The following is a 144,179-nucleotide window of genomic DNA, read 5'->3' on the forward strand; positions in this document are numbered from 1 at the left end:
TAAATACATATAGAAAATATATTATAATTTTGTGTAATGTAAACTTTGGGAAAATAGAGTAGATTGCTTAATAATTGAAAAGGTTAAGTAGAAAATATTGTAATATATAGAAAAAAATATATAGGATATGCTGCTTCAATTGAATACAAATCATTATATGCACACTGTTTCACACTGTACTACATTAATATGTACAAATATTACATGTCAGTAGAAAGTAAGTGTTTTTAGAATTAGGGCATGTATATAAAACAATACATGCAGTAACAAACCATAATGTAAATCTGGTGTGATTGATTGAATATAAAATGTTTATACAATGCATCAAATGTGAATTTGTAGGGTTGATATATCTTTCTTTTATCAATTCCCACTCATATTTTGTGTCATGCTGTGACAGAAATGCTTGTTTAATTAGAAGGCCAGCTAATGGTATATAGCACTGTGATAAAATTGATTTTAATGTAACTATTTCTTCTCTAATTGTTACATATAAAATTCTGGGTATCATGGACTTTGGCATAGTGTTGTCTATAAATGTATTATTAGCTTAAGAATCAATGCCAGCATCAGCAGATTTTTGGCTAAATATTTGTGGAAATCGCTTTGGAAGCAAGAGTTTCTTTGAATATTTTGTATATTTAGCTAGGTCAATATTTCATGCACTAAAATATTACAATAAAGCCAATGACATTACAACTTACATTATTTAATATCACTGAAATAGCAATGCCATAGAACTGATTTTATTCTTGTTAAAATCTTATTGAAATAACTTATCCTTTCATCTTTAAATATTTGGCTTCACGCTATCCAAACATTATCTTTAGGACAGAACCTGAATTTCTCTGGATGTCTCTCTACTCAATTGTGAACAAAAACACTCAACTTTAAGCATCAGTGACTCTCTGCTCTCCATTAGACAAAAAATAAAAAAGGAGGAAAAACTCACCTTTTACTTTTAGTAATTGTATAAGAAATTTTTAGAAGCACAGAATTATGTATGTAAAAGTTTCATCAGGTGTTCCTGTGTTGTGCCAGTTCTAAAGCAAATTAAAAGCCTTTCTATATGCTATGGGAAATACACCTCTTTACTTACTGTTACTTCCTCTGAATAAAGAGCTCAGACTAATTAATCAGGAGAGATGCTGGATGTAATTAAGCACAAATTTTGCACCTTGATACAACAATCATAGATCAGAAGCTGAATCTAGAAAAAGAATTTCAGTTTTGACCAAAATTTTGATAAATTGATTTAAAAGACATGTGGACTCTGAATTCAGATCAATGAAACATTTGGCACGACTTATCTATAAAAACCATCTACTATAACCTATCGCCAGTATGACCTCATGAAGATAAGTGAAAAGTTTTAAATATGTCTGTCCCTAAAGATTTCCTCATTGAGCTGTATTTGCTTGTTTGCTTAAGTCTCTGAACATGAGAAACAAATTTTCTATATAATGGTTGTTGATTCCAGAGGGAAAGAAAGACAAATGGCGAGCTGATTAGTTAAGTCTCCAGTCAACTTTTCACAGACGGTGAAACATGAATGCTGCCCACTGCTTCGTCTGAATGTTCACATTAGTGGATGGATGCAATGATTTCATCAGCTTATTCCTTCTTTGTTTCTTTTGTGGTGTTTCTCTGTACAACATATTAAGTAGGGCGTAGTGAGAATCTCCCTGGGAAGGAGATCTGTCTTAGCGATTATTTTTATTAATGTGAAGAGACACCATGACCATGACAACTCATAAAAAAAACATGTAATTTAGGTGACTCACTTAGAGTTGCAGAGGCTCATTCTATTATCACAATGTGGGGGAGCATTAGTGGCATTCAGGCAAAAGTAGTGCTGGCTTTATCTTGATATGCGGCCACAGGAAGTGAACTGACACACTGAGAAGTTTTTAGAGCATGGATAACCTTAAAACCTGCCCCCAGAGTCACTTCCTTTAAGGAGGCCATATCCACTCCAACAAAGCCACACCTCCTAATGGTGTCACTCTCTGTGAGCTTAAGGGGACCAAATACAATTAACCTACAACAAGATCCAATTAGTAAAACCATAGAATGTGGCATAAGGGTTTAATTTTAAATATAGGTATAAAATGAATGTAAACTTACTATTTTCCTTCAAGATGATATGAGACTTTAAACCCATTTGCTATATAGTATGTATTCACTAAGGAATTGTATAGTTGTAGCATGCAGTAGTAATTTATTTAATTCTTCTAAAAGTTCAAAAAATACACAATTTTTAGTTTAGCAAAAAAATTATAGGGCTAAATTATTTCATTTTCTAAATCAATTAGTATATTTTCCCTGCCAGTCAGGTCACATACACTTCATTTGGGCAGAGGTGGAGTGAGTTTTATTGAGGAAAACTTGATTTATTATTTTTCTATTATAAATATATTTTAAGATTTTTTGTTTTTGTCATTTCTGAAAACAATTTCATATTTAAATATATTGATCATATTTTCCTGCTCCCCAAAGTTCTTCGAGATGCTTTCCCCCTCCCTACCCACTGAAATTTAACTCCTTTTTCAAAAAGAAACAAGAACAGTATTTTAATAAAACCAAGACAAGACAATAAAACCAAACATCAAAAGAAAAGCAACAACAAAACCCCACTGAACTGTAATGAAATAAAAGTGCACAATAAAATTGTGATGTCAAATACTCCCACAACCAAATATATATTTTAATATATTTAATTTAAATTAATATATATTAACTATAATTGAATTTTTATTTATGTGGGTGCATGCACCTGTGAGTAGATATGTGCACGAGTGCAGGGATCTGCAGAGAAAGGAGAGTGACACTTGCTCCCAAGAACCTACAACTAGATCCAGTTGTAATCAACCTGATATGTGTGGTTGAAACAGATCTCAGAACCTAGCTTAGAACATTATGTCCTCAACTCAGGTTGTGTTTTCATGGATACTCTGTTTTTCTAATTTATTTTAAGGTTCTTGTTCTTACCAGCATTTTATGCTTTTGATGACCATTGTAAAGAATATTAGATTCAGTGAAACAAATTTTCTTGGTAATTGTTTTATCCAATTCTATTTTTTATAAAAATTGTACGGTATAGAAAAATATATGAAACATTTTGAAATTCTAGTGACTTTGAATGATAATAAAATGCAAAATGAACTTCAACATAATTGATATGAACAATTGCAAACGTCATCACACTTTATTCTTTATGATCTTTCATTTGATGTGGAATCTAAAATGCTGTTGTTTATGTTAGAAATGTACTATTGAGGCTTACTCATTTCAGAATGCGTCTTCAAATGTGTATGTCAATGATATTTTATCTTTCTCTGGAATATAATTTATATCTATTCACTGAAATTAATTGAGGGAGAGAAAATATGTTAAAACTGCAGTAATTTAAGTATTTTATTACTTGATGGATATCAATGACAAATAGTGTTGTTTTACTTTTCATATCAAACTTTCTATTATTAAATTACAGTATTTTCAAAATATAAAACTTATGTATTCCTATGATTTAACTGTATAATTTTATTCTAAGAAATTCAACTGTATGATTGACCTTTCTTAACTCTTCATTTACAGATCTCCATCTTACTATTCATAGCCATTTACTAACCCAAAGAGCTCTTACTCAGCAATTGATTGGTGACACAGATACATTTGGTACATTATGCAAATGAAATGACATGAAACCTAAGGAGGAAATACTTTTGTGAGCCTTGATGGATTAGAAAGAATATATATGAGAAATTGAAACAGTACATGAAAATGTATTTCTAAAAAGTTATTGCTGAATTTTGTAAGAAATATAGCATATTTTTGTTTGTGATAATGTGTTTGTTCTAACAAATATTACTATCATATTATTAGCTATATATAAATTATTACAATTAATATAATAGTTATATTATGTTATGTTTGTTACCATCAGCAAACATACTGAATCCAATAGTACACTCAGTGTTGCGTGGATCAAATAAAAGGATGTCCTCTCATCAGAGAAGAACAAGAAATACATTCATACATTCACGTATTAAATGCAAGAATAAGACAATATGACATTTATAGTAATTTTATTATTTTGATTTAGAGAACTAAATAATGTACAAAGAGCAGACAAAAAATAAAGATTGAGCCAGTGAAAAATAATTTAAAGGAACATTTATACCAATTTGCAGCAGAACTTAAACATTTATCTGAAGTGGTACATTTACTTAAAGGCATATATAGACTGAATTATAAAAAAAAAATGACAGCACTAAAAAGCTACAGGTTATTTGAGAGGCAGAATACACCAAATTAACCATAACTATGGGCATCATAAATGAAATTAATGTTGTTATGGGAAAAGGAAATGAGTCATAGATGCCCTTCTCAGGATCGGGTAATTAAACAACGTTTATGGTGATTTACAATCCAAGCGAGGGAACACGCTTTAGATAAATTTAGATTTTCACACAACTCATAAAAATGAATAAATCCCAAAAGGTAAATATGTTCCCATAAAAGCTGCAATACATTATAAAACTTGATGAATGTATCAATAGTACAACCAGCATTTAACCCTGCTCTACCGAACATGCTCCTGTTGTTTTTAAGTTGTATAATGTGCTACCATAAAATCATGTGATCTTTATATTCTAAAAATATTTAGCGTGATCACATTTATCCCATTATTAGAATTAGAATCCAGCTCTCTTCAATAAAATGGGATAAAATCTATTGTATTCCCCATGAATTCATTTATAACATTTAGATATTGGACTACATGGACGAATGTTAACATTTAATTTTATGTTGATCCTTTGTACCTGCTAAACATTTTTGTGGAAAACCAAGATGGAAAGACTCCACTCCTAAGTGTGTTTCAAAGGAAAGCACTGTGTATTTTTTTCCCTGTCCTATAAAGAGCATCTTTTACATCTTTGTTCCTCAAACTGTAAATCAAGGGATTCAACATAGGGATGATGAGGGTGTAAAAGATTGAAGCCACTTTGTCAGTGTCGAGGGAGTGACTGGATTTGGGCTGCACGTACATAAATATCAAAGTCCCATAGAAGACAGTGACTACAGTCAGGTGGGACCCACACGTGGAGAAAGCCTTGCGTCTGCTCTCAGCAGAGTTCATCCTGAGAATGGCTATCAGGATGAGCAGGTAGGACACAAGGACAACCAGAAGAGAAGAAATCAAATTAAAAGCTGCCAAGGACAACATTATCACTTCAATTTCCTGTGTATTTGAGCAGACCAAGGATAACAAGGGGAGACTGTCACAGTAAAAATGGCTGATGACATTGTAGCCACAGAAAGACATAGTGAAAATTTTAATTGTAATCAGTAGAGCCACGATTGTACAGTAAACATAAGGAATTACTACCAGCACCCAGCAAACTCTTTTTGACATGATGACCATGTAAAGCAGAGGCTTACAGATGGCCACATAGCGGTCATAGGACATTGCAGATAGAATAAAGAGTTCACAAGCTATGAACACAAGGAAGAAGGCTAACTGTGTAGCACAAAGGTTAAAGGATATTTTGTTTTGATAGACAATAAAATTTGATAACATTTTTGGCCCCACAGCTGTTGAATAGCCAAGATCTGTAGTAGCCAAGTGTCTGAGAAAGAAGTACATAGGTGTTTGTAGCCTGGAATCCACCATAGTGAGGATGATCATGCCCAAGTTGCCAACCAGTGATATCAGATAGATGATGAGGAAGAGTCCGAACAATGGGCCCTGAAGTTCAGGGCGGTCAGTGACTCCCATCAGGATAAACTCAGTCACTACTGTGAGGTTGTGGGTCTTCATCCTAGCTTATAAGAAAGCCTGTTCTGATTAGAGAAATTATTGTTAATTGGAGGAACTTTTAAAAACTAATATAGGGAAGATAAACCTAATTCTTTCGATTTTTAGGATTTAAAGTCACATCTTTAATATGCACATATAACATACTCCCACATTCCTTTAAAAAAGAAAGAGATGCAGATTTCAAGAATGGTTCTAAAGAAGATTTGTGTAATTAAATAATATAATTCAATGTATACAAATATTTAGGTGTCCTTTTTTAAACTTTTACAGCTGGATTAGATATTTAATTGAAGACCAGTGTGAAATCTAAAATGGTTCCATCATTATTTAAATTTGTAGAGCTTCCCTTCACGTGCGTTTGCAGGGGCAAACAAAATCTATTCTTCCCTAAGAAACTCTCAAAAGTTACATGTGGGTCCTGTTTGGCATTTTTAACCAGGCGTAACTTACCAAAAATAGATTGTTTTCACTAGATTTTTTGCACATCCCACTGGCCAGTACTGAACTCTTTATGGATCTGAAATGATAATTATTTGGGTAATTAGGTCAAACTTCTTGCTATTCACTGGATCTATTTTGGGCTTTGTCTTTACTATGCCAAAACTAAATAATATAGAATTGTGTGCTGCGTTTCAATTGCTTCCTGCGTATTTGTATAATCCTTAATTAAATAATATGTGTACATGATATAAATATATGGCGTATAAAATTTTCTTTAATATTTGTTTCAATATAATTTTCATAAATTTATTTGTATATTACAGTAAAGAACTTACAAACATTTAAAGATGTCTGAGCAAATTAGGAAGAATGGGTTTTAATATTGATTTAATAGCGAAGACTCAAAATTCTCTTTTTACAAAAAAAGAAGCTTAGGTCTATAATAATAATATTTAATACTTCATGTTACACATATTTTATACTTTAAGCACCACTATAAAGATAAAATTAAATAAAGCTTTAATTATTTGAACAGATAATTTGATATGATTTGAAATCTTCCTGGAAATCTTTTTGTGTATTATGTATACATTTTTTGGCAACTATAATCCAGAACACAAAGGAGGTAATTTCTAAAAATCACACATATATATCATTATATATGTATATATAAGGATGCATATATCTATCTATCTATCTATCTATCTATCTATCTATATATCTATATATATATATATATGAATGCATCCCACATCTCATGGTTCATAGATTAAAAATACATAGGAGTAGAAATTATCAATTTTGTTGAATATTTCAAACATCAGCATTTACTGAATAAGAAGAGATTACAATTAATGCAGTTCTTAATGAAGATGCTGGGTATAACTATGCAATCTCTAAATTAGCAGTAAGGACAAATATTTTACAGTGTTATATAAAAACATTTTTAATTTTCTCTCCTCACTTAATTTTTGGTTGTATTTTATAGCCCCAGATATTTTCCATATGTAAAAACATACAATACATTATAACAAGCAAAGGCCTTAAACAAAAGTTTTGTTTCCATTTTATTGTTTTATTTCGGTACTTTTACAGCAATAATTAAACTTAAAAAAAGAAGCTATAAAACACAACACATTTTAAATAGTTAAAGCTGTTTCCTCTTTGTAAATTTAAGACTCAACACAAAAACCAAATATCTTTTTTTTTTTTAATTTTTTTTTAATAATTTTTTTTATTAAGAAAAGAAGAAAAAAAACATAAACAAAAAACAAGTTTCCACCTCCTCCCAGCCTCCCATTTCCCTCCCCCTCCTCCCACCCTTCTCCCCCTCCTCCCACCCTTCTACCCCTCCCCCCACTCCTCTCCCCCTCCCTCTCCAGTCCACAGAGCAGTCCAGGTTCCCTGCCCTGTGGTAAGTCCTAGGTCCTCCCCCCTCCGTCCATATCTAGGAAGGTGAACATCCAAACTGGCTAGGCTCCCACAAAGCCAGCACATTAAGTAGGATCAAAACCCCGTGCCATTGTCCTTGGCGTCTCATCAGCCCTCATTGTTCGCCATGTTCAGAGAGTCCGGTTTTATCCCATGCTTTTTCGGTCACAGTCCAGCTGGCCTTGGTGAGCTCCCAGTAGATCAGCTCCACTGTCTCAGTGGGTGGGTGCACGCCTCGTGGTCCCGACTTCTTTGCTCATGTTCTCCCTCCTTCTGCTCCTCATTGGGACCTTGGGAGCTCAGTCCAGGAGAATTGGGATAAAGGAAAGGTGGATAGGGGAGCACGGAACCACAATTCTTAGTTAAGGGAACCACTTTAGGGTGAGCAAGAGATTTGACCCTAGAGGGGCTCCCAAGTGCCCAACATGAGGTTCCCAGTTAGTTCCTTGGGTAGCTGAGGATTGGGAACCTGAAATGACTCTATCCGAGAGCAATACTGACGAATATCTTGCATATCATCATAGAACCTTCATCTGGTGATGGATGGAGACAGAGACAGAGACCCAAATATCTTTTTAAGAGTGACTATCTTTACTGAGTAGTGTAAGATTGCTTTTAAAATTCTAAACAAATCAGAATTCAAATGTAAAACAAAGTTTTCATAATCATAAAACTGGAAAAACATCATCTCATGCTCAAATAATGACAGGCACACCTTTGATGACCTGAACATTTCATTTACCTCTTGAATAATTTAGACTCTGATTACATGCATATATTTACAAACAAGTATTGCTTCAGAGGTCCTGTAGCAAAAATTACTGAAATTTAGAAAGACACAGAATGTGGTATGGACTCCTAGTTTTTCAAATCTTTCATTAAAATATCAAGATAGTAAATTCATATTTAGATCTTATAAAAATCCAACTCATCATTATATATGGCATATTATGTATACATAAATTATATATATGGCATATTTTCATATACTGTATATAATCATACATTTGACAAACAATTCACCAAAATCTATAATTAGCATATACAAAACCAGCATGTCTTATACTTGATTTGTGAAAGAAAAATGAATAATATGCCTATGACATATACTCACATTAAAACTCTTGATATATTACTGAGTAATTTTCAAATATGCTTAAATGTATTGACATTCTTTAGATACAAGTATTTAAAATTATCATGAAGAGAAACCGAGAGCACCCTAGAGAATTTAGAAAGCACATAACTGATGGTAGAAATGGACACTTAGAGACTGCTGGGAAAGGATAAAATTTGAAATATCCCAAATCCTTGCTGACATAAATGGCTAGATCACACTCTGTTACCTGTATGAAACCACTGTCTTGAATGTCTAATGTGGTTCTTAAAATGGGTTTTTAGGTCAATTTATGCTTTATTTGAAAGCACAGAATTCCTTCTCCCTATGGATCTTCTAAGGAGATCAGTGATCACATTTAAATAATTTGAGAGTCTAATTAGATGTCTAGAGGTTACTAACTAATTATCAGGGAATGCTGTTATTCAACTATGACTTAATTCATTTATTTATACATCTATTTTATAATCCAAAAATCTACTATGTACATTTCTCAAGATATGTTTGAATGAACATATGGTTCATTAGGTACAGGTGTTGAAAACATTGTACTATTTAAATGTAGTCAAGAAACTAAGGTCACCTTTACCGTGAATTATTCACAAAAAAATAAACACAACAGGAATAAACAGGGTTAGAAAAATTATTTCTAGTTACCAGAGAAAGTGAGGAGTTGGAAAGAATAATTACCAAATAGCTTTGCAGTGGGAAAGCTTCTTTTGTTTCGGCATTTTTGTCTTTTTTTTTTTTTTTTGCTTGTTTGTCCTACTTTCTTTCTATTGTTTCTTTGTTTTTGTTTTTATTTTTGAGAAGAGGGGGGGTAGGGATAAGCAGAGAGGCAGGGAGAGGGGAACCTAGATTGCTGGGTGGGTACTCATCTTTAATATTACAGTCAGATAAATGAGGCCTTAATATATAAGCAATATATTTCACCTCCTGATAAACTGAGTTTGACTTTTTTCAACCAACTCATATTTATTTTTCGAGACAGGGTTTCTCTGTAGCTTTGGAGCCTGTCCTGGAACTTGCTCTTGTAGACCAGGTTAGTCTCAAACTCACAGAGATCTGCATGCTTTTGCCTCCCACATGCTGGCATTAAAGGCATGTGCCACCACCTTTAATCCCAGCAATTGGGAGACAGAGACATTTGGATGTCCATGAGTTTGAGGCCAGCCTAGTCTACAAGAACTAGTTCTAGGAAAGCTACAACTGTTATACAGAGAAACCCTGTCTTGAAAAAGTAATCAGAGAGAGAGAGAGAGAGAGACAGAGAGAGAGAGACAGAGAGAGAGAGAGAATGCACTTATAGGAAGTAAGACTGTTGCATGTTAACATTGAATGATTTATTACAATATCCAATATATAATATCCAATAAAATCCTCCAGCAACTCATATTCTCCTCCCACACATTCACACTTTTACACTGGTAGCTCCTCTATTGTCCTTTCATACTAAAGCAATGTTTCTGTGCTATGTTTATTCTTCCATATATATGTATTACATGTACACATACATACATATATACACAAATAATCTGACTGTGGAGACCAATATAGGCGAGCCTGTTCCACCTCCACTGGAGGTCAGAGAGTTTGAGCTTACTTTTGCTTGCTCATATTTGTTGACAACAGGTGTGGCTACAAGGAGAGAATCTGACCTAGGGTGTGGTTAATTAGTATTTCGGGTCTAGAGGAGGATCTGCTCCACCTGGATCAAAGGTCAGGGAATTCAAATCTACTCCTTATATCCTGTTAATGAAGTCTGTTACATATCCCCCTCCCCTTTTGAAGTGAAGTATATAAGCATATGGAAAATAAACCTGGAGGATTCAGGATTCAGGATTCACTGAATGTCGAGTGTTCCTGTCTCTTATTTTTCATATATTTCTGTACCTTTTGCTTAATAATGCTAATCCTTGCCCTCCTACCCTGGAATGTACAGATTTCATCAAGGCTGGTCTTTGACATCTGATTTCTCTTTAAAGAGCATATCTTCTACGTTTCCTTTTATGAATACTTATTTACTATTGTGAATTATATAGATAGCTTTCAACAATATACAAACTCTATAAGGCAATATTGCATAGCTTTTCAACTTTTTTAAGGGCATCATATATAACATTGTTCTTCAAGCTATAGATTAAGGGAATTAACATGGAGATACCTGGGTGTAAAAGATGGAAGTCACTTTATCAGTGTTAAAGGAATGAATTTACATAGGGGGCAAATATATAAATATTAAAGCCCTGTAGAAGACAGCTACTACTGTCAGGTGGGAACCATAAGTAGAGAAAAGCCTTTTTTTTGCCCTCAGCTGATTTCACTCTGAGAATAATAGCTGTGGGGATGAATAGTAAGGACACAAAAGCCACCAGAAGAGAAGAAAGCAAATTCAAAGCTGATAATGTTAAAACTATCACCTCATTTTCATGTTTATTTGAGAAAAATAAAGGTAACAACAACAAAAAAACATCACAGTAGAAATAACTAACAATTTTGTGGCCACAGATGAATAAATTAAGAATCTTTATGATATGTAGAGGTGAGACAATCATACCATAGAGGTAGGGAATGGAGGCTAGTATCCAGCATACTCGTTGTGATATAATGACAGTGTAGATGAGTGGTTTACAAGTGGCAACATAATAGTCATAAGGCATTGCAGTGAGAATAAATAATTCACTACCAATAACTATAATAAAGGAAGACACCTGGAGAGCACAAAATAAAATGATATTGTATTTTGATCCACAAGAAAATTCCTTAACAGTTTTGACCCCATAGCAGTTCAATAACCATATCTGACATTGTGAGTTATCTGAGAAAGAAGCTCTTAGATGTTTTCAGCTTGAAATCCTCCATGGTGAGGAAGATCACGCCTAAGTTGCCAACTAGTGATATGAGAGAGATGATGAGGAATAGTCTGAACAATGGTGCCTGTAGCTCAGGATACGATGTCCATCAGGATGAACTGTCATCACTTTGAGGTTGTGGGCCTCCACCCTAGCTCATCAGAAAATCTGTTCTAAATAGAGCCATCAGTTTCATAAGTAGTTTCTAAGTATATAGGATGATTTTACTTTGATTTTGGAAACCAATATAAGCAATATATCCAGCATAAGCTATCATTAGCGATTTGATCTTAGCCATTCCGACAGGTTTAAGATGGTATCTCAGAATTGTTTTGATTTGCATTTCCCTGATGGCTAATGATTTTAAACATTTCCTTGAGTATCTCTTGGCCATTTGAGATTCTTATGTTGAGAGTTCTCTGTTCAGTTATGTACCCCATTTTTCAATTGGGTTATTTAGAAATTCGATGTCTAATTTCTTGAGTTCTTTATATATTTTGGAGAACAGTCCTTTATAATATATGTGAGTATGGGAGTAGAGGGGAGGGAAGAAGGTGAAGAGGCAGGGAGAAGGGTGAAGAGAACTTGAAGGAATGGGGTAGCCGAAAAGGAGGAAGGGCAGAGATGAGAGCAAGGAAAGAGAAATCTTGATTGATGGAGCCATTATAGGGTTAGTAAAAAACCCGGCTCTAGAGAAATTCACAGGAGTCCACAAGGATGACCCCTGCTAAGACCCTAAGCAGAGAGGAAATAGGGGGGGGGGCTGATCTTCACTAGCCCTCTAGTCAGACTGATGATTATCTTAAATATCACCATAGAACCTTCCTCCAGCAGCTGATGGAAACAGAAGCAGACACCATCAGAGTGGGAAGAATGAGAATATGAACAAAGAGGTCAAGACCATGATGTGTTTATCCACTGAAACAGTCTACCTGAGCTAATGGGAGCTCATCAACTCCAGCTGGACTGGGAAGGAATAAGCATAGAATCAAACTAGTCCTCTGATTCTGGTTGGCAGTTGCATGACTGGGACAGACGGGGGAAGGGGCACTGACAGTGGCACCAGAATTTATCCCTATTGCATGTACTGGCTCTTTTTGGAACCTATTCTCTTTGGATGATACCTTGCTCAGCCTAGATATAGTAAGGATGGCCTTGGACCTTCCCCAAAACACTGTGTCTTACCCTCTCTGAGGATTGGATGGGGGTTGTGTTGGAAGGTATGTAGAGGGAATGGGAGGAGAGGAGGGAGTGGGAACTTGGATTGATATGTATAATGAAAAAAAAAACCAATAAAATTAAAGAAAAATCAAAACCCATATACTCACTGAAAAAATATTTTTAACAAAAGAATAATTTATATAAAGAGGGCTTTAGAAAAATTTTAAATGATATCATAAAGCTTGGATTTGTTGTCAAATCCACAAAGTGATTTCAAACAAAACTTAAAATATTGTTTTATGAGTGATTCTCGTCTTTATTTCTATTTTAAGATGTAGCTCTGATTGACCCCAGCCTAACTATATAGTCAGGGCTGACCTTCATTCCACTTGAGTCCACATTCCAGATAATTATAAGGGTGGCATTTTATCCAATAATCAAAACTTAGTATCTGTCTTACAACTATTGTACTTTTCATGTAGAAAGGAAACATTAAATTATTCAGTAAAGAAAAATATAAACTAAGGTATTAAGATTTATTCAGTTACAAGACAAATGGGGTAAAAGCTGCCATAAAAATTTTAAGTCAGCATAAACACACAAACACAGAAACACACACATGTGTGCTTGGACTTACACAATATTAGATGATACATTTAACTTATGAACTACTAAAGCATGACATTAAATATTGCTATTGCATTATATAGGATGTGAGTGAAAGAAAAGTGATGTAAAATCAGGGCATAAGTTTCCATTTGAAAAGAAGTCTTCTTAGGGCTATGATTTACAGGGATCTCCATCTCAAAGTGGTTTCCTAACATTGTGATCAAGATTTTTAAGAGTTTATAGAAAGACATATGAATACCAACTGTATGTAAATAATAACAGTGAAGGTAAAGCAAAAAGTCAGATACTTGTGAACACCAGATAATTTATTGTAAAGTTTAATTCACAAAATAAATTTAAATTATCTGAGACACCTATCTCATCACATACAGCAAACACATTGTTACCCTGTTTAGATTTATACACTTTAAAATATATTCTTTCTGCTACTTCATTTATTTCAAATGCTTTGTTTATAATCTGTCTCCTCTTCAGAGAAGCATTAGCTTTTAATGTTTTCTTCTCTGAAACGTATAACTCATGTAAATTTATTTCTGGTGAAGTATGACAACATTTTCTACCATTGATTTTTAGGAGAAGATATTTTGTATTCTTTTCCCTGTCCTTCTTAGGGCCTGCTTGACATCTTTGTTCCTCAAACTATAGATCAAGGGATTTAACATAGGTATGACCATGGTGTAAAAGATGGAAGCTACCTTGTCAGTGTTGATGGAGTGACTGGACTTGGGCTGCACATACATAAATATCAAAGTCCCATAGAAGACAGTGACTACTGTCAGGTGGGACCCACAGGTGGAAAAAGCCTTGCGTCTGCCCTCAGCAGAGTTCATCCTGAGAATAGCTCTGAGAATGAGCAGATAGGAGACAAGGATAACAACTGGAGAAGAAATCAAGTCAACAATTGATAAGATTAAAATTATCATTTCACTTTCCTCTTTATTTGTGCACAGCAAAGATGTTAACGGGAGACCATCACAGTAGAAATGACTGATAACATTGTGGCCACAGAAGGATGAAGAGAAAATATTTATGGTGACAATGAGAGCAACAAATATACTATAAAGATATGGAATTGCCACCAGGACCCAACATACTCTTCGTGACATAATGACATTGTATAGGAGTGGTTTGCAGATGGCCACATAACGGTCATAAGACATTGCAGAGAGAATAAAAAATTCAGCAACAATGAACATACTAAAGAAAGACAACTGGGTAGCACAAAAATAAAATGATATTATATTTTTATCTACAATAAAATTTCTTAACATTTTGGGCCCCACAGAAGTTGAATAACCAAGATCAGTGATAGAAAGGTGCCTGAGAAAGAAGTACATGGGTGTTTGCAGTCCGGAATCCACCATGGTGAGGACGATCATGCCCAAGTTGCCAACCAATGTGATCAGATAGATGATGAGGAAAAGTCCAAACAATGGTGCCTGCAGCTCAGGGCGGTCAGTGATGCCCATCAGGATGAATTCAGTCACCACTGTAAGGTTGTGGGTCTCCATCCGGGTTTATGACAAAATCTGTTCTGAGTAGAGATCATTGCACAGTCAATTTATTTCAAATATCATTTTGTGAATTTTTATTTTTCTAATAAGTTTTAATGAAATATATCCAAATATTTGAATTTATTCTTAAAACAAATCTACTTTTGAATGTGTACATACAATCTTAAACACATCTATACACATACATATGCAAATACATGATTTGAAACAAATAAAAACACATTTATGAATCTTTGGATCTCTATAAACAAAAGTTTTAAACAGAATAACATCTTTGCAAAGATGCATGCTTTTACCAACTGTGATGGGAACCATCCCTTTTATCCAATATTAGAAATTAGTTAATCTAAGATCCATCATTATATATCAAAAGTGTACCTTAAGAATCATCCAGCCTCAAACACTAATACCCTCTGCATATGAAAATATTGGTATACAGAGATATGTAAATGTACAAATGGATATATATTCCATATATATATGGAAAAACCACATAAAATCTTCAAATTGTAAATAGTTGTATTTTCACAAACATTGCCATCCTCTTAAACACCATCTATATATACAAGTATTCCCAAGAAGATTAGTTGAGTTGTATAAAATACTTTTCTGGCATATAAAAAATCAACAGGTCTCTCTCTCTCTATGGACTGTTGAAAACTTGAAGCAGAAGTAAATGATTCAACAAATCTGTGCACTTTGGCTATAGTCACAAAGAACATGAATTTTAAACAGTCATTACACACACAAACCTACCTTAAAGTATTTTTCGTATAAATGTATCATACACACAAGGGTTTTACTTTGTTAGATCTGAAAAGATGAACAAATGAAGAGTTGGTCGAGAAAACAGAATGTACATCAACTACCACATTATGTAGCTTGAGTAGACAAAGGAGATATTCATAGTTTGTTATCATTTTGTATTACTATTTTATTCATTATATTGTCAATAAACTTAATAAGGATATAGCATGTGAGAAAAATAATCGATTTTCAATGAAGGAAAAACAACACATATGAAACTTAAAAAAACAGAATAAAAAATTAAATAGTCCCATTTATATAAATTATTCTATTCTTGAAAGAACACTTTTTCTTATAATGTAATTCCTATATTCCTTAGAACCCACAAACCATGAAGAAATCTGAAATATAAGTGAGCAGTTTTATTAAAATTGTCTAATTAATGACCTCTCAATATTTTCCATTGACTAAGAGGTCCTGTATTTCGATAGTATAATTTTTAGTAGTAGCATTTCTAAATATGGGTGCCCAATGCTGTGATAGATGTTCAGTGCTTGATTCTGGATTAAATTTTAACTGTGGTGTAGATATAAAGCAATCAAAGTGTAGTATGATGGCATTTGCTTGAATAAAAGTGAGGGACAGAAAGTCTTCCAAATATCACATAGAAGACAATTCATTAAATTTCTACACTTCAAGAAGGCTTATCTGAATGCTTCCAATGCCACAGACAGAAGGAAGGAAACATTTATTAATTTTGTAAACATGTGTATGTGTCAAGGTTTGCTGAGTAAAATAAGATGACTTACAGTGGCAATCACAGTGAAAGCTGCAGCCTCTGAGAGAATGGGAGTCGTATACTACGGAGCTCACTGTTGTGTGTACAGGTGATTGCATTTCATTTATACCTCAGCCACTTACAGTTGTTTTAAACTGTGGCTAACTATATTATTCCATGCTCAATATATACCCTTCATATAGTAAACATGTAAAACTATCAATTGTTGTATAATTGAAACACCCCCTCTTTGTTCCTTTTGTATTGGTTTGATTTTCAGTCACTGACTGTGAACTTTCTTATAGGTAATGACAAGAAGGCTTTCCTCTGAACACATTTAGGACTCAATGAAAAGAAAAGAATACTTTATTGTAGATTATTTTGTTCACTTATTACTTAAATGTTATTTTTCAAATCTGTAATCTCAGGAAAATGAATAGTATCTAGCAAAAACAATGAAGAAAGTAATGCATTTACAACCGTGTTGAGATACAAATCCACTTCCTTCATCAAAGGTTCAGGAAACAGGTCAGAGAGACATATCCAGAGGTAAACATCTGAGTGTGTCAACCTGGGTGTGATCCTGAGGACACAAACACGGAAGGGAAAACTGACTAATGCACTATTCCTCTGATCTCTGCACATGGGCCCTCACACATAAAAATAGTAAATAAACGTAAAAACTTTAAAGAATGAAAGGCAATCACAACTATACAGTTCATCCATTAAAATTACTTGTTAAAGATTCAATTATTTAAGTTAGTTTAACATAATTCACTTATTTAAGGCGTTTCCATTCATATTTGTCATCACACATTGTTCTAATTGCCCCCTCTCTCTCCTTTCAGTCTCTGGATAGTTCTTTTCTTTATCCTAGATGCTCAACCAATCTGGATTAGAATATTTTTTTTAAATACTCAGGGTAATCTGGAGTCAAATATAACTGAAGTTTTAAAGACAACATAAAATAAACTTAACACTTGTGTTCTCAAATTATTCTCTTTATTGAAATTACTTTGTTATTTACTATCTCTTTTCTTTTAGGCCCTTTACTTGTTATAAATCTCTTTATATGTGTATGTGGCAGCGAAGAAGAGAGAGAGAGAGAGATAGAGAGATAGAGAGAGAGAGACAGACAGACAGACACATGGAGAGGGAGAGATTTAGAGAAAGACACAGAGAAAGGAAGACAGAGATGAGATGTTATATAAGAAAAATATCTAAGAAAAATTTTCTTTGTATGATTAAAAGATAGATAATAGCATTAGTCCTCTCAACTTCAGTTAATATGTTCAAAAATAATATTAAATAGAGAAATTAAGAGGTATTATTGCTTCCCAGATATTGAGAAATATTAGAAGAACAGACACCAAACCACAAATGAGAAACTCTAGATGGGGAAAGCATAGCAAAGGATGCCCACATCTCCTTATGCTTAAACTAGAGAGCTCTGTGTGACACTTTGTTACCTTCTGTGAGACTCCTGCTTTCATTTCCCACTGCGGTTCTTAGCATGGGCTTCTGAGATCTATTTATGTGTGTTTCTAAACCATAGAGATTCTCCCTGAGGAGAAGTTATTATTACCAGGTAACTGTTGGGAGTCTAATGAGATGATGTTTGATGGTTATATAAACTACCAGGATCAATTTGTATTAAACTATGATTTAGTTTTTTGTTGTATAAGCCAGTATTTCAGCTTATACTTATGAAAAATTATTGAAGCTAGGTTCTCAGAGATAAATGTGTGTTGTCCTGCTTACTGAGACATAATGTGTAATTGCCAATATGTAAAATATAAGAAATAACCATTTGTGGATGGTCAGAAAAGTAAGGGAGCAATGAGATCAGAACATTGTATCTCAGTGGATGTGGATAGTTGAGCACACTGATAAGAATGAGAACTTATTATCTAAGCAACCCATATCACCTCTTGATAGACTGATAAAGTTTGATTTTATATCAACTTACAAATGTGTAAAAGTACTAAAATATAAAGAGTGCACTTGCAGGAAGTAAAACCAAGACACATATTAATATTGAGTAATTTATTGTAAAATCCAAAATACAATATCCATTTAAACCCTCCTAAGAAATCTTATTCCCTTCATTTACACATAGGCTTTAATGCTGTTAGCTCTTCTGTTGTACTTTTCTTCTGAAGCAATGCTTCTGTGCTGGTATGTTTATTTATTTTTCACAAACACTCACATATGTATGTGTAATACATGAATGAATACACACACATATATATACATATATATATATATATATATATATATAGAGAGAGAGAGAGAGAGAGAGAGAGAGAGAATATCTTCTACTTTCCCATTGTTGATGTTTACTTCACTATTGTGAATTATTTGGATAACTTTTAACAATATAGGAAATCTACCAGACAATATTGCATAGTTTTTCCACTGTTTTTTTAAGGGAATCTTTTACATCTTTGTTCCTCAAGCTATAGATTAAGGGATTCAGCATAGGTATAACCTGACTGTAAAATATAGAAGTTACTTTATCAGTGTCAAAGGCATGACTGGACATAGGCTGCAAATACATGAATATCAAAGTCCCATAGAAGATAGCGACGACTGTCAGGTGGGACCCACAGGTAGAGAAAGCCTTTCTTTTGCCCTCAGCTGAGTTCATCCTGAGAATAGCTGCAAGGATGAATACATAGGACACAATGACTACCAGAACGGAAGAAAGCAAATTAAAAGCTGATAATATTAAAATTATTACCTCAATTTCATGAGTATTTGAGCAGGCCAAAGACAACAAGGGGAGACCATCACAGTAGAAATGTCTGATAACATTGGGGCCGCAGAAGGACACAGTGAAAATCTTTATGGTAAGCAGAAGTGAGACAAATATACCGTAGAGGTAGGGAATGGTGACCAATGTCCAGCATACTCTTTGTGACATAATGACATTGTATAGGAGTGGTTTGCAGATGGCCACATAACGGTCATAAGACATTGCAGAGAGAATAAAAAATTCAGCAACAATGAACATATCAAAGAAAAACATTTGGGTAGCACAAAAATAAAATGGTATTGTATTCTGATCTACAATAAAATTTCTTAACATTTTGGGCCCCACAGAAGTTGAATAACCAAGATCTACAGTAGCGAGGTGTCTGAGAAAGAAGTACATAGGTGTTTGCAGTCCGGAATCCACCATGGTGAGGACGATCATGCCCAAGTTGCCAACCAATGTGATCAGATAGATGATGAGGAAAAGTCCGAACAATGGTGCCTGCAGCTCAGGATGGTCCGTGATGCCCATCAGGATGAACTCAGTCACCACTGTAAGGTTGTGGGTCTGCATCATGGGAAAATCTATTCTGAGTAGAGATCATTACACAGTCAATAGATTTCAAATATCATATTACTAAGACTATCTTAAATAAAATATTTGCAAAAGTGTGGATTTATTCTTTTAAAACAAACTATTTACCATGATATACAAACATTCATGCACATCTATACATAGTTGCAAACATGTGACTTTAAATAAACAAAGACACAGATATGTGTCTTTGATCCTCAACCAATGGTAAATTCATCAGGATTGACAAAATTCATTGCCAACAATGCTTGCTTTCCCCAACTTCGATGAAAATTATACCTTTAGTCAAATATTAGACATTAGTTAATCTTGAAAGAATATTTCTATATCAGATATTCAACCCTGACAGTATACAATCTCAAACTCTTGGTTAAGCTGAATATGCATATATATATATATATATACATATAAATGTGTATTTCATATATGTACATATCTAAATATATATTTATAAAATAAGATTAAGTCTTCAAAATGTGAATAATTGTAATTGTAGGTATTTGGATTTATGCACACATTGATTAAATTTATTCTTATTTTATTTGTATTTCTGATATGATTAGTACCATGGTTTGATACTTGATAATTATATATTTGTAGTAACATGTAATATGTATGCCATACATAAACCTACTAAAATTTTTAAAATGCACATACTGCTAAATTTCTCTGTAGATCTATGGAATTTTAGGATGTAAAATGGAACATCTTCAGTTGTTTTCCCAACTCATATTGATCAAAGCTATGAATAAGAGTAGCATTGAAGACCTCATTTTAGATATATCTTGATATGAAGAAACCAAACATCATGTAAGAATGTCTTTGCCATCCTTTTTCACACTACCTATTATAAACAAATATTCCTTGGGAAAGTAAAGTGAGATGTATTAAACACTTTTTTTCTTATAAAAATTCAAGAGGTCTCTGTTTGGACCTCTGAAAACCTGAAGTACAAGAAATGATCCAAAAAGTTTGTACTTTCTGGCCTTAGTCACAAAATGATAAACTTGGATTTTAAACAGTCACTGGACACACAAACCTACCTGCACGTATTTTCCTTATACATGTATATGTGTATCATGCGCGATAGGATTTTACTAGTTTGTTAGATCTGCCAAGGTGAGCAAGGAGTTGGTCATGAAAACAGGGTGTACACAAGATGTCACAGTCTGTTGCTCTAAGAGACAAAATGCAATTTTCATAGTTTGTTTTCATTAACGTTTTGTTCATTACTATGTTAATAAATACAATAAGGATATATTATGTAAGAAAGAGTTTTATTTTCAATAAAACAATTTAAAGCATATGATCACTAAATATTACTAAAAATAAAAAGTAGATCCCTTTCTATAAATTAGTCTTTTGTTATAGCAACACTTTTTATTATAACTTAAGTTGTTTTTATGTCATGAGTCAGAAACAAGATATACCTAATAACTTACAAAAGTATGAGGAAGTCTGGAAAAATTTATGAAAGTTTATTAAATTTGACTTATTAGCAAACTCTGGATGGTCCCCGTTGATTAAGACGTACTATATTACAATAATATAACTTTTAGTAATTGCACTTCTGAATATGGCTGCACAGTGTTGTCATAGATGTTTAATGCTTCATACTGGATAGTGGTGTAGGTATCCCTAAAAGAAACCACGGTAAAGTATGATGTCATTTGCATGATGCAAGTGAGGAATAGAAACATCTTTCTGTGTGGTTAGTTCCCAGGACCATCTTCCAAATATGACATAGAACACCATGCAATCAATTTCTCTATCCCAGAAAGGCATGTCTGAATACTTTCAATGCACCAGAGAGAAGGTAACAATTATTACTTTTGTAAAATATGTATATGTCTATGTTTTCTCGGTAAAATCAGAAATAAAATGATTTGCGATAGTAATCATGGTAGAAACGGCAGTCTTGGAGGAAAACAGCTGTGAAATTCCCCAAATCTTACCATTCTGTTTACAGTTTACAGGTGATTGCATATAATTTGCACATCACTCACTTAAAATGCTTCAAATAAAAATTTTAAATATATCAATTATTGCAGAACTGAAAATCACCCAATCTCTGTCCCTTTCATATTGATTTAATATACAGTGATATAAACATACAGAGTTATGTACTGGTACAGGCTGTCAAATTTATTACAGGTAAGGAAAGACAAAAATGGTTTCCTCTGAATAGATTCAGTTCAGGGAAAAGAAAAATAGATTTAGTACTCAGTGAAAGTAAAAACATACTTTATTATAGATTATTTTGTTCACTGACTACTTTATGTTATTTTCTAAGCTATAATCTCAGTAAAATTAATAGTATTCAGTACAAAATAAACTTTCCCGATGTCGTGAAGGTATTTTCGGTGTCTCTTGACACTCAAGTAATGGTTTTTACACCTGTTGTGAAACACAAACTCCAGTTCCTCATCAAAGCTTCAGGATATCTGTCAGAGCGATCTGTCCAGAGAGAAAAGCACAGACACAAGAATGGAAGGGGTAAACAGTCTCAAGCACTTGTCCTCTATTCCTGCAAAAGTGTACTTACAGATAATCAATCAAAACTAGGCAAATAATGAAGAAATAAATATTATAAAAAGTTAAGAGATTGGAAGTAGTCAAATGTATACCCTTACTCTATGAAAATTTCTTGTAAAAGTTTCAATTACTTGATTTAGTTTAATATAATAGGGTTTCTTATGGCATTTCATTCATGTATATCATCAAACAGTGTTATAATTTCTCTTTCTCTTCCTCCAGTCTCTGGATAGCTCTTCTCCTCATCCTAGATGCTCTGTCACTCTGGGTTACTACAATTTTTGTAGGGAATCCTTAGTAAGGTTTGGGATAACTATAAATTAGGAAGGGATAGAACACATAATGATGTACTTAAAACTGCTGCTCTCAAATTATTTTCTCAAATAAAAATATCTCATTTTTCTTTTCATTTTCTATCTCTTCTAATATAGGCCATTCACTAGTGCCATGCACCGCACCCCCGTGTCTGCGTTCTGTGCGCTGGTACCCAGTTCCCGAGCTTCGGGCAAGGGGCTGGAGGTTAAAATACACAGACACACACAGACTGAGAGACAGCGACACGGGTCATCCTTGAATTCCCCAAGAATGCCCCCTTTATTGAGTTTAGGGGCAGATTATATAGAGATAGCCACGCCCAAGCCAAACCAATCAGAAACCACTCTCCTGCCATCAGGAACTCCTGAAGGTCTTGTGCTCAGAGCAGCTGTAGGCACTCAGATCAGAGGATTACAAGAAATTCAGGATCTGGGGTCTCACTCCTCCCAACACACCAACACACTAGTTACAAAATTGTGTGTGTATGTGTGTGTGTGTCTCTGTGTGTGTGTCTATGTGTATGTCTGTGTGTGCATGAGAGAGAGAGGAAATATTTTATAAAAGTATTTCTGTGTATGATTAAAAGATAGTAGTATTTGCTCTCTCAATCTCAGTGAAAGTGTACAAAAACAACATGAAATACAGAAATAAAGAAGTACTATTGCTTTCTAGGCAAATCAGAATTAGAATCTCTAGATGGGGAAAGTCTAGCAAAAGATTCTGATAACTCCTTATGCTTAAACTCCAGACTCTGTGAGACACTTTGTTACCTTCTGTGAGACTCCTGCCTTCATTTCCCACTGTGGTTCTTAGAATAGGCTTCTGAGATCTATTTATGTGTGTTTTAAACCCTAGAGATTCTCCCTGATGAGATGCCAAAAATTCTTAATAATGAGCAAACTTTTGAGTGTCTAATGAGGTGATGCCTGGAGGTTCCAAACTCTCAGGATCAATGTGCATTCAGATATTTGTTGTGACAATATACAGATAAAATTAAATAAAAGTTGTAATTACATGGGTAATTTGGTGTAATTTGAAGTCTTTCTGTATATTATGTACAAAACATTTGTTTGGCAAATCTAATTTAGAACACTTTGTAGGTAACTTCTAAAACCAAAGTTAATATGTGAACACATCCATTATCCCATAGATTAAAATATAGTGGAATAGATGTTGTTCTTAATTCTTGCGGGCTAAACGGCAGAGACAGTTACGCGAGGAAAAGACACAGACACGCCGCGGTCCCACGTGGGTGCACTTTTAATGGAGGAGGGGCAACAAACAGGTGGGGAGGGGCGTGCAGACACGGTAGGGAGGGTGGGAAGAGAAGGGGGGGAGAAAGGAGAAGAGAGAAGAAGAGGGGGGGGCTCGTGGCGGCCCCCGCTTTTTAACGGGGAATGCAAAAGCTTCTGGGAAATGTGTCCCCAGAAGAACGCTGGGAGTTGTAGTGTCGCAAGAGAACAACAATAGACATTATCATTTCGCTGAATATTTTCAATGCCACCGTTTAGTGACGAAAAAGCGATGGCAAATAAAAGAGCTCATGGTGAGAATGCTGGAAAAAACTGTTTAATCTACAAATAAACAGTACGGTAAAAATGCTCTCAGTGTTCTGTGAAAATATTACAATTAATTTGGAATACTCAATTAAATTTTTATTATAGATTATGGCTCCCAATATATTTTATATATGCATATGAAATTATTAACATACATTACTTGGGAAATTCTTCAATAGATGCTTTGTTTCAACTGTATTGCTTTAGATTGCAATGCTGAAAACTCAAAAAAGAACTGTACAACCTAAAGATCATATTTTCTAAATGTAAAGACAGACAAAGTTGTTTTCTGTCTAAAGTATTAAAAATAAATGGCAAGAGCCAAATATCTCTTTTAGAGTTTTTATTTTTACTGAATACTGGAATAATGCTGATAAATTCTAAACAGAACATCTTTTCAGATTTTAATCAAAATGTAAAACAACTTTGTCAGAATATAAATCTAGATAATAATATTCTTACAGTAAAATAATGCTACACACACTTCTGGTGTTATAGATAATTCATTTCCCTCTTGAGTAACTTAGAAATTAATTATATCAATATATTCATAGAAATGAATGTAATTTTTAAAAATTCCTGGAGCAGAAAATAACCAGGAATTAGAAAGATACATGGAGAAATGTAATCCTAGAATTTTAAATTTTGTCAGAAAAAATCAGGAGAATGATTGCAAATTTAGATATAAAAAATCCATCTTATATTAACTTATATAGAGATGGTATACTTAATGAACTGTATATAACATTTACAATGGCAATAATTCATCTAAAGTTCTTATTAGAATATATGAAATAAACATGTCTTAAACATGATTTGTGAGAGATAAAGGAATTTTAAAGGAATAAGATAGTCTATAACATATACATCTATTAAATCTTTATATAATAACCAATCTGGGTAATTTTCTAGATGCTCATGATAATTAACATTATTTCTGTAGTATTCATTAACATAAAGAAAAGTATTACTGATATGATTTCAGCTTGAGCTGCATCAAGAGTAAGAAATCATAGAATTAGTATTAGAACTGGACCATTAAGAGATTGCTGAACATAGTGAATATGACCATCTTTGAACACACTGCTGGCAATAAGGGCCATGTCACACACCTTTCTACCAGTATAAAACTACAGTTAAAATCCTTTTTGTAGTCCTTAACATGACTTTTTTTTGGGGGGAGCTCAATTTATGCAGTATATGAAAGTATAGAAACTCTTCTCACTATGGATCTATTAAGTAAATCAGTGATTACAGATGAATAGTTTGAGTCTAATGGAATGCCTAGAAGATAGAAACTAATTATCAAAGAATACTGCTCTTAAATTAAACTTATTTATTTATCTTTCTATTTTGTAATCCGGAAATTCTACTTATGTACACATATCCACATACATTAGCATTAGGATCTTAAATACTTTAGTACTCACATGTATACCACAGGAAGTATACTAACCAAGATGTGAAATTCTTTTAAATTTTCATTCAAGAATTAGTAATAAAATCCTACTGGATATTGCATAACTTAATGGTGAATTACTGTCTTTCTACTCTCTTATAATTATTGTCAAACCCGGTGAGAGATGCCAAGACTAAACAACTGTTCCAGAGATGGTTCATTTAATGACAGTGCTTATTGCTAATCCCAAAGACCTGATTCTGTTCCCTGGAACCCTAATGGTGGAAAGAGAAAACTAACTCTTGCAAGATAGAAATCTTAAAACATTAAAGGAGCCGAGGACCTGGAAACAGCTGGAGGATATAAACCATGCAGAAGAGTCTACTATGATGATCCTGATAAAAGGATATAGTCTTGAGAAAACTTTAAGAGCTTATATTCAAAGATAAGCAAAGATAAGTGTGTCTTCCAACTTGGATCACAGAGGCTTTTTTTTTTTTTTCCTAGTAAATAGTGACTAAAAGAGACCCAAACTGCTCAGGGTGTGGACAATAAAAGACTTCAAAATACTAAGCACTAAATGTGACGTCTGTGTCACACCTTTTGCTACCAAGGTATTATCCTAGGAGAGGTGTGGGTCTTAGGAGAGTGTAAGCATCAGAAGGTGACCAGAGTTGGCAAACTCTGGTTTCCAGACCCATCAGGGCTGATGTAGTAAGGAATTGAAAGTGACTGTGGGTTCACCTTATCCTACTGGATGTACTGGCTTTGTGGGAGCCTAGGCTGTTTGGATGTTCACCTTACTAGACCTGGAAGGAGGTGGGAGGTCCTTGGACTCCCCACAGGGCAGGTAACCCAGTCTGCTCTTCAGGCTGATGAGAGAGGGGGAGTTAATTGGGGGTGGGGGAGGGATATGGGAGGCAGTGGCGGGGAAGAGACAGAAATCTTTAATAAATAAATAAATTTTAAAAAAAGAAAGTGACTGTGACTTCATGCACAAGAATGACAGGAGGTCAAGTCACAAAAATCTTAAAGCATGAAGGGGAAATTGGTGAGGAAGTCCTAACCCTAGCTGAGAATCTATCAATGCTAATTTATGATTGCTTAATAACGGAGATTCGTTGTTCTTCAAGGATATGTCCCCAAAGAAAATACCCATGTCCTGCTGCATACAAATTTTAAGGCCTTCATATGTGTATTTTCTTTTTATCAAAATGTAACACATAGCAGTTTTAAGACATTGAATCTAAAAGAATTTCTCTATTTTCTATGCATTCATGTATGTCCTAATTTTGAAGTATATTCATTAATTAAGAATATTCCAGCTTTTTAAGTAAAACTGTTTTTAACATCAATATTGAAAATTTTGGGTGCAGATTTTCTTTACTAGCTAAAACATTGATTTTAATTGCTAGGCATTACTCTGAGTAAATCAGAATTTGAAAAATAATAACATGTGACTTTCATTCCAGGGTAAAGAGCCAGCATGTTTATTAAATGAAATATCTAACAAAAATGGTACATTTAATCTTGAAATTTTAGATTGTTCAAATATTTTGATGTTCACTCTAACAAAGACAAACAAACAAACAAACAAACAAAAAACCAGCACATGAAGGATTGAATTCACTATGAATGCCCCTAATTCAGTAGTTTATATTCACTTAACCATTAGTGATAAAACTTACAGGAAATGTCCCAGAGGGATTGTACTTCATTATCTTCTAGTTAGAAATTAACAAAGTGAAAATGTGCTGAATCAAAATAAAAACTAAACAAACAATAATTCTGGAATAAAGCCTTTTCTGTTGCTGTTTACTCAGAGAAATATTTTGAGCACTATTTACAACACTTTAGATCAAAGAGGATTTATGATGTAGAATTGCTTTTCCCATGTGTTTTGTAATTTTCTTCTTTGAGACATTACAGTGTTCAAACTAATTGGCAAGTTTATGAAATTAAACTATTATTAAGTTTCAAAAATTTACTACATGGTGTTTATATAAATATTGTAATATATATATATTTAGATGCCAGACACAATTATTTTGTTTATCAAAGATTGCCCAATACGCAATCTCTAGTGCAAGAATGGCAAAGTTTGATAATATATACTTATTGTAAATAATACATTTTTATAGTTTTAGTATCGGCTTTATTACTGGTAATGTTTTTCTTTGCCACAATTTTTAAAGTTATATTTTGTTCTACACATCTGATAATGTATAAGACTGGCTTTTGTGTCAAACCCACAAAATGTCAAACAAAACCTAAAGTTATTTCCTTATTGGTGTTTTTGTGCTTTTTCGTTTCTCAAGTCACTCTACGTAGTTCAGACTGACTTCAGACTATGTAGCCTAGGCTGACCCTAGCATCCTGATCAACCTGCCTCCACATTCCAATTAATTACAGCACTAGCTTTTTATTTAATTATCAAAACTTAGCTTATGACTTATAAGAAATATAAATCCCATCTAAAAAGTAAATGCCAAATAATTTAGTAAAGAGAAATGAGAGGTAAGGAATTAAGATATATACAATAGCAAGACAAAATAAAGTAATAGGAGTTCCCATGGAAAACTCCAGCCATATTACACACACACACACACACACACACACACAAATGTACACACACACACACACATATATGTACATGTGCACTTGGAATTATACAGCATTCAGTGATACATTATAAGTATGAGCTATTTAAACACTGTACAACATTAAATGATACATTGTAGTTATGAACTATTGAACACTAAATATACGGTGTTAATTACTGCAGATGCAGTCATATCTGAAGTGATGTAAAAAAGAAATAAAATAGGATCAGGAGGTAGAATTCTCGGTGACAGGAAAGCACCTGTGTGCTCTGATATTACTGAGACCATAATATCAAAGTGATAGACTTCACATACTCGATATTATGATCAAGATATTTTAACACAATTTATATAAATATATATGAAAAGCAAATAAATACAATTACTAAAATAATAACCATGCATTTTAATATAAATAAATGCAAAGATACACATGAACACCAGACAGTTCACTGTAAGGTTCAGTTGACAAATCTTATTTAAACCCTACAAGACACCTTTCCTTAACTTCCTTCATACATTAATAAAACCATATTATTACCCTTTTTAGGTCTGCAGTCTTTAAAACAATTTTCTGTGCTACCTCTTTTCTTAAACTTTTTGTTTATAACCTTTCTCCTCTTCAGAGAAGGGTAGTTTTTTTTAATATTTTCTTCACTGAAACATATAAAGAGCTTAAATTTATTTGAGGTGTAATAAGATAACCTTTAATTCCTGTGACTTCTATGAGAAGTAATTGCATATAGTTTTCCCTGTCTTTCTAAGAGCATGTTTTACATCTTTATTCCTCAAGCTGTAGATCAAAGGATTCAACATAGGGATGACTAGGGTATAAAAGATGGAAGCTATTTTGTCAGTGTTGAAGGAGTGACTGGACTTGGGCTGCACATACATAAATATCAAAGTCCCATAGAAGACAGTGACCACTGTCAGGTGAGATCCACAGGTGGAGAAAGCCTTCTTCCTTCCCTCAGCTGAGTTCATCCTGAGAATAGATCTAAGAATGAGAAGGTAGGAGACAAGGATCACCAAAAGAGAGGAAATCAAGTTGATACCAGATAAAACTAAAATTATCATTTCAGCTTTATCTGTATTTGAGCAGAGCAGAGATATCAAGGGCAGACCATCACAGTAGAAATGATGGATGACATTGTAGCCACAGAAGGATGAAGAGAAAACATTTATAGTAACTATGAGGGAAACAAATACACTGTAAATGTATGGGACTGCCACCATCACCCAACATATAGTTTGTGACATGATGACATTGTATAGCAGAGGGTTACAGATGGCTACATAGCGGTCATAGGACATCACAGAGAGAATGAAAAGTTCACAAGCAATGAACAGAAGAAAGAAGGATAATTGTGTAGCACAAAAATTGAATGATATTGTATTTTGAATGACAACAAAATTTGCTAACATTTTAGGTCCAATAGCAGTTGAATAACCAAGATCTGTGATAGCAAGGTGTCTGAGAAAGAAGTACATGGGAGTCTTTAGCCTGGAATCCACCATGGTGAGGATGATCAAGCCCAAGTTTCCCATCAGCGAAATCAGATAGATGATTAGGAACAGTCCAAACAATGGGGCCTGCAGCTCAGGACGGTCAGTGATGCCCATCAGGATGAACTCAGTCACCACTGTAAAGTTGTGGGTATCCATCCGTGTTCATTGGAAAACCTGTCAAGAGATTTCAAATATTATTATATTTGTGGATTTTTATTAGTATTATATTGTGTTCAAACATTTTAATTTAATTTTTGAAAATAAATATATTTTTAAAAACATGTACAAATGTAATACCATTTTAGGTGCATGCCAATAGTAATCCACATAAATGCTGAAAACTTTGAAAATGCACTCAACTCTACTTATGTGTGTAGATCAATTCTTTAGACATACAGGTAGAGCATCCAGAGTTATTAATAACAATCTATAACAGTCAGATGCAATCAATAATTGTCTTTGTCTGAATTAACTAAAGGGCATGTAAGTAAGTGTATCTGAGCAACCCTCTTACACACTGACCTATGATGTACCACACTCTTTTGGAAAAATAAGGTGGTATGTATAAAATATTTCCACATATATAATACAAAGAGAACTCTGGATGGCCTTTCAAAACCTGAAGTATGAGTAGGTGTGTGAACCAAAGAGTCTGTGTTCTCCAGCCATAGAGCCCTAAAATGATGAACACATGGATTTTAAACAGTCACTAGTTACACTAATTTACATGCAAGATTTTTCCTTATAAATCTCTTTGTGTACATCCTTCAGGGTTGGGGCTTAGTTTCTCTGTTAGATCTGGAAATACAACTAAGGATTAGAAAGACAACATAATGACACACAGAACATTTGCTTTCTCAAATTCTTTTCTGTAAATAAAGTCATGTTTGTTTTATTTACTATCTATCTCTTCTTATCTGAGCTGTTCATTAGTTATAAGTGTGTGTGTGTGTGTGTGTGTGTGTGTGTGTGTGTAAAGAAAGAGGTGGAGAACTAGAACGAGAGTGACTGAGTGAGAGAGATGCTTTCTAAGAATAAAATATCAAAAATATTTCTGAGTATACTTCAAAGGCAATTAATACCATTAGCCCTTTAAACCTCAGTAAAAATGTTTTTAAAATTAACATGAAATAGAGAAATTAAGATATTCTAAAACTGCTCAGACATCATTGATTATAAAACAGGATAGACAATGAAGCAGATCTTACTATCTCCAGACTGTGAGAGTTCAGCAAGGATGCCACATCTCCTCATGCTGACACTACTGGGTTCTACATGGCACTTTGTTACCTGCTGTTAAATTCCTGTCTTCATTTCCCACTGTGACTCTCAGCCTGGGTGAGTTTCTGAGATATATTTATGTGTGTTTTTAAAGAATAGATAGTCCCCGTGAGGAGATACCAACAAATAATTACAAGCAATATTTTTGAAACTCTAATTGGCAATGCTCTCCACTGGAGTCATGAAGCCACACAGCTGTTTGGCACAATTCCAGCATAGCTAAACTGAAAGTTGCCATGCCTGTCATCCTGTCTCTCACTTTTGTTTTTTTTGTTTATTTGTTTGTTTTTTTAACATTTATTTCATGTACAATGTTCTGCCTGCATGTATGCTTACAGGCCAGAATGGGGAACCAGCTCTTATTATGGATGGTTGTGAGCCACAATGTGGTTGCTGGGAATTGAACTCAGGACCTCTGGAAGGACAGTTGGTGCTCTCTCTTAACCTCTGAGCCATCTCTCCGGCCCTCACTTTTGGTTTTGACCACTGCTTGATGCATGATTGGGGGCAGGAGCTTTTTATATTATAATTCATTTTATAATATAATATAATTATAATCTTTTCCTGTGACAATTATATCTGAGTCTCTTTAGGAACATCCTGAAATTTTTTACCCCTCTCACTTTCAGGGAGATGGTGTTAGCTAGGCCTCTTAAGAAACCTTCTGTTATCCCTGGAGATTGTGATAAGCGCAAAGATGCTGGAAACTTTCTTTATGAGGCCATGGCTCCAGAATCAGGATCTTCTTGGAACATCTTCTTTTAAGCAAACTGAAATAGAATAATTAAAATAATGTAAACTTAAGACTGACGAGCTCCAACTAACCAGAAAGTTTGACAAACTCTTCTTACATTATTCTCAGAGTTTGCTGAATAAGTAACATACTAAATGTGAGAGTATGCAGGGTATGCCCCTAGAAAATTAAAATTTCAGTGACAGGCTAATTAATGAATAGCACTTTGTACTCTCAGGACTGATACTACACTGTTCAGTCAAGTCATGGAGATTTACCTGAACTGGCTCAGATATTTTTTATTTACCTATCTCTTTGAAAATGCAAATGAAATCTGAAACAGGCTGTTACATATTAAATATAATTGCCCTAACACAACAATCTAATAATTTTTTTTTAAAATAAGGCTCTGGGACTATGATACTAGTAAAATCTGTCTGTTCTTTCTGTACTTATTAATTGTAACTGAACCTGTGACCCTAGACATGTTATAGAAAAATCAAACATATGCGTGGAGAAAAATAATATAATCTGTATCTTTTGAAAAAATTGTGAGTCTGCCTTCTTTTTGTGAATTTGCATAAATAAAGAAACACTCTGTCTCCTAATCAGTCAGGCTGGGAGATTCTTCTGACCACTGTGCCTGACTCATTTCTTCCCTTGCCAACATTTTACATCCTCATGGGACCTGTCTACTGTGGAGCTGGCTCCCAGAATCTAATGAAGATATGCCTAGAAGTCCTAAACTGTCAGGATTAATTCATATTCAACTGTGATTTAGTTATTTGTTGTATAAGTCAAAATTTCCACTTAGAAGGACTTATCAAAAGTATCAAGCTAGGTTTTCAAAGGTAAATGTGTTATCTCCTTTCACTCTGATATACTGTGTAATTATCAATATATTAAAACAAATTAAGTTTCCAACTATGGATGGATGAACAATAAAATACTTTACACAAAACAATAGATGCAGTAGAATAATTCTCTTGAACACTGTAAATATTTGTCACTCATATTAATTTAATAAAACACTGATTGGACACTAGCCAGACAGGAAATATAGGTGGGGTGGCCAGACTAAGAGAATTCTGGGAAGAGAAAAGGCAGAGATGCAGTGAGTTGCCAGATGCAGAGGAAGGAAAATGAGAATGCCTTTCTGAAAAACGGTACCAAGCCACATGGCTAACCCTAAACATTGGTAAAAACTATGGGTGAGTTAAGTTGTAAGAGATAGTTTAAGCCTGAGTTTATAGGCCTAATAGTTTGTAATTAATATAAACCTCTGTGCATTTTTTTTTGTGAGATGGAATGGCTGAGGTATCTCATGGGACAAAAATTTCTGTCTACATAGACAGAAATTCAACATCAAGATGCAAGGTATGGTGACAGGGATAAAATGGAGAACACCATAAATAATGAAATAATCCTGTTATGAGAGGATAAATATAGCAAGATTCCAATAATGTGAGATACACCAAACTGTTATTAAATCAGAATACTTAATCATGGCTCCAACAAACTTCACTTCTACATACAGGGGCATGAATAATTAACATATATGTAGTCCCAGTTGTCAAGAATAAATTGTAAGTTTTGTAGAAAAGTTTTCACTTACAGTCCACTGCAAGATATCACACATGTTTACTTTTTCATGGCATACATGTCAAGTAAAGATCAATTGAATAAATTTAAAGGGGAATAAACTTTCAATACACAGCATAAAGGATGTAGAATTTGAAAATATTACATTAATTTGAAGCAACTCTATGTCTTCCCCATGACGTAGCAGGAACTATAAATGTACTACACACAAATGTAGTTTGTTTGCAATATAACAAACAAAGCTTTTCTGAAAATCAGATGGCATGGAATTCCCCTCTGTATGCTGGGTTGGACTTTCCTTCTAGTCTTTATGTAGTGCTGGATGTGTGGATAGGTGTCTTTTTTTAAATCTGGTTTTGTCATGGAGTATATTGTTTTCTCCATCTATGGTAATTGAAAGTTTTGCTGGATATATTAGTCTAGGTTGGCATCCACGGCCTCTTAGTGCATGCATAAAATCTGTTCAGGACATTCTGACCTTCTGAGTCTCTATTGAGAAGTCGGATACAATTCTGATAGGTATGCTTTTATATGTTACTTTGATTTTTTTCCTTTGCAGCTCTCATATCTCTTAATATCCTTTTTTTTTATTCTGGATATTTTGTTTTGATTACTTTGTGGTAAGGAGAATTTTTGGGTCTAGTCTATTTGATTTTCTGTAAGCTTCTTGTACTTTCATAAGCATTTCCTTCTTTAGGTTGGGATAATTTTCTCTAAGATTTTGTCGAATATACATTCTGTGTCTTTGAACTGGTATTCTCCTTCTTGTAGTCCTTTATCTTAAGTTTAGTCTTTTCATGGAGTCCCAGATTTCCTGGACATATTATTTTATGAGTTTGTTGGAGTTAATGTTTTCTTTGACCAATAAACTTATTTCTTTTTTTATCTCCAACATCTAAGATTACCACTTCCATTTCTTGCATTCTCTTGGTTATGCTTGCTTCTGTAGTTCCTTTTCATTTGCTCTGATTTTCCATTCCAGAATTCCCTGTTTGTGTTTCCCTTTTTTGCACCCATTTCAATTTTAACTTAAATATTTATAAATTGGTAGTCAACAAATGATTAGAAAGCATGCCTAAAAAATCCCCATAAAATGGGTTTATATTGAATTTAAATTTAATAAAACTTAAGATTTGCAATATTCAATTGTAGTCTACTGTTAATCCTTAAATGATATTCAAGTAGATTTTAACATCTTGGCTAGAACACATGTTGAAGTGGCATGAGAGCATAAATCTATCTTCAGTATCCTAATGCCAACACTTATGGAAAGATAAATGTAAGTGGAATTATTGGATTGAAATTTAGATAGATGCATAGATGATGGATAGATGATAGATAGATTGATAGATAGATAGATAGACAGGTAGATAGATAGACTGATAGATAGATGATAGATAGATAGATAGATAGATAGATAGATAGATAGATAGATAGATGAAGTCATAGTTGAATATCAATTGTATCTGATGTTAGTTTATAACACTGTGGAATCTCAGTAAACTCTCAAATAATTTAGGTGTAATAATTTAAAGCTTGAAAGATTCTGTTGAAGGTGTTTATCAGCTGTAGGATTTCCCTGGTAGAATTTTGGGGTAGCTTATGCGCATTATCATATCATCTGCTAATAGCATTATCTGACTTCTTCCTTTCCAATTTGCATTTCTTTCATTTCCTTTGTTACCTAAACGCCCTAGCTAGATTTTCAAGCACTATATTGAATTGAGCTTGAGAAAGTGCACAGCTTTATCTTGTTACTGATTTTAGTGGAAATGTGTTGTTTCTCTGCATTTAATTTGATAAAGGCTATAAGTTTGCTGTATATTGCCTTTTCTGATCTCATTGTGATTATTTCTCTTTTGGGTGTTTGCTTCTTATTTTTTTATAGGTATGTGCTTCCTTAGGTTAGGAAAATATCAGAAAAGGAAGGAGATCATGTATGTCTGACATATAATCACACAAGGTATACATTACTGCAAGGAAATATTGGACCAAAGCAAGCTCAAAAACTAGTTCCATTTAGGAATACCCATAAAACAAGCCTGGCCTTAGTAGCTTTGCTTAGTTGCAGAAGAAAATTCCATAGCCCCTCTCTTCTATCCTTAACTCCAGAGTCATTGGCCCAAGCTGCAAAATTCTGCTGACTACTGTGGCTGGAACTTGGTCCACTCATTCAATTATGTCTTTACCAAACTCCTGTTTTTGAAGGATTCATTCACTCTATAGGTTTGGCAGTCTCCTTAAGCTGGATCTGTAGACAATGCTCTGGTAATCACTAGCATCTGTCTTCTGGTACTACCACACCTGGCTGCAAGGTTTTTCTTAATTCCTTTTAATAAATTGGAAATTTAGCTGGGTGCGTTCTTTCCCTGAGGTTACCACTCCATTTACTCCATTTAAAAAATTCTGTTTATCTCATTGAATACAAGACTTAGCTCCTTTCCTCTTTTTGGAGCTCATTTTCTCCTCAAATAATCTTCCTTGCTCAACATGTTCCTTTTCATTATAAGTATTCACTAGAGTTAACACTAGTAACCATAAAAAAGAGTCTATAATAAAGTGTTTTGAGATTTCTTCTGCCAAAGGAAATAATCCAAAACTCTTCACTTTAATCTCAGGCAAACTTTTCAGACAATAGCAAAAAGCAAACACACTCTACAACAAAATATCACCTTTCTAGGCAACATACTAAAACTCTTCTCCTCTAAAAGTTCTTGAGCCAGGTAACGACAGTTCAAATTGGAGTTAGCATCACTTTCTTCCATATAACTGCTAGGATGTTCCATTTTTCATCACTTAAAGCATCAAATGCTTTTCTAATCCACACTCCCTAGGTCCATATCCTTCAAACAAAAGCATGGTCAGGTTTATCCCAGCAATATCCCAGTCCATGATATCAACTTCTGTCTTTGTTAGGGCTTCTATCACTCAAATGAAACATCATGATCATGGCAACTTTTATGAAGGAAAGAAATTAAGGTGTGGTAGCAGAAGTAGTGTCAGATGTTTACTCCATTATCATCATGCCTGGGAATATAGTGGTATGCAGGCAATCATGGTACTGGGGAATTCTATATCTTGCAGGCAACAGTAAGTGATCTAAGATGCTGGTGGTATTGATCATATAAGAGACCTCAAGGCTTGCCTCCACAGTGACACACTTCTAATAAGACCATACCATTCTAACAAAGCCATAGCTCCTAATAGTGCTAATCCCTTTGGTGCCATTTGCTTTCAAACCAGAGTTGATAATACAAATCCAAATGGCATCTTTGCACTTATCTCACTCCCTCTTCTCCATCTTGTATGTACTAATATCCACCCTAAAACCTCCCATTTTTTTTTTCATTTCCAACTTATACCTTGCTATTCCACTCTCTATTTCTTTCCCAGCTACCTATTCAGTATATCTACTCAAATCTGAAAAAGTGGAGCAATATGCCTTCAAATAATAGAGAGAATGTGTGATATTTGTCCCGTTGGATATGGGTTATCCCGTTCAATGTGATCCTTTCTAGTATTCATCCATTAACAGACAGTGTTGATGATTTCATTTATCTTTACAACTGAAAAGTATACTATTGTGCATATATACCACATTATCATTATTCATCCATCAGTTTAAGGTCATTTAGGTTGCTTCTATTTCCTAGATACTTTGAACAGAGAAACAATGAACAAAGATAGCAAATATCTGTGGAGTATATCAAGTTCTTGTGTGTATGCCAAGGAGTGTTATAGCTGGTAGATTTACTTTTATCTTTTTGAGAGTTCTCCACACTGATCTCTAAAGCATTAGGTCCAGTTAGGATTCCTGCCAACAGTTAATGAGGATTAGTCCTTTTTCACATCTCCTTCAATATTACTGTTGATATTTGTTTTCTGATCTTTGCCATTCTGACTTAGTTGAAGTGTTTTGATTTGCATTTACCTAATTGCTAGGGATGATGAACATTGTTTTTTTTTTGTTGTTGTTGTTTCTGAAATAATTTTTAGCTATATTTTTTCTTCTTTGGCAAATGCTTTATTCAGGTCCTAGATCCATTTTTTTTTTTCAAGACAGAGTTGCTCTGTAGCTTTGGGGCCTGTTCTGGACCTAGTTCCATTAGACCAGACTGTTACCAAGCTCACAGAGATCTACCTGCTTCTGCCTCCTGAATGCTGGGATTAAAGGCATGTGCCACCACAGCCCAGCTATATAAGACCCATATTTTAATGAGTCACTTACATGATTTGTATATTATTCTTTTGTGTATTTTATATATTTTAGATATTGATACTCTGTCAGGTATAAGGCTGGCAAATAGTCTTTCTACTTCTGTGAGTTTCTTCTTCCTCTGGTTGTTTTATAAAGCTCCACTTGTCAATTCTTTCCTTTAACTCTAGGACAAATGGAGTACTATTGAAAACGTCCTTTCTTATGACTACATATTATATGATAAAGTATATTTTTTTCTTGTAGGGGTTTCATTGTTTCAAGTTTAAAGCTTCTTTAATCTATTTTGGATTAGGTTATATTCAAGGTGACATGTCTGAGTTTGTTTTCACTCTTTAGCATGTGAATATCCGTGTTCCTTGCATAATTTTTTGAAAGTTCTTTCTTTTATCCAGCTTATAATTTTTCCTTCTGGCAAATATTACATTTTGAAATTTCATATTATTGGTATATTTTGTGATGACATTTGGGATTGTAGAATTCTTTGTTGGTTTCAAGCATGATATGAACAAAACAATTTAGGGCAAAAGTGAGAATTGTGATAGGGTTGGGTCTAAAGGCTCAAAATGTCTTGGCTTACATGGAGTTCAGCAGAAAAAAAATGTCTGGGTTTATATACTAGATATATTTCCTGGTTAAATTGTAGAGGGATACAGTAGAACTGGCTGGGTTGAAAGTTTGGATATAGAATAGGATTATTTATTGGGCTAGAGGATATGACATATAGGTAGGAGAGTCAAGACTTGGCTGGATCAGTCGGCATGGGACCAAGACTTGCAAAGCTGGGTAGAAGGTTTGTATGAAGAGGTTTAGAGAAACTCACCAGACGAGTCCCCAGAGAGTACAGTTATTATTTATTTTATTTCCAAAAAATATGCAAAGCACATTAGCTTTTATATATGCTAATAAGACCTTTAAACAAATTATTTGCCAAGTTTGTTGTATATACACTATGCGCAGGCAAACCACATATAATATAATTATATGAAGCTGATGTAATTAAGTATGTGCTGGAGTACAATAAGAGGAAAATGATGGAATTTTAAATTTATAGGTTCCATTACTATTTTTTTTTAAAATATCTTACATATGTGTATTTTTATTTTATGTGTCAGCGCTTGTCTGCATGTATGTATGTGGACCACATGCTAGTAGCCCTATGCTCATGAAGTGCTTCTAATCTCCTCAAGCTGGAATTGAGGGCAGTTGTAGCTGTGATGTAGGTGATGCGAGCCTTTACAAGAGAATCCAGTGCTCCTATCAGCTGAACCACCCATCCAGTTCTTATGTGTTTCCTATTAGCTATTTTTTTTTTGTTCCAGGCCCTCTTCTAACTACTATTTTATAACTTTGTAAATAAATACATGGCTTGATTAATTTCTACATTATTGATTAAGGAAACGAAACCTGCCTCACCTTGAGTTATCCAGTTCCATGGTAATGAAAAGAATGTTCTTTATTTCTTAGCAATATCTAACAAATTCTTGACAAATATTAAAACAATATATTAAAATATTTGGTAGAGATAGTAACACTGAAAATTTTTTCCTTGCCTTTTAATTGCAAAATTATAGACAAGAAAAAGCTTTATCATTTCTTACTTTTCCTTTACCTTCCTTTCTTCATCATTCTTTCATCTTTTCCAGGAAAACTGATATTAGTCCTATGTTATTTTTATCATTTCAAACCAACTTGATAAAAACAGAAACAAAACTTAAGTGGTTCTATTACATCTGTTGAAGGCATTTCTGTAATTTTATAATCTTGCATGCATGTCCTAAGTGAAAATGTTGGTATATGACAAGAGAAGGTATCAAACAGTTTAACCTCCATGTAGCATTTACGTAAATGTAGTGACAAGTAAATGGACACAAATTACACAGAATGCTGTAAATCTTTGGGGCTTATTTTATTCTTTTCTTATTCAGTCTATGCCAATACTCAAGATACTCACCAAAATTGATAATGTCCAGTTTTCTATATTTTAAACTTATTGGTTATTAAGTACATATAATTTATTTTATAAAATATTACTATAAAATGTTCCCCATATATGTGGGGAATTTTTTTCTGTTATTGTTATATTGGAATATTTCAAATCATACAAAGTCCATGTAAAGGCAGTTCAGTTCATTTAATCTGTCTCATACACACTTAAACATACAGTACTGAAGACACTTTTGAATTGTACACATACAATGACTTGATTTTATTTAAGGCAATAGTTCTACAAAAATTAAAACAAATAAGCTTATTCTTAGGTGTCTGGAAGGACTTTTAGAGAACAGTTCTTCCAGGTTCATAAACATTCATTAGAATTAACTCAGAAGCATCTGGTGTCTGTATAAGGTAGTAATTTAATTCCACTAAATAATTTCATCTAATGCCATTTGGTAATGGTATTTTCACATTTCTTAGCTTTTGTGTAAAAGATAAATTGCAATACAGCACTTTGATTGGTACAATCTTAAACCTCAGGCTGTTTACAAGCATTCCAGATAACCCTAATTTTTTTGTTTTCTCTTTTTAAATTATGTTGAAGATAATTTTAGAACACATACAATTCTTTTTAATCAAATTATGTTTAACAATGAAGTCTCATGTCAACTATTTATTGTAATATTTTATATAAAATAGAAACATTAAAATTAACGAACTGATGAGCTAGCAAAAAGTTGTATATTTCAGATTACTAAAATAAGCCTTTCAATATGAAATGCTACTCAATTTTTATCCTTCAGTATTTTTTACAATTAAGCCTTAGAATATCATGATTTTAGTTAGCTGATAAAGTACATATGCAATAAATATCCTCTTTATACCTATTAAAATTATGTTTATTACTAGATGGATGCACTTAATTCAGGAAAACATACTGATTTAAAAAAAAACCTGATAATAAGGGGTGATAGTGTGCTTGCCCTTGAATGAGACCTCTCTCTCTCTCTCTCTCTCTCTGTCTCTCTGTCTCTCTCTCTGTCTCTGTCTCTGTCTCTCTCTCTCTCTCTCTCTGTCTGTCTGTCTCTCTCTCGTCTCTATATTGCTTAGGGGATATCACAGAAGAGGGAGTAGAAAGAAATCAAGAGTTGGGGTGAGTAAATCATGTCTTCTGAACATGGCATTGATGTTTAATACATGAACTATGGTTGTCTGTATTAAAATGCACAAGACTAGGCTCGCCAACATTCCAGTGTATATTGGGTGAGACTCTGAGACTCCATTATTTCCTAAAGGAAAGAAATTGACTGTCATTTTCTTGGGTGGTGCAGCTATAAATAGCTTACCCAAATTCTACTAAACAATCTGTCACCCAACTTTGAGCAAGTACTTCTGATTAAACTCAATGAATAACACATGACAAAGAAGAAAGTAGAAGGGGGGAATGTTTGAAAATAAGTGTTTCAGGTAGAGAAGGAGGGTGATGAGGGAATCAAGAATGGAAGTGACAATAATTAAAGTGAATTATATAAATGTATGAAACTGTCAAATATACAAAACAAAGATAAATTAAAAAAACCTAATTTCAAAAAACATGAGTACAGGCAAATACTTTCAAATGTCAGAATGTTTATTTAAATAGAGAATTCCACAAGAATGTTTAAAGTCCTCTTTTGTACACAGTGTGCTTTCTCTCTCTCATGCATCATATGTCTCTTTAGATATAAAACTTCAATTCTATAGACACCAAGTTTGCTTGTATTTTGCAATAGGCTTGGATGTTAGATTTCAAATATAAAATGCTCTGAAGGAAATCATTCTCGGCTAATGCAAGTATTACGTATGAGAATTTGATTATCACCAGAATTGAGGAAGTTAAGTACATGTTGAGCATACTCTTGTTTCTTGTACATTATGTAGGAAAACAGAATGGGCCCATATTCAAATCTGGTTGGAGGGATTAATTTTACATGTAAATTTTAAGAAAATATGCTGAATAATTTTTGCCACGTTCTTTGTAGGGCATCTTTAACATCTTTGTTCCTCAGGCTATAGATCAGGGGATTCAGCAAAGGGATGATAAGAGTATAAAATATGGATGATATTTTGTCAGTATCAATGGAATGACTAGATTCAGGTTGTACATACATAAATATCAACGTCCCGTAGAACACTGTCACCACTGTCAGGTGGGACCCACAGGTGGAAAAAGCTTTCCGTCTGCCCTCAGCAGAGTTCATCTTGAGAATGGCTATGAGAATAAGCAGGTAGGACATAAGAACAACCACAAGGGAAGAAATCAAATCAAAAGCTGCAAAGATCATAACTATCAGTTCAACTTCACGGGTATTTGAGCAAAGCAAAGATATCAAAGGGATACAGTCACAAAAGAAATGATTAATGACATTGTACCCACAGAAGGATAAAGAGAAGATATTTATGGTAACAACAAGGGACATAAATGTACAGTAAAGATAGGTAATTGTGACTAGGACCCAACATACTTTATGGGACATGATAACAGTGTAGAGCAGAGGCTTACATATGGCCACATACCGGTCATATGACATTGCAGACAAAATAAAAAGCTCACTGCCAATAAACAGAAGGAAAAAAGCTAGCTGTGTAGCACAAAGATAATAGGAGATTGCATTTTCATCTACAATGAAGTTTACCAACATTTTTGGTCCCACAGTTGTTGAATAAACAAAATCAGTAAAAGCCAAATGTTTAAGGAAGAAGTACATCGGTGTCTGCAGTTTGGCATCTACATTGGTGAGGATGATGATCCCCAAGTTGCCAATCACTGAGATCAGATAGATAATAAGGAATAAACCAAACAATGGGGCCTGGAGCCCAGGGTTGTCTGTGATACCCATTAGGATGAATTCAGTCACCACTGAGAGGTTGTGTTTCTCCATTCTTCTTATCATAAAAACTGCTATAATAGAAGCAATAAAATATTAAATGTCTTTCAGTATTGATTACCTGAAAAATATTTATTGTTTAAGATTGCAAGTAAGAAACATCTAACATTTCTAAGTTACTATTTGAAATAAGTACATTTGCTCATAGGAATATGCAGATAAAGAGACAGAAAAAAATAATTTGTATTTCTCATTCATTATGATTTTAATGAAAAATACGACTTCAAGATATCGTTAGATAATTCCAATGTCAATATGAATGGTAACTGTCCTCTAAGGTTTTGTAGATGTTTAGTCTGTTAAACACCATATGTAGTTCTTAATCATCTCCAAATAATATCTATACCAATAATCCATATAAAATTTTACAAGCTTCTATAGTTATGTTCTTAATAAATGATAGATGATAGATAGCTTACCCAAGCATATATACAAATGTGCACACATATACAGAGCATAAATAAAGTTATGTAGATATAGCTAAATAAAATTAAAATAAAATTATGATTAAATATTATTAAGACTTCAATTATTAAATATATATCTAATGGATTTTCATTGCACTGTTTTTTCATATGCTTCAGTTTCATTTAGTAACAATAATTAACTCAATAACATCAATAATACAGATATTTTTTCTACAATATTTTTTCTATATTATATTTTCTATGATAAGGTAAAAAATATTGCGCACATCTGCCTGGAGCAATGTATTATAGGTAAAAACACAGACTACTGTTGTAGCATATTCAAGGTAGGTTCCATCACTACACAGTTTGTATTTTATAAATATTTATATTTATATTTACATTTATGAAACTCATAAATAACTTTTTATAGTATAGTTGCCTATACTTTATAGCAGGTGATACAACTGAAGATGTAATATTTCTTTGAAATTAGTCACTGTATCTGAAAGAGGTGTTTTCTACAAATATATATATATATATATATATATATATATATATCCACATTGTCTTTTGAACTAAGGTATGTCAGTATAGAGAAAGTCCACACTATCCCAGGTGAAAGCCTTTGTTATCTAAACACAGCAAGGATATACTTTTACAATATTATAGAAGTACCTTCCAAAATTGCAATGAGAATGTCTTTAAATCTTATTTTGTTCTTTTATTTTGTTTTATTATCTAGTAATAATAATATATTAAAAAATAAAATACATCACTTGCATGGACCAGTAATCCTGTATGTTAAAGGAATGCATATATTCTTCATCCTAGTAATTTTAGATTTAATGGACTACAATATACTTTTAAAATTATTTTCCAATTAATCAAATTTAATTTTTAAAACAACATTCCTAGAAATGTGTAGAGAAATGACTGTATAAAATGAACAATGTTTTATCAGTGTCACTAAAAGTGATTTTTTAAAATTCTCTTAATACAAATAATTGTTTTTATGTCAATATGATGTAGAACACTTGTTTAATATAAATATATCATGCATCATCTCATCAGTGCAATTACCTACATAGTTTAAGTGTTAAGATATTTTTGAGCTGATTATAGGAAACATTGTAATCACAAAGCTTAACTCTTTAAAAACACATTAAAATGACAGAATTTCCGCCTTGGAAGTATTCATATGATTTAATATTAAAAAATATTTGCATGTATCAGAATTTACATCACAGATACAGAAAATTAAATATTTTCTAAGAACAGGTAAAATTTTTATACTTTAGGTTGCTTATCAAGTTTTTCAATAACTTAAAGTGATGGGTGCATCTTCTTGTTCAGCCACCAGGGAGTAGGAGAAAAGACACAAATGAAATAAAAAAGGGACAGCAACGTTTGATCATCAAGTCAGAGCACATTGTGTTCTTGTCTGTAGTTACTGATATCATAAACCATCCTGCTTCCCTTACCTGTGATGAAAGTGCCTCAGCGTTTCTCCCATGCATCAGTTAATGCAGAGTGTTGTGTGGTAGCTTTTGAATATTTATTCAAAATCTAGAGTCTCCCCATGGATGTGACAGGCAATTCCTTGATTAGTCCACAATGTCAGAATGCTTAATGAAATGTCTGGAGACTGTCCATTAATTGTCATGACGTTTGTGTTACACTTTTAATAACTAAATTTTAAGACCAACAAACATATGTCTGGTTTTATCCAAAATTATTTGCATTATAAGCTCTAAGAACTATTCATAACATATAATTAATTTTATCAGGTTATGAAATAAAACAATTTAAATATCCATTAATAAATGAATTGGTATATAAAATGTGATGCAGTCACTGACATATCATCCACCTTAAAAATTATATTCTATAATATGTAATAATGTAGATGAATCTGAGCATAATGCTAAATTACAGAAAATTGTAGATGGCTACATAGGATCCATATAAGCCATAGTCAATAGAAGGCTGAAATTTTAACTTTAATAACAAGAGTACATCCATTTTGTAAATGTCCCTCATTATTTATACATTCATCAGCTGCCTTCCTCTTATAAGAGAGTACTGATATGCATTTGAATAATGGCCATTCTAAATATGAGGAAGTGTGGAACAAGGAGAGGTGTCTGAGCAGTTGAAAGTTCAAGACTACTCTTATAGAAGTCCTGAGTTCAATCCCCCAAAATCAATAGTTGCTCAAAACAGCCTGTGACTTCAGTTCTAGGATAATTCGCATTCATGATCACACTGATATACATACACATAATGCACAAAAAGTCTTATATGTTTGTGGACACACACTCTCACATACACACATAAATTAATTGAAATAAATAAATATGGAGTAGTACAAATATTATGATTTGTATTTTGAATGCTATTGTATATTTTAAAATATATCTTTTTTCAGTTTGTTTTATTTACGGAAATTCCCATTTAGATTTATTGCTCATTATTTAAATGACTTGTTTTGAAACACTGCCTTTTAGAGTTCTTTCACAGACTATACCTCTTTCCAAATGTTATAGCTCTCAAATACTCCATCCTGCCGCGCACCGCACCATGCCCCCGTGTCTGCACTCTGTGCGCTGGCACCCAGTTCCTGAGCTTCGGTCAAGGAGCTGGAGGTTAAAATACACAAACACACACACACACACACACACACACACATCTACACACACATACACACACATACACACAGAGAGAGAGACAGAGAGAGAGAGGGAGAGGGAGAGGGAGAGGGAGAGAGAGAGAGAGAGAGAGAGAGAGAGAGAGAGAGAGAGAGCAACACGGGTCGTCCTTGAATTCCCCAAGAATGCCCCCTTTATTTTGTTCAGGGGCAGATTATATAGAGATAGCCACGCCCCAGCCAAACCCACCAGAAAACACTCTCCTGCCATCAGGAACTCCTGAAGGTCTTGTGCTCAGAGCAGCTGTAGGCACTCAGATGAGGGGATTACAAGAAATTCAGGATCTGGGGTCTCACTGCTCCCAACACGTCCCACATTTTAGATCAACAGTTCTCAAAATGTGGGTTGCAACCTCTTTGGGTCAAATGATGCTTTTATAGGAGTTGCTCAAGATCATCAGAAAACACAGATACTTACATTATGATTTATAACAGTAGAGAAATTATGGTTATGAAGTGGTAACAGAAATGGTATTATGATTGGGGTCACCACACATGAGGAAATGTATCAGAAGGCCACAGCATTAGGGAGTTTGAGAAACTCTGCCTTGGATTTACATTACAATCTGAATTTTTTTCTTTTAACTATTATGAGCATTTTAGTTTGATTTATCTCATTCACATATTTGTGCTTAATATTTGATGCTGAAATGTCTCCATGCTTCTTTTATTGTTCTCCAGTACAAGTTACTTGTGGCATTTCCTAGATTGAGTTGCTTTTTCTGTGTGAGTTTTTTTTTTCTTTATTTTTTTTAGTTGTTGAAAAAAAATTTCTGCCTCCTCCCCATTTCCCATTTCCCTCCCCTTCCTCCCACACATTGTCCCCTCCCCACATTCCCTTCCCCCTCTCCCCCTCCCCCCACTCCATTCCCTCTCCCTCTCAAGAATGAAGAGCAGTCCAGATTCCCTGCCCTGCGGGAAGTCCAAGGTCCTCCCACTTCTATCCAGGTCCAGGAATGTGAGCATCCAAACAGGCTAGGCTCCCACAAAGCCAGTTCATGTATTAGGATAGAAACCTAGTGCCATTGTCCTTGGCTTCTCGTCAGCCTTCATTGTCCGCCATGTTCAGAAAGTTCGGGTTCATCCCATGCTTATTCAGTTCCAGTCCTGCTGGCCTTGGCGAACTCCCAATAGATCAGTTGCACTGTCACAGTGGGTGGGTGCACCCCTCGTGGTCCTGCCTTCCTTGCTCTCCATGGGAAGAGCAAGGTGGCTCCCTTAATTAGGATATATATTTCTCTGCTCCCGTGTCCACCCTTCCTTTATCCCAATCATCCCATTTCCCCAAGCTCCCTCAATCTTCCCCTTCTCACGTTTCTCACCCCAATTCCCCTTAGCCCCATGCCACCTCACCCCCAAGTTCCCAGGTTTTGCCCTGCAATCTTGTCTACTTCCCATATCCAGGCGGATGACTATGTTTTTCTTTGAGTTCACCATCTTATTTAGCTTCTCTAGGATCACGAATTATAGGGTCAATGTCCTTTATTTATGGCTAGAAACCAATTATGAGTGAGTACATCCCATGTTCATCTTTTTGGGTCTGGGATACCTCACTCAGGATAGTGTTTTCTGTTTCCATCCATTTGCATGCAAAATTCCCGAAGTCATTGTTTTTTACCGCTGAGTAGTACTCTAATATGTATGTATTCCACACTTTCTTCATCCATTCTTCCATTGAAGGGCATCTAGGTTGTTTCCAGGTTCTGGCTATTACAAATAATGCTGCTATGAACATAGTTGATCTGTGTGAGTTTTAAACAATTCTGAGTTCATTTTCTTTGTTAGTAAAACACGGTATCCTACTTTCATTAACATGAATGGAGACATTCAATTTTCTGAGGAGGGTTTGTGAAAACAATTTTCAATGTAGTTCCCACTGTCATAGTTTGTAAATCAGTACTTATTAAAGAGGTAGAATTGGAGGCTATTTTTATTGTATGTATTTTATTATTTTATAAATATTTTATTAAGTTATACAATCTATACTCTTTAAAAACCAAAAATTAAAGTTATCTACAGAAGCTAATTCACTAATTTTTTTGTTATATATGAATATTTAATCTGCCATATGTTCTTTAAACATAGCATTGTTAAAACAAAAGAGTATTTTTTTAGTCTTGTCCAGGTTTAATTTCTGAATAAAAAATAATGCAAAACCCAGTGAAAAAACATAATGCAATTTGTGAATGAAACAGAACATATCAGCATTAAAATGAGCCACACACATACTTGCTGAGAGACATCTTATAAAAGAACTGAATGACAGAAAGACAATGAATTTTAAATAAGAATCACTTGAATTTACAGAAGTTAAGTAACAATAGTGCTGAATAGTCAGTAGGAATCTAGTTTAAACTGGTACCAAATCAAAATCCATCCTAAGGCAGAAAGTGATACATTATATAGACCTAGCAACCAATAGACTTCCTTGTGTACAGATACAACATGAGTAGTTACTCAACAACTTGCAATATCTCTCAGTTGCTGAGTGACCAAATATAGAGTGAGCAGTTTCATATATGAAAGACAGAACAAGTGAGGGAAAAGGAAACACATTTAAATTTACCTTGGAGAAGGAGTACTTGAACATATTCTCACAAATAACTCTCAACATGAGCTGCAATTAGTAATTCTGAGTCATAATCAAATTTGATTTTAAGATACCTATATAAATGAAGTATAGCTTAAAACAGAAAGTCTGCCTTTCCACAAAGCAGAAACCCAAATAGGAGCTTACAATGGACATTGCAAATTTCACTGTAAGGATAAAAAGCCACACAATCCTTGGCCTCTTTGGCTTTCCTAAGCAATTAGGACTCACTAACACATATTTTTGATCAAGTGATCTTCAACCCAGTAGTATTGTCTACAGACTGTACTGAAGTTCTACTATTGCAATTATTACTTTCCCTTGAGGTAAAGCAAATATTTTTTTTATTTTTCTCTAATACAGCTATAGTAAATAAAGATGGATTTTTGTACCAGTATTCATGTCTTGAGCCTATTCATGTTTCCTATGAAGAGAGCAAACTAGGTTTACATTCAAAGTAGACTTTTAAGGCTATTATTGTATGCAACTTTTAGGAAAAGATGTTGACTATTTTTTTCCAGGTTCTTCCTATGCCATCTTTTACATCTTTATTCCTCAAGCTATATATCAAGGGATTCAACATTGGGATAACAAGAGTGTAAAATATGGAAGACACTTTATCAGTCTCAAATGATTGACTGGACTTGGGTTGCACATACATAAATATCAAAGTCCCGTAAAAAACAGTGACCACAGTTAGGTGGGACCCACAGGTTGAAAAAGCCTTGCGCCTGCCCTCTGGAGATTTCATCTTCAGAATGGCTATGAAGATGAACAGGTAAGACACAAGGACAACAAGAAGAGAGGAAATCAAATCAAAAGTTGCAAAGAACCTAATTATCAATTCAACCTCAAGTGTGTTTGAACAGAGCAAAGATATCAAGGGGATACAATCACAGAAAAAATGATTGATGATATTGTAGCTACAAAAAGATAATGTGAATATCCTTAGGGTGACTAGTAGAGATACAAATACACTGTAAAGGTATGGTATTGCTACCAGTATCCAACATCTTGTTTGGGACATGATAGTTGTATAGAGCAGAGGATTACATATAGCCACATAGCGGTCATAGGACATGGCAGACAGAATAAAGAGTTCACAAGTAATAAAAAGAAGGAAGCAGGCTAGCTGTGTAGCACAAAGATAATAGGAGACTGAACTATGTTCTGCAACAAAACTCACTAACATTTTGGGTCCCACAGCTGTAGAATATCCAAGATCAGTGACAGCCAGGTGTCTCAGAAAAAAGTACATGGGTGTTTGCAGCCTGGAGTCCACCTTGGTGAGGATGATGATGCCCAAATTGCATACTGCACAGATCAGATAAATAACGAGGAGCAACACAAAGAGTGGGGTCTGCAACTCAGGGCGGTCAGTGATGCCTTTCAGAATGAATTCAGTCAGTATTGTGAGATTTCCTTTCTCCATGCAGGTGTATTTCATATTCTATTCTGGATAAAAAAAAAATTGTAGAAAAAAAAAACACTTGAGACATTGTCACCTTAGAGCCATTTACTAAGTAAATATCTTCTAAATGTGAGTTGTTAAAAACTTAATATAGAACACTTTTAAATGAAAGCATATCCTCTTTACATACAGCAAAGTACACAGGACAAATAGTGCTTTGTTTCTCACATACGGCAGTTTTCTAATTAAAACTCATAAAGCGTCTCAAATATTTCATTTACATAAGTTTGGAGTTGAAATACTATTGGCAATAAATTGTTTAAAAACTGCCTAAACTTAAACAAGACAAGGGATAAATAAGGGAAGGGAGGGAGGAAAGAATGAAGGAAATAGAGAAAAAGGAATGAAAGAAGGAGATGATAGATAAAAATAGATGATAGATTAGTATAATAGAGAGATAACATGATGGAAATGCAGATGTGGATGATAGAATTACAAAAACTAATTTAAAATAAACACAAGACTCTTGGGGTTTAGATAGATGATAGTGAATTATTACTGTAAGAAGATTTTTTCATACTTCTACACAATCATTAAACAATGACAATTAATACATCCAGTACACTACAGTTTTAGACTCTGATTTCTTAATGCCAAATTCCAGAAATGAGTATATAAATCACAATTTCAAGTTATTCTTGTAACTATAAGCTATAGATTTTATGCCTTTTAAAACATTTGTAAATATTAAACATATTTGAAAACTTAAAATATGAAAACAGAAAACAATTAAAACTGTTTTATGAATAAATGCAAATAAGCTCTATTTATGTAGATACTGTGTACATCATGGTATGCAATGTGTGTTGTATACAACAGATACCTTCACAAGAACATGGGATGTATACAGCAGATACCTTCACAAGAACTTGTGATGTATATGACACCTTCACAAGAACGTGGGATGTATACAGCAGATACCTTAACAAGCTCTATACTAATACAGCTCTATGCCTATGTTGAAAGTAATGAAGTCTTTAACATGCTGGAAAGATGACGAAAGATGAAGGAATTCTGCTTTTTCCTGTATTTAGATATAGAAATCTTTGTGCTTGCGTGTTCTGGGAATCATACCTGGGACCTTCATCATGCTAAGCAAGAATATCATGAGCTTCTTAGGACTGTTTTGAGATAAAACCTCACCATGTGGCCCCAGCTAACTTCTTGCTTCTTCCTTTAGAATTGTCTAGCTTTTCCTCTTTAGTCACAGATAAATTTGAAGGAAAGCGGTTTATTTACATGCACATTCTTCTGTAGGACATATATTCTGGTACTGTGATAAAATGTTAATTGATATACAAACATTAAAATTGTCCCAGAGCACTCCCCACTGATTCTCATTGCCTTACTAAAATTAGAGAAGTAAAATTCTGTTTTTTTTTTTCAGTTTTTCTTATAATAGTCATAATTTTAATTCTATTTTGATGTTACTTATATTTGTATAAATTTAGTGGCACTATTGCAGATCTATTGTGGATATTTACATTGCAACTGAAATATATATTTGAAATATATATATGTATATATATATATGTGTGTGTATAATTGAATATCACAAATTTGATTTAATCTACTCTTGAGGAACCTGGAAAATGTGTGGAAATTTGAGAAAACTGAGGAAAGAGTTCGTTTGAATTGGTTTCATGCAATTATGTCTCATACAAATTTCTTTGAATAAAATAATAATACATGTGAGAAACTGCATAGGTCGAAACATTTTATAAGAAAATTAATTAATTTATACAGTATGTAAAATTGGTATTAATGAGTACAATATTACAGTGATTGAATTAACTATATAAATTATGTACTGATATGTGTTTATCTGTGTACTTTACTACAAAAATTTTCGCTGAATACGTTACAGCACAATTTGCAAACAAGCAAGCACACAACCAAATACAAATAGCACAATGATTTTAGTAACCTGGAAATAAAGCAGCATATCACAACTACAGATAAATGATTTTAGTTTTGGATATTTATCTAGAATACTGGTTGTGAACAGCAATTGTCAAAAAAAAGTTAAGAAATAAAAAAATCCATAAATTATAGTAAAAGGTGTTGTGATTATCATTTATGTGTGCTCTATATGCAAATAAATAAGATAATACAAGTTTTATATATAATATATTAATGTGCATAGTGTATTTAGTATATTATATAATCAAATATATATGAATATCATCATAGGAAAACACACCTCATCTGAAATATTATCTGTGTGATGACCTAATACTTATTCTCTGCCTCACCCAAACAGTTTTCTATTATTAATTATGACAAATTAGATCATATTACAGAATTAGATATCTTTAAAACATGATATTTAGAAACAGTTTAAAATCTTTTGATGAGTGATTTTTTTGATGTGTGAGAGGTAGCCATGAAGTATTGAAAACATATAAATGTTCTTATACGGCAAATAAAGAAAATGTGTCTCTTCTCAACAATTTTTTTTTAATTCAATGCTTAGGAACGTGCTGCACTTTCAAATTTTGTTAGGATTACAGAGTGACTATTACTTATTATTGTATTTATTATTGTACTTTATAAAATCACTCAGGTTCCACAGTACAGTCAGTTTGGCCATCAGCGTAAAAGTGGTGCTTAAAAGTGACCCAAGAATCCAAAAACAAAAAAGATTTCAGTATCTGCTGGTAAAGCAGAATGTTTCTGTGCTTCATAAGACAAAGATAGCGAATTTCTTTCAGCTTCTCATTAACAGAACAAGAAGATTCTGAGTCATTCATATGCCTAAATATTTGGAAGAAAATAAAAATTGTTTCATTTTTTCTCTCTAACATATTAATTTCCACTTACTCAACTTTAGTTTCTAGTACCCTTTGAAATCTGTTGATAAAATTATACTTCTACAAAATATGCTTTTTAAGTGCTAATGCACAGTTTAAATATTAATCTCTAAATGCTGTAGAATAAACACGAAGAAAGGAAGAATCGATGATCCTCAGGCATTATGGTACAGTGGGATCGTATCTCAAAAATTAACCAGAAAGGAACTCTTACATTAGATGTAAAATCCAGAGCACATGTGAACACTCCTGCAGATAATAACATCACAGAGTATCTCATCAAACATTCCACTTTTTTTTTAAATTGAATGACAACTGTCTCTTTACTCTCCCTTGCATTTCTTAAAACTGTACTTCTTAGGACAATTTATAGGTTTCTATGTGATTTTCAATATTCTCCCAGTGGGGTTGCAAGCAATTTGATGACTATTCCTAAAGCATTTGAGTAACTAATGAATTGCCTAGAGGTTGTGCACAAACTCACACAGAGAACTTGCAGTTGACTTTAGATTCTCTTATTATACTAACCATCATAATGATTTATATCTTTTGTTTTTAAATTGTTGAAATTGGATGGGGAAGATCTCTTATTGTATAAATCTACTTGACAGAGAAGCCTGAAGATGTGAGTTCACACACACATTGAGGACGTTAAACTAAATGTCAAGCAATGCTATTATTATCTAAAAGATCTCTTAGCAGATGAGAAAGTGGATTTTGGAATTTGGAACTGAAATGAGACTATGAAAAATAATAAGGAAAACTGAAATTTGACTAGTAGAAAGTTGAATTAAGATATGATCAGGAGCCTAGTAGATAAATGAATGTACAAGTTTCTCCCTCTGAGGCTAGTAATGCTTTCGGTGTACAGTTCTTGTTCTACGTTTCATAGCTCTGTACCTCAAGTACCTTGGATTCCAAAACAACTCTTAATTTATTTTCATAGTTTCAAACACTGGTCACACAAATTTTGTTCTCTCAGTTCCTTAATGCAGAGACTTTGCTGGAACATATTACCTAACCTGGGTTTCTTTCCCTAACATCAGAGGAATATTCCATAACCCCTTTATTGGTGTACCCTTCATGCCTGTAAATCCAGAACCATGTGGGTGATGCTATCAAGTACAGATGCCCATTGGGATGTTGCCATGAATCACATTTTTGCAGCTTTCCTTTCTTTTATAAATCTTTTTTTTATTGATGTTTATTGAGCTCTACATTTTTCTCTTCTCCGCTCTCTACCTCTCCCCTCCCTTTCAACCTTCTCCCAAGGTCCCCATGCTCCCAATTTACTCAGGAGATCTTGTCTTTTTCTACTTTCCATGTAGATTAGATCTATTTATGTCTCTCTTAGGGTCCTCATTGTTGTCTAAGTTCTCTGGAATTGTGTTTTGTAGGCTGGTTTTCTTTGCTTTATGTTTAAAAACCACTTATCTTTCTGTGTCTGGGTTACCTCACTCAACATGATGTTTTCTAGCTCCATCCATATTCCTGCAAAATTCAAGATGTCGTTATTTTTTTCTGCTGTGTAGTACTCCATTATGTAAATGTACCACATTTTCCTTATTCATTCTTCAGTCGAGGGACATTTAGCTTGTTTCCAGGTTCTGACTATGACAAATTATGCTGCTATGAACATAGTTGAGCACATATCCTTGTGGCACAATTAAGTATCCTTTGGATATATACGCAAAAGTAGTATTACTAGGTCTTGAGGAAGGTTGTTTTCTTAATTTTCTGAGAAATCACCACACTGACATCCAAAGGGGCTGAACCAGCTTGCATTCCCAATAGCAATGAAGAAGTGTTCCCTTTTCCCACATCCAGGACATTTTAATTGGATTTCTTTGTCTTTCTCTAAATGAAAACTAAAATGTCCCTTTATTTTCTGTACTTTTCCTGTTTCTTGACAAAGTATCTTGACATATGCAAACTAGAGAGAAATAGTTTTCTTGAGCTCGGTTTCAGCTGCAGGAAATACAGTCATGGCAACAGGAGATTGAGAGTCCTGGTAATAGTGGCAGATGGTGATTAATGGCAGTGAACAGCTCCCATTCTCAGTTTTATTGAGTCTATGAACCGTGCATAAATAGTGTCTCCATATTTAATATGGTCTTCCTACCTAAGGTAACCTTTTTTAATGGTTTTTCGAGACAGGGTTTCTCTGTAGCTTTGGTACCTGTCCTGGAACTAGCTCTTGTAGACCAGGCTGGCCTTGAACTCCCAGAGATCCACCCGCCTCTGCCTCCCGAGTGATGGGATTAAAGGCGTGCACCTTATTAAAGGTAACTTAATAAAACAAACAACTCAAACAAAGAATCCAGCTCACAGACATCCATGCATAATTGTTTTTTCTCATTGACTCTAGATCAAGCCAAGTCAGCGATCAATATAATATATCAACATCCCATGATCAGCAGACTGTCTTTTGTATACATACTAGTGTCCCAGAAATTTTCAACTCTTTCATTATAACCCTGAAACTAATGGAAGTCAGACCAATTGTAGGCTTTCTCAGATACCATGATGAAGACTGAAATAAAATGATAGTTTTATTAGTCCACGAATAATGGTAGAAATGGCAAGGTCTGCTCTGGGTGTGGGGCCTTGAAGGACAGTTTTGGTTCCTAGGAGCATGATTTTCTTTGTTCTATATTTGTAGTTATCAGCCTAAGACAGCTGTGTCTGAGGTATCCTGTGTTCTTATAGGCAGCAGCATTTGAATTAATTTTCTGCAGATGTTGGCCAATTTTTGACTCATAAAGTATGTTCTAACTACATCAATAAGATGTTGTCCACTTCCACCTTGAAAGTCGGTCACAGGAAAATGATCTGCTGGTAAATACAAGCCTATATTTGCTCATTAAATAATCTGAAAGAACACAACAGACCCAATTCTAATGCGAATTTATATGGTTTATTTCATAGGCAACCTTTAAGGTCAAATCTTGCACATCTTCCTCCATATCCTCTGTCCAGCATCTTTTACATCTTTGTTCCTCAAACTGTAGATCAAGGGATTCAACATGGGAATAATCATTGTATAAAAAATGGATGCCAACTTGTCGGTATCAAATGAGTGACTATAATTTGGCTGCAAATACATAGATATCAAAGTCCCATAGAAGATGATGACCACAGTCAGGTGTGATCCACAAGTTGCAAAAGCCTTGTGCCTTCCCTCAGCAGAGTTCATTCTGAGAATGGCTATGAGGATTAGCAGGTAAGACACAAGAACAACTAGAAGTGAAGAAATCAAATCAAAAATAGCAAAGATTAGAATCATCAGCTCAAGGTCATGTGTGTTGGAACAGAGCAAAGGTATCAAAGGAATACAGTCACAGAAAAAGTGATTGATTACATTGTAACCACAGAATGATGAAGTGAATATCTTTAAAGTAATAATGAGAGACAGAAATAAACCATACAGATATGGGATTGCCACCAGGAACCAACATGTCCTCTGTGACATGATGACAGGGTAGAGCAGTGGGTTACAGATGGCCACAAAGCGGTCATAGGACATGGCAGACAAGATAAACAGTTCACAAGTAATGAACAGAAGAAAGCAAGCAAGCTGTACAGCACAAAGATAATATGATACTGTGTTTTGGGTCACAACAAAATTTTCTAACATTTTAGGTCCCACAGCTGTAGAGTATCCAAGATCTGTGATAGCCAAGTGTTTGAGAAAGAAGTACATCGGTGTTTTCAGTCTGGAGTCCACCATAGTGAGGAGGATCATGCCCAAATTGCCCAGCAGTGAGATCAGATAGATGATGAGGAAGAGTCCAAATAGTGGAACCTGTAGTTCGGGGCGGTCATTGATGCCCATTAAGATGAACTCAGTCATGACTGTGAAGTTCTGTTTCTCCATGCAGTCATAGTCCTGAATCTATTCTGGATAGGAACAATTAAATATTCAATATATTTTTAATTTCATAATAAGGTGATCACTTATACAATATTGTTATGCATAAGATATAATGAAATTTTGTAATAATGACTATTTCAAAATAAGTACATTTTATATGCCTAAAGATGCAAACTTATATATGAGAACAGTAGGCTATGATTCTTATGTAAGGTGATTTCACTGACACAAAACATAATTGAGAGATAATTTGTCTCAACATGGAGATGAACTGCTATAGACAATGATTTGTTAAGACAGGTAAGCTTGGATATGACCCGCTCTACAAAACCTCCAGCTCCAAACAATGGTTATATAAATAACTTTTCCCTTATTTGGTAAATCCTGATACAAATAAATAATAGAGATAAATTACTGATGGACATATAATATAAAAGCACAAGAGAGATATAAAGATATAGATATACTGCCTTCTGTTAGGACAGTAAGTGCTTTACCTGCTGAGTCATCCCTACAGCTTCATAATTCAACACTTTAAATAGGAAGTTTAGGGTGAGATATTACTCAGTTACATTCATCAATACCTAAAATAGTGTCATAACATTTCCTAAAATGTATTAAACTCCTGTAATTCTGTTATTATGGCTGTGGCAACAGAGAAAATCCAGAAGATCAAGGACATCTTCAGCTATCAAACAAGTTTAAACCCACCCTGAGATACAGGAGACTTTGTATCAAAAAAAGGAAAAATACAATGAAAATAAATAAAGCTCTTTAAAGTCCTTATGCCTATAGGTGGTGCAGTTTAAAGTGTCAATAAAAATCTTGATTAATATTGTCAGATGATTATATAAAATAAGTATAACTGATCACTCGGGAAATTGTCTATCCCTAAATAAATAAATATGCAGTCATATTGTACAGCTTGTATGATAACTAATATGTTACTTCATATTCACAAAGGCTATATTTGACAAATAGTAATCTAAAACTTTGTACTATCATTTAAATCAATATTCATAGCAGTTCTGTTTTTAAAGACGAAAGATGCTTGAATGGTTTGATGTCTCCAGGTATTTAAAAAAGAGTTTTTAAGAAAAAAAGAGAAAGACAGAGAGGGGGGGTTGTGAACAGCATTTTGGATTTTACACATGATATCATGAGTTTTGCTATTGAATAGCAGCACTAGAACTTGAAATTTTTGGTACAGAGTCTCCCTGTACAGAACAAAGTGATCCAGAAATCATTGACGTCCTTCCCTCTATTTGTACAGTGCTACAATTTTTATTGTTTAACCATCACAGTACGTACATGAAATAAGTTTCCTTTGCCAGATTATATGTATTTTAAAAGGTCCAAAAGGTCATATCACATGCAAATTCTTTCAATCTCTAGCTAATTCTACTGACATACCTTCACTATAACTAAACAAGGCAATTTAATGACTAAATGAGCAATATAATTTAATATATATACATATACATTTAATGTAGATAGAAAGCTTGCTACATATAAACTACACCTACTTCAGTTTGGTAAGTGATTGCCCAGCTGATGTCCCAGTATGGCATATTTCTTGTCACGAATTTAAAATACATAAGCTTAATGCATTAGGTTTTATATTCAGTAATTGTAATCACAAGCAGGTATTTCCTGACAAGATGTTTCAGTTTAAATACGAAAGCAATTTGTTTTGTTATTGTGCAATACCATTAATAAATATTTGTTATATTTAATACTTACTATGGAATATTTCCTTCAGATTCCAAAATTAAATGGCAATTTTAACATAACCATAAAAAGGATGTCAGTAATGCCAATTCACACACACACGCACACACAATCAATAAGATGTATTGATTATTTTATCAAACACTTTTTCCTTAACAACAAATTTAATTAACAATTTAATTAATTTAACAATTAATTTTTATTTTAACAATTAAAAAAGGAATCTCACTCACCTAATAGCAAAATAAATGAAAACGTCACAAAGAGGCTTGAGTCTCTAAACATTTGGAAATATATAAAATTATTCATTAATATTTTTATATTTCCATTTCTGAATGAAAAATTGTGGGGCTTTTTTTACTCATATTTCATCTCCCCCCCTTATTTTAGAATGTGTTAATTATATAGCTTAATGTATACAAAATATTTCCTAAGTAAATTTTTCTAATAAATTTGGCATTGCAAATATCATATGAACATGTAATCTCTAGCCCATGGAGAGTTTATGAGGAAAGGTGAGTGCCTATTGCTATTGTCATTCAGCCATGATAGTAAAAGAGTTATGGAAAAATAAACCAAAAATATTCTCTTGTAGTGGAGGACAAAACGAGATCAGAATGTGATCATTCCTATGCATTTTGATAGCAAGGAGCAACTTGCATAGTCGTCTACCTTTCTTACCTGTAATAAAACATTTTTTCTCCTGCGTACTTTTTAGTATTGTACTTTCTAGGATTATTAATGCATTATGTTTCGATTTCAGAAATAATCCCTGTGGAGTTTTAAGCTATTGTTGACTATCCCTAAAGCATTAGGATGCCTACTGACTTAATAGGAGATTGTTCACTAATTATCAGGGAAAATGTACATCTAATTTTGAATTTTGTATTGGGTAGAGAAATTGGTGAAATTACTTCTGGATTGGAAATTAAAATATGAGTTATACTCTCAAAGAGATATTAGCCCACTCTGATCTTTCCTGTAGCAGGATTCTAAATTGCTGAAAGTGGAAACAAATAACTTTTTTAAGTGGGTGAACACATAACATGTACTATGTGCAGTAAATGCAAGGGTACCATGAAACTGTAAAAGATGGTGACCTGGTCAATCATCCTCAATGACTTAGACCATGAAACCCAATATGGAGAAGTTCAACAGAACTATCATATATAAGCTGCTCACACATGCTTCAGCATTGCCAGGGCATAAATTTTATTTATTCATTCAAATTACATGAACCAGCAACAGGATAATACTACACAGGTACCAATACATTTGACATACATAGATCTGTGTAATTGGTTATTAGAATAACCTTTGTAAAAAATGAGGCTAGGGAAATGAGATATGGTTAATAAAAGTACAGTAGGTAAAGGGATCAAGACCATGATGGGGATACACATAGAAACAGCTGACCTGAGCTAGTGGGAGCTCGCTGTCTCCAAACTGACAGTGGGGAAATATGCTTAGCACCAAGCTAGGATTGCTGGAAGTGCGTTACAGTTTCACGACTTGGGTAGTTCGTGGAGCCACTGGCAATGGGACCAGAATTTATCCCTACTGCTTAACCTGGCTTTTGGAGTCCATTCTTTTTGCTGGGATACCTTGTTCAGCCTAGATATAGGGGGGATGGCCTTGGTCTTGCCTCAGAAAGATGTGTCAGATTTTGTTGGCTCTTCATGGGACTCTATTCTCTCTGAGGGTTGGATGAGGGGCAGGTGGGAGGAGGGGGAGGAAAGTGAAAGGAGGGGAGGGAGTGGGAAATGAAATAGGTATGTAAAATGAGAATAGATTTTTTTTTTATTTTTTAAAAGAAAACAATCTATCTCTTCTCATTGTACATACCAATCCAAGTTCCTACTTCCTCCACTCCTTCCAGTTTCTCCACATACCTCCCACCCCACCCCATCCACTCTTCAGAGAGGGTACAGCACATTGCTTTTGGGAAGGCCCCAGGCCCTCCCTACTATATCTAGGCTGAGCAAGAAATCTATCCAAAGAGAATGGGTTCTCAAATATCCAGTACAAACAGTAGGGATAAATCCTGGTGCCACTATCAGTGGCCCCTCAGTCAGTCACCCACATTCAGAGGGACTAGTTATGTCCTATAATTCTGCCTTTCCAGTCCGGCTAGTGTTGGTAAACTCCCCTTAGCTCAGGAAGATTATTTCAATGGGTGTGCCCATCATGGTCTTGAACTCTTTGCTCATATTCTCATTCCTCTCACTCTTCAACTGGACTTTGGGAGCTCTGTCCAGTTCTCTGGTGTGGGTCTCTGTTTCCATCAGCTGCTGCATAATGTTACTTGTATGCTGAAGACCTGCTTGGACAGCTGGTAATATGGAGTCAAAACACAGAGGAGGAGATGGATACAAGCTGAAGGTGGATAAAGATGTCAGCAGCATTTACTGAAAAAAGCTATACCTTTATTGCATATAGTACTGAATGGGAGAAAAGGGGCATGCCAGCTGGGATGTGGACTGAGATCAGGTGTTGAGGAATCTAACATTGACTTTGACAATGGGTATGGGTATCAGCTGTACCTTAATAGAAGGGCCACAAACTTTTTTTTTTTTTTTTTTTTTTTTTGCGAGAGATAAAGAGAATGACTGCTTTAGTAAGCAAAAACTTTCCTTAGCCCTGAGGAAATGGCGGCCCTTATCCAAATGCCTGATCTTGGATAAAGGACTTCTCCAGAGGACCAGAAACAATATTACAGTTTTTTTTATAATATTGTATGGGCCTGTTCCCCTTGTAAAGCTCCTGCAAGGCAAGATCCTGATATCTTACTTTGTAAACAGAGACTGCTCATTTGTTTCCCAGACTCAAATAATCACACAGAAACTATGCTAATTAAAACTCTGTTTGGCTGATGAATTTCTAACTAGCTCTTACATCTTTTTTTTTTTTGTTTTGTTTTGTTTTTTTTTTTGTTGTTGTTGTTTTTTGTTTTTCGAGACAGGGTTTCTCTGTAGCTTTAGAGGTTGTCCTGGAACTAGCTCTTGTAGACCAGGCTGGCCTCGAACTCACAGAGATTCACCTACCTCTGCCTCCCGAGTGCTGGGATTAAAGGCGTGTGCCACCACCGCCTGGCTTTAGCTCTTATATCTTAATTAACCCATTATCATTAATCTCTGGATCTGTGTATCACCACAAGGCTCTGTCTTGTTTGTAAGGGTCCAACATCCTTCTCCTTTGGCAGTTTCAAAGTGTCTCTCTGACTCTCCCTCTATATCTCTGTTCAGATTTTCCACCTTACTTTACTCTTCTAAATCTTTGGCCAAAACAGCTTTATTAATTAACCAATAAAAGCAACACACATACAAAAAGATATCCCTTCTCATTATACCATACAATTCTAATTTCTCCATGTTTACCAACTGAGCTATATATAGCCTAGGATCTAGATCTGAACCATAGTCATTTCATCTTCAGGATCAGATATGTCTGATGGAGGAAGGTCATTGGTTAAAAAAATAAAGAAACTGCTTGGCTGGCCCTCATAGGTTAAAACATAGGTGGGTGGAGTAAACAGAACAGAATACTGGGAGGAAGAGGAAGTGAGCTCAGAGACGCCATATTCCCCTCTCTTGGGGAGACGTGATAGCTCTGCTCTCTGAGGCAGGTGCATGAAGCTCAGACCCAGGATGAATGTAGGCTAGAATCTCCCTGGTAAGCCACCTCGTGGGCTACATAGATTATTAGAAATGGGTTAAGAGGCTAGAGCTAGTGGGCCAAGCAGTGTTTAAAAGAACACAGTTTCCGTGTAATTATTTCGGGTAAAGCTAGCCGTGCGAGCGGCCAGGTGCCAGAACGTAGCTCGCAGCTCCTACTACTACAGAGGTACTGCTATTACTCTGTTGTAATAGTAGCGGCGGGGCTGCCTCCCCAGCACCCAGCCACCTGAACGGCTAGCTTTACCCAAAATAATTACACGGAAACTGTATTCTCCTGAAATAATTACACGGAAACTGTATTCTTTTAAACACTGCTTGGCCCATTTCTATCTAGCCTCTTCTAGGCTAACTCTCGCACCCGGACTAGCCCATTTCTTATAATCTGGGTAGCCCACGAGGTGGCTTACCAGGGAGATTCTAGCCTATGTCCATCCTGGGTCGGAGCTTCATCATGTGTGCCTCAGAGAGCAGAGCTATCACGTCTCCCCGGGAGAGGGGAGCATGGCATCTCTGAGCTCACTTCCTCTTCCTCCCAGTATTCTTTTCTGTTTACTCCACCCACCTATGTTTTAACCTATGAGGGCCAGCCAAGCAGTTTCTTTATTTTTTTAGCCAATGACCTTCCTCCATCATGTGTCTACTAAACCTATAACTTTCCCATTCTTGGTGTAATTAGTATTGCACAATGGGATGGCTTGTTTCTTAGTGGCTGGGATTTCTTGCCAAAGGAATTATTTTATTTAAACAGGCTGCCATTTTCATTCTTTATTAAAACCTGTACAAATTTACAAAAGAGAAAGACATTACTAGTGAGAATCATTAAAAATGAAAGTTGAAAAGTTCTGGGAAAGTATGGTCTGCATTGTCAAAATGCTGAAAATGTGTCAAGCAGCATGGTCGCTATGTGATTCGTGCCACGTGTATATTTGTTTTAAGGGTTGATTTTTTGATATGGAATGACAAATTGGTATGTTGCAACTTGGGTCACCCAACTTTGCGGTAAGTATGTTGTAGACACATCTGTTGGGTACTAGGTCTAGGTGTGATGCAGGAATATTAATAAGCTGAAGACAAAGACAGGGGAAGTGCAAAATGCCCAGTGAGGGAAGAGTGGAAGCATTGGTGAGTCAGGAGCTCTGGTAGAAAAAGGGTAATAATCCTGGTTAAAATAAAGTCCAAATTGAGTAAGAGCAGATGTTTGTAATAGATATGGATGCAGTGGCATCTCTGTAGGGTGATCCAGCTCGGCTTGGCTTTCAGAGACTCAGTATTCAGCACCACATAGTAGGTAAATTGCTAGGAGGGAGAGAGAGGAGACTTGGGAAAATGAAAAGATTGACTATAGAACAGTGGAAATCTTTGTTCAAATTACACTGAGTTAGAAAGCAGACACTTTCTTACATATATAAAAATGATACTAAATTTGCATGGAATTTTACATTAAGAGAAATAAAACTTATTAGAGATGGAGAGATTAATCAAAGGTTAGGTGGAATTACTGCTCTCGCAAAGGACTGCCGTTTGGTTAGTATCGTTCTTATCACTCATCCTGAAATTATTTATAATTTCACCTCCCAGTGACCTAACATTTCCTCCATTCTCACCTACTTGCCCTGTATCAAACATTCCCACATACCAACATACCCCTTGCTCTCTTTCTAATTCTTGGCCTCTTCTTTAATATTTCTGGGTATGCATATACGTATATACCAACACCGCCTGCCCAGTACCTATCTGTGTTTCCAGAGTAGTCCTTACTATTCATCCAGAAAATGGATCTTTGCAACAGAAGACCATTACAGACAACTATAATCAATTGAGTTGCAGAATTCTAGTACTGCACATAAGTCTCATGGAACATTGTAGAAGAGAGGGCAAAAATTTTGGAACACCAGAGGATCAAGAAGTTTGTGCAAGATTGTGTCTCCTAGTAATGTCAGAAAGGTACATTCTAAATATCTAAGCAATCTGACTGCCAAAAAGTAAACTGAACAAGGGCAATAAAATTTTATTTAGCCATTATGATAGAAAAATAAAATGGTTTAAAATTATAAATGTGAGAGAATTTAAAATATTATTTATAAATACATGAAACCATCAAAATTATGTTAAAATGTATAAATATGCATATATGAATAAATATAAGCACACATATATATTTATTTGTACACTATGCATTTTACCTAGTATCAACATTATGTATAATATACATATAAACATATATAATTCTGAACAGTAGAAAGGAAGCGAATGGTATAGTCTTTCTGTTTTGAAAAGCATATGAGAGATGCATTAACCAATGCCTTTATTTCCATGTTTTCTGAGGATTGGAATATATTAATGAATAAAAAGGAACATTTTAAATGTAAACCTTCATATTTACTTATAGAATAAGACTTATATAATCTTCATATAATATTTATTGGAAATATTATTTATCCACAAATTTGTCTTTTACTAAACACTTTTTTCATTGCCTCTTTTACATCTTTGTTCCTCAAACTGTAAATGAGAGGATTTAGCATGGGGATTACAATGCTGTAAAATATTGACACTATCATGTCATGCTCCAAGGCATACGTGGAACTCGGTCTCACATACATGAAAAGAACAGTACCATGAAAAATGGACACTCCAGTTAGATGAGAGCCACAAGTAGAGAAGACTTTTCTTTTACCTTCTGCAGAGCGAGTCCTCAGAATAGCAAACAGAATGAAACCATAGGAGATCAGGACAATGAGGATAGTACCAACCTCAATAGACCCAGCACAGTAGAAGAGGAGAAGCTGGTTTATGTGGGTATCAGAACAAGAAATTGCCAGGAGAGGAGGAATGTCACAGAAAACATGACTGATTTCATTGGATCCACAAAAAGACAATCTGAAAGTGGCAGCAGTGTGGATAACAGCATGTAGAATTCCACCAGCGTAGGAGGCAATGATGAGTGGCACATAGACTCTGGGTGACATGATCACTACATACAAAAGTGGGTTGTGGATGGCCACATAGCGGTCATAAGCCATTGCTGCCAAAAGAAAGCATTCTGTTGTACCAAAAGTAACTGCCAGAAACATCTGGGCAGCACAGCCAATGAATGAAATAATTTTCTTCTCCGACATAAAGTCAACTACCATTTGTGGAGTGATAACCGAGGAGTAGCAGGCATCTACTGAGGACAACACACTCAGAAAATAGTACATGGGGTTGTGTAGGCGGGAATCTCCAATGACAAGAGCAATCAGTCCTAAATTTCCCATGAGTGTGAAGAGGTAAATTGCTAGAAAGAGGAAGAAGCAAAGGATCTCCAGGTCAACATTGTCTGTGAAACCCTTCAGTACAAATTCAGTGACTTCAGTGATGTTCTTCATGTTGAAATCTCATAGAAGGAATTGAAAATAATCAGCACATCTTAATTCATGTCACTGTATAGAGTCTAGTGTAGTTTTGCTATAAGCTAGGTGAGCTTTACATGTGCATTTATGCAGAAACACTTTCAGACTGAAAGATGCATGGGAATATGCACCTAGGCACACATATCATGTTAATTTAAGAACTACAGAAGAGGATAAGAACATGGTGGTGATTTAAATTTCAATATACTGAAATTGTAGAATGACATGGATGGTGTGTATTGTAGATGGAGTTTCTCTCCTGCCTGGTCCTGCAGCCATTCAGTCACAATAAGACACATTGAGCTTTATATTACTTATAAACTGGTTGGCCTATTAGGTCAGGGTTACTAATAACTAGCTCTTATAACTTAAATTAACCCATAATTCTTATCTGTTTACCCATGTTGCTTGGTGTTTTTCCTCAGTGGTGTATTCTCATCTTACTTTCTCTACATCTGGCTAGTGAGCACGGATGGAACCTTTCCTGTTCTCAGAATTCTCCTAGTCTAGTTACCCTGCTTATACTTTCTACCTGACTACGGACAATCAGCATTTTACTAAACCAATACAAGTAACCAATCTTTATAGGATGCAAGAACATTTTCCATGGCAGTGCATATTTACCCAGTGTCTTATTTTTAATATTACTTATTTTTAAAAATATTATTTTCTCATGTATTAAATCCAGACCTCAGTTTCCACTCCTTCTAGTCCCTACCCCTATCTCGATTCATCATCAGATCCACTCCTGTGGAAGAAACCCTATAGAATAATTTGCTAAATTTGGTATAAAAGTGACCAATGAATATTAATACTCATTAATAACATGGTAGACTGTTTTATGAGAAAAATATTTCAAAAACAAATTTTTAAAAACACAAATTACAGAATACATTGATATATAATGATTCTCTAATGTGTTATACATGTGCTATATTCTATAAAATATTTTTGAACATTTTTAATTGTTATCAAATTATATGTAAGAATTATGGTTTTTGCAGGGTAGAGGTAAGAGTCCATCTCACTTTATATTCCAATATGGCATTGCTCTCATTGCAATTACCCTACTTCAATTTCCAGTAGCTTTAGTTACTTATATGTGTACCCTGTCCACTCCTCCATATCCTGTAAAGAATATGATGATTAATAATCTTTCAAAAATAATATACTTATTTATTTTTGTAGTAAATGAGAAATTGGAACTTCATTTCTCATGAGTTATGCTTTTGTCCTAGATGCACAATGAAAAGATACCAGTTTGCAGAAGATAGAACTAAAACACATTAAAGTTAATGGCCAAACTAATTAAGTGTCTTTATATTAGTTTGCTGAACTATGTCCTTATCTTAAATTAATGTACACATTTTTATGCAATACAGAAATTTATATATCCAAAGCTCAGTACTTAAAAAACACTCTTGAAAAAGGGCAAGAATTACAGTTTGCCTTCATTGAACATCTGCTGGAAAACCCAGCATCTGTGCACGTCTCATGACTTACCTTATGCTAAGTTTTGTATTTTGTTATTACCAGAACCATGACTCACTATCAAGTCTTCTTCACCATGTATGTGCTCTAACGTTTGTGATGAGAACATTACCTTCATGTCATGCAACTTCATTGTAAAACTCAATTAACAACCCCAAGGAATTTAAGTAAAACCTATATGTTTGAGTATTTTCAAATAACTAAATCTGAACATCCTAAATTATAAAAAGTAATTCGTTCAGTTGTTTACTGGATTGCAAAAGAAGATGCAATTTTTATTTGTTTGTTGGTTTGTTTGTTTTTTTCGAGACAGGGTTTCTCTGTGGTTTTGGAGCCTGTCCTGGAACTAGCTCTTGTAGACCAGGCTGGTCTCGAACTCACAGAGATCCGCCTGCCTCTGCCTCCCGAGTGCTGGGATTAAAGGCGTGCGCCACCACCGCCCGGCAAGAAGATGCAATTTTTAAAATTTCATTGTTTTCTCAATCATATAAAATGAAGAGTTTTAATATTAAAACATCAGTATTTTCATATTGTCTATTAAGAGATTAATGATTCTTTTTTCTTTAGTGTAACTTATGTATCAAGATACTGATAGTGAAAACACTAAGTCAATTTAATTTCAGTATTTTCTCATTATTCTCATTGGTCCAGGAAACTTGATTTTAATTTATAGGCAGACCTGTTAGAAAATTATTTTTAAGAGAACATGAAATGAGTACAAGCTTCAGTTATCTAATGTTTGGGTTTTCATAGTGAAATCACTTATTGTAGAATGACATAGTTATATTTGAAATGTTAGGTTCTAGACTCAATAATTCCTCAAGTAGAATGAAATTTCTTCTTACCCAAAGAACAGCAAATGATGGTTTGAGCTGGCTGTGGATATTGATAAGTTAAACAGTTTTTATGTGCTTATTCATCTATGATGAAGCCCGGAGGAGACAACCCTGGGGGAATAGGCTCCAATTGTGTCCTGGTTGAAAATAACAAGTTAATGAACTAATTCAATTAAAAAATAATGATCAAATAATATAACCTTTTTTAATAATCATATATCTGCTGACATTTTCCTTTCTTTCCTAAAAGTATAATCTGTATTGTACAAGATAGGAGACTGTATTCTGATATTTTAATACATGCACATCACGTACTTTGATCATTTTTATCTCTAATATCTCCATGGTCTTCACATTGCCTGCTAATCACATTCCCCTTCTCACATATTCTTATCTCCATTGTCCTATCCTATGTCTTTTATCCTAGTTATTAATATGCATATTTGCAAAGTAATTGAACTTTTTGTCAATTTAGCTAAACAACAGGATTATTCACACATAGGCCCCTAGGCCTATGATTTTCCTGAGCATGGGATTTGAGCCAGTTTATGGTATCAGGCATTGCCTTACTTCCTGTGCAATGTGCCCCAAATCCAGTCAGAGTACTGTGCTACATCCTTATCAGTGCTATCACAATATTACAAGTAGCCGCATATTTCCCGGCATGCTGTTATCATAGATCATAGGACACATGATTTGAAGCCCTTTCTCAAAGACAATCTGCATAGCACACAATGGCACTATAAAAGCTGGACATCATGGAGGAAACTGCCAATGGTTTAGGTTTATTTATACAATCAAGGTGTGTGATGACTTCAACAATAGAATCTAGTTGTACTGGGCAGCATGCAGCAATGACAAGAGTCTGTATTGCTTTGTGGGCCTCTGGAGTCTTCCTGTCAATAACTCATAAGGGGATATGGTGCACCTGGGGCTGGGTTTTAACATCCCATTGCTTCTAGGATTTTTAAGTCATTGTCTCAGCTTGTGTTTACTATTGCTGTGAAGAGGCATCATGACCACAGCAACTTTTACCAAGGAAGCATTTATGTGTTTGCTGGCTTACAGTTCAAAGGTTCATTTCATCATGGCGGGGAGTCAGGTGGCATGCAGGCAGAGGTGGTCCTGAAACTCAGACTACTACACTTTGCAGACAACAGATAATGAACTGACACATTGGGCAATATCATCAGTATTTGAATCCTCAAATCCTGCCACCACAGTGACATCCTTTTTCGAAAAAGACCATACTGCCTTATCCACTCAAGCAAAGCCACACTACCTAATTGTGCCTCTACCTTTGAAATTTTGGTGTTATGGAATTATGGGAGTCAATTACACTCAAACTACCACATTATACTCCCTGGAGCCCATAAACTTGTAACAATATCATAATGCAAAACACGTTTTGTCAAACTTCAAATGTCCCCATAGTCTATCACAGTCTCAACAATGATTCAAAGTTGGAAGTCCAAATCTTTTCTGAGACACATGACAATTTCTTACTGTAACCACCTGTTAGAATCAAAGTAAAAAAGCAGTTCACACTTACAATAAATAAAGGCAGAGGGGATACATAACCATTCCAAAATTCAGGAAAGGGAACCAAGCAAGGATATGTAGAACCAAAAAGGACAGGGAAACAGCTGGACAGACTCCAAACTCTGCATCTTCATGCCTGATAACAAATGCTCTCCACATCTCCAATTCTATTCACCTGTGCAGACTGCAACACAGCTCTTTCTCTTTGCCTGGTTCCACCCCTTGTTAGCATCTCTCCTCGGCAGGTATTCTGTGATTCTGGCATCTCTAACATCTTCGTTATCCACAACATTCCAAATGGTCAATATTGGGGATCCACTCATGATCTTCTGGAATCATCCAGATGGTTTGAGTCACTTCTATAGCTCTGCCCTCTGAAGTACACACAGCTCGTCTGGGTAACTGCTAGTTTGACTCAGCTATTGTTGTTGTTTTGGTGGTCATCTTAAGGTACAGGCTTGTCCAAAACAATGGGATCTTCTGTTGCAACTTGTCTTCACTTTCTCCAACAGCCTCTCATCAGGCTCTCTTCATGGTACTAAGCTTCAGTTTCTTTGCATGAGCCCATCAGTTCTAGGACTTGCACTGCCACTACAACTGCACCTTCACCAATGGAATTTCGTAGCCTCTCACTGTTCCAAGCCTCAGCTGCTGTCTTTTGAAGCTTTGCATGCTTGTTCCTGCAGTCTGTTGTACAGTCACCATTGCCTGGGGGAGGGGCAGTGGGTGAGAAGACACAGAGGCCTTGGTATAGACTATGAGAGATTCCAATACAGAAGCTCTTTGTTATAAACAAGTGGTAGTTAGGGAAATTGAGACCGGAATGTTTCATGTTGATCCTGTTGAAACTGACAGTCACAACTGGGATGTTGTGACTGGCTAGGAGTGTGCATCATTAGTTACCTTGCTTCTGGTCTACTGACAGGTTGTCTTGACCAATTTCACATACTCCTTGTGGTTTGCGTGGTCTTCTTTATGCTTGCACTATTGCTCTGCCTCACACCATGACCCCTTCATGCCTCCAAAACCAATACTATCTGGGTGACTCATGCCTAATAGTCTGGCTGCCAGCATGAGGTACAATCTTGGCCGCCTTTGGAACACAGCTACCCTGTATTCTCAGGAAATACTTCCTAGATTATTTAACCTTAGCGACGCTAGTCTCTTCTCAATAATTACTAATTACTTAGTTCCATCTAACCATCATCAAAATTTTGCTTTAGTAGTTCTGGTGTTTTGTTAAACACAGCTGATTCTTCTAACCCAGTTGACCAGAACCACAGGATCACAATTCCTTTCTTTTATCCTTAATGCTAAAGCCAGAACCACATGGCCAATGTTGCTAAGTTCTGCTGCTTGCTAGGACTGGAACATGGTCACCCTGATTAATTAAATTGTTAGACTCAAAGTCCAAACATCAGGGAGGAGTTGCTCCAGACACCACTCACACAACCTCAATTGATGAAAAAGCAAGAGGATTTTTATTCTATCATGACAGGGCCCTTCAGGTTCAGGATATGAAGGACATCCAATATCTGTCTTCTAAAGCAAAAAGCCACAGACATAAGGGGGGGGGGAACCTGAGGGTTGTTTTCCAACTAATTGGATTGGCTTATTTAAAGGGTTACTAGTAGTGATTAGTCTGTGCCAGGGCAGGAGAATAGCTGGGTGAAGTAAGGGAGAGCATCTGTGGGCCATCTTGACCTTGTTCTAGTGACTGAATCAATATATCAGGAACTAAGTCAACATCTGTGGATTGTCTTTGCCTCAATTCCCAGAATGGAGTTATGTTTGAAGATTATTTACAAGGACAGAAGAGGATGAGCAGTCCAGCATTTGTGTGTGGGTGACTGTTCCATTTCCAAATGGTGAGGCTTCAAAAAATGTCTTTAGAGCTGAGAGGCCTCAGAAATGCATTTAGAATCTTTCAGAATCTTTACTAAATTTCTGTCTTTCACTGCCTAAGCTTGGTTATCCTGAAACTTATTCTGTAGACCTGGCTAGGTTTGAGCTCATAGAGATGGGCCTGGCTCTGCCTGGCTCTCCCTCTGGAGTGCTAAGATTAAAGGCACATACCACCATTGTCTGTGTTAACCATATGGTTTGGTAACTTTTATCAGAGACGCATCCTCATCTTGTTTCCTCTGTGTCTGGGTGATGACTACAGACTGAGTCTTTCCTCTTCCCAGAATTCTCCTGTTCTCACTGCCCCGCCTATATTTCCTGTCTGGCTATTGGCCCATCAGTGTTTTATTAAAACAATACAACTGACAAATCTTTACAGGGTACAAGACCATTGTCCCACAGCAGCTGGGGAAATTTACAATTCTACTAACAGAGTTATAATATGAGCAAGGGTCATTATCATAATGGGGATACTCACAGAAACAACTGACCTGAGCTAGTGAGCTCATTGACTCTGGACTGATAGCACAGTTTTACCCTCTCTGAGGTGTGGATGTGCAGCTGAGGTGGAGGGTGGAAGTTGGAGGAAGGATGGGAGGGAGTAGAAATGGGGATAGCTATGTAAAATGAGAAAAGTTCGTGTTAAAAAATAAATTTAATAATACAAAATGTGGTACAGATCTAAACCAAGAGTTTTTAATAAAACAATATTATATGGCCAAAAACATTTAAGGAATTGCTCAATATCCTTAATAATCAGGAAAATGTAAATCAATTTGACTCTGATTTGCCATTTTACACCAGTCAGAATGGCTAAGATCAAAAACACTAATGACAGCTTCTGTTGAAGAGGATGTGGCACTATTCCCCTGCTGCTGGAAGTACAAACTTGTACAATTGTAGAGTCTTATTTGTACCTTGTCTAAAGGTCAGAGAGTTTGAGGTTTCTCAAACTTGTTGACAACCACCAGGGCTACACATCCTGACCTGATTTAGTTACTTGGTTCTTTTGACATTAAGACGGCCCTTATAGGTAGATGCACTCCACCCAGACAAATGGTCAGGATCTGCAAGCAGACTTCTGCTTCTTATTTGGCTTGACCTTGAGGGTAGCTGCTTTCAGGATACTTGGTCTAGGATCAGTTCACTGCCTAAACAACATAATGTTAATGACTTGATGTATTGAAGCAATTAACTGTTTGAGTTGTTCTTTGTATCACATCAAAGAAGTCTTTTGTTGCCTTCTTTCACCCTCTGCACTGAAGTATAAAGGTGTATAGAATATTAAAGGCAGGGATTTTCAGTATTCAGTGGAACTCCTTCCCAATACTATTCTATGTTTCTGCTTTATTATTTTTACTCTTGTATTCATATTATACTAACTTTTCTGATCTCCATGCCCCTGCCAAGATAAATGGTGTTTTTTTTTTTTAATCTGGTGTCTGACATACAGCCACTTTGGAAATGAGTATGGTTATTTCTAAGAAAAGTGGGAATCAATCTACCCTGTAATACTACTCAAGCATATAACTAAAGGATGTTCAAGCATACTACAAGGACACTTACTCAACTATGGTTACAGCAGCATTATTCATAATAGCCATAACCTGGAAACAACCTAGATACACCTCAACAGAAGAATGGATAAAGAAAATGTGGTACATTTACATAAGTAGTATTACTCAGCAGTATAAATCAATGACATCATGAAATTTGCAGGCAAATAAATAAAACTAGAAATCTACAAAGCAATATAGGATATGCAGGATTATCGTATTATAAAAACCCCTAAGAAAAAATATTGCCAATATTTCTCCAAGTCCTGTGTAACGCAGATTTTACATCCTTATTCCTCAAAGTATATATCAAGGGATTCAACATTGGGATGACCAGGGTGTAAAAGATGGAAGACATCTTATCAGTGTCAGTGGAATGGCTGGACTGGGGCTGCACATACATAAAGATCAAAGTCCCATAGAACACTGTCACCACTGCTAGGTGGGACCCACATGTTGAGAAAGCCTTCCGCCTGCCCTCTGCAGAGTTCATCCTGAGAACTGCAGTGAGGATAAGCATGTAGGACACTAGGACAACAAGGAGAGAGACGATTAAATCAAAAGCTGCAAAGATCATAACAATAAATGCTATTTCTTCTGCATTTGAACAGAGTAAGGACAGCAAGGGGATGCAGTCACAGTAGAAATGGTGAATGACATTGTAACCACAGAAAGAAGAAGTGAAAATCTTAATTGTGATGAGAAGAGACACGAATGTGCAATAAAGATACGGCATTGCCATAAGAACCCAACACACCTTTCGTGACATGAGGACAGTATAAAGCAGAGGCTTACAGATGGCTACATAGCGATCATATGACATTGCTGATAGAATGAATAGCTCACTACCAATGAATACAAGAAAAAAAGCTAGCTGCGTGGCACAAAATTTAAATGAAATTGTATTTTGGTCTATAACAAAATTTTCCAACATTTTGGGTCCCACAGCAGTAGAATATCCAAGATCTGTAATAGCCAGGTGTCTGAGAAAGAAGTACATATGTGTTTGGAGGTGATAGTCCACTGTGGTGAGAATAATGATTCCCAAATTTCCTATCATTGTGGTCATGTATATGGCAAGGAACAGCCCAAACAATGGGGCCTGCAACTCAGAGCTGTCAGTGATGCCCGTTAAGATGAATTCAGTCAATACTGTGATATTGTGTTCCTTCATTCTCCTGTATCAAAAAATATACTTGATAAAGACATCATCATAATTAATAGCATAAAAATACTTGACATGCAAAGCATTCATTATGTAACACTATTGAAATATGGCACATCAATACTTCCATATATATGATGTGTGGGCATGTTTGAAAATATACATATTACAATTTTGTTAAGAAGACTTCCACAACTACAGATTCGTGAACGAAAGATAATAGTATTATATTTATATTGATATTTATATAACACACTGGGAAGAAGGCTTCCACTGATATATAATACCTAAATTGTATGTAAATCAGTGAATATCATATTGTGTCCAAGAAAAATTCTATCTGAATTGTCAATAATGATGTGTTTGGAAAACTGAGATAGGTATGTGGTATAGATATACAGGATACGATAGCTAGTTTGGAAAAATAATAAAATAGACACAAAAGCATGTAAAAAGGTTTACATATTATAATATAAATTAAAGATACCTAAAAGAATAACTGAAAAATTTTAAGTGTATATAAAATTTAGGGGTCATGCCATCGTGAAAGTGGGAAAATATTACAGTTTACTATCTCTTCATAAAATTTACAGGCAATTAGTTATTCTGTGGTGGTGAATCCCTTCATTGTTTGTCCAAACTAATGTTGTTTTCTATGAAATTATGCACACACACATGCACACACACAACATTATAAAAAATTCCCTGATTTTATTTATGTATTTGGATGTGTGTGTATGTGTGTGAGTGTGACTGTGTAACTATAATTGTAACAGAAAATTAAGTTATCAATTTAAGAGTAAGGGTTATGGGAAGTGTTATAGGAAGAAGCCATGGAAGGTGCTAGAAAAAGAAAAGTGGGAAACATTATTACATTTTGATTAGAAATATAAAAATGTAAATGTGATGTTTGGTTAGTAAATTGTTATTTTAGAGTTTACATTTTCTAGCTGTTGCAATCATATAAATGCAATTTTTAAATGATATTAATAACTCATTTGACAATGAAGTATATTAAACATTTACGTAAATAAGGATTTCTATTGAGTAACTTGTAAAGTTCATAGTATTTCAAAAATTAAAACATTGTTATTTTTAGAGAAGAGCTAGAGGAATATCAAGTAGTTGAGAGAGACAAAATACGGTAACATGGAATTGAACATGATCAGAATTTATCATATGTGCATTTAAAAAGTCACCGTCAGACTCGATTTTCCTACAATTAATACATAGTAATATATTTTAGATATTTAACATCAAGGGAGATGTGCGTGTTGCAATCTCAGAACAATTGGACACTGAGAGAGTGAAAATTAGGTGCTAAAGATCATCCTGCCTCCATAATAAAGTTGAGGCAAGGCTAGGCTATAACAAAAATGTTACATTAACAAAAAGTTAATAATTCTATATTATCCTTTTAAGTACAGTTAGTCATCCCAAAAGTGTTGCTAAAATTGATGGATACTAGAGTGATATTTTAAAAAATTTCAATTGACACACAAAATAGTTTTATGTGAAAAAATAATTCAATTATATATCATATAGATATAATCTAGAACCCATACTGATTTTGTTTTTTCAGAGTTTACTTAGGGTATGTAATTTATTTAAAAACTATAATCTTATATGAAAGAAACCATTCTGTGCTCTTGGGAAGGAAAAAGTATCACAAAATTACTCATTTTTTCCCATGGTATATGAAAGTCATTTTCAATGATGACATTTTTATGTATGTATTTCTATTTTGAAATGGTAACAACAATTTAATTGAAAGAAGTTGTGTGTGTTTGTGTGCGTGTGTTCTTTATCTGTTTTTAAAGGTGAGTGAATAGAGAACAGACCATTAATATCGACCATCAGGATGAATTCAGTCATCACCTTGTTAGCAGGAGTTATATTCACATGAATTATCCTAAGCATTATTCATGTCCAAGTACAGTTTCATGTTCATTGAAATATGCATACTTGTGTGCAGCAAAGCACATTAATTTTTTCATGCCCAATACTGCAGATGTAATTGGTAATAGTAGCAAATTAGTTAAAACAAAGGAAAACCAAAAAAAAAAAAAAAAAAGGTTTTGGTGCTACACATTAAGGCTAATAAAATTCTCTCTTATTCTCAAGAATGGTATTATAAAAAGACAAAAAATTGACATTTGGCAATTGATCTTGTAATTCTACATTGCATTATTATAGATATAAAACACAAGTTTAATGTATTTGTATATTAATGAGATATTTGTCATATATTCATATTAATATAACATTTATATAATATGTTTAATGTGGCCATATATGTACATATTAAATGTGAAATATGCCATATATTCACATTAGTATAACATGTATATATAAATGTTTAAGTGCAAGATTTGAATCCTCAATGCAATATAACATGAGAATTTATCTACATGTTTATATTGTATTAATGTATACATTAGGTGTGCTTAGAAAAATCTGAATACAGCTAATAGTACAGAAGTTACTAAACACATCATGATGTTCAGAAATTGAATCAAGTTATTATTTATTCAAAGTTAATAAACAGATGTTATTTCATGTAAAAATCACAGCTATTAATAACTTTTAGGTTTTTTTACTTACACACTTCACAACAGAAATTAGGACAGTCATCCTTGTAAATACAAACATAATTTTTCACAATGATATAAGAAGCTCATTGTATATAAATTTGCATTTCTAAGAATACTGTCTGCTTGAATATTACTACCTTATATCTTCCCCTCCATCTGTGCATCTTCCTTATATAAAAAAGCAAATCAAATCATAGCATTTGTAAAATACCTTAAATAATTTGTAGAATTCTATAGAGCTTAAGTATTGCTTCTGGATCTTGCTGATGTTTGAATTATAATCTGAAATATAACACTCTTAACTGCATCTAATAAGCATCTACAGCCTTCTAAGTAAAAGGAGATGCTGGTGCTTCATTTTAGCTGTATTGAAGTTCAATGAAAATAAATGTATAGCTATTTCAAACTTTGATATTCATATTGAGCCTTTTGGTTTATGTTATAACACCATGATCCAGAAAAATTTAATCATCTTCTATCATGAAAAAATGGCATTGTGTCATTACCACAGAAATGGATATGTGAAAATCCTGTAATACTAACAGTATGTTAGTATTACAAGAAGGTTAGCAATGAGTCTCACATATATTTTTATTTAAAGAATGTCTGAAAGACAAAAATTATCTACAGACTTTAAATACCTATTTGGAAGGAGGTTGCATGCTTTCTTTTCCCAAAAGTTCTCTCTCAAAATGTGAACAAAATAAGCAAGCAAAAATCACAACATCTGGACTATGCTTTTTAATCAATGGTTTCTTTTTCTTATATCTGCCCTTTTATGCCTATAAAATTATATGCAGACAGAAATATTTTTCAAACTGAAATAATAAGTGTCATTTCAACTTACTAGAAGATACAAAAATAAAAACAAAGAATAAAGCACATGAGTCTGAATCTATATCATGGAAAAGCAAGAATTGCAGACTGGGTCAGAGATAGGCACTTACATTGCACAAGAATGCCACAGAAGTAATTGGCCATTACCATTGATTCTATCTACACACAGAACCCCAGGAAACTTTCTATCTTTGTTACCTGGAATAAGGCTCCTCTCCTAATTCTTTATCTTGTCCCTTAATATGGAAATTTTAGGATAATTTATAATTCAAAAACTTTAGAGACTCTCCTTAAGGAATTGTTGAATAATTTGTTGATTACCCTAGAGTATTTCATATGGTCCAATAATTGTTAGGGACAATTTTTAACCAATTTATTTCTTTTGCCCTCTCTCTTAAAACCTGTTTCTGTGTTTTATACAAAAATATCAGTCAGTTTAAAGTAGAATATTACTCAGCTTAAAGCAAGATGTCCTGCCACTTGTAATAGCAAAGATAATCTTAGGACCCTGAATAAATATATCAGTTATAGGACAAACACTTGCTGCCATCTACTTGAGGAGTTTAGAGTAATGCATCATGGTAAAATCAAATATTGAGCTCAAAGGAAGGGAGGTGTGAGAAATGATTATTTATTAATATATATATATATACATAGAGTTTCAATCATACAAAAAACGTTTTGCCGCAATCTTCTAAGAAGCATTTGTCCACAGTAGTATACTCTGTATTTAAAATACTAAACTGTCAACCTCTTGCTTTGCACAATAAAATGAAAAGGAAAAAGATGAATGAAGGCCTATTATGGTAAATATATGAGTATTGTTCCTATAAAAATGGTATCAGTATCCACTGCCATGTCTCTGAAATATAAAAGTACCCCTTTCCATTGTCAAATTTCTTGCTGATATTCATGTAAGAGGGCCTAGAATACAGTGTCCAGACAACATCTGCCTCTCTCAGACACATTAAGAGCAGGGTAAATGTCCACTATGTGCAGAGAAACCTGTCACTGGAGGGAATGTTGATGACCAAATGGAAGCGGGGATCCCATAGTGTTTGTTGTACTATCCACCAAAAATTCAAAAACAAACTAAAAAAAGGGCTTTTAATAGAGTTTAGAAAAAACTTCAAAGAAGGCAGGTTGTAGACCTTCACACCTGCCAATAGGAGGAAGATGAGGAAGAGGAAGAGAGAAACCCATGCTCTCTCTAAGCTAAGATAGTTTGAAAGTCAGCTTCATAGTAGATAAGGAGCCTCGTAGAGGAGAGGGGAGTTTTAGAGACTAGTGTAGCAATACCCAATGCTCTATTAATAAGGAGGAAAGAAGACCCCCTCGAAAGAAGCAAAACAGAAACAAACAAACAAAATCACCACAAGACTTAGGGTCTGGACAGTATTGAAAATAAAAGAATAGAAGAGGAAAAAACAAGAATAGTTTCAGAGACCTTGTTTAACTTCCTGGTATCTCCTATATTCACTGCTCAGGAATGGAAATTAGAGGAAGGAAAGCACAGTATCTTATTATTGTTCCATCCATCTACCATAGCTTATGGTGAACTCAGCTTCCTTTTTTTTTTTTTTTGTTCTCTTATCTAAGTGACCTGCTCAACTATATTAGTCCTTTACCAGAGTCACAGATTACATTTTCTGACCAAAAGGGAACAGTATTTCATTAAGGGACTTTACATCCTCAGTGACATTGGCAACCCAAGTGTTGGGAGCAGTGAGACCCCAGATCCTGAATTTCTTGTAATCCCCTCATCTTGTAATCCCCTACAGCTGCTCTGAGCACGAGACCTTCAGGAGTTCCTGATGGCAGGAGAGTGGTTTCTGGTGGGTTTGGCTGGGGCGTGGCTATCTCTATATAATCTGCCCCCGAACACAATAAAGGGGGCATTCTTGGGGAATTCAAGGATGACCTGTGTCGCTGTCTCTCTGTCTGTGTGTGTCTGTTGTATTTTAACCTCCAGCCCCTTGCCTAAAGCTCGCAAACTGGGTGCCAGCGCAAAGAGCACAGACATAGGGGTACGGTACGCGGCACCCAAGGCCAAAGATCAATGCCTCTATACAACTGTCTGGTTAAGTACATGAAAACAAGTCAGTGAGAAAAAAGAAACTAATTCTGGAAGTTTCTATGGCAGAACTCAGAGAGTATATTATAATGAGTTTATTCACTAATATGCACAAGTACACTGTATTAGAAAAACTTAAAGACTAAATTGAAGCAAAATGGTACCAAAACTCAGTTGTGTTATGTTGACAGGATCTCTCAAGCTGTATATGAAAGCAAGAAACCTTAAGAATTCCAAATAACATAGGGACATTTGAGCCTAAGTATATACTGTAGTAATTCTAGTCATTGTGTGACTATGAGTCTGCTGACAGAGTATCAGAATGTGATTTTAAAACAATATACATAGGAACATAAGAAGTATAAGCAGAAGTATTATGCTGCCTGAAAGGGGGGAAACATATATAATACATATAGATACTAGAAAATCCCTTGCAATAGGATGTCACAAAGAGCAAACCAAGTCCTCAAATGTAACCACAGTTGGTTTTTACAACTGTGCATACATACTTTTCTTCATGTTTATATGTTTATAGAGCTAAATACAGTCTGTTATGGTAGAAAATTTCTCAATTATATGTTACAATTCATGCCTCTTGTTAAGGGGAGCCAAGAAGATAATTCGGCAGGATGAATACCTTGCTGTTGAATTCTACCCTGAGAGCCCATGTGGTAGAAGTGGAGGAATGACTCTTGCGAGTGGTCCTTTGGTATCCATCCATGCAGAGATATGCACATACATATGTAAATAATTTTAAAGGCAAATGAATTTTTACTGATGTATTTATAACCTTATAATACACATTAGTATAAAGAATGGCAATCTTTAAATATATAATATGTTCATTTGTGTAGGGTAAACATTTGGACAAAAAGATATTTGTTGAATTGTGTTTTGTAGAGTTCCTCAAACATATAATAGTTAAAAGAGTATGCTGTATATCTTTCTCAATGTCCTCTGTAGAGCATATTTTACATCTTTGTTCCTCATACTGTATATCAAGGGATTTAACATGGGGATAATCAGTGTATAAAATATGGAAGCCACTTTATCAGTGTCAAAGGAGTGACTGGACTGGGGCTGCACATACATAAATATCAAAGTCCCATAGAAGACAGTGACCACTGTCAAGTGAGACCCACAGGTAGAAAAGGCCTTGCGTCTGCCCTCGGCTGAGTTCATCCTGAGAATAGCTACGAGGATGAGCAGGTAGGACACAAGAACAACCAGAAGAGAGGAAATCAAATTAAAAGCTGCCAAGACCAGAATAATCATTTCAATCTCATGAGTGTTTGAGCAGATCAAAGATATCAAGGGGAGACTGTCACAGTAGAAGTGACTGATGATGTTGGGACCACAGAAAGACAAAGTGAAAATCTTTATGACGACTAACAGGGAGACAAATGTGCAATAGCAATAGGGGATTGCCACGAGCACATTACACACCCTCTGGGACATGATGACAGTGTAGAGCAGAGGCTTACAGATGGCCACATAGCGGTCATAGGACATGGCAGACAGAATAAAGAGTTCACTGATTATAAACACAAGGAAGAAAGCTAGCTGTGTAGCACAAAGGTTATAGGAGATTATGTTTAGATCTACAACAAAATTTATTAACATCTTGGGTCCCACAGCTGTAGAATAACCCAGGTCCGTGATAGCCAGGTGTCTGATAAAGAAGTACATGGGTGTTTGTAGCCTGGAGTCCACTGTGGGGAGGATGATCATGCACAGGTTGCCTACCATGGAGCTCATGTAGATGACCAGGAACAGTCCAAACAATGGTGCCTGCAGTTCAGGGCGCTCAGTGATACCCATCAAGATGAACTCAGTCACTACTGTGAGGTTTTGTTTTTCCATCAAGTTTTATTAGAAAATCTCTCCTGAAAAGAGGCACAATAACAAAATTAGTTCATTCCAATAGTATCACCTGACAAGTTATGCAAGGTAGTATTTTCAAAAAAGAGTCAATCTTTCAGTTATAAAATATTTAAGATTAAAAAGACTTTTATAAATGAATATATCTAGAAATAGAGAAAAATAATTCAAATTTTTGCAACTTATTGACTTTACTCACAGGAGAAAATCTTTCAATGTCTATACATGTTTTGATTATAGTAATGAGAACGCAAATCTACTATTTTATAATGGATAGATAACTAGTGAAGAAAGATACACACACATATTAATGCAAAAGAATATTGATAACAAATGAAAAAGTTTGTGACAATCTTGTTCGTGAGTGAGTGCCCCAATGTGTGGATCATGGACTTGGTTATTAAGTCTATACATATACAGAGGAAGACAACTACTGTTTTCCAATTCAACATCACAAACATTTTACTGCAACAACTCTCAATAAATTATTGTGCATTGAAGTTCCCTGTGTGTGTGGTGTGTCTGTGACCATATGCATGTGAATATGTTGCCAGTGAGTGTAAAGATGACCACTTGAAAGAGAAGGGTTGATGTCAATCTTTCTTAGTCACTTACAACTTATTTATCTCTCACTGACCCTTGTATCACAGAATAAACAGGCTGACTTTGAGGACTGTGGTTGTACCTAGCTCTGTCTGCTCAAAGCTGGAATTATAGGTGTGTGGCACTGCCCTTACCCCTCCCTTAAGTCCTGGGGATTGAACTCTGGTCATTCTGCTTGTACATCAATCACTTTACCAGCTGAGTCACCTTCCCAGCCCCTTTAAATTCATGATTTAAAGATATACCCTGACTCTGAAACTCTACAGCTCAATCGTTCATTTCCTTTGGAAACCTCTGCCTATTTCCATCCCATCATTTCCATCAAGCCAACAGTTACCCTCACCTAGCTCTTTTCTCTGGCTAATTTTCCATGTAAAATAGCTATGTGAGAATTTTCATATGATCAAAAATATCTTAAAATTTATTTCTTGTGGATCAGTAAACCTCATGAGAAATTATTATTTTTTATTTAAAAAACAGTTTATAGTTACAAAAATATGGGTAGAATAATATAAAAAGCAGTGGTGTATATACGATACAGTCTGTGAAGCAGAATATTGCAAAGAAACTTTGGAAGCTCCAAAGTCTCAAGGACATTCACACTCTTATCTTATTAGAAGCAATCAGTATCCATCATGGTTTGTTATCCTGAGACCGCACCCCAGCTTCCTACATGGCAAGGCATATATCCTTAATGTCTGTAATAATGTTTCAAGCAAACCTCTTAATCTTCAGAAAGAGGCATCAATCTCTAAGGTATTATTTCCTGCTTTACTTTGTTGCCAGCATACACATTGATACATATTGTTTAGTTTGCTTTATGTTCAACATTTATATGAGTGTTATGACTGCTCGGGAGTGCCTGCTGCTTCAAATGACTCCTGGGTAGTACATACTATATATCAGCCATTTTCTATAATATTTCCTAAAACTCCAAAACCATTCCATACAGAAAAACAAGTCACACTAGACTAGTAGTTTGCAACATTCTTAATGCTATGACCTGACCCTGTAATACATTTCCTCATGTAGTGATCCCCAACCATATAATTATCTTGTCATAATTTCATAATTATAATTTTGTTACTGTTGTAAATAACTATTTAAATATTCACTATGCAGACTGCTGTGAAAGGGTCATTGACCCCCTTCCCCAAAGGGGTTTCAACTCATAGGTTAAGATGTATATTATATAAATATGAACCTTGAGGAGTATAAAGAAATCAGAGGAAATTAGGAGAAATACAGGTTATTATCAAAGGAAAGTTTTGAAATTCCCTTTGGACTAATGGGCAAAAGATTTCAAAGAGAAAAAAAATGTTGAAAATTATTTTATTTGTATTTTTTCTTTTTTTGAAAATATTTTTTTCTCATGTAATATATCCTGATTACCATATCACCTTTTTCTACTATCCCAGTTCCTCTCTACTTCTTCTTCCATCTAGATCTGTTCCATTTTTGTCTCTCATTAGAAAACAAACAGGTTTCTAAGAGACAATAATAAAATATAATACATAAGATAAAAAGATCATAATTGGAGAAAAAATAAACAGAAGGAAAAGGAGTCCAAGATAAACATCAAGAAACAAATACTCATTCAGTAACATACTCTGGATTCCTTTAAAAATACTAAATTTTAAAAATGATTTAAAAACATCACCAAAGAAGTTAAGTCACTTGTGCACAAATATGAAAATGAAATACTGAAAATTTACAGCTTCAAATTTTGCCATATATATATATATATATATAATGGTTTCATAATATGTGTGTATGTGTATCTATGTGTGTAAAACACACACATATATATAAATGCATATGACACCTATGCACTGTCTCTTCCTATCATTTTTGGCTTTCATAATAAATACAATAATTTGCATTTATAAGCACACACATGTATGCAAACAAATATTTTCTAAGACAACATGAAGTACATGTTAACATGTTGCTTACTCTCTCATCGTATTTCAATACATTCAAATATAATCTGAAAATGGAGGCATAAAGGAAAAAAGAGAGAAATCCAGTTGTTCCTCAGATGTCTTGGGAGGCATAAATCACAAAAACTTCGTCAGAAACAGTCACTTACTTGTGATGACAAAACCTGAGCAAACTCAGTCATTGCTTTAGATTCTGGACACACAAACTGTCTGTCATTGTGACTTGTAATGAAACTTCTTTTGATTCATCCGTGTGTTGATTAACAAGGCATAGTTGAGTACAATTTAAAGATTTTTTCACCTTTTGCAACTCCCCCTAAGGAGATGCCATACAATTTGCAGATTATCCCTGAAGCATTTGAAATATTAATGAAATGCCAGGAATTTAGCCACTAATTGCCAGAAGCAAAGGTATATTCATCTGTGACTTTGTACATTTAGTAATTGTATATGCTAGCAATCCAAATTTAAGATTTCATATAAAAGAAGCGATAGTAATATCATAAGAAGTTAATATGTTCATACTTACTGTAGAACGCTTTAAAAAATCTAAAATATGGAAAGTGCTTTATTTGTTGACATATGATTAGATAAATTAAAAGTAAATACAAACAGAAATATCATTCAACTTAAAGAGTGCAATGTGTGATAATAAAAGTTGAACCTGGATACTATGATGCTGAGTAAAGCAAACCAATGCAAAAAGACAAGTACTGGGTAACGCTATGCAACACAGTGCAAAACTTAAGGACCCAAACTTGCTTAATGGGAAGTTGGAGTTCATAACATGACAGAGAAACTTTAATTTAAAATATACTGTATAATTAAACAAGTTTCTACTGTTTTGTAATAAAAGTAACAGGAAATGAATTTAAAAAAACATTTAGCAGGTTATGATATCATATTTTTGTATTTATACAAATTTATATGTAACAGAAATTTACATTTAAAAATTACCTGTTTTCAAAATTTATTAAACCTAAAACATTATATTAAAGTTAAAAGTTCTGGTAAATTTTTGTAATATAGCTCTGTATGTGTTTATGTGTGAGAATACAGGCTTGCATGTGACACTCTGATGAATATCTTGCATATCACCATAGAATCTTCATCTGACGATGGATGGAGATAGAGACAGAGTCATTCAGTATTAAATCTGCATCAATTCAAGCCTAAGTAAGAATGTTTACACAATTTACATTTGTGGTTGATAAATCATTTGCAGTATGCCCTCTCTTAATGTCATGACTTTATTCTTTTTTTGGTTAAAATACTAAATCCAGTTACTGTTGTACATATATGTATGAATGTGGGATTCACCAACTAGAAGATGGGAACCTACCAGAGGTCACTCCAAAGGGGGAAAAAATAACTTATTCTCTTTCCTCTGTTGGCTATCAACTGCTAAAAATTCCTCATGAAAACTTGACCTCAAGATCTTGGCTGACATGATCTGGTACAGGTAATTAGGACTACTGTCAGTCCAAGAGTGTCATTCCAGAAGACAGCATTTGTTAGCATTCTACTTCATTTTTCTGTTCTTCTGTTCTTTCTGCCTCTTTTTCTTCAATGTTTTCTGAGCTTGGGTAGTGGAGAATTAATGAGTACGTTCTATTCTTGTTGAGTACTAAGTCTCATAGCCTCCACACTTTGAGCAGATAAGCATCTGTGCATTTACTGCTGTTTACCACAAAAATCTTCTTTAATTAAGGTTGAGATTATTTGCGGTATGTGGGTAAAAATATAAACTATCATAAGACAAACTGACAACATAACCATTTAGTGAAAGCCCGACAGCAGATTCTACTCCTTCATCCATGGGGTTTAGGACAAGACCAGGCACAAAATTTCTTCCTATTTGTCTGGCCTCATATCCAGTCAGAAAACAGTTTTTGTTCCATGAGAGCCATATTTCTATTGCACCATTGGGCACATCTTGTCTGGCAGATCATTGTTGCTATATACAGTATCCAGCTCTGTGTGACCTTATTTCACTTTCTTCCAACCAGCCCACATAATATTTTCTGACAGGATAAACCTAGCAGTCTTAAAGGGAGTTTCTCAGTCCATGAGAGATTTTCTATAGTATACAACTTAAATGTGATATCTTCAGCAATAGGAATTTATTTGTTTTTTTATTTTTTATTAATCTATATATTTTGCTTTCCTACCTTCCTCTCCCTCCCTTTTAACTCTCTTCCGTGGTCCCCATGCTCCCATGTAAATTAGATCCATGTATGTCTCTCTTAGGGTCCTCATTGTTGTCTAGGTCCTCTGGGATTGTGATTTGTAGGCTGGTTTCCTTTGCTTTATGTCTTAAAACCATTTATGAATGAGTACATATGAATATTGTCTTTCTGGGTCTGGGTTACATTACTCAATATGATGTTTTTTTGGAATTTATAATGTAGTCACAGTGGGCACCAAGGACAGTGACAGTAGCCTTTATTGTTTTAAAGAGTACTGATGCCTCCCTCGCTGAATCCTGATATTCATAAATAATTCTTATACCTTGTTTTGTGATGTCTGTTTCCTATATCTTCTGGAAGTGATAATATCTGATTAAATAATGTTCAAACTTGAAAAATCTCTTCTTTGTCATCTTCTGATAATTGTAGAAAACAGTCTCACAGAAAACTCTTTAATCCTCTCACTCATGCAAGCATTCCATCATCCCCTCCCTTTCAAAAAGGTTCCCTGAGTCTGAGGTGGAAGAGTTGTACTGTAGATATATGTATTAAGGCTGGACTCCACAATTTTTTGTGTGTGTTTGATTGTGTGTTTTTTTTTTTATAATAGTCCCTTCTGTTTTAAAGAGAAGTTTCCTTTAGGGGTGAAGGTAACATTTATGTCTTGGTATAATGACAAATGCTTATAGATGTTTGTTAGTGTTTATACAGAATTATATATCAGTGTTTGCAGATTCTCCTTTAATTTCAGCAACATGTCTGCTCACAAGAGACCTGAACAAGCATGAAACCAATGAACACGCTAAACTGGGCAGAAAAAAAAAAAAAAAAAAAACCAAACCCGTGAGGCCTTAATCATTCTCAAAGAACTGTAAGCAATTGAGGAAACCTGGGTTTAGAAGAAATAATCTTCCTCAGAAAAGAACACTCCAGTTTGTTGCTCAGAGCCAAACGGTCATCTCTGAAAACAGGTATACGAGTAAGCATAAACAATGTGATAGAAAAACAATGGACAGGGATTTCATGGAAAGCACTAGAAATATATGTATCAGAGGATTCTGTGTTCTCTTCTGTTTTTTGTGTATATTACTTCTGGGTGACTCCTATGGCAAATAAATTTATTTTTAGGAGCCCAGTATTCAATGGATCTCCTCTGGTTAAAAAAAAAAAAAAGATTGTTTTGTTCTTTTTTGCTGCCATGTGCCAAATGAAGCCAACGGCTGTTTTCTTGGCATAAACATATCAACTTTAGTAAGCAGTGCATTAGATATTCCTGTTTTCATCTCCATACAACTACAATTTACACTTTGAGTGCTTTCTAAATAGTATTTAGTTATGACTAAGTCTGTATTGTAGCATTTGGACAGATCATTTAGATTAGTCCAACCAAAATATCCTCCATTCATGGGACTAAATATCACAAATTCTTTTACCCATATAACTAAACATAAAGGTAAAAACAATCTTACCATGACAAAGCAGCATCAAACTCTCTTGTGTAACTGTTATTCCTTTTATCCCTTCTGAGAAAAGGCATTTGGATTTGGGTTGGATAGCTGAGAATTAACATGCAATATAGTCAATAGACATTACAGCATCATTTTTTGATCCATCCTGCTGTATCTTTGCTGTTTCCCCAAAGTCTCAGATTCATGTGTTAGGGTTTTGATGTCTCCACAAATCATTGCTATATTCTTTCTCTTAGGTCATCTTCTATCTTCAGACATTTCATTTTTCTGGGTGTCTCTGGAATGCTGTCCTTGTCAGACACATTTTAATGGGAGCCATTTGGGACTGTGTTTATTTTCTGTAAAGACACACCCTGATGTTAACAGAACATCTTGCCCTTTCTATTGGTTATTTTCTAGATCTTTCTATTTAAAATATTGTTTGATTGTATCTCCTTCAGAACAAAATGCTTTTGAACAGCAAAGGAAACATTTTTAATATGAAATAAATTAAAGTCAGTACAGTTAAAAGCAGTATAATATTTGGGGATTTTGATGGGTATATTTATCCCTTTTTATTTTAAGTACCTATTGTATAAGTATTTTGTTATGTTTTACAGTAGCTTTAGCTTGTGTACTGTAAGTAATTCTACTAGCATGATTACATAAACTACACAGTTCTCTAAAGTGTTTAATGATACATGCAGGACCATTACCAGTTTTTACTTGTTGTGATAGCCCTAAAAATGAAAAGATGTATAATGAATGACTAATGGCATCAAATGTTTCCCTCTGTGAGAAGAAGCAGCATCATATTAGAAAATGTCTTGACTGTTACATGAAGATATTTTAAATGATCAAAGTCTGAGCTTGAATATCTGTTTGCCAAATAGTGTTAAATTTTAACCCCTGAAGACAAATTGCACCAGCAGATGGCAACAGGTTAAAAGACAAACAAGAGGAACAAGCTTTGATAACTTGCCCAGCTTGCTCAGAAGGGCAAAGAGAATTGTACCTGAAAAGATTTTTAATTTTGAGGAATTAGTTGATGAGAATTTTGAGTAGTTTTATAAGAAAGAGTTAGGGGTGAGGATGAGGCCAGAGCATCAGTTTGGACATTGTTGGATGTTAATGGATCTGGCAAATTAGAACAAACATGAATACAAGTTATGAAAAACTGCTGAGTTAAGTTCATATAGATGCTAAAGAGAGAGAAATAATTGTGAAATAGCACTACCACTTCGGTGGGATTTAATGTTTGCAGTTTCTAATAGAGAAACTATTTGAGCACAATGCAGGGTGAAAATATTCAGTAGTTGGGGGATATCTAATAATCATCCTACATTTTATTCAATGGCACAATAATTTCTGTAGGTCCTTTACCAATAAATTACTTAGGATGTGTCCTTCCATCATTATTAAGTCTATAATATCTTATAAATAAAGAGTTGCAGATTGTTGTGGAGAATTATGGCATACATAAATTTATTTAACACCATTGCCTTGTTGAATTGTTACCACAGTAGGACTTGAAGAGGAAGGACTGATAAGTAATTGATAGGGGAGAAAAGGATTAATACTATCAGCTACTGCCTTAGCAGTAGCTTTATTTAATAACCTGCTCTGCTTCAGGTGTTATTTTTCTCATAGAATTTAACGACGAGTCTCCAGAAAACATCTTAAAGAGTGGGGTCTAGTCCTTAGTAGTAGTAGGCAAATAAGAGCATACCCAATTAATAGTGCCTAAAACCCTTTGTAAGTAACTGTGTTGTATTGTTTAGGAAGTTTTAAACTAAGAGGAAAATGGAAAATTTACCGCTGAGTAATAGTGTATCCTAAATAATTATAAAATGGTTGGTGTTGTATATTAGCTGGAGCCACGGTTAATTTTTGTTCTCTTAGTTTCTCTACCATGAAAAATAAGTATTTGCTTAAGTACTGATGAGTTGAATGGAAGAAGAGAATGTAATCCACATTATGAATGAATCATATCCCAGGAAATTTAATCAGCACCAGTTTAAGTGCTTTATGTACAAAAGATTGAAATATAGTAAGGCTTTTCCTCATCCCTGTGGTAAAATCTTCTATTGATATCTTGTCATAGGCTGTTGGTTATTTAAAGTAGGGAGAGAGAATGTAAAATGTTCATTATCATCAGGATGGAAGGGAATAGAGAAAAAAATCCTTTAAATCAAGGATAATGTAATGATCTTATGGAATCAGAGAAGGAGCAGGGAGCCATGTCTGGAGGGAACCCCATTGTTTTCATGATAAAATTTACACTCCTGAAATCATATAATAATCAAAATTTATTTTTGTCCTTTTATAAATTATGAAAATAGTGTTCTAAAGACTAACCAAGAGCTCTACATGTTTTAGCTGCCATTTTTCCTGTACTAGGAGTTGGGCTGGTTTTAATTTTTCCCATGAAGGCTCCATTGGGCAATTCACATGGGATCATTAGAGATCTATCATACTTTTAAAGGTTGAACAAAAAATATGAATAAATATAAAGATTTTGTAACAAAAGGCACAATAAATTTTCTTTTTATTATTATACGGAGGCAAAGTAAGCTTTTGTTAGCTATATATATGACTTTAAATAAACTTCAAAATAAATCTATTTATTTATTTATTTATACAGACATCCACTATTTCTGGCTCTCTCAGTTCTTCTGTTGTAGTTCTGTGATAATCCTTGCACCTTGAGGAAAGGGCTTTGATATAACTCTTTCATTACAAGCTGAGTATTCTCATGTTCTCTTTATTTTAAACAGTGTGCATCTCTTTATTTACTGCTTTATACTACACAAAGAATAAATTTATTTATTTAAAATAAAAATAAAATAAATAAAAAATTTTGTTTTTAGTTACTTGCTTTAGGATCAACATTAAAATCACATACAGAAGGCCAAAGGTTGTCCTTGTAAAAGAATTAAACTTGTACTTAGCATAATTACAAATTTAGTTCTGAGCACCTTAAAGAATTTGATACCTTAAAGGTGACTGAACATTAATATGGATCTCCTCTCTTTAACAGTTTGCATATATAAGATTAGGATTTTGCTATAATAGTATATTATTTGTATTTTAATAAATAAATCCTGCCTGAAGACCAGGGGCAAAACTAAAGCCACTACAGGCCAGGTAATGGTGGCACACAGCTTTAATTCCAGAATTTTAAAGCCAGTGGTAGATGTATGTCTGTTAGTTCAAGGTTACCCTGGGCTACACAAAATCAGTGCAGAAACAAATCCAGGTGGTTGTCTCTGACCTTAACCCTAGAACTGGAGAGTCACGTCTTCAATCTCAGCACTAGAGGAAATTTAAAGGAGAAGAGATAAACTTAGCTGGCTCAGCCTAGAGCCACCCAGAAGAGTTAAGACTTCTTTATTAGTTTGCCTTCCTTGCTTTTCTGATTTTCTGTCTCTGGGTTTTTATTATTAGTGATACATTTTGCAGTTTTAGACATACATCTCTAAGTTAATTTTTGCTAAACTGAGTATATCTTTATAAACTTAGTAATTTGTCATTATACAAAACCTATTCTAATCCAAAATAATGATAAACAGAGGGTTTATTAGGAATAAGAAATGTTGTAAATGCTGAATTTTAAAATGACAGCCATAACTGGTTTCTACTTTCCTCCTAGGTGTGTTTTTTTTTTTAATAATGTTTTCTGTACATGGAGGTGCCACCAGTTCAATATTGCTGCCATGGTTTCTTAAGATTGAGTTTGTATTATTATTAATTATTATTATTATTATTATTATTATTATTATTATTATTATTATTTTAAGTAAGGAAACTCAGGTGACAGAGAACGTTAAGCCCCTTTTTCACTGTTGTCTCCTTTACATTTATATCTCCAAGCTATCCACCTACCATCCATTGCAACTTTCTTTTCACTAGACACCCTTTCAAGTACCTCATTCTAAACTTGCAAGTTACCACTACTGTTCTTGTTTACTCTCAAGAACTTTATGGTAAGGAAACATAGCCTTCATTGCAATAATAGGTTCTCCCTATTCTACCATGGACGAAAAGTCATTAACGGACTTAACTAGCTGTGAACAGTGAGAAACGAAATAATGATTGTCCTAACAGGTCAAGCCCACTCATTCAATAGCTGCATGGATGGTGTGGGAAAAACCAGCTGATTGCTATTTGATTTAAATCCCTCTCAAAAACACCAGGTTTATGATTGGGATTGATAGCTGTCAAAATCTCATGTCTTACTATGTTACAAATCCTATGGTAGAACCTATGACTATTATTCTCCTAAAAGGATATAGCAATAATCTGGTTCCTAATAACTTATTTCAGTAATCTTACATTAGTGAATTTTTCAACCTCCATAAGACAAGATTTTTTGGGGGGCGGTAAGTAGCAGTTAGTAAAGAGATACACATCTGGTCAATATAGAAAGAACACGAGAATACTCAAGTCTCCCATTCTTCAAGGCTTAGGTAATATGACAGAAAACAGTAGAATGATTGGAAGAGCCAGCACCACTGAAAAAATACATTTTCTGGGATTATAGACATTACTGTTACAAACATGACATGACAGCGCCTGGGTCTGCTGCACTAATCAATGCAATTTCAAGCCAGACAAAAATTCTGAATGGGGAATGGATGTACGCACAAATTCCACCCATAGCAGAGAAGCTTTTGCTAATCAGTTGCTTTTGAGGGAATGAATATAGTTAACCTTTGAGGGGTGATTCCCAAAGTAAACTGACTCTCTACCCACTGGATGTTAATCACTAAGAGCTCCTCACTTGGTATGAGACATTGTGCTCGCACATCATTGCTATGCTGTAATTTTGCCTTACATAAACTAGCAGAGGTCTTAGCATGCTGAGCTTCATTTGTTACACGTACAACTGTCCTTTTATGTTTAGAAAATACAGTTGTCTTGCAATATTCCAACTAATGTTCTTCACTCTTTTGCCCCACCTTTGCTAAGAACCACGATTGTTTGGAAGCACTGAAATCAGTCATATGTATGAAATTTGCAGCTTCCTGTGGACACATTAAAATTCCAAAAGAGGATAAATAAGTGACTTAATTCTAAAACAGAAATACTTGGAAAAACAAACCAATCAAAACCAAAACCCAGTTGATGTCAGGAAATTTAAAGAAAGAATCAATTAAATAGAAAAAGAAAATAATATATATTCAACAAACTTAAGTCTTAATTCTTACACAAGATAAAGGAATTTGTGGAACGTTGTTTTAAATAAATAAAGGGAGAGAGGGAGAGGACATAAATAAATTAGTAGAATTAAAAATGAACACAGAATCATATCAACATACACACCAAAGAAATTCGGACAATTATAAGGTATTGTTTTAAATCTGCACATATTTAAGCTCAAAAACCTACAAGAAATGTCAAAATTCAATGAGACTAAACCATCAATCTAAACAGACTTATAGCAAATGAAGCAGCATCAAAAGACTTCATACTAAAAATGTCCCAAGCATATGGATTCTACAAGTCATTAAAAGAAAAAGATACAAGGCTGTTCCTTTTTGAACTAGCAATAGAGATGAATTAAAGAGAAAACCATTTCTACACTCTTATCATACCTGGAGCAGTCTAACACAAAAACCAAGGGAAGACACACCAAAATCACTAAAATTACAGTAAATTATCCATGATTAAAATACATTCAAAAGCTCAATGAAAAACCTGAAATAGAATTCAGACATAAATGAAAAGAGGTCATATACCCTAGTGGTTTGCTTTATTTCTATAATGTACAATGTCTTAATATATGTGTGTCAATAAATGTAATAAATCACATAAGTGCATGCAAAGTATCTCCTAATTTTTCACAGAAATTAGAAAAAACACAAAATTCACTAAGAACAACAAAAGACCCCAACATCCAAAATGTTCCTGAGCAAAAACATACATTGGTAGAGAAATTGCTACTCCAAATATTAATTTAGATTACAGAGACATGATAGTGATGTTTTATTTTTGTTTTAAGAAATAAACATTTCCTTAATACCAAATTGCAATATAGGCCATGTAGTCCTGGCACACATCTTTAATCTTGGCAGCCACACTAGTTAGCCATAGAGGCCAGGGTGTAGTGGTGCCTGTCTTTAAACCCAGGACTAGAGAGAAATATAAGGTGGGAGGAGACAGGTCTTAGGCTCAGCCTCAGTCTGAGTATTTCTGGAGGCAGGATTGCCTATTTCTTTCTAAGGTAGAGGTAAGAGCAAGTGGTTGTACACTTTGTTTTCAGATTTTCACTTTTAACATTAATATCTGTCTTTTGTTTTTTATTACTCATGCTACAAGATATAGCAAAAAAAAACAAAAAAATGAACAATATGTTACTGGCACACACAAAACAGACATATACATTAATAGAACAAAATCAAAGACCTTATTTTAGTGCAGGTAATTTCAGCCACTTGATATTTGACAGATACACCATAAAGCATAAGCTGGAGAAAATAAAGCAGTTTCAACAAATGCCACTGGGCAAAAGGATAGCCACGGGCAGAGGAATGAAACTGGACTAGCATCCATAACACTGTACAAAAACTAACTCCAAATGAACCTAAAACATACATGTGAGATATAAACCTGATAGAAGAAAACATAGGCAGTACCCTACATGATATAGATATGAAAGGAGCTCCTGAATAGGACTTCATTTGTCCAAAAATTAAGGTCAACTATTGATACTGATGTGTGGGATCTCATTAAACTAAAACTTTCTCAGGGAATCAACACCCATATGCCTCCATATGATCATTTTCAGGACTTAGTCTGTTTTTCTAGCATCATTCACTTGTTTACAGTTGAGAAAAAAAGAAAGTTTCTGTCCCAGTGAAGAACATGAATCTTCCCAGGGGCATCACCATGGCCTTTAAAGTAAATGACAAGATGGTTTAATCATTTATATGCATTGCAACCAGAGCATTTCCTAATTGACCAAGCAGCTCAGTTTTGTAGGGAAGAAAGGGTTTTTCTTCATGCATAAACTTTATAAGTGTTACAAAAGATTTCAAGGTATAGGATAAGTCTGAACCTAAAATTGATGTGGAGGCCCCTATCAGAGTTGTGTTGCAAATTGAATCAATGACTTCTGAGAAAAGAAAGGGGAAAACATGAGGTATTACTCACATATTTTTATATACATTAGAAGGTACATGTTTTTATGAAAGAAAAACAATTAAAATATAATATTAGCTTTCAGTGAGATTTTATGTATAGATTTTTTTGGTTTATGATTCAGTTTCCTTTATTTTCAATTTCTGACTAGTTATTTGTATCTTATACATTTTTTACTGACCATATAGGTAGATATAATTTTAGCTGTTTATTTCTAAACTGTACAGTTTATTTAAATGTGATTTCTCTCATATAATAAGCCAAAGAGAGATGCTGTCTTCTTTTATTTTTATGATTTGATATTTCTAGGTTTAACAGTAGACAATGAAGACATAGTATAGTCATAGAGAAAGTATGTCTTGTACTGGCAAGGAATTGAAATATTGAATGCTTCATTGTCTAATAGATAATTATCTAATCCGATTATATTGCACACCCAGTTGATCCACGTTATTTTGTATAAGATGATATTAGATTAAATATTTTCATAAGTTGTTGCATAGATCAAATAAGAGAAATGAACACATCATTTATAACCTATTTCAGTAGCTCCACATCATGTAGATTCGTTTTGCTATGATTTTCATCTTGGTTTTAGTATTTTCAATATTATTGCCATGGATTTGATCATGAGAATTGAGAAATTTATTTTAAAATTTTATTTTTTGAGGATATTGTAGTTGAAATAAATGCCTTATACATAAATTTTCCTTCTAAATTAATTGAAATTACACTATTTGTAACTGAATAGTATAAAATTTCTTGTATCTTTAAGGGTAGCTTAAGAGAAATACATTTTTAAATATTAATCTTGGGAAAAACTAACAAGCTTCGGCACTTTTCCTATTATGTCTAAATTTTTTTACAATTTTTCACTTAATGCTCTAATAAAATCTGCTTGGAAGTAAAAGTTACATCAATTCAGATACCATACACTTGTTTTTTAGTCAATATCAAAACAATATTTACTAAAAATATTTGGTCCAAATGTAACAATAATTTAAGGAAATTCATATTATTACACTGACATATTCCCAGTCCAAAAAGCATGACAGATAGATGAGTCTTCTTTTATAGTAATTTAGAGAGTCATTGTATTTAATTTCAAAACAAGATATGATACATAAGTTTTTAGAGCCTTGCTTCACTAATTGTTTAATATTTTATTTTAAAAACCATTTTATATTCCCTTAACATTTTGTTATGTGTTTTAGGAATAAAATTTAGAATTTATAGTTCATAGTTATGTATACTACAAATTATTTATTCTGGAAATACATTATGATGGATACAAAAAAAACTTTCTTCTACAATTATCTGTGCTCATGTGGTAAAATGAGTCAAGTGAGATTATTAATTAGCATTTTGAAGTACACACTGTTTTTCAGTGGAGCCTAAGAGACTCTAACATCAGGATTTAGACTCTGAATGCAATTCTTAATCTTTTAAAATTTGTTTATCTTAGACCTTTGAGGAGAAACAAATTTATAGAATTATAGCATAAGTCACATTCCTCTAGTGCATTGCAATTAACCTGTATTTTGTTATGTTTATTCAGTAAAGTATTAATTTTTGAAACTCATTTGCATTATTAGGCATTTTCACTGTATTTCTTTTAATGTGATAACTTCTTATTTGCCCCTTTCCTATTCAGTAAACATTTTTGAATAAATTACTTTACTGATCTTGAGAGATAAAGAAAAGAGAGATTAAGAGGAATATTTTAAGCGTATGTTTCTAAGCCCATGACTTGCATACCTTGCATCTTCATGTAGTTAATTGATCAGATGACTTTATAGGCTAGTATTAAAATAGCCATCAAAGGCAATGTTTTATATTAAAATACCTCCCTATATTCCTATCTTAATATTTAAACTATCCATGTTTATGCAAACTAAATCTTACTGCATTTTTATATTTTACTATATAATTTTGTAAGTAATGAGTAAACAATTTTTGTTATTTAGTCACATATTTACAAAATTCATCTATACACTAGAATAAAACACTCACATGGACTTTGGAGATACATCTGGGATAAGGTACCTAAATGATTCCCTAAATTCATCTATACACTATAACAGAACACTCACATAGACTTTGGAGATACATCTGGGACAAGGTACCTACATGATTCCCTTCTTGTTCTAAAGTTACAGGAATTCTATTTTTCCTCATACTGATATGAATGTTCAATTTGGCAAACTTTACCATGCTTCATATTACATGCATAATGTAAATGTATATACTTACACGACTGAATCATTCCTGTCCCCTTGTGTACCCGTTTTTAATATTTTATAAACTCTTAGTCTGTGACTGCAGAAAAAAAAAAAACAGAAACAAAACTACTGTGAAGAAATTACATGAAGGTTTACTATGTTCTATGAGTTCTGTTTTCTTGAGATTATCAGTAGAGATAAAAGGATTTTTTTTAATGATTTCTTTTTAAAATTTGCCATGGCATTTCACTTTAAAAGTTACCTGTGATAGAAGTGTGGAGTCTCAAGTTTAAAATTCAGAAATATTGACAAATAATATTTGTTGTGCTTACAGCATAACAAGGACTACTACATGGGTGTGAACTTTCCATTATAATAGTTTGAATTTACTCTTTATTCATGAGTCTTTGAAAATCAAATTATCTGCTCAAACAGGACCTGACCAATAGTAATATCAATGGTAACAAAAAAAAAGAGACAAAATTTTCTTGGAATCCCACCTGGGGGGAGAATTAGCCTCTCCCAGATAGGAGGTTTGATGCAAAATGGCCTTCCCTGAAAGTGTATTTATACAAACAATAAAAATTGGCCCAGAGGTTGCGTTTATATATTTCTGCATAAATATTTATATTTGTAAGAACAATAATAAAGCAAAAAATAGATTCTCAAGTTTAGAGTGTTGGTAGGAAAACATGGGAGAAATTCAGAGGTAAGATACCTGTGAGATCTCAGTATTCAATGAGGAATACTGAGAACTCAAGAACAATCGCAGTGGGTTTTTGATCCTACTGCAGGTACTGGCTTTGGGGGAGCCTAGGCAGTTTGGATGCTCACCTTAGGAGACCTGGATAGAGGTGGGCGGTCCTTGGACTTCCCACAGGTCAGGGAACCCTGATTGCTCTTCAAGCAGATGAGGAAGGGGGACTTGATCAGGGGAGGGGGAGGAGGCAGAAATCCTTAATAAATAAATAAATTTAAAAAAAAAAGATACCTGTGAGAAGCAAGGGAAGAAAGGGTGGGAGAGTGATATAATTCTCTTCCATGTCAAGATATTGAAATACATACATTACATATATACATATATAGTATTATAAAAGAAAAATATATAATAAGAAAGGAAATTTAAAAACAATAATTTGAACAAAGTAATAGAAAATTATTTAGATAAAATACTACTTTAACTGCTGCATGTTTAACTTTATAAATTTATTTGATAAGTAAGTATAATTATCTTTTTCTTTTGCTTTATATAGTGACATCTGTCTGCTTTTCTAAAAATTACTTGTCATTGCTCACTTCATTATTACCAATGAGATCACTATGCCTTAAAGACCAAACATAGACATAATGAGGAAACTATTATATGAGACTTTTCATGTGCAATATATAACTAAAAATCAAAATGGAATGATTAGCATCAGCTATGGATGGCCACAAGATTTCCTTACAGAATGTGACAGAAGCTACCATGTTTATACTCTTGGGCTTCACAGATGACTTTGAACTGCAGGTCCTCCTATTTTTACTGTTTCTTGCTATCTATCTTTTCACTCTGATAGGAAACTTTGGACTGGTGGTTTTGGTCATTGGGGATTCTCGGCTACACAACCCCATGTACTACTTCCTTAGTGTTTTGTCTTTCTTGGATGCCTGTTATTCTACAGTTGTTACCCCCAAAATGTTGGTCAACTTCCTGGAAGAAGATAAATCCATCTCATTCCTTGGATGCGCAACACAGATGCTTCTCTTTGTTACATTAGGGACCACAGAATGCTTTTTGTTGGCAGCAATGGCTTATGACCGCTATGCAGCCATCTACAATCCACTTCTGTATGCAGTGAACATGTCACCCAGAGTCTATGTGACACTCATTATAGCTTCCTATTCTGGCGGAGTTCTGCATGGTACTATACACACAGTGGCCACTTTCAGTCTGTCCTTCTGCAGATCTAATGAAATTAGGCATGTCTTCTGTGACATTCCACCACTGCTTGCTCTCTCTTGTTCTGATACACACACGAATGAGCTTCTACTCTTATACTTGGTGGGCTTGATTGAGATCACTACCATCCTGATTGTTCTCATCTCCTATGGATTCATTCTCTTTGCCATTCTGAACATGCACTCTGCTGAGAGTAGAAGAAAAGTGTTCTCTACATGTGGCTCCCACCTCACTGGAGTGTCTATTTACCATGGTACAATCCTCTTTAGTTACATGAGGCCAAGTTCCAGCTATGCGTCAAGCCATGACATGGTAGTGTCAATATTTTACACAATTGTGATTCCCATGCTGAATCCCATCATCTACAGTCTAAGGAACAAAGATGTAAAAGAGGCAATGAAGAAATTGTGGAGAAAATTTTGTCTATAATTAATACACACATTTAAAAATATAGCAGGGCATTTGTTATTCATATAAACTTATTCTTTTAAGAAAAATCCCTCATATGTCCTAGGATGCCATGTGTTATTTAGTCTCCTAAGGCTCAATTGGCTATGGCAGTTCCACAGACTTCAGCATGACTTACAATTATTGATTTTTACTCAGCTTACCTGGGCTGAGGTAGTGTATGTCTGATTTCTCCACTCTACAGTACCTCCTTTTCTCTCCTTTCCAGGCTATGCTCATGGGCAGGAGGAAGAAGTGGGAGTTTATGTCTCCCTTTTCTGAGGACAGGGAAGACACAGGAATCCTTCTAAATAAGACATTTGCCTGTCTTCATTTATTTATGCAGCATTTTATTCATACACACATGGCTTCATAGTTATTGATTTTATATGTTGAGTCTTAATTTAATATTGCTTAATATTTTATTCAAATTGTTTATCATTTGACACTTGGTACAGGTTTTAAAACAATAAGGAACAAATTGAACTTCAAAATCATCTCTGTTGGTAAGTAGGCAAACAGCAGAACCTGCTATAACTATCTTAAAAGAATAGGCTAGTTGGAGCTCACTGACTCCAGACTGACAGGGGGAACCTGCATAGGACCAAACAAGGCCCTCTGAATGTGGGTGACAGTTGTGTGATGGGAGCAGTCTATGTGGACCAGTATTTATGCCTAGTGCTTGAACTGGCTTTTTGCAACTCATTCTCCTTGAAGGGATATTTCGCTCAGCCTAAATATAGTGGGAAGGGCCTTGATCATGCCTCAAAGTGATATTCCAGACATTCCTGAACTCCCATGGAAGTCTTACCCTCTCTGAGGAGTGGATAGAAGTGGGGTTGGGGGTATGGGAGGAGGAAAGGGAGGGGGAACTGGGATTGTTACATAAAATGAGAATTTTATGTAAAACTGTTTTAAAATAAAAATATTTTTAAAAAGAAAAAAAAAGAATAGGTGGTGTGAATAACATATGCCCTTTGGTTGATGATGGAAATAGTTTTAATTCCATAGCAACAAATTTCCTCACAGTTGTAAGATACTAAAATAGAAAGGTATGTGGAGGACTCTCTACATAATTCTTTCATTTATTTCTGCAAATGTAAAGCTTCCCTGAATGTAAATTACATTGTAAGGGGCTATCTGGTGTCTCTGAGGTGTAAACAAGGCTTAAAGATGCAAGTAGAGTTTGGAACCCTTGACAGTAAACACACAAAGGATTCTTTTATCTCTTTTCCCTTAGATGTCTGATAACCTTGATAAAGTCCCTTAGAGTGTTAAACAACTTTTTTCTTGTCTCAGACACAATAACTACAGCATCACTCCCTCACTATGGGATTGCTTTGACAACTAATGCTAAACTACACTGAAAAATACATTATCATAGATAGATATGACTCAACACATAACTCTAAAGCAGAAAAGAAATAAATGCATCCTTACAGAAAACAAACATGAGTGATGTAGAATGACAGTCTAGTCTTTACAGAGGAACAAGAGGAAACATTCTAGCTTTTGTGTTATACATAAAAATAATTATACAATAAAAAATTTAAAAAAATAAAAAATATAACAGAAAAAAATATAAAGTTTTAATCCAGGTTTACATGAAATGTACATGGCTACAAATTGCAAACATATCATGATTTTAATTAGTGTTGCCTTATGTATTAGAAATTAATTTAAGAGCATCAATTGTCTTTCTCTTGTACCATTTTTAAAAATGAATTCTTTGTCTTGCATACCAAATTACTTTAGTAAAATACATAATAAATGTTTTTATGTGAATATTGTCCTTTGTCACAATTATATGGTTGTTTCTTCTCACAAGTAGAAACTGGGTATTCAGGACCTTGTGATTATATGATTCTCACATAAAATGGTAAACTATCAGTGTGCATTATATAACAGTCCCAAATCTAGTTCCTTATGTTGGGATTCTCATAGCATATTTTTTTCCAGAAAAATTTCTCACAGGATACCCCCTTGAGTGGTGAATTTGTGGAGGAGTTCACATTTCTTCCAGTGAAACACTGCTTTACCTCCAGCTTACTCTTTCTTTTAAATAAACCAAAAAGTCTAATCACAATTTTATAATTAAAAATTATTTGTCACATTTATTCATTGTATGTCTCTGTGTCTTTGCATGCTACGGTACACAGGAGGAGGTCAGAACATAGCTTGGGTCAGGGGTCTATTCTTTTCTTTCACCATTGCTATCATAGAGATAAAACTCAGGTAGTCAGTACCAAGATTTTATCTGTTATCAAGCACCATTATCCACTTAACCATTAAATAAGCCTGAATTGTTTGCTTGTTCCTTTCTTTTTTTGGTAGGTTGGTTGGTTCTCCCTGCTCTATGATTTTCTTCATTTTTAAAATTATTTCTTCTAGTTTGTGAGATTGTAGTTCAGTGATAGCCCTGCCCTTTACCTTTTCTTCCATCAAACCATGCCACATGTCCCTTCTCACTCTCTTTCAAATTCATGGCCTCTTGCTAAAAAATCACACCCATACATACACACGCAAACGCACAAACATATGCATATACACACATATGTATTTATATATTTAACAGCTTATTCACTTTGAAAGTTAAATTGTGAATTTGAGATCTATGAAAACGATTACGTGATACTGGTTTTTCATTTCATTTTATCAGTCATGCAGGGCAGCCCATTTGTTTCCACTGTCAAGTAAGGTTTGGTGGGAAAAGTATATTGAGGGATGGAATGCTGTTGAGCACACTAAAATCTGTGGGTTGCTGAATTAGAAAACACCTTTAATTCATCATGGGAAGTTCGAGAATATGGCAACTTGGTACTTTATGGTGAAATGCTGAAGATTTACTATACACTTGTAACAAACCATAAGCTAATTCTCAAAACATACTCCACACATGACAAGATGCCATTGCTACAAAAGCTACACATTCCAGATCTTTAGGGGACTGGAAAAGGCTCCTAACAGCAGGACTTGGTGACACTTCAAACAATTTGAGGGGTCACATCATATGTCATGAACCTCACCCAACCTTGTTTGCTATCTTAAATTACTGCTGAGGAGTTTCTTCTTTTTTCCTCAGTTTATCTTTTCACTATTTTTATATCTAAAATTGAAATAATCATTTTAAATTATATTATGATAACATACATTTCTGGGAATATATATACACTTATAGCAAATTTTTCTATATATTAATCATTTTATAATCAAAACTTTCCATTATTTTTTAGATTCTTGATTTTTATCTCATTCAGGTGCTACCTTTTTTTTACTTGCATCTGTTTTATTTTGATCAAATCATACCACCAATATTTCCCCACCAATTCCTTCCTAACCTCCCAGTACCACCCTTTCCTCCCAATACCGTGTACTCATATTTAGAGCACCCTGATATCATCCAGTACTGCCTGTATTCACATGTGTGTAGGGCAATCCACTGGATCATGAAATGCCTCTCAAAGGCAGTATACCTAAAGACATCTGACCCTTCTTCTGCCAAAAGCCACTGATTTTCAGTCCCCGTCATTCTGAGGTACCGGTGGGACTGAATGTGTCCTTCTTGCATCCATCCTGGTCTTTTATCTCCTTGACTTTATGCAGGCATCACAACCTCTGTAAGCATCTTACAACCTTTCTGACCTCTTCCTTGATATTGGTCCCATGATCAAAGGGGTTGTGATACAGATATTCCATTTAAAGCCAAGAATTCTGATATGTCTTAGTTCCTACTCAATTGTAGTGGTTTTCAGTTGTATTTTAATTTAAAGACTGCCAGAAGATCTGAGACTAAAACTGTCCCTCTGGTCAGCTTTACAGACCAGATTATGGTATCACACATCTTTAATCTCAGTAGCCACAATGACGCACACCTTTAATCCTAGTAGCCACACTTGTTGCCATAGAAACTGGGGAGTACATACCTTTAATGATGGTGGTGCGCGTCCTTAATCCCAGGCAAGGAGAGGATTATAAAATGGGATGAAATGGCTCTTAGATACACAGTCTCATTCTGAGATTCCGAGAAGCAGGATCGCCGTTTCAGAGTGAGTATGAGGCAAGAGCCAGTGGCTGGCTGTTTTGCTTTACAGATCTTCAGGTTGAACCCCAATTTCGGACTGAATTTTTATTTATCATGCTTCACTCAATGACCAGTTAATGGGTCTCTGTATTTATTGTCATCTACAGCAAAAAATGTCTTTTTTTTTTACGTGGTTTGAGACATGCAGTACCTAAGGATAAAAAGGAATAATTTAAGGGACAGTTTATTTCCATATCCATTTAACATTACAATAGTTTTATGTTTTCCCCTAAGGCCTGTGACCTAGCCATCTACAAGTTTTTGGCACAGTTAACAGTAGAAGGCATGAGTTCCAGCTGGCAGACTAGCTTTAATTCTATTCAGATGTGGTAAACTACTCCTGTAACACTCATGCCTTTTTTTTTTTTTTTTGCACCGAATATACTTCCACTGCAGCCATTATCGTAGCTTACAGTGTTGGTAACTGAGTAAAATTACATTTCTTTATAGGTAGTGCACAGTAACTTCCAAGATTATGAATGCTACCCAGTAAGGGTGAAACTTCCATGTTAGTATCAGTATGATTTTCCCATGTCCTATTATTCAGATATGTTGTGGCTTCACAAATGCCTTACCTTAGAGTTCTGGAAAAAACCAAGAGCATGTTAATAAACAACTATCTTGTATAAGGCGAATCAATGGATAACCCTGACCGATAACTTTACTAGTGGGCCATAGAGTTCATGGCCTTTCATCAGTTGAGGTTTACTTGCTCAGGGTCCCAATCAAAGCTAGCAGAATTGCCTGTCACTGGTTATATTATTTTGAACAAAAGACTTAAAGAGAATTTTGATTCTCTTAAAATTCAAGTAGATTCATTAAGTATTCTTTTTCTATGTTGTAGGAAAATTCAGAGGTAAAAAACTGCCTGAATCAGCCCATGCCTCCCTGAAGTTCTGTAGGACAGAGTGTTAAGAAGTGATACATGTTGGGATTTGGAAGCTTTCAATTTTTGTTATCTCTCTCTTTTATGTTGTTTTCTAATCTTTAATTGAAATAAAATTAAGTAGCTTTCTCTCCTTTCTGTTTTTCTCCCAGAACCTGAAAAGGAACCTTTTCTTCCTACTCCTAACTGTTTCCATGTCTCCCTATCACAGTGACAGCCTTATTTTTTTTGGTTATTGTAGATACACATATATTATGCAATGATATATAATAATAAAATAATATAGAATATCTAATTCTACACACGCATATATGTATATATTCACAAAACTATAAATACAACCTGCTTAGTCTGTTCTTTTTTGTGTGTTCACACTTTCTTGAGGTTAGTGATATCATGAACATCAGAAAAAGACCCCATCATTTTTTGTGGTATTTGGTCCCTACTTCTTCTTTGCTATATCTATTATAAGGAAAATGTGAATGAGAAGACTGTCATTTAAGGTTAAATAAGGAAAAGAAAGTTCCACCAATACAGAAATTAGAAAAGACACCATCTAGCAAAATACTCTCTAAAGTCAGCATTTTTCAAAGAAAGAAAATGTACTCAAGTGTGCATCCTGTTCTTTGTACTACCACTGAATTTACCAAGTGTGATGCTTTCAGATGGTCAACCCTGTAAGAATGCAAAAATCAGCTCTGGCCCCTCCTGTTTTCATCAGCAATAAAAATCTGGTGGGATGAGTCCTGGGTGTGATTGCTAGACTTGACTCCTTACAATTCCAGAGAAGTAAAATTTTGTCTTTTGGGGAATTGAGACACATTTCTAAGACACTCTATACATCTAGATCTTGTGATGGAAAACTTCCCTCATCCATTCCCAACCTCTGAAAACTTATCCAGGTCAAAATTATCCTTTCTTCTTGGAGATGGTCCAGAGATTCCTAGGGAACCTGGATAAGAAAATGTTCTAAAGACTGTTGTCTGAATCAATTTCTCTGCCCTCCTCCTTTCCATCCCACTCTTTGTGAACATCTATTCCTTCTCAGGTTGCTGCTCTCCCAAGATGTTGTCAGTTATCATATCCCTTTATCTACTGAATCATTTGATCAGCTCACATTTTGTTTCTTCTATTTGATTATTCTCAGTTTCTAAATTATTTCCCTTTTGGATATTATAATATAATGACAAATTTTTTTTTTTTGCTTTTCTCCCTCTGAACTCTTTCATGACACCCTCCCTTCCCTTTTTAAAGTTCACATCATCTTTTTTTTTAATTTATTTATTTATTAAGGATTTCTGCCTCGTCCCCACAACCGCTTCCCATTTCCCTCCCCCTCCCCCGATCAAGTCCCCCTCCCTCATCTGCTCGAAGAGCAATCAGGGTTCCCTGACCTGTGGGAAGCCCAAGGACTGCCCACCTCTATCCAGGTCTCGTAAGGTGCACATCATCTTTTTATACTAATTTCTTTCACATGTGTATATAAACACACACATACACAACAAATAATATGTAGTAATACACACACTGTATGTATACATATATGTACATATACATATATAATATTAAGGTATATTCCTGAATATTAATTGTTGTGTCTTTATATATGCATGAGTATTATTTGTTGTGTGTGATTTTGCATGTGTATGTGTGTGGTGTGTGTGTCTTTCTGTTGGGTTCCCACAATGATACTTGCAATAAGTTTTAAGAACTGGCTTTTTGACACAGAATGACCAACAGTTATGCTTTTCTCCAGGAATGATCACATCTCTGACTCCCAGGTCTCTTCAAGTGCCTATAACCCCCCCCCCTATCTATCGCTTCATCACCAAGACTCACCCCCATTTCTGTTTTCTTTATGACAAAAGGTGTCGGGGTTCGAAGCCCCAACATAAAAACTACTTTTCCCTAACTGTACCGATATGGAGGCACAGGAAATAATGAGACACAGTTCACACAGCAATATCGGAAGGGCATCTCAGGCTTCATTCATCCCTGACGATCTACCCGCGTCTATTATTTAAACACCTTTTATCTTCCCAGGAAAACAAAGGTGGAAACTCCTTAATATTTTCTTTTCGAGGGACTCGGGAATACCATAATAACAGCTGCAACTTGTCATCAGCTTGGAATCCACACCTCTCCCCAGGCGATCTACATATTAACAAAAGAGAAGGAGCAATACAACCTGAGTCTTTTGTTAGGTGGCTACAGGTATCTGGCAGGTTAGCAGCTGCCCTTGGAAACTAAGCATGGCCAGAGAACCTGGCTGCATATATTTTGTATAAAATGTGGGCCTACACAAAGGGAAGATTGCTGTAAAAGTGATGGAAAACTTACAGATGTTTTCCATATCAATACCATGGGACAAATCTGGGCTTTCCTAATTCTCCTTGTCATCTTTCCATACAGTAGAGATGTTTCACCTTCCACAATGAAGACCTCTGCAACCCCAGATTGGAGGAGTATATCACCGGCAAAAACGTATGACATGTTTTTCAGGCACCAAGGAAACATGATCAAAATGAAGACAAACACAACACTCTGCAAACAACTCGACAAATAGAAGATATGAACCAACATTCATCAAAGGTTCATTCCTTCCTAATGTATAATCATTTGGATGAACCTAATCTCTCCTCTCTGCCCTCAGAGTCACATCTCTTGTTTCAGACTTAAGGCTGTGCATATCAGCTGCTAAATAACATGTTATCTGGCCACTTTAGAGAATGCTATTTGTGTGCCTCTCCCAGGACAACTCACAACCATCATTCATCATACTATTATACTCTCTCACCTTGCCACTTGTTAATTGCTCTGAGTGAAATATCACTACCACCCCTTATTTCTCCCACATATTTAACTCTGGTATCACCAGTGTTGGGGACTGACCTTGACAAAAATTACCTCTTACCAAGGTAGGGGTATGGAGATTTAGAAATATTAATAAAGAACGGCGGTGCATGACACCCATCTGCACTCTATGTGCCCCCATACAGTCCGTGAACCAGGCAAGGGGCTGGAGATTGAAACACCCAAAGATTCACAGAGGCGGAGGCACAGGTCATCCTTAATGCCAGAATGCCCAAGAATGCCCTCTTTATTGTGTCCAGGGGCAGTTTATATACGGATAGCCATGCCCCAGCCAAACGCACCAGAAATCATTCCCTGGCCATCAGAAACTCCTGAGGTCTTGTGCTCAGAGCAGCTGTAGGCACTCAGATCAGGGGAAAACAAGTTGTTTCCAAGAAATTCAGGATCTGGGGTTTCACTGCTCCCAACAAAGAACACAAAGACACTTGTGAAAATAATAATAAAAAAAAACAAAAAAAAAAACAGAAATCAGAGAAAATACCAGGAGGGCATTCAAGTGAATACTGAAATTGTCTGCATTTAATTTTTCATATACTTTTATACCCAAAACAAAAGGGGAAGAAGGCAACAAAATGCTTCTTTAACATGATACAAAGGACAACTCAAACAGTCAGTTGCTTTGACACTTTGAGGCATGAAGTTATTGGCATTCTGTTGTTTAGGCAGTAAAGCCACCCTAGACCAAGTTCCTGAAGGCAACCACTTCCCAGGTAACCTCCTATTACAAAAGAAGGAGCAGAAGTACGTTTGCAAATCCTGGCCATCAGACAGGATGAAATGGATCTACTTTTATGAGTCATCTTAATGTCAAAGGAACCAGGTAATCACATCCTGAGTTGGGACATTCAACTATACCCAAATGTTCCCAATCCCTGGGTTCTCTGTAGCATTCAAGTTTACCTGTACCTAACTGATGGGTAATCAAGGACTTGTGCCTCGTATTTCTTTTCCCAAAGTAAGGGTTACTCTGAAAAGAATTCTTGTCATTACAGAGTTAGTATTGTTTGACATGAAAATGAATTAATGGATAAAATTCTTCCCCTTCTCACATACCTAGGTACATATACTCACCGGAACATTGGTGCTAACTACTTCCCTAACTGTCCACTCTCAATTTTTCTCTTAGTTCTTCCAGATCCTCCTGCATGTAGTTGAGACCATTCATATTCTCCATGGCCAAATAGACTCATTGGATACAATGCTGCTCCAAAATTGGCAAAAATTTGTTCTATTGATATCAGTGAAGGGTAGTCTTTACCTCTCTTCTAGGGAGGGATGTTACTTCTACATCAACCAATAGAGTATAGTAAAAGATAAGATCCAACAACTCTGGACAGTATCCAATACCACAAGAGCTTAATGCCTCTGGCTGGTGGACTGTTGATAGTCCAATACAGAATGGGAGAGAGGGAAGTAGATAACACATAGTTGGGTCGTTGATTCAAATGCAATGGACAAAAATATCCTTGTCAAGAAAAGGACATCTATTTAAAAAAGGAAGACTTAAATGATATTTTTCCATAAATGTGGGCAATAAATGATGATACCATTTCTAAGAACCTCACAAGAATAGTAGGCATCAAAAGATAACCCTAGTACAAAAAAGAGTAAGGTAAAGAATATGGACAATGCATAGAAGTAGAAAGAGGCTTATGGAGGGAAAGGCAAAATCTACTATGTGTTAAATTTTATACAATCATGTTTTAATTTTGTTGTTATTGAACTTTAATATAAACCTGACTAATATTAACACATGTGTTTTTTTCTCTGAGGAACTGAAAATGAGATTTATGTTCTCTATAATAGAATAAAGTATTCATTCCTTGGAAGATTAATGACAATAGAAAGATTATCTGTGTTTAACCTTATATTAGGATTGAATTGCTACAGACATATGTAAGTGGAGCCTTAGATGAACTTTGTGGTAAAACACTTTGTACCATGCATAAAACCCTAGGTATATTTCCTCATGTGTTGGGAGTGATGGGGGGGGTATATAACAAAATACACCTATCAAGATTTCATGAAAGTGATCAGGCTAGTCTGATAAAACCATAGGGTGGTATACAATTGCCACCCTTACACCCTAGAATAGTTTTCCAGTGGGAAATCCAGTTAATTTCCTTTCAATTCAATGACTACATGAAATTGTATCCTATATTTACAAATTTTGCACACATATAGATAGCATTCCATGTTAAAACTAAACACCTAATGATATATGTAGGAAACTATATCAAACTACTTATTAAGAACATATCACTAAGAGACACTGAAAAATTAGTTTAATTTTTTTTAAATTTAATGCTTAATATGGAAATTTTCTCAAAACTCTCCTCATAGCCTCTTTTACATCCTTGTTCCTGAGACTGTAGATGACGGGGTTGAGCATAGGAATCCCAATGCTGTAAAATGTTGACACTATCATATCGTACTCCTTGGAGTAGCTGGAACTGGGTCTTACATACATGAAGAGGCTTGTGCCATATAAAATGGATACAGCAGTGAGGTGAGCTCCACATGTGGAGAACACTTTCCTCCTCCCTTCAGCTGAATTCATCTTTAGAATTGTCAAGAAGATGAAAGCATAGGAAACCAGAATGACCAGGATGGTGATGAGTTCTATGGAACTCACAAAGAAGAAGAGCAGGAGCTCATTTACATACGTGTCAGAGCAGGAAATGGCAAGTAGAGGAGGTATATCACAAAATATGTGTGTAATTTCATTGGAACGACAGAAAGACAGGCTGAACGTGGCCACTGTGTGGATAACAGCATGCAGAATCCCACCAGCATAGGAAGCAATGATAAGTGACACATAGACTCTAGGAGACATGCTCACTGTGTACATAAGTGGGCTGTGAATGGCTACATAGCGATCGTAAGCCATTGCTGCTAAAAGAAAGCATTCTGTCGTTCCAAATGTAACAGCAAAGAACATCTGTGTTGCACAACCGTGGTATGAAATGATTTTACTTTTTGATATAAAACCCACTAACATATTTGGCGTGATATCTGAAGAATAGCAGGCATCCACAGAAGACAACGCGCTGAGGAGGCAGTACATGGGGTTGTGGAGTTGTGGATCTCCAATGACTAATATAATTAGTCCTACATTTCCTATTAGAGTAAAAAGGTATATTGCTAAAAAGAGGAAAAAGAGAATGATCTGCAGTTCGGTGTTGTCGGTGAGTCCCTTGAGAATAAATGTATTAGCTTCTGTGATGTTTTTCATGTTGAATCTTATGAAGCAATATTGAAGAGACTCAGTTTACTGTGCATAGAACTATAAAAAAAAACAGATCGTAGTGTGAGTCAATGAACATAGACTATTTGTATACTCAGTGTTCTAGGAGAAAATGTCTACATAATGGTATATTCATATATGCCACTTACATTAAATTAAAAAGAAGACACTGCTGTTTAATATTGTGGAGATGGACACACTACTTAAAGATCTATTTGCACAATGCAATCACCGTCAAAATTTGAACAGTATTCTTCACAGATGATAATAAAACAATCAATCCTAAATTCAAATAGAGCAAAAAAGTCTCTATCTGAACAGTACAAAACTGTTCTCCCAGAAAACAATTGTAACATTATCACAACACCTGATATCACACTATTGACACAACTATAGGATCAAGGACAGTGTGTACCACTGCAAACTAAATATATTAACCAATTTAATGGAATGAGAAACATAAAAATACATATATACATTTATATCTACATAATATACTTATATGTATACATGTATATATTTACTATATATATATATATATATATATTTCTATAGCATTTTAAGAAAAATGTCAAAACAGAAAAGGAAACAATCTCTTTAATAGGTGAAGATGAAGAAATTGGACATTCACATATAGAATGAAATTAGATGCAGATCTTTCACTTGCTCAGAAATATTATTTTAAATGCATCAATTATTATAATATAATAAATGCATTGTTGAAAATATTAGGAAAATACAAGGTAAATACTACAAGAAACAGGCAAAACATTCTGAAAAGAACTCTTCTAGCATAGAATATAATTACTGCAACTGAGAAATAGAATTATTAGATCTTAAATAATTGTGTTCAACAATGGAAATAGTTATCAGAATAAAAGGAAAATCTTTATATTGGTTCATTATCTGTCACAGAAGAGATTATGAATGACTATAAATTATACCAAAATTCCATAATGAAATGTCAATGAATCAAGCCTTCCATACAAAAAGTGGGCCAAAGAGCTGAATAGATCTTAAAACAAGAAAAATAAATGACCAAGAAGTGTTTAAAACTCTGTTTAACATTCTTAGGTAGGAAGGGAAATGTAAATTGAAATTGATTTGAGATTCTATCTCAGCCCAGTCATATGGCTATTAACAAGAAAATTAGCAAATATTGGAGAAAAATTACTTAAAATATCTAGTGGGTATAGAGACACATGTAACCACTGTGGAAATTTGGATGATGTTTCTAAAAAAAAAAATGAATGTTGACAACCACATGATCAAATCTTTACCCCTCTTAAAAATATCAATGTCTTTGAATAGTTAAACTATGTCACATTGAAAGGCCACCTAGAATGACTAAATTAAGTAGTAAAATTTTAAGAGTTACTGAAACATACCAAATGGTTTGATAAATCAAGATTAATGTGACATAAACTTCTGCAGTGATATATGCTAAATTTGAAATTATCTAATATTTTGTCACAAAAAGTATTAAAATATTATCAATAAATATGTAAGCATTTTTAAAGGTAGATATTCAAAGCTTCAACTATCCAAAAATATTTTTATTATTAGTATATATTACAATATCAGAATTAGATTTAAAATATTTTGAACATTATATTCTATTGTTAATTTTATTCTCTCTTGATTTTTAGATTATTTATTGAAGAATATAATTTTTAAAATATGTGATACGTTGTTATTATCAACAACAAAACCCCTGAGCACAGACCACCACAATTTAATTTTTTACATTATAATGAGTTCCATTTGATTTTAGTTAATAAAATTTTAAATATTGTACAGTTGGGACATTGAGCTGCATCCATCCTAAGATAGGTCTATACATAGAAAAATACACAGGGGAGGGACTGGGATTTATAAAAATAAAAACAACCAATTTTTGAAGCAATTGAAAATGTTAATTATGGGTTGTCTTATCCATTTTCTGTCATCCTCGTGCTGTAAGGCTGAAGCAGTAATATTACTGATAATTTTTAGATATTATTAAGAATATATATATATATATTTGATATATATATATATATTTGTCAGTATATTGAGTTGCAGGTTAATAACCGTGGCATACAAATACAAGACCAATAATTAACAGTACGATAAACCATTATCAAACAGTCAGCCTTGAAAACATGCATATATACTGAGTAGACTGTACTTGTGTATATAAGAATATATGTGTGTGTATACATACACATACACATGTGTATGAATAGCAATAAATACAATAAGAGGTCATAAATTCAAAAAAGAGAAAGGGAGCAGAGGTTATTTGTGAGGGTTATGAGCAGGAAAACAGGGGAAAAGAAATGATATAATTTCAAAAAATTTTCAAAGTATTACTACCTACATCTGTAAAACACAACTTTGCCGGGCGGTGGTGGCGCACGCCTTTAATCCCAGCACTCGGGAGGCAGAGGCAGGCAGATCTCTATGAGTTCGAGGCCAGCCTGGTCTACAAGAGCTAGTTCCAGGACAGGAACCAAAAGCTACAGAGAAACCCTGTCTCGAAAATCAAAAAAAAAAAAACAACAAAAAAAAACAAAACAAAACAAAAATCCCACAACTTTAATAGGGAACAGAAAACATAATTGCTTCATTACACAAATTACATAAAATTTCTCATCATTCACAGAGGAATTAAAGAAAACATTATTGTTGTTATGTTTGTGTTTCTTAGGATTATTGTTGCCAGTAAAACATTAGGAAGAAGTAGTTAACCAAAAATGCTTCCATATTATAAGAGTATTGATATTTTATTTATGAAAGCATAAGTTCACCTGACAAAAGATAAATTCAGTGTAAACTTTCTAACCATTAATGTTGTTGCTGCTCATTCTTTTTAATGTTCTGCCTTCTTTGAAGGAATTAAAAACAGATGTTATTAAACAGGAAGGTTTCTTATTTGTACCCAAGTTTATAATCAATGTTTGGTGTCTTTTATATTTTCTAAAAGGTCTTGCTTTTCACTCCTTAGAAGAAATTTGATATAAATGAAATATGGATCAATACATTTTATTAACCTATGAAATATTCAGTAATTAAAGGGTCTCACACTATGTAAAATAGCCAAAATTATGGAACAAAAACTTCTGATCCTATACTGTAATTCTCAAAAATGTTCTGCAAGTGACCTAAAATTTCTCTTACCTGTGTATCCAGGAAAATCATGTTCATTGTGCCAACAATATGGTTAATTTATAATATTTTTATCTACTAAAACACGTGCTGATGATGTCCCAGGAGATGATCCATGGGGAATATATACCAATTAGCTTCTGATTAAAAATACCAACATGATGATGTATTTCATAATAAAATGCTTAATATTTTAGAAAACAACACAGTTGTCATTATAATTAATATTTTAAAATATAGAAAGTTACCAAGTGTCTAATTTTGAATGGTAACTTAGAATATTGGATTATTAGCAAGGATATCTTAAGAAATGGGAAAATCTATGACATAGATGTGCTAATGTGTGGTAAAATTCACTTTACTGATACTTGATTTCTTCACACTGTGAAATTCTTAATCTTGCAATCAAATGGCAATTATGGCAAGATAAAATAATGTAAAAATCATTTTTCTTTTATATCTGAAGAAGGCCTTTAGGATTTTTAAAATGCAATATTTTATTCTATTGAAAATATAACCTAAACTATTTCATATAAACCAAGTATAGATATTAAGATTAATAGTAGATTAATATATTAAGTAATTAGAAAACTGCAACCTTTAAAAAGGGGGAAAATATGAAATTCTTCTTCATAAATCACAAAATAATGTTAAAACTATAAAAACACCAAATCTACAACATAGAAATAGAGAAAAGAAAGTAAACTCACATCAAATTCACAAAACAACAAACAATATAATGAAAATTTAAATTTTTAGAAAAAAAAGGCTTTATCCAGTACCAAGACACATACAAAATATTAAACAAAGAAGAGTAAAAAATAATCTCCCCACATCATAGAGCTGTCAAAATAAAAATACTGGAGAAACATAGAAATACCAAATCTTAGATAAAGTCAGTCTCATCAGAATAACAATGTATTTGTAAATGAAGACTTTAAAAACTATAGGGATTTGTTGTAGTATTTTTCAAGTTATGAAAGATCACAGACACCACAGTCTGGTTGACCTGTCCATTGGTGAGACAGGAGTGTTGAAATCTCCTAGTATTAGAGTGTGGGGTTTGGTGTATACTTTGTTCTAGTAATGTTTCTTTTACATATGTCGGTGCTTTTATATTAGGGGCGTAGATATTCCGGATTGAGATGAATTGTTCCTGGTATGAGTATAAGGTGTTTTTCTCTATCTCCTCTGACTGATTTTAGTTTGAAATCAATTTTGTTAGATATTAGTATAGCCACACCCACTTGTTTCTTTGGTCCATTTGATTGGAAAACCTTGTCCCAACCCTTACTCTGAGGTAGTGTCTATCTTTGAGTTTGAGGTATGTTTCTTGTAAACAGCATAATGTTGGATTCTGTTTTCGTATTCATTCTCTTAACCTGTGCCTTTTTATAGGTGAATTGAATCCATTGATATTAAGTGATATTAATGACCAGTGGTTGTTAACTCTGGTTATTTTTTCTGCAACACATGGGCACAGGAGACCACTTCCTACATAAAACCCCAGTAGCACAGACAAGAGCAACAGTGAATAAATGGGACCTAATGAAACTGAGAAGTTTCTGAAAAGCAAAGAACACTGTCATTAAGACAAAAAGGCATCCTAGTGAATGGAAGATGTTCACCAACCCAAAGGACATTAAGCCTCTATTTCGCAAGCCTAGAGAAGCCAAATAACAAGAGGAACACAAAGAAAAACATGTAGATCCTCCTGAAAATTGGAAGCAAACAAAATTGCCTGGCAAAAGTTGGGAGCATGGGGTTGGGAGAAGGGGTGGAGGTGGGTTTGAGGAAAGGGGAGTGGGGGAGAGAGAAGGGAGAAAGGAAAGACTGGAGAGAGCTTGGAGGAGTGGGAGGGTGGAGATGGAGGAAGGGCTGATATAGGAGCAGGGAAGATGATATCTACATTAAGGCAACCATTTTAGGGTTGGCTCTAGAGGGGATCCCAGGTGTCCACGGGGATGTCCTGAGCTAGGACCTTGGGCAGTAGAGCAGAGGGTGTCTGAACTGTCCTTGCCCCACTATCACACTGATGATTATCTCGAATATCACCATAGAATCTTCGTCTGGCGACGGATGGAGATAGAGGCAGGGACCCTCATCAGAGCAACGGACTGAGCCCCCAAGGTCCAGTTGAAGAGCAGAAGGAGGGAGAAGATGAGCAAGGAAGTCTGGACCGTGAGGGGTTAGTCCACCCACAGAGACGGTGGGACTGATCTAATGGGAGCTCACCAAATCCAGCTGGACCCGGAATGAATGAGTATGCAATCAAACCAGACTCTCTGAATGTGGCTGACAATGGGGGCTGACTGAGAAGCCATTGATAAAGGCACTGGGACTGTTTCTACTGCATGTACTGGTTTTCTGGGACCCTAGTCTATTTGGATGCAAAGCTTCCTAGGTCTGGATGTGTGTGTGGGGGTGGGGCCTTGGACTTCCCACAGGACAGGGTTCTCTGCTTTCTCTTAAGGAGGAAGTGGGAGGGTGGAGGGTGAGTGGGGGAGCGGTAAGGAAATTGGAGGAGGGGAAGAAGTGTAAATTTTTGAATGGAAAAATAAATAAATAAATTTTAAAAATATAATGTATAATTAAGATATACAGGTTAATAGTCATCTGTAATAAAGCTTGTAGTCATTGTTAATTGGGTTTTCTAGATGTATAGAAATATATTCAAACCTTTCAAAGACAAACAGAATATCTCATTTTAAATGTATTAAGAACTTAGGACTTTTCAAGACAATGAGACAAATCTGTTTCTGGAAGCACCAATTTACTTCATGAGAAGGATGGACAACAAAGAGGCTCCTTATGGAGTTGTAAGCCATTTGGGCAAGAAACTGCTCTTGCATGGACTGCTTGATATTATGCTATATGAAATAGACTTGCAAGACCTACAAAAAATTACTGCTGAACTTGTCTAAAGGTGAGATTGTCCTTCAAGGTTCTTGATTCATGAAATAACTGCAAGACATTTTGCATGTCACAGAAGAAAGCATCTAATGAATTTTGCCACCACAAGGCAAAATTGATCTTCAAATTTCCTGCTTCTTGGGAAAGTCTGCTGAATACTATGGGCCTGTAAGCTAAAGATAGATGTTCCAGTGTTACAAAAGAACTTCGTATGACTGTCCATGCAGCGAGATGTCTCTGCCCATTCTAGAGTTTTGGAAGTTGTTTACAATACACATCCTGTTAACTTAGGTAATATTATATCATTCTGGATAATTTGATCGAGTTAAAGAATAAATACTTATAATTATAGTTTTCCTTAGTTATGATAACAATGAGGGTTGATTGAGAAGCCAAGGACAATGGCACTGGGTTTTGATTCTACTGCATGTACTGGCTTTGTGGGAGTCTAATCTGTTTGGATGCTGACCTTCTTAGACCTGGATGGAGGGGGGAGGACTTTGGTTTTCCCACAGGGCAGAGAATCCTGACTGCTCTTTGGACTGGAGAGGGAGGGGGAGGGAAGTGGGGAGAGGGAGGGACATGGGAGGAGGGGAGGAGGTGGAAATTTTTAATAAAAAAAGAAAAAAGATAAAATAGATATAAATATTGTAACTGTAATTCTTGCATATGTAATTTTATTATGTAAAAGTTAAAACCTTTTTATTTAAGCAGAAAAGGTAAGATGATGTGAGAAGTTCTTCTGTATATGTGTTGCTTTTATTGGTTAATGAATAAACAAGTGGTTTAGGCCTATGGCAGGGCAGAGTAGAGCTAGGTGGGAAAACTAAACTGAATGCTGGAGAAAGAAGGCAGAGTCAAAGAGATACCATGTAGCTTCAGAAGGAGATAGATGTGTCCTGGCACCTTTCTGGTAAACCATGAGTCTCATGGTAATACACAGAAATAGAAATGAGTTAATTTAATATGTAAGGGCTAGCTAGAAATACACTTAAGCTATTGGCCAGGCTGTATTGCAATTAATATAGTTTCTGTGTGATTATTTTGGATCTTGGTGACTTAGAAACACATGAACATCTATCTCCCTATTTAAAAATGATGAAAACAAAGGCAATTAGATTTTCCTTATTCATATGAACTTTGAACCATGCAGGATTACCAAATTTTCACTACATAAAACTTTTTAATATGCATGTAATTCACCTATATTCATCTTATTTCACATACTTACTATATTATATCTAAACACTATAGAAATAGTTTATGATTTATTTTTCTTCTGTTATCTATGCTTTCGATAATCTGTACTTATATATTTCTACTAGATTAGTGCCATTATTAGAAACAGTAATTTAAAAAAAATTTACAGACTTTTGTCATTTCTGACCCTGAATTTGCCATATACTACTTCATGTTTTATGTGCTCTTATTTCTTCTCCATTCATTTAGTATGTGGTTTTACCTTTCTTTTATGTTTATTTTTACTGTAATTTAGAAAACTTCTAATATCTGTTTTTGTTGATCACAGAAATCAACAGTATTTTTAATATTATAGATAATATCTAAATGGAGAAGAATCTTATATTTTAAATAAAATAAGTAGTAACTTATTCACAGGAGCGGTAACAAAAAGTTATAGGGCTATGTAGATATAATCTCCAATCAACATGAAAGATTAGACTTTTTATAAAATTTGATCATATTGTTACATACTATTCTTCATGTGTGTTATGACTCCTTAGACAATCATGTCATACTTTCTTCTATATGTGTTTGTGTATTACCATAAACATGAAGTTTTTTTATTGATTTTTTTGTCATCCAGTATATTGTAACTATATTTTTTTCATTTACCCATCCCTAAACACAAACTTAAAATTCTGCAAAGTACTATGAAAAATATTGTTCTTGGTACAAAAATGTTAACATATGAATTCATATAAATTGTCTCTTATCATAAAGGCATACTTCAAAATTATACAATGCATCAAACTGAGTAATATAAATTTTACTTATTCTTATTCTTTTATCCTGTACTTCAGATGCTCATTTACTTTTACCCTCTCTTTATATTGAAAGTAGATTTCTTTCATAAAACATATTCTGGTCAATCTTTCCCCATCCTTAATCCCTCCCATATCTTCCTGGCCATGGCACTCATCCAAATTTACTCCATTTCTTTCTCTCACTAGGAAAAAAATGCAGGAAATAATAACAGCAACACAACAGAATTGAGTAAAAAAAAAAAACATAAAAATGGACTAAAAAGCACAAGAAACATACACACACAGAGAAACACACATTCATTCACACAGAAAGTTAAAAATCATAATTTATGAGCAAATATCTAGAAATCAAAAAACAAGACATGCCCCGTGAGAACATGAGACAAAAACATTGTTCCTTGAAAAGCATCATTGAGTTGATGTTAAATTGGCTTTCTTTTCTTTGATAAGAATGGGCCAGGCACTTAAGTGTGGTTTATATAGCAAGTGACACACTGTTGAAAAAAGTTTTATTTTCCCTTTGTGAGCAGTTGTTAACTGGAGGTAGCTTCTGAGTTAAGAGTGGGGATTTCTGTATATTAGCCCTAATTGAACTAAAACCCTGTCTGAAAGAAGAATAGGAGATTCTAATGTATCTTGATTCACTTAATTCTGAAATTACTTTTCCTGAGGTTTCTTCAGAAAGAATGAATATTTCAGAATTTTAGAATATGGTTTACTTGTGTGGTGAATGGAGTTACTTTTACAGGAATCATGCACTTAATCAAAATATCTGAGGAAAATATAATTTATAAGAAGAATATTAATTGATAACGATCAGATAAAATAATCTGCAGACTTTAGAACAACATACAAACTGTGACAAACAGACTACCTTCATATGTTCTCCACAATAGATAAAAAGTTACAGGCTCTGGGAGAAGGAAATACGTTTTCTTTTTTCTTAGCTAACTGATAAATTGTCAGAGTTAACTAATAAGATATCCACGTGGTCATCTTTAGGGTCATGTACATAAAAACCATACTGAAGATACTCAATAAGCCATATAAGTCATAAAGAAATTAAAGAAATATTTGAGACCAGTTATAGACACAGAAAGAATCAAAGAAGGGAAAGGGAATCCTAGAATAGTTAGAGTACTTATGTATGAAATTCTAATACAAACTAAAAGTAAATACTGAAGAAAATGAGAATATTAGTTAAGATTGTCTTACTATGTAAATTTTACTCCAGAAGGCATTGAGTTCAACCACTCACCTTGAGAAAGAGTGATTTGATCTCTATCTTGTCTTTATCTTTCCTCCTCTCTTAAATTATTTTTGCTATTACGCTATAATTTCCTTTTCTGCCACTACTTAGGAAATGGAAATTTTTCCTTTCCTTTAGGACTAGTTTTTACTTAGTTCATCAGTATTTTACAGTTATTTATTTTTATTTTAATAATAGTAACTCCTTCTCTATCCCAACCTCATTCTTCAACCTGGATAATATATTTCTCTTTCCAAATAAAAACTTTTGACAATTTAAATCAGTTTGTTTTCGTATTTCACGTGTAAGTGAAAACATGTGAATTTGTTCCTAGTCTGCTTAATTTCACTTAACATAATGTTCTCTATTTCTACCAATTTTTCAACAACCAATAGTATTTGTTCATCAGATTTTCTAAGAATACTGAGTTTTGTATATAAGACAATTTTTCTTTATTCCTCTGTTGATGATATCTAGGCATCTTCTAACCTTTGGTTATTGTGATTTGTTATATGAATATGATTATCTCTAAAGTGCAGTGTCTTTCCTTTGTTTAGTAATATGTAAATGTGTGTGTGTGTGTGTGTGTGTGTGTGTTTCTATTATAGTTGTATTATAAGGAATTTCTCCTCTTGTCTTTTGAGGAACCAACATAAAAAGTCCTAAGATGGATTCAGTGATATATATTCCATCAACACACACACACACACACACACACACACACACACACACACACACATTCTCACAGACACAGTGATATATATTCCATCAACACGCACACACACCACACATACACACACATGTATTAGTATTGGACTTCATTCTTTCCTGCTTTCACTGATGTATCACGTCACAGCCATTTTCAATGAATAAGATTGATACTCAAAATAGATTTTCTTTGCATTTTGCTACTGATGTTAACAATATGTGTGTGCTCTTGAGTCAATTGAACTTCTTTTGTGCATTGTCTATTCCACTCAATTGCTCATTTATGGAGTTCTCTTATATAACCACAGAACTGAAAATTTATGTCTTACTGAGAGTCATATTTTGAAAGGTCCTCACCTATCAAAACAAAACAAGAACTAGATATATCAGTTGAATGCAGATAATTCCTATGTACAAGATGACCATAAAGAATGTTCCTGCCTCAATTGATATGACAGATTTTGTTGACTCCCAATTGAAGGCCTTACACTCTTTAAGGAGTGGCTACGGGGTGTAAGGAAGAAGAGTAAGCAGGGAGGGAGAGGTAACTGGGTTTGATATGCAAAGTAAGAGAAGATTGTTTAAAAAATAATTAAAAGGTTGGTTCTACTTTTTGATTTTATGAAAGTATCTTCTGAGTTTCAGAAATGTTTTATCTTCTCAGGAAATGTGCTCCTATATAGAGAAGCAATAGAAAAATCTGGGCACATGGACATTGTGATATGCTCTTCCTTGCCTTGTCATCATTTGATCATAATTATTAGTCCATTCACAAATATTCTTCTGTACATTCTTCATAAAATATAAAGAAAGGCATATAAGTACTCATGTTACATAAAATGCTCTATAAAACAATATTGCTTTTCTCTAGCTGAACAGTCTTCCCAATTTTATTTTCAAATATATAAAAACTAATGTAGCCAAAACAAACATTTCTCCTTTGTGATTAATAATCCACACTCATATGTACTATACTAGATATTGATCAGAGTCAGTTGCATATGTCATTTCAAGTAGTTCTTGTAAGCATTCCAAAAATATATTTGGTATCACTACTTACTAAAGAAAACAGTACACAAAATTAAATTTTTCCATGTACATCTCTTAAGACTGACTTCCATATTAAAACCTAGCTTTTATGACTGCAGTCTCTGATTTTAAGCATAGAATGAAGGAAAAAACAGGCATTCCTTCTGACAGTTGTGTTATTCATTCTATAGAGCATTCTGTAAGAATTATTCTAGGTCTTAAGTAAGTCATAAGAAATAGTAAAAAAGAAAAAGGAATTTTTTATTCCAAGTATTGAGACTAAAAATAGCTCAGAGGTTAAGTGCTTCTCTTGCAGAGTGTTATATGTAGCTCTCATTATACAGTTGGCAGCACATAACCATTCATAACTTCAATAACATGGAGAATCCCATGGACATGGAGGGAACTACAGGAGTGTAATATATACACATGTAGGCAAAACATTCAAAATTGAAAAAATGAAAAAGGCAGTGAGTGTTCAGCCTCTTAATTCTGGCAAAATATCCAGTTTCTAAGAAAGTAAGAGGAGGGGAATGAAATCGCAAGTAAAGTTGAAACAACTGCCTATAATTTTTGGCTCAAAATAAAAGAATAAAAAAAGTTTAGGTACATAGGGCAAAGACAGTTTGCCAAATGTCTAAGATTCAATGTCCAATTACCTATAGAAAAAAAAGAGAAAACAAAAATATATTTATAAATTTTATATTGGAAGAAAATGGAGCACAAATACCAGAAAAGGAGAAACAGTCTATGTTATATTAGGTGTCATATTAGAGATTATTGTATATCTGACTGTTGATGTGTGTGCTTTGAATCCAAGTTTTTGGGAGGAACAGGCATTGTAAAAAAATACGTAAACTGGTGATTTAACATAATATAGGATTTTATATATACATTAAATTTGAGCTATAGTTTTAAAACTTTTCATATTAGCATCATAAACTAAAAAAATATTATTCTTGTTGCTACATCCTCCAAGATTTTATCTGACTCATGAAACATGAGATTAGACTCAGCTTGAGAAAGACTCAGCTTTGTTTTAACCTCTATTTTGTTTATTTTTACTTTTAACTTTTTGCTTTTTGAGACAGGTTCTCTGTATCTTTGACCTGGAATAACTCAGTAGACCAGGCTGTCCTTGAACCCACAGAGATCTGTTCGTCTCTGCCTTCCATGCACTGGGATTAAAGGCGTGTGCTACCTCACCTTGAAGTCACAGAGGTCAATCTCCCTCTGCCTCCCAAGTGTTGGGATTAAGGGTGTGTACTACCATATGCAACTACTCTCTTTCTTCCTTTTATTTTTTTAAGAATTTTAACTTTTAGCTTGCATATATTTTTAACACACTGTAAATCATTTAAAAGTTTTCTTTTTTCTTTGAATCTTTCTTTTACTGTATATGTCTCTTTTTTGACCACATGAGTCTTTAATTTACCAAGCAATATCAGTAGGACTAAAGCCGTGGCTTTGATGGCTGGATCCAGCCCATTTCTTAGCTTTCCAGCCTCATGGCTGAGGTACTGGCTGTAGCCACGTTTACTGCCACAACTCTATGGCATTTCAAGGTCTCTGCCAGCAAGCGAGCTTCAGCAGCCTGTGCTTGCAAACCACACGAACCGTCTCTGTTAAAAGAGTCAGAGTTTGCCTTGGCAGGACAGCCCAGAAAGCCGGCATTTTTAAATGGCACAGCTTTTTTTCTGCTATGGCTTCAAACCGAAAAGCATTCATTCGGCTTTTATCAACACCATTTAAGTGTTTCGTGGCAGGACCTCTTAAGAGCTGTAGGGTTTTGCAGCTGAAACTGAGTCAGGAAGCCTCTCTTAGATGAGAGCGCTTGCTTGCCTCTAGCAAGCAGAGTAGACCCGAGAAACTGTTGTTACCAACAAAACATGCTTACTCTTTCCCAAGCTTTCTCAGGCTTTCAGTGGATTCAGTTGTCCACACATCTGGGCGCCAAAATGTAATAGCGTAAATGAATGCAGACAGATTGTAAAAATATATACAGCTTTAATGGAGAAATAGAGTTACAGAACCAACATTCCTGTGGAGACGAGGAAAGCAGAAGCAAGTGCTGCGAGCATGCTTGCCAGATTTTTAGGTAAACATTAGCCGGAGGCGAACATGCCCTAAGGGGCGGGACTTATCCCTACAAAGCTCTGTCAATCTTTTAATTCATATGTTTTATTTTAAACATTTTACAATTGTAAATTAATAAAAATAAAAGTCAGTGAAAATGTTCTTTCAATATTGCAGATGATCAGACTTTAAAGTTTAGCAGCTGTACACATAGGGGTTATTCTGTACCTGGAACTCTGACTTGATGTGTATATAGGATATGAGCTTTAAAAGATCTTGCCCACACACTGAGAATACATTTAATGCACAACTTATATTCACAAAAATAGTCAAATATTTGACTTTTCAGTGAATAAAGGAAGTTATAATAGAATATAGAGAAAATGACAAGCATTTGTAATGTTACACTATACAAAAGTACAATCAATTTACTGATTGATTAAAATGTAAAAAAATGTGTTAATATTTATTTACTGCTTCTTTTACTTAATAACCATAAACAGCTTTCCATATTGTCACCAATATTATAATATACCATTTTAATTTTGTTTCAATTATTTAAATCAAATACAAATCTCATAACCATTGACTTTATTTCTGGCTATTTGTATAGTTTTGATTGACTGTAATGTGGTTAAGTATCTGTAAATATTCTTCAAATCAACTACAAATATAATTTAGCAATGTTTTTAAATTATAATAAGCAGAGAATTGCATTTTCATCAATGTGTTATATCCATTTTGTTATCACATTGACTTATGATCATTTATTTTACTCAGCTGAGGAAAATGAGACTTAAAAGGTCACTCACTAGTGATAACAACAACAATAAAAAATCTTTCATATTACAAAGAGAATCACTTTTGATAATGTGAATGTGTCAGTGTAAAGTTCCCTACGTCAGATATCTGACATTTAATAACATATTAAATAATACATAAGCTTAAGAATTAAAGAATATTTTTTCAATTGCTTATTATTTCTCCTCATAATCTCAAATATTCAGAGCATGGGTTTCATGCGCATATCTTGATTTTCAATTGACACAGATTTTTGTCCTGTTCTGAAAAATCCCAAACTTTGGTCTTGAACAGGAAGCTCTACACAAATACAGAAAGGAATCAAAGCTTATAGTTTCATGAAGAGCGAGAAGGTAAAGAAGTAATCAATATCCAAGTAGTGGTGGATTGCACATTTAATTCTAGCTCTTGGAATGGAGAGGCAGTAGGATCTTTGTGAGTCTGAGACAATTCTGGTCTACAGAGTCAGTTCCAGAACAGCCAGTGCTACACTACCTTGAAAAACAAAAACAAACAAACAAAAAACAAAACAAACAAGTGATGTGATCAGTACCAAAAAAAAAAAAAAAAAAAGAGAGAGAGAGAGGTGTTTAAATGTCTAGCAACATTGTTATTTAAATTTTTGGGAGCCCTCTCTCTTTTTCAGAAGTCTCCTGACAGCACTTTTCACTTCTTTGTTCCTGAGACTATAAATGAGTGGGTTCAGCATGGGGATCACAATTGGATAGAAAACAGAAACAACTTGGTCCTATCCCAGAGAGTAGGACTTGCTTGGCTTCAAATACATGAAACTCATAGTTCCATAAGAAACAGTGACTCCCAGAAGATGAGAGGCACAAGTGGAAAAGGTTTTGTGCTTACCTGAAGAAGAATTTATCTTCAAAATTATAGAAAGAATGGACACATATTAAAAGAAAATAATAAGGGACACCAGTAGAGTAGATCCAGCTAAAATGAATATGTTGACCTCAGTGCTCCTGTGCTTTGTCTGCTTCTTAGGATTTTCTCTCTCAGGCCTACTTCGGCCTAGGTCACTGACTCTGACCTGTTTCTGTAAATCCTGGTTGGATCCTCTCTTTCAGAAGACCCTGGCTTGGAGTTGATCATGCAAAGGTTTCTGGCTCCAGTCTACTGCCTTGGAGATCCCAGGCTCAGGTGTGCCCAGAACTATAGAGGACCTGGCTCAGGCTTACTCCCTCAGGGGTCCTGAACTCATATGAGCTCAGACCCACAGAGGCTACAAGTTTCTGCCCATTCTTTTTGATATCCCAGACCAATGCCCAGTCCCACAGAGGTCCTGGCTCAGGCCTACACTCTCTGAGGTCCCAGACTCACTCCTGGCCCTGCAGAGATCTCTGATTCCTGCCTACTCCCTCGGAGGTCCTAGATTCATGCCCAGACTGGGAGAGGTCCTGGCTCATGCCTATTTCCTAGGAGGTCCGGAACTCATGCTCAGACTCACAGAGGTCCTGGATTAGGTCTACTCCCTTGAAGGTCCCAGATTCCTGTCCGGACCTTCTGTAGTATTTGGCTATGGCTCACTCACTCAGCAGTTACTCCCTTGTAACTGTTCAGGTGGAGATTGCTGACTCTGGATCAGGTCACTGGCTCAATCCTGATAGGTTAGTACATCACCCCCTTACAGGGTCCAGGTAACACTGAAGAAGACAGGCAGCTGGGGATTGAGAAGAGTAATATGAAACAAACACTGGTGTTTGTTCATGTCCTGGATGTCACAATGATGAGCTTACAGAGACTGTGGCTACTGCCCAAGTCCTAGAAACACACACACACGTATGTCCTCTAGTTGAAAAGGAGTTTTACCAGTAATTGGAGGATTATGAAAATAATAAAGGGGTAATGATAGCAGGAGCTAATACAAAGACAAAATATTGTGTATAAAATACTGACGTCCTTTATAGAGATGAGCACTCATTGTAACTTACCCACTAGTTTGATTGTCCTACTGAGGGCAGATTCTTCCCTGATCAAGAATAGAAGTAGTTATATGGTTATAAATATACATTGTACACAAGAATAATATCTGTGAAAAAATGTTTTAATGTTGAAATCTTTTACATTCCTATAAATAGGATACAAACTATGAGGTTATGTCTGCATTAAAAAGGATTTAATAAAATATGTATTTAAATATATATTTGTATTTAATACCAGCAACAAAATATGACAGAAATGAGGAAAATATACAGAATGAGGCACATTCAAAATCAAAGAAAAACAAACTAGAATATATTTATTGTGAACATTTATTAAGCTGTGTTTTTATTATAAAAATAAAGAAATTGGAGTAACAAAATTATAAATTACAGACAGCAAAATCACTAGAGAAAAATAAGACAATTTTAATGTAATATTGATATAGTACAATGCCAGTCTTTGAAAGTGATAAAACAGGGACATATCTAATATTTAAATTAACTGAAAAACGTAGGCTTGTAAAAATAAGCATAATAGAATATATATAGAAATGTATTATAGAAATATAATGTTAAATAAGTAGATAAACTTTCAATAATATATAAATGTATAAATCATGTCTATATAACTACAAGAGATAAACAAAGTTAAACACTAAGACAGTGGTTCTACCTTTTCTAAAACAATTCTTAAGGAAATATATATATATATGTAAAAGAAATAGTATTATACATACATGTATTCTGAAAATAAATTTAATCCTCTATGTGAAAATGTTTTGAATTACAAAAAATACAAATTTATAGTCAATAATATGCATTAGAGTATTTATTCCATAATACAGGAAAATTTCTGTCAATAATTTATTTTTAACATTTTATAAATGTGAATTAATAAGATAAATGTCAGTGAATATATTCACGCAGATGATCTGACTTTTTAAAGTTTAGGAGCTGCACACACAGGGGTTATGTCTGTACCCAGAATTCTGACTTGTGTGTATAGGATATGAGCTCTAATCTAATGTGAGACAATAAGTAAGATCTTAACCACACACTGAGAATATGCAAATGCACAAATTATATTCACAAAGATGGTCAAATATTTGAATTCATAGTAAATTAAGGAAGTTACAAAAGAATATAGAGAAAAGGACATCCATTAGTTATGTTACACTATACAAAAGTACAAACAAGTTATTGATTGATAAGAATATGGAAATATGTGTAATATATTACAGTGTTTCTTTTGCTTAATAACGTTAACCATTTTCCACATTGTCACCAATATTACAATTTCCATTTCCTTATCATTTAATTTTGTTTTAATTATTTAAAACAAATACATATTTTATAACTATTGATTTTTATAACTGGCTATTCGCATAGTTTTGATTAACTGAAATGTGGTTAAGTATCTGTAAATATACTTCAAATCAACTACAAATGAAATTTAGCCATGATTTTAAATTATAATAAGCAGAGAATTTTATTTTCATCAATGTATTATATCCATTTTGTTATCTTATTGACTTGTAATTATTATTTATTTTATTCAGCTGAGGAAGATGAGACTAAAAAGGTCACTCACTATTATTACATCCAATATTAAATCTTTCATAACACAAATGATTGACTTTTAAAAATGTTAATGTGTCAGTGTTATGTTTCCTAATTCAGATATCTGACAATTGATAACATATTAAGTACTATATTATTTTAAGAATTTAAGAATATTTTTTCAATTGCATGTTATTTCTCCTGATAATCTCAAAAATTCAGAGCATGAGTTTACTATAAATGTCTTGATTTTCAATTGACACAGATTTTTAAAGTCCCATTCTCAGAAATGTCCAAACATTGGTCTTGGAAGGGAAGTTCTACACAAACACAAAGAAGGAAACAAAGCTGATAGGTTCATACAGAGAGAGAGAGAGAAGGTAAAGAAGTGATCAATATCCAAGTGGTGGTGGCTCGCACATTTAATTCCAGCTTGGAATCCAGAGGCAGGAGGATCTTAGTTTGTTTGAGGCCATCCTGGTCTACAGAGTGAGTTCCAAGATAGCTAATGGTACACTGCCTGGAAAACAAACAAACAAACAAACAAAAAACCACAAACAAGTGATGTGATCAGTAGCAAAAAAAGGAGAAGTGTTTAAGTATCTGGCAACTTTGTTAATTAAATTCCTGGGAGCCCTCTTTCTTTTTCACAAGTCTAAGGGCAGCACTTTTTACTTCCTTGTTTCTGAGACTATATATGAGTGGGTTCAGCATGGGGATCACAATTGTGTAGAAAACAGAAGCTATTTGATCCTTTCCCAGGGAGTAGGACTTGCTTGGCTTCAAATAAGTAAAAATCATAGTTCCATAAAAGACAGTGACTCCTAGGAGATGAGAGGCACAAGTGGAAAAGGCTTTGTGCTTACCTGAGGAAGAATTTATCTTCAAAATTGTAGAGAGAATGGACACATAGGATAAAGAAATAGTGATAAGAGACAGCAGTAGAGTAGAACCAGCTAGAACGAATATGGTGACTTCAGCATCATAGGTATTGCTGCAGGACAGGGCTAAAATTGGGAATGTGTCACAAAAGAAATGGTGGATTACCTTGGAACTGCAGAAATTCAATGTGCTTAAACAGAATGCAGTGACAGAGGCATCCATAGCTCCAATCATGTAGGATACAATGATTAGAGCATGGGAGCGCCTTGTGGACATAATAACTGGATAGTGTAGGGGATTGCAGATGGCTACATAGCGGTCATAGGCCATGGAAGACAGTATAAAACATTCAGTAGCTGCCAAAAGGACAAAAAAGTACAATTGAATGAAGCAGCCATTGAAGGAAATGCTTCTTCTGGAAGTCAGTAGGTTCTCTAAGGTTTTAGGTGTGATGACAGTTGAGTAACTGAGGTCAAGAAATGATAAGTGGGTGAGGAAGAAATACATTGGCGTGTGAAGCTGTACATCTAGATGGATAATGAGCATCATGGCTATGTTCCCCAGCACAGTGGCCATATATATAAAGAGAAAGAGCACAGAGAGGACTAGCTGGATTTCCTTGGAATCTGTCAATCCCATAAGCATGAAGTTAGATTCATTTGTGTGGTTCCAGGCTTTCATAATTAGTGTTTCAATAATCTGCAGAAATTAAACATAATGGTGAATAATTTAAAATGCTTTGCATATATGCATTTAAAGCAGCCTTTTATTCTACTTGCATTTTCTCACAAACAATATTATTTTACAGTTTGGTCTGGTAATAAATTTAATTGCCCAAATAGACAGATATATAAAGCATCACTTGAGTAAGTGTTCATATTGGTTAGTATACTTCACAATGTTAGTGGAACTGGTACTGTCATGAATTAACTCTGTTAGCCAATAAAAAATGTTAGGCTGTATAAACTACTACTATCCATTTATTTCATAGTAGATAAAATAAATGAAGAGAATTTAGTACAAATGGATCTTTGTGCATAAATATATTTTGAGCCCAAGTTCTACTTATGATTCTGTTTTCCTAATTTTCATTAGCTGAGTTAATTATGCCCAATTTAATTATTGCATTAATTGTGAACGATGCAAAGCAAACAATACATGATTAATTCCTTACTTTTAATAATGTTATTTAACTATGATTTTAATAAAATTCACTTTGAATAAGAATATTAAGGGTGCTGAATGTGTCTATTACCTGACAGTCCAAAGTCAAAGTTTTCTATAACTATAGTATCTGATAATATATGTCTATTATAGAATCTCATTCCACCAACTTCACATCTCTGTTCATAAAAAATCTGTATTACTTATAAAATTAACAATTGATACCTGTGCACAGATTTTTTTAATGGAGCTTCTGTTTCACTTTAACTTATCTAATCCATTCTGATTTTAAAAATACTTACTGTGAACCAAAATTCATGAGGTATAAGCAACAAACAAAAACCTCTTTTAATAATTTATGCCCACAAAATTTTATCTGTTCTTCTTTTTTCAAAATAACATACGAAATCTACATGAGGATTTGAAAACATTTGAGCTTAATTTTTATTTTTCATTCGGTATTTTTTCCAACATTTTCTCTGAATTTATTATTCATATTGTGAAGATAAATTTAACAATCTACAAATTTTATGCAGTTCTCTGTGAAATGAAAATCTTTTTGGTGAAGTATGGCCCAAATGAAGCCCAGGAAGTATTGTGGAATGAAAAGGTGAGTGAATGCCTGGCCTTTCTGCTTGAGATTCCAGGTTCTTCTTGTAATAACAATGAGCATCACGCAACATGTGGTCATCTACAGGGGCCAATTTCCAAGCAAGATTATTTGGCACAGTTTCAGAACTAAAGTGCAAGAACAAATTGAGTCAGGAAAAGCATGATCACTTTTTCTACATTTTGTTGCATGAAATTAAATCTATGTTCACATATTTTTATGTAGTGTGCATATTAAATTGACTAAATTGCTAAATATTTTCATAATTTTCCATTGTATATGATGGTGATTAATTAAGTATATTTTATCTTCTGTATAAAGACGAATTTTTCTGTCATATGTCAGCTATTTCATCAGTTCACACATTTTTTTCCTTACAATCATTTCAGAATCATTAAAGCACAGAAATGTTCTCAACGTCCATGCATTATTGTAAATATAGTATCACAGCAGTAATTCAAAACTGTTCAGATGTTTAAATTTAAATAATAATGCAATCACCTCCTAATTTGGGATATTCAAATATTTCCTTTCTATACTTTATTCTCCCCCTCTCTCATGCATTTATGTACGTTCACTGTCTCCCTTTCTTTCTTCCCTGCTTTTCTCCATTTCTGAACCATTTTCTATTCTTTTATTGCTCTTTCCATTTTTACTTAGTTTCTGTTAATTACATTAGCATATATTTATTGTACATACTAATTAAAGTTTTACGAAAGTTTTCACACAGTGTTATAATAAACTCTGATCATGTTAAGGCTTCTTAATTCCCTCTCCTGTCCTGCCTCCTCCCCCTTAGTGGTGGTCTTCTTCCTCCTTGATCATAGTTCCCTTGTAAGCTTCATATTTCATTTTTTCTACATTTTACATATTGCAGAAAATGTAGTATTTGATGTTGTAGTCACAATGTGATGATTCCCCATTTACATTTATTTTGTGATAAGCAATATGTTTTGTTCCATCCAATCTCTGATAAGTACAAAGAAAAAACCCAAGAAACACATACACACACAGAACCACACACATTCATTTATACAGAAAATTAGAAATCATAATATACTAGCAAGTACCTAGAGGACAAAAAAACAGGAAACATCCAGAGAGAACATCATGAGACAAAACTATCATTCCTACAAAAGCACCATTGAGTTTATTGTGAATTGAGTTTCCTTTGCTAAGAATGGGCCCTGCACTTAAGTGTGGTCTGTATAGCAAGTGAGACACGGTTGAAGAAATTTAATTTTCCTTTTGTGAGCAGTTGTCAGTTGGAGGTAGCTTCTGAGTTAAGAATGGGGACTTGTATACATTTGTCCTCTCTGACCTAGGAACCTATCTGGCATAGACCTACTCAGGTCCTTTGCATGTTGCTAAGGTCTCTAAGAATTTTTCTTGTGAACAAGCACTACTTTTCAAAATAAAAATTCTGTATATTCATATTCAGTAGTCATTTTAAGATTAAAAATTACATGTATTGATAGATCTTATGTAAGTCCCTTTAAATATTATAATATGATGAAATTTATAACACATAAGATTCAGACTTTCATTGTATGAACTAGGATTTCCACCATAATAAACACGTTTGAACCATCCCAAGAATGGCAGTTCTTCATACTGCTCTAAGTTACTACATATCCTGGGACACTTGTAAAGTTTACTTTCATATATTTGAAAAAAGTAAGGAACACTAACAAATGAACAATATATTTGATATTACTGAACATTTTAGAGATTGGTTAATGCTAAAAGCTCAATTCATACAGCATAATCAGATTAAACTGTCTAAACATATTCTGAATAAGGACATCAAGGGACATGCCGACATAGACTGGAAAAAGACCACATAGACTTAAACCATATAGGATGAATTAAAGGCAATTAAATAATGTGGAGAACAGGAGATATAGTCTTGCTCAGAGAAGAGTTCACCAATGGGTTCTTTTGTACTGAGTGGTTAACAGAAAAAAAAAAAACTACAAGTAATACTATATGAACTCAATTTATTGCATTTAGGAATATGTTTGTATGTATATATACATGATTACATGTAAAATAATGAAAGTAAGAGGTCTAAATCAGAAACAGCAAGGAGAGTTATGTAGGAGGATTTGAAGGGATGAATCAGAAGGTAGAAATTATGTCATATAAAATAACAAAATTTAAAAAGTGCTAAGTATGAAATAAACTTATAACATGGTTTTTAAAAGGGTGCAACATTTAACTGTAGATCTTTTCTCTAAATCAGCAAAGGCAGAATACAACATTCTCACAGTAAGAAAGAAGAGTAGGAGATTCTTTTGTATCTCAATTTATTTCATTCTGATATTACTTTTCCTGAGGTTTCTTCAGAAAGAATGACTATTTCAGAAGTTTAGAATATACGTTACTTGTGTAGTGAATGGAGTTATTTTTCATGAATAATACACTTGATCAAAATTTTTAAGAACAATGTAATTCATAAAAAGAATCTTAATTGATAATTAGATAAGATAATCACAGACTTTAAAACAACATGCAAACTGTGACAAACAAATCACCTTCACAACTTCTCCATAGCAGATCAAATGTTACAGGCTCCAAGACAAGGAAATAGGTTTTCTCTTTTATTAGCTAACTAATAATATTTCAGAGCTAACTATTAAGCTATCCTAGATGTCAGGCCTAGGCATATGTGCTTAAAAACAATACCAAAGAATCTCAGTAAGTCATATAAGCCATAAAGTAATTAAAGAAATATTTGAGAACAGTTATAGACACTGAAAGAATCAAAGAAGGGAAAGGGAATCCTGGAATAGATTGAGTATTCATGTATGAAATTCTAATACAAACTAACTCAAAGTAAAAATACTGAAGAAAATGAGAGTTGAGTATTAGTTAAGCTTGTCTTTCTAAGTAAATTTTACTCCAGAAGACGCTGAGTTTATCCACTCACCTTGAGAAAAGGTTATTTGATCTCTATCTATCTTGTCTTTATCCTTCCTCCTCTCCTGAATTATTTTTGTGTAGGAGGAGGACTGCTTGTTTGTCCATAGCCACTGAGCCTCAAAATAATCACACAGAAAGTAAATCATTGCTTGGCCTTTTAGCTCTAACTTCTCACTGGATAGATTTTACATATTAATTTAATCCATCTCCATTAATCTGTGCCCCACCACAAGGTCGTGTACTACCAGAAAGGTTCTGTGTCTGTCTCCATTGGGACTACAAGGCTTCTCTCTGACTCCGCCCTTATTTCTCCCAGAATTCAGTTCTGCCTTCCTGGCCTACGTCTGCTCTGCTCTGCCAAAGGCTCAAGCCAGCTTTCCTTATTAACCAATCATATTCACAACACACAGAGGGGAATCCCACATAATTTTTTGCTATTATCTTATAACTTCCTTTTTTGCCACAACTTTCATTTCCTTTGGATCTAGTTTTTACTTAGGTAATCAATATTTTATAGTGGTGTATTTTTATTTAAATAAGAATAATTCTTAGAGAAACCCTGTCTCAAAAAAAAAAACAAAAAAAAAACAAAAAAAAAAGAATAATTCTTTACTTCTCTGTCTAATCCTCATTCTTCAACCTGGATGATAATTCTCTTTTTTCTAAATAATGCCTTTTAATATTTAAAGTCGGTTAGTTTTCATATTTCACATGTAAGTAAAACCATGTGAAATTGTTTCTTGTCTGGTTAATTTCACTTAATAAAATAATCTCCACTTCTACTTATCATTAAACAACCAATAGTAATTGATCATCAAACACTGCCCAGCCAAATTTCCTAAGAATACTGAATTCTGTGTACAAGAATATTTTTCTTTACTCCTATGTTGATGATGCCTAGGCTTTTTCTAACCTTTGATTATTGTGATTTGTTATATGAATATGGCTCTCTCTATGGCATAGTGTCTGTCCTTTGTTAGGTATATATATTAGCCTAGCTATAATTCAAACCTAGATTTCTTGGCTGCATCCTCTTATTTTAAGAATAGAATGAAGGAAAGAACAGACCGTTCTTATGACAGTTATGTTATTCATTCAACACATTCAACAGCCCCTTGTGTAAGAATTACTCTAAGTCTTAAGTGAGTCAGAAGACACAATAAGAGAGAAAAAGGAATTTCTTATTCCAAGTATTGGGGCTAAAGATAGCTCAGAATTTAAGTACTGCTCTTGCAGAGAGTTGTATACAGCTCTCAGTACACATGGCAGCTCAAAACCATTCATAACTTCAATGACAGAGTTTCTGATTCCCTCTTCCATGGAGGGAGTTATAGGAATGCATAGCATATATATGCATGTAGGCAAAACATTCAAACATTTAAAATTGAAAAAAAGAAAAAGGTAATGAGTGTTCTCTCTCGTTCTTCTGGCCAAAAATCCAGGTGCTAGTGAAAGTAAGATGAGGGGAAAGAAATCTCAATTCAAGTGGAGACAATTACCTGTAATTTTTTGACCCCAAATAAAGAAAAAAAAAGTGTTAGGTACATAGATCAAAGACAGAGAATTTGCTACATATCTAAGATTCTATGTTCAATCATCTATATAGAAAAAAAGGAAATAGAAAACTATATAAATTTTATATTTGAAGAAAATATAGTACAAATACCAGAAAAGGAGAATTGGGTCTGTTATATTAGGGGTCATATTAGAGATTATTGGATACCTGACTGTTGGAGTATGTACCTTGTATCCAAGCTCCAGGGAGGAAGAGGCTTAGTAAAAAATAAGTAAACTGGTGGTTTCACATAATGTGATTTTATTTATATTTAAACTTAAGTTATAATTTTAAAACTTTTCATATTAGCCTCATTTCCTAAGAAATTATTATTCTTAATGCTACATCCTCCAAGCTTTTATCTTTCTCATGAAACATGGTGACAGTTGAGCTCTCAGTCCTAATAAGACATCGATATCACCCCATTCAAGTTCCCGGTGACACTGAAGAAGACAGGCAGCTGGGGGATTGAGTAGAGTAATATGAAACAAACACTGGTGTTTGTTCATGTCATGGATGTCACAATGATGAGTTCCCAGTAGCTGTGGCTACTGACCAAGTCCTAGAAACACACACACACACACACTTTCGCAAGGTGAAAAGTAGTAATACTTATTAAGAAAATAAGAAGGTAATGATAGCAGGGGCTAATACAGACAAAATACTATCTATACAATACTGATGTCCTTTTCAGAGATGAGCACTCATTGTAAATTACTTACTGGTTTATCAATTGTCCTACTGATGACAGAGACTTTCCTGATCAAATCTAAGAGTAGAAATGGGTTTATGGTTATAAATATACATTGTACACAAGAATGATACCTGTGGAAAAAATATTCTAATGTTGACATCTGTAATGCTTTTATGTTTCTATAAATAGGTTACAAACTATTAGGTTTTATCTTCATTAAAAAGGATTCAAGAAAATGTGTATGTAAAAATAAACTTGTATGAAATATCAGCAACAGAATATGACAGAATATATACAGAATGAGGCATATTAAAAATAAAAAAAAACAAACTAGAAAAAATTAATTGTGAACATTTATCAAACTGTTTTATTTATCGCAAAAATAAATGAATAAGAGTAACAAAATTATAAATTACAGACAACACAGTCACTGGAGGAAAAGTAAGACAATGTTGACAAAATATTGATATAGTCTAATGCCATTCTTTGAAAAAGATAAAATAGGAAAATATTTAATATTTGAATGAATCAGAACGCTTGAATTTTTAAAAATAAACATAATAAAACATAGAGAAATGCAGTAAAGAATTATAATCATAAATAAGTTGGTAAGCTATTTCAGAAATTTAATATGTAAATGTATAATTTATATCTATATAATTATAAGAGATCAACAAAGTTAAACACCAAGGAGAATAGTACCACATTCTCTAAAAAAAAGCTTCATTAAATATACATTAAAAAGAAATAATATATATAAATATAATTTTGAAAATAAATTTAATTCTCTATTTGAAAAAGTTTTTGAGTTACAACAAAATACATCATTACAGTCAATAATATACCTTACAGTATTTTTTCTATAATACAATAAAAACTATGTCAATCATTTAATTCAAATAATTCATTTAAACGTTTTCAAACGTAAATTAATGAGATAAAACTTAGTGAAAAAATTCTTGCAATATCGCAGATGATCTGACGTTTTTAAAATTTAGCAGTAGCCCCAGAGGTATTATTTATGTGCCTGGAATTCTGACTTGATGTGTGTACAGGTTATGAGCACTAAAGCAATATAAAGTAAGAAGTAAGATGTTAGCCATATACTGAGAATATGGTCAACGCATAACTTATATTCACAAAGATATTCAAATATGTGTCATTTAAGTGAATGAAGAAAGTTACAAAGAATATACAGGAATGACATGCATTTTTTATACACTACATAAAAGTAAAATTAAGTTATTGATTGATAAGTATGAGGAAATATTTTTTATATTTATTACAGTGCTTCTACTTAATAACTTTAAATATTTTCAATTTTGCCACCAATATTACAATATAACATTACCTTATTTAATTATGCTTCAATTATTTAAATCAAACACAATTTTTTTGACTATTGATTTTACTTCTGGCTATTTGTATAATTTTGATTAACTGAAATGTGGTTAAATATCTGTAAATATTCTTCAAACCAACTACAAATAAAATTTAGCAATGGTTTTAAATTATAATAAGCAGAGATTTCATTTCATCAATATGTTATATATCCATTTTGTTATCGCATTGACTTGTAACTATTATTTATTTTATTCAGCTGAGGAAAATGAGACTTAAAATGTCACTCACCTACTAGTGATAAGACCAATAATAAAATGTTTTATATTACAAAGAGAATTACTTTTGAAAATCTTAATGTGTCAGCATAATGTTCACTAAGTCAGATATCTGACATTTAATAATATATTAAGTACTATATAAGCTTCATCATTTCAAGAATATTTTCGCATTGAATGCCATCTGTCCTGATAAACTGAAATATTTAAAGCATGGGTTTCATATGCATGTCCTGATTTTCAGTAATGACACAGACTTATATGTCCCCTTCTCAAAAATGCCGAAACTTTGGTAGTGGAAGGGAAACTCTACACAAATACAAAAAAACCCAACCAAACAAACAAACAAAAAACCACAAAGCTGATAGGTTCATGCAGAGAGAGAAGGTAAAGAAGCACTTAATATCCCAGTGGTGGTGGCTCACACCTTTAATCCCCGCCCTTGGAAAGCCAGGCACAGGGATCTTTGTGACTTTGAGGATATCTTGGCTACAGAGAGAGTTCCAGAACAGCCAGGGCCACATTGCCTTGAAAACAAAAACAAACAAAAACAAGCAAACAAACATGTGATGTGATCAGTAGGAAAAAAGAAGTGTTTAAATCTGGAGCAACATTGTTATTTAAATTTCTGGGAGCCCTCTTTCTTTTTCACAAGTCTAAGGACAGCACTTTTCACTTCTTTGTTTCTGAGACTATAAATGAGTGGGTTCAGCATAGGGATCACAATTGTATAGAAAACAGAAGCTATTTGATCCTTTCCCAGGGAGTAGGACTTGCTTGGCTTCATATAAGTGAAGATCACAGTTCCATAAAAGACAGTGACTCCCAGGAGATGAGAGGCACAAGTGGAAAAGGCTTTGTGCTTACCTGAAGAAGAATTTATCTTCAAAATTGTAGAGAGAATGGACATATAGGATGAGGATAGAGGGATAAGGGACAACACTACAGTAATACCAGCTAGAACGAATATGGTGACTTCAGCATCATAGGTATCACTGCAGGACAGGGCTAAAATTGGGAATACATCACAGAAGAAATGATGAATTACCTTGGATTTGCAGAAATTCAAGGTGATTATGCGAAAGACAGTGCCAGAGGAATCCATAGCTCCAATCATGTAGGATACAGAGATAAGAGCATGGCAGCGCCTTGTGGACATAATAACTGGATAGTGTAGGGGATTGCAGATGGCTACATAGCGGTCGTAGGCCATTGAGGACAGTATAAAGCATTCAGTAACAGCCAAGAGGGCAAAAAGATATAATTGACTGAAGCATCCCATGAAAGAAATGCTCTTTCTGGAAGTCAGGAGATTCTCTAAGGTTTTAGGAGTGATGACAGTTGAGTAAATGAGGTCAAGAAATGACAAGTGAGTGAGGAAGAAATACATCGGAGTGTGAAGCTGGACATCTAGACGAATGATTAGCATCATGCCTATGTTCCCCAGCACAGTGGCCATGTATATAAAGAGAAAGAGCATAGAGAGGACTAGCTGGATCTCCTTGGAATCTGTCAATCCCATAAGCATGAAGTTAAACTCATTTGTGTGGTTCCAGATATTCATAGTTAATTGCTTTAAAATCTGCAGAAATTAAACACAAAATCTAACCGTAATGATTTAAAATGTGTGGCGTATATGCATTTAAAGTCTTTTATTCTAATTGCATTTTCTCTCAAACAATATCTTTTTACAACTTGAGGTTGTATAAAATTTAATTGCCCAAATAGACAGTTATATAAAGCATCACTTGTGTATTAGCTTATATTGGTTAGCATACTTCACAATGTTAGTGGATCTGGTACTGTTTTAAAGTAATTCCTTTACACCAAAACAAATATTAGCCTCTATAAAGCACACCTTACTATCCATTTATTTAATATTAGGTAAATTATTCAAAAATTCAAATAAATGAAGAGAATCTGATACAATTGTGTCTTTGTATATAAGTAGATTTTGAGCATAAATATGACTTAGGGTTTTGTGTCCCTGATTTTCATTATATGAGTTTATTAAGCCCAATTTAAGTATTGCATAAATAGTAAACAAAGATGCAAAGCAAACCTAATACATCATTAATTCCTTATTATTTAAAAAAATTAAATTATTCTCAGATTAAAAATTAATCGCTTCTAATAGGAATATTAATATTGATAGGATGTTTCTATTATCTGATAGTTCAAAGTCAAAGTTTTCTAAGACTGCAGAATCAGATGATATTTGTTTATTATATAATCTCATTCCACAAACTACACATCTCTATTCATAAAAATTCTGAGTTACTTATAAAATTAACAAATGATAACTGTGCACAGATATTTTTTATTGGATCATCTGTTTCACTTTAACTTATGTAATCCTTCTGATTTTAAAAATACTTACTGTGAACCAAAATTAAGGGGGAATAAGCTAAGAAACAAAAACTTCTTTAATATCCTATACCCCCAAAATTTTATCTGCTCTTCTTTTTTCAAAATAACAGGAAATCTACATAAGGCTTGGAAAACATCTGTACTAAATCATTTATTATTCTTTAGGTATTTTTCCTACATTTTCTCTGAATTCATTATTCATATTGTTAAGATAAATTTAACAGCCTAGAAATTTTATGCAGTTTGCTGTGAAATGGAAATGTTCTTGGTAAAGTATGGCCCAAATGAAGCCCAGGAATTATTGTGATATTAATAGGTAAGCGGCTTCCTTGCCCTTCTGCCTTATGATTCCAGGTTCTTCATGTAAGAACAATGAGCATCATGCAACATGTGGTCATCTACAGGGGCCAATTTCCAAGCAAGATTACTTGGCACACTTTCAGAACCAAAGCTCAAAAATAATTGAGTCAGAAAAAGCATGATTACTCACTCTGTCTTTCTGATGCACCAAATTAAATCTATGTTCACATATTTTTATGTAGTGTGCATATTAAATTGACTCAATTGTTAAATAATTTCATGATTTACATTTGTACAGGCAATAATAAATTAAGTATAATTTATCTAATGTAGAAATTTGACTTTTTCTCTGTTATGTCAGCTACTTCATCAGTATCACTAATTTTTTTCTTACAATCATTTCAGAATGGGTAAACTGCAGGAATATTCACAATGCCCATGCATTATTGCAAATATAGTATCACAGCAGTAATCCAAAACTGTTCAGACATTTAAATTTAAATAATAATACACATCACTTCTCAAACTGGGAAACTAAAACTTAGTTTTATATATTTTTATTCTCTCTCCTCTCTCATGCATTTATATACTTTCAGTGCCTTCCTTTCTTTCCTCTTCTTTCTCTATTTCTTTTCTTTTATTGTTCTTTCCATTTTTACTTGTATCACTTAATTACATTAGCATATATTTATTGTATATACTAATTAAAGTTTTATGAAAAGTTTTCACATGAGTGTATAATGTACTTTATAATGCTAGTGCTTTCAGATCCCTCTCCTGTCCTGCCTTCTCCTTCTTAGTGGTCATCTTTGTCCTTGCTCATAGCTCCCTGGTTTCCTATATCATTCTTTCTAAATTCTATATATTGTAGAAAAATGTAGTATTTGATGTTGTAGTCACAATGTGATGATTCCCCATTTACGTTTATTTTCTGATATGCATTAGGCTTTTATCCATCCAATCTCTGAGAAGTTCATGTGATATATGCCAGATTTTATTTACCCTTTCCTAGTTAGGAGCTGAAATTATGTCCATCTTTCACTATTTGATTAGCATATAGATATACCAGCATCTCTAGTGTATGATATCTTTATGTGCATATGAAATAACAATACAGTGATCATTTGCTAATTGTCTTTACTTTTTAATATGCAAACTACATATCAGTTCATAACCTAAATGAACTAATTTACATTCCAATTCCAAATAGCTGTGCATATCGGAGTATCTATTTCCCCCTTTACTAAGCATTTGATGTTTGACTTCTTGATGACAGTCACTATGACACACTGAGAGTAATCCTCACTAGAAATTGAATTTACATTCCCAAAACATAGGATGTTAAATTTTTTTATGTAGTTATACACTACTTATATTTCTTTGGAGGCGTGCTTGCTTTTTTCAGCAGGTCTTATGTTGGTAGCTCATGTGGTGTTTTTGTATCTCATATTTTTAATTCTATAAATATTTCCTCAGTCACCTATATATTAAGTTTTTCTCTCATATGTTTTTATAAATCTGGATTCTGTTATTTGTTTTATTTATCTTGCTATCTTTTGAATAGTTAAGGCCACACATAGGTAATTATTTTTTAATGTTTTGGACAATTCAACTTAATGAAATGTCTGACTGTGTTTAATCTCTATTCTCTTTCTTTAACTCATTTTCCTGAAATTTCTTGATTATACAATGTGTTGACCCACCATGATTGTGAGACTCAAACTTTAAAGAAAGAAGGAAATGTTGAAGGTGCTAGTTCCAGTTGGACCAGCTCCAAAGATACAAAGAAACCCTGTCTCACAAAACCAATAATAATAATAATAATAATAATAATAATAATAATAATATAAAGAAAAGAAAAAAGTCTATGTTGGAAAACACCAAGGACTGTGTTTGCGTAGTGCATGCAAAGCTCTTCTCTTTTTTAAAATTAAAGCAAGTATAATATGAAAGAGTTAAGCAAATGACAGAAGAGTGAGGAAATACACCAGGTGTTATTTCTTATCATCTCTGGCCATATGAAAAGAGCCAAGGATATTTCTCCTAGGCTTTTATCCTTGCTTTCAAGTACATTGACTTTCCATGGTTGTGCAATTCTTCTAGAAAGCCACCTTATTGGAACTTTGCCACATTCACAGGTCAAAGTGAGTTTAGTTTTCCCCCAGTTGCTCCAACAACACCATGCTATTTTCATAACTCTATGTATCATCAGTTTAAATGGGATATGTTTATGCCTTCAACATTACTTTAGGGTTTATCCTCAAGATTTTAATTGATGATTCTTTTTTCTATATAATTTTTAGATATTCTAGGTTTTAGTAAGTGTCCTTGGAGTTGAATAGAGTTGAATCATTTTTACTATTATGGCTATTTTTAAAATATTAATTCTTTTGAACTATGAGCATGGAAGGTCTTTCACTTTCACGTACATTTTCAATTTTGTTCTTAAGTGTGCTGTACATTCCATTATAACTGTTTCTTGTATACTTTCATATATTCAGTGTTAGTTTTAGCTTCTGGTTTTACAATTAGAAACATGATTATTTTCCTGATATTTTCTATGTCTGTTATTGTAGCAAAGCTACTTTTTTTTATCTATGTATAAAATTAATATCAACTAAATGTAGGTGAATTATGTCATATTTAACAAAAATTCCAAGAGATTCTTAAAAGTTTGTATTCCCCAAATGAAATAGTCCTTTTTATTATTTAAGATTAAACTTTATAATTCACTGATACTTTGAAGTTAATCACATTTTAAATATAGGTAGTTATGCTTTGAGCCTTTGTCAGAGAAACTTCTTTTACTGTAGGTAGCTGTTAGTGATGAGACTCTTAACTAGCAGTGGTACCATGTGTAAGAAGTTATTAAATGCTCACTGTTAGAATGAACATTGGTAATTACCCTTTTCAAGACTTAACAGATATCTTGGAAAATAGGAAGAAAGAACATAAGGGACAAAGGATAAGGAACAGTGTCATTGGAAGTTGTTTCTTGCATATCACTTGGAATAATATAATCAGAGCATATGCTGACATATCATGTGATTAAGTATGAGAAACTAAAGATCAAACATGGTCAAAGAGAGTCAATATGTACCTTAAACAATTTTTAAATTATTTATAATCAAAAATATAAAAAATAGGACCCAGGGTTGAAGAGGTGCTCAGTGCTGAAGAACAATAACTGTTCTTTTTGAGGACTTACTTTTGATTCCCCTATTTATAATCAAAAATATAAAAAATAGGACCCAGGGTTGAAGAGGTGCTCAGTGCTGAAGAACAATAACTGTTCTTTTTGAGGACTTACTTTTGATTCCCCAAAACAATGTGGCAGATAAAAACCACATGAAACACCTATTCAGATCAATCTTCTGTATTATTTGGGCACTTGGTGCACATATAGGCCAAGAATACTAAACATAAAACAATAAATAATTACATTTAGAAAATATACTGAAAAACCTTACAAATATGGATTCTAGACAGCAAATATACCAGAAAAATATCCTAGACAAAATTTGTACTGAAAAAAATTCAGCCTTAATACTTTTTAGTAGATGAAAATGCCCATATCTTAATAGATTTTAATTTAGGTAAATATTATACTTATTTAAAAGGTGAGTAAAATTGTCAACTTTGTTTTTATGAAAAAAAATCATTAAATAGTTAAATACTAAGGTGGAGCCAGAACTCTTAACTTTAAATATAAAGCGAGCATTCAGGAAACAAAAATTAAGCCAAATTTTTTAATACCAAAATACATAAATGGCTAAATTTTAACGATTCATGTAATCATAAAGATGAGACTTAAATAATCTATTTAAGAAGTGTTGTAAATAATTAGTAATTAAATTTCAAACTTGTAAAAATTAAATATATTTTAAAGTAACATTGAATGAAAGAAAGGTAACTCAAGATGCAATTACATGACGTGTATATAAAATTAAAAAAATAAAGAGAATGTTACTATTCATTCTTGAAGAGATAAAGACCTGAAGGCCTAGAAATACTGAGAGGAACTAGTCAGGAAAGTTGGCTTCACTGTTGACACCTGGTGGCTGTTAGGACCCACAACCTTCCTTCTGCTGATATCTTCTACTTTAAGACTACAGGGAACTGTAGGAAACAGACTAACAGATGGAACCTTCCATCCCTACTCTTTGAGGTGCTATAACCTCACCACCTCTCTGAGACATGCTTACACAGTCTCAGCTTCCTCAGAGAAACAATGATCCTTTAGTTGATCTGATCAAAGGAACACTCTGCTTCTGCTGAGGTCTGACAGCATTTTATTACCCCTGGGTCTAATCGGTTAATTCCAACAAAACTTTTGGTATGATCTGCATGCTCTCCCTCTCTTCTTGATGACTTTCCTTCTCTACCCTCACACACCTTCTCTTTTGTAAGACTCACCACTTTAGAATCATGGCTGTTTGTGAGCTCAGTGTGATGTAACAACCAGCAGTCCTGATTTGAATCATTCAGATTTTTTAGTGAATTATTTAAGTTAAGCTTGGGTCAATTCCACATCTCCCCTCTCTTCACTATCTTCTGACTTCATCAGCAAAGACTCTTTGTTGACTGTCTTTTAGA

The 144,179-nt window shown here is 34.2% G+C and overlaps 13 protein-coding genes and 1 pseudogene across 13 annotated transcripts; 1 reads left to right on the plus strand and 13 right to left on the minus strand.

Annotated features, from left to right (window-relative positions):
- Positions 1 to 4,177: 4,177 nt before the first annotated feature.
- On the minus strand, positions 4,178 to 5,824 carry LOC121466344 (olfactory receptor 8K3-like). The gene is made up of 2 exons (XM_041680008.1): positions 4,917 to 5,824; positions 4,178 to 4,208 (listed from the first exon to the last, which is right to left on the minus strand). Exons 1-2 carry the CDS (start codon positions 5,822 to 5,824, stop codon positions 4,178 to 4,180), a joined length of 939 nt encoding a protein of 312 aa, XP_041535942.1.
- Positions 5,825 to 10,879: 5,055 nt separating this feature from the next.
- On the minus strand, positions 10,880 to 13,650 carry LOC121466345 (annotated as a pseudogene).
- A 375-nt stretch (positions 13,651 to 14,025) lies between these two features.
- LOC121466470 (olfactory receptor 8K3-like) lies at positions 14,026 to 14,967 on the minus strand. The gene has a single exon (XM_041680205.1). It carries the CDS (start codon positions 14,965 to 14,967, stop codon positions 14,026 to 14,028), a length of 942 nt encoding a protein of 313 aa, XP_041536139.1.
- Positions 14,968 to 18,884: 3,917 nt separating this feature from the next.
- On the minus strand, positions 18,885 to 19,826 carry LOC121466464 (olfactory receptor 8K3-like). The gene has a single exon (XM_041680194.1). The coding sequence runs from the start codon at positions 19,824 to 19,826 to the stop codon at positions 18,885 to 18,887; it is 942 nt and encodes a 313-aa protein (XP_041536128.1).
- A 9,155-nt stretch (positions 19,827 to 28,981) lies between these two features.
- Positions 28,982 to 29,923, minus strand: LOC121466456 (olfactory receptor 8K3-like). Its single transcript, XM_041680182.1, has one exon. It carries the CDS (start codon positions 29,921 to 29,923, stop codon positions 28,982 to 28,984), a length of 942 nt encoding a protein of 313 aa, XP_041536116.1.
- An 11,593-nt stretch (positions 29,924 to 41,516) lies between these two features.
- LOC121466472 (olfactory receptor 8K3-like) lies at positions 41,517 to 42,458 on the minus strand. Its single transcript, XM_041680207.1, has one exon. The coding sequence runs from the start codon at positions 42,456 to 42,458 to the stop codon at positions 41,517 to 41,519; it is 942 nt and encodes a 313-aa protein (XP_041536141.1).
- A 6,203-nt stretch (positions 42,459 to 48,661) lies between these two features.
- On the minus strand, positions 48,662 to 49,603 carry LOC121466493 (olfactory receptor 8K3-like). The gene has a single exon (XM_041680228.1). The coding sequence runs from the start codon at positions 49,601 to 49,603 to the stop codon at positions 48,662 to 48,664; it is 942 nt and encodes a 313-aa protein (XP_041536162.1).
- A 5,793-nt stretch (positions 49,604 to 55,396) lies between these two features.
- LOC121466486 (olfactory receptor 8K3-like) lies at positions 55,397 to 56,332 on the minus strand. Its single transcript, XM_041680221.1, has one exon. The coding sequence runs from the start codon at positions 56,330 to 56,332 to the stop codon at positions 55,397 to 55,399; it is 936 nt and encodes a 311-aa protein (XP_041536155.1).
- A 7,840-nt stretch (positions 56,333 to 64,172) lies between these two features.
- On the minus strand, positions 64,173 to 65,105 carry LOC121466580 (olfactory receptor 1086). The gene has a single exon (XM_041680361.1). It carries the CDS (start codon positions 65,103 to 65,105, stop codon positions 64,173 to 64,175), a length of 933 nt encoding a protein of 310 aa, XP_041536295.1.
- A 7,586-nt stretch (positions 65,106 to 72,691) lies between these two features.
- On the minus strand, positions 72,692 to 80,992 carry LOC121466426 (olfactory receptor 8K3-like). The gene is made up of 2 exons (XM_041680124.1): positions 80,082 to 80,992; positions 72,692 to 72,722 (listed from the first exon to the last, which is right to left on the minus strand). The coding sequence occupies exons 1-2, from the start codon at positions 80,990 to 80,992 to the stop codon at positions 72,692 to 72,694; spliced, it is 942 nt and encodes a 313-aa protein (XP_041536058.1).
- Positions 80,993 to 97,960: 16,968 nt separating this feature from the next.
- LOC121466583 (olfactory receptor 1094-like) lies at positions 97,961 to 98,929 on the plus strand. The gene is given in 1 exon segment (XM_041680365.1): positions 97,961 to 98,929. A coding segment is annotated over 1 exon segment (969 nt).
- Positions 98,930 to 109,096: 10,167 nt separating this feature from the next.
- LOC121466588 (olfactory receptor 141-like) lies at positions 109,097 to 110,023 on the minus strand. Its single transcript, XM_041680370.1, has one exon. The coding sequence runs from the start codon at positions 110,021 to 110,023 to the stop codon at positions 109,097 to 109,099; it is 927 nt and encodes a 308-aa protein (XP_041536304.1).
- Positions 110,024 to 128,079: 18,056 nt separating this feature from the next.
- On the minus strand, positions 128,080 to 129,027 carry LOC121466346 (olfactory receptor 8H1-like). Its single transcript, XM_041680009.1, has one exon. The coding sequence runs from the start codon at positions 129,025 to 129,027 to the stop codon at positions 128,080 to 128,082; it is 948 nt and encodes a 315-aa protein (XP_041535943.1).
- Positions 129,028 to 137,529: 8,502 nt separating this feature from the next.
- Positions 137,530 to 138,477, minus strand: LOC121466615 (olfactory receptor 8H1-like). Its single transcript, XM_041680394.1, has one exon. It carries the CDS (start codon positions 138,475 to 138,477, stop codon positions 137,530 to 137,532), a length of 948 nt encoding a protein of 315 aa, XP_041536328.1.
- Between the last annotated feature and the right edge of the window lie 5,702 nt (positions 138,478 to 144,179).

This window comes from Microtus oregoni, unplaced genomic scaffold, assembly GCF_018167655.1.
Source record: "Microtus oregoni isolate MIOR12 unplaced genomic scaffold, Mior012 000033F_ref0000390, whole genome shotgun sequence".
NCBI lineage: Eukaryota > Metazoa > Chordata > Mammalia > Rodentia > Cricetidae > Microtus > Microtus oregoni.

Bases quoted from the DNA above. Each gene is read 5' to 3' on its own strand.
- LOC121466344 (XM_041680008.1), bottom strand. From the start codon at position 5,824: ATGAAGACCCACAACCTCACAGTAGTGACTGAGTTTATCCTGATGGGA. The intron at 4,209-4,916 runs GACAGGGAAAAA...CCACTTCAGATA, and splicing joins GTAAAAGATGCTCTTTATAG to AATGTTTAAGTTCTGCTGCA.
- LOC121466470 (XM_041680205.1), bottom strand. From the start codon at position 14,967: ATGGAGACCCACAACCTTACAGTGGTGACTGAATTCATCCTGATGGGC.
- LOC121466464 (XM_041680194.1), bottom strand. From the start codon at position 19,826: ATGCAGACCCACAACCTTACAGTGGTGACTGAGTTCATCCTGATGGGC.
- LOC121466456 (XM_041680182.1), bottom strand. From the start codon at position 29,923: ATGGATACCCACAACTTTACAGTGGTGACTGAGTTCATCCTGATGGGC.
- LOC121466472 (XM_041680207.1), bottom strand. From the start codon at position 42,458: ATGGAGAAACACAACCTCTCAGTGGTGACTGAATTCATCCTAATGGGT.
- LOC121466493 (XM_041680228.1), bottom strand. From the start codon at position 49,603: ATGGAGAAAGGAAATCTCACAATACTGACTGAATTCATTCTGAAAGGC.
- LOC121466486 (XM_041680221.1), bottom strand. From the start codon at position 56,332: ATGGAGAAACAGAACTTCACAGTCATGACTGAGTTCATCTTAATGGGC.
- LOC121466580 (XM_041680361.1), bottom strand. From the start codon at position 65,105: ATGAAGAACATCACTGAAGTCACTGAATTTGTACTGAAGGGTTTCACA.
- LOC121466426 (XM_041680124.1), bottom strand. From the start codon at position 80,992: ATGGAAAAACAAAACCTCACAGTAGTGACTGAGTTCATCTTGATGGGT. The intron at 72,723-80,081 runs ATTGAGAAAGAT...GTTACACAGGAC, and splicing joins AAATATGCTCTACAGAGGAC to TTGGAGAAATATTGGCAATA.
- LOC121466588 (XM_041680370.1), bottom strand. From the start codon at position 110,023: ATGAAAAACATCACAGAAGCTAATACATTTATTCTCAAGGGACTCACC.
- LOC121466346 (XM_041680009.1), bottom strand. From the start codon at position 129,027: ATGAAAGCCTGGAACCACACAAATGAATCTAACTTCATGCTTATGGGA.
- LOC121466615 (XM_041680394.1), bottom strand. From the start codon at position 138,477: ATGAATATCTGGAACCACACAAATGAGTTTAACTTCATGCTTATGGGA.